General features: G+C 43.7%; 3 protein-coding genes and 4 non-coding genes across 15 annotated transcripts; 4 read left to right on the top strand and 3 right to left on the bottom strand.

Moving 5' to 3' along the window:
* Nucleotides 1–1998: 1998 nt before the first annotated feature.
* On the top strand, nucleotides 1999–27386 carry DNAJC5B (DnaJ heat shock protein family (Hsp40) member C5 beta). The gene is made up of 4 exons (XM_084849417.1): nucleotides 1999–2375; nucleotides 12863–13076; nucleotides 15493–15664; nucleotides 26941–27386. The coding sequence occupies exons 1-4, from the start codon at nucleotides 2269–2271 to the stop codon at nucleotides 27033–27035; spliced, it is 588 nt and encodes a 195-aa protein (XP_084705543.1). The 5' UTR covers nucleotides 1999–2268; the 3' UTR covers nucleotides 27036–27386.
* Nucleotides 27387–31532: 4146 nt separating this feature from the next.
* TRNAY-GUA (transfer RNA tyrosine (anticodon GUA)) lies at nucleotides 31533–31622 on the bottom strand. Its single transcript is given in 2 exon segments — nucleotides 31533–31568; nucleotides 31586–31622. It is a non-coding gene; the product is annotated as a tRNA-Tyr (tRNA).
* A 68-nt stretch (nucleotides 31623–31690) lies between these two features.
* On the top strand, nucleotides 31691–102760 carry TRIM55 (tripartite motif containing 55). 9 transcript variants are annotated; one of them, XM_084849411.1, is made up of 15 exons: nucleotides 31691–31801; nucleotides 38447–38790; nucleotides 38973–40079; nucleotides 40670–40745; nucleotides 44580–44867; nucleotides 45460–45632; nucleotides 54631–54796; nucleotides 56964–57059; nucleotides 65833–66066; nucleotides 69654–69676; nucleotides 69794–69918; nucleotides 72542–72750; nucleotides 78137–78427; nucleotides 101004–101152; nucleotides 102004–102760. In XM_084849411.1, the coding sequence occupies exons 5-14, from the start codon at nucleotides 44700–44702 to the stop codon at nucleotides 101103–101105; spliced, it is 1587 nt and encodes a 528-aa protein (XP_084705537.1). In that variant the 5' UTR covers nucleotides 31691–31801; nucleotides 38447–38790; nucleotides 38973–40079; nucleotides 40670–40745; nucleotides 44580–44699; the 3' UTR covers nucleotides 101106–101152; nucleotides 102004–102760. The 9 variants fall into 9 exon arrangements, with proteins under 9 accessions (XP_084705537.1, XP_084705538.1, XP_084705535.1 ...); XM_084849412.1 differs by having other exon boundaries at nucleotides 101004–101129; nucleotides 102004–102056; XM_084849409.1 differs by lacking the exon at nucleotides 101004–101152.
* TRNAR-ACG (transfer RNA arginine (anticodon ACG)) lies at nucleotides 32044–32116 on the top strand. Its single transcript has one exon. It is a non-coding gene; the product is annotated as a tRNA-Arg (tRNA).
* Nucleotides 33589–33661, bottom strand: TRNAR-ACG (transfer RNA arginine (anticodon ACG)). Its single transcript has one exon. It is a non-coding gene; the product is annotated as a tRNA-Arg (tRNA).
* Nucleotides 34299–34389, top strand: TRNAY-GUA (transfer RNA tyrosine (anticodon GUA)). Its single transcript is given in 2 exon segments — nucleotides 34299–34335; nucleotides 34354–34389. It is a non-coding gene; the product is annotated as a tRNA-Tyr (tRNA).
* A 6712-nt stretch (nucleotides 102761–109472) lies between the features above and the next one.
* CRH (corticotropin releasing hormone) lies at nucleotides 109473–110000 on the bottom strand. The gene has a single exon (XM_084848050.1). It carries the CDS (start codon nucleotides 109998–110000, stop codon nucleotides 109473–109475), a length of 528 nt encoding a protein of 175 aa, XP_084704176.1.
* Between the last annotated feature and the right edge of the window lie 11896 nt (nucleotides 110001–121896).

The following is a 121896-nucleotide window of genomic DNA, read 5'->3' as shown; positions in this document are numbered from 1 at the left end:
TAAGCATACTCCACATATGTGCACAGGACATTGCATCATTCACCACATGGGTACTGTGGGCTGAAGATATCCCTATACTGTTTTCATGGGAACTTGTCTCATTGTTTCCGTCACCTTATTCCTTGGGGTGCGGCCATTTAAAATGTTCTGTACATAACCTTGCCTGGAATATTTTAAATATCAGGGGCCTAGGAAACTGACAACAGCAACATATTAGGGGACCCAAGGAAGGTAGCAGGTGGAACCAGCAGTACAGGTACGAATATGAATTTCTGAGTCTGTTTTTTGAGATAAGAAAGTTATCTCATGTTTGCAGGAACTATTCAAGTATGGGGGTGGGGGGCAGGGGTATTCTGCAGCCAAAAAGAGAAATTAGAATCTGCAGACATGCTGGAAAGGATTATTGTTTGCAAAGATTAAAACAAATACAGTGATTGATTGTAAATAAACAAGGGAAAACATGTTTAGGATCTTTGTGTGCACAATTCTCTCCTGATTCTATTGCCAATTTTCATTTTGCAAATCACTTTGAAGCATTTTACTGGGACAGACAACCGGTTTACCATGTGGAAATATTTTCTCCCACGTGGATGCTAGGTCATCTGTATTAGTGCAAATGTAGTGTGGGTTTCTCTGCCAATGTGTTGAGATGTTTTATAAGGTGCAGCAGCAGGAGAGCATCCAAAATGGACCCATGAATAGACGAGAAACGTCTCAGGATGCGGAAGCAAAGATTTTATTTGTAAAAAAGCCCCACACATTTCGGCCTATTTATATTTTAAGGCCTTCTTCAGGGGGGCTGTAAAATAATACAAGACAATGCATTATTAAAATAGCACAGAATTTTTAGCATTAAGAAACCTATAGAATATTGCACACTGCAGATAGGCCTGTGCATACTTGCTTATAAAAACGTCTGCAGAAATTCTTATAATATCTCCTACTAAAATTCAGTGGCAACTCAGAAAAGTGTTCTGAACACTGTAGTTTATATATCTGTTAGAGAAGGGTTTTTTGAGATTTTTTGTATGTGTTCCCAAGATACATCAGTTAGCTCAAGGCTTCTCATAACTGGACAGAATATCTTATAAGGGCATTTTACTATTTTATAAAATCCTATTTTCGAATATCATTTTGGAATTTGCCTACTTTTTTCTTTTATATATATATATATGGTGCTGCTCTCCTCCCCCAGCATTTTTTTTTTTATTATTCCTGGCACACATTCTAATGATAAGGCTTCCCTCATATTTACCACTTGGTGTATGCATTTATTATTTTATTTATTAATTATATGTATGTGCCACACAATCATGAAAGAGAGCTTCGGCTATTGGGCGGTATAGAAATTAAATAAATAAATAAATAAATATGTTCTGCTGGCAGCTTACAGTAATTATAATATAATAGCTTATAATTGTAATCTGTAGCAGATGACAGTAAGTGGGGAAATAATTCCCCAAGCTACAGAGTTTCATGGCTAGAGTAGACTTTTAGGGAACGGCTTGTTTTCCCTTCTTTTTCTCCATGGTATTCAGAGGTTACTTTTTCCTCTTCCAAGTTTTGCTTATGTATTTTGAAAGATTCCAATAAATGAATTTATCATAAAATATTGTTTGTTAGTGTGCTTGAGAGGGTTTTTACTGAGAAGTTATTGTTGTGTGAGACTTGTATAATAAGAGGGCTGGTTGGAGTGTACATATATAAGATTAGCCTTGCTTTTAAGGTGTGATAGGTGCCTGTATGCACATCACACTTGCAATGAAAACATTACGGTGAAAAACTAACATGTTCAGTTAACACCTCAAAATCAATAATAGGCTTTGTAGGCTTAAAATCAACATAATGTTATTTTTCAAAGGCCAGAAATTAGAAGAGATTATTAACCATCTAGTTCCCTAAACAAGGAACCAGGAAGTAGCAATAAAACATTGCAGCAATGCATAGAGGGATAGGCAGGACTATCATCTTCACCTGATATCAACAGAACTAGTCAGTAAGAAGGGGTGGAGCAACAGCAACCAAGGAATAGTTCAAAACCAGGCTGTTATCTGTAATGTTGCATTTTAGCACAGAGTTAAGCAATATGTAGTTCCCCACATGGTAAATTGGTCATCTGTATTCACCCACCGCAGAGTAAGAAAAAGAATAGAGGGGGTATTGGGACAGTTTGAGGTTTCTGTATTTTTCTTAAGACTTGAATTGAGAAATATTGCCCCTGGGGGTGACCTTTCTTGCAATTAGAGTTCTTGGAAATGAATTGATGAAATGGCTGAACAACGGCAACGTGCTTTATCTACGTCAGGAGAAGCACTCTATGAACTTCTGGGTCTTGAGAAAGGGGCGTCCCATGAAGAAATCAAGAAACGTTACAGGTATTTATGAAACGTCTAGACTTACGTATTTGCTAGGCACATCGCCACATCTTTTCCCCCTTTCACACATTATTGTAATCATCAATAATTTCCATAAATATTTTCCTTTTTATCCCTTTCATTACCCCCCCCCCCCGTCATCTATAGTTTTGCGGTTTGGTGGGTAGAGACTGAGCTTGAGTTATTCAGCTTTGATGGCTGGACTTGCTTAAGACTGCAGTCCTGTGCACACTTACCTGGGAGTAAGGCCCATTAAACTCAGTGGGATTTACATCTGATTTGACATGCATAGGACTACACAGTATATGAGATTTTTAAAAAATCTGGTGCAGCTTCCATATCAGGTGCAGTCTCAGGCCTGGGGTCCAAATCCAGCTCTCCAGGGTTCCCAACATGGCCCCACCGCCTTCCCTCAAATACCAATTGTTTGGCAGTTTCCTGGCTTTTGTGTAGTTGTTTCCCGTTCTAAAGGTTGAATTGCCTCTCTTTAGGCTTAGTTAATGGCAGTAGGACCTTTAAGCTACAACATGCTGGTGTTTTGGGCCTGCCCATTTCGCCTTTGGCCCCGCCCACCACTCGTATTCAGCCCCTGAAAGTTTCTCTTAAATGGAATTCAGTCCCCTGGATGAAAGAGGTTCTGCATCCCTGTTCTATGTGGCTCTAAGAGCAGTGGAGCATTTGCCCATTTTGAAAAGAACAGATATAATCACAAAATGATCTCTAGGCCTTGCATAAACTCAGATGTCTTGCTGAAAATGTGAACAGTTAACTTGCCTCTGATATGACGAGGAGGAAGAGAATTGATAATGTTTTCTAAGCTGCTTAATGGCATCCCTGCAATAAAAATTAGAAACTATATAAAGGTACAGCATAGGTCTTATAAAAAAGCACCAACACACACACTTAAAAATAGTTCTGCTTTATAGATATGATCTTATTAAAAGATACATGCGTGTATCTTAAAGGGCTTCCTTCAAATGTTTTTATTATTATACAAATTGCTAAAAAACTTGCATGTAAATAATAAATTTACTACTGTTATGAGAAAGCTGGAGATTATGGGTAAGGTCTCATGTAAATTACATCTGTTCCTGGAATCAAAAAGTGTTCAGGGCTTTCAAAGTCAAATAAGGCATGATACACACACACATAATAGTTCTTTTATATACAAAGATCTGAATCTGATGAGTTTTCATCATCTCTAATAGCAAGACAATTCAGATTCTTTCTTCAATTGTTTTAATCATACAAACACATGGCACACTATTATGTGATGCTTGTGCTAGTTCAACAAATTATTAAAACAATTTTAATCCTTCAAGCATTCCTTTGAATGATTGTATTAGGCCTGATATATACACATTCACCAGGAGGAAATTCCATAGTTGTTAGAATGTCATCTAGGTATAAAGAATAAGTAAATAATATTCTAAATATATGGGGATTGCATACATGTAAAAATCCAACATAATAAAAAGTAATTATTCTCTCTCTCTCTCTCTCTCTCTCGTCACTACTCAAATCTCCAGATACAGCCCCCAGGTAACTCTCTGCTCTCTGTGTTCTGATTCTTTTCTTATATGCATAATCACATCACCTCTCTTAGCTTAGCTGGTGGCAGGAGGGGGTTGGGGTGTGTACTTTCCGAACTCTGGTAGCTTCCCCAATCCAAAACATTCCTAACCATGGAGGAATGCTCTACCAATCATCATGGGCTATTAACAAGCAATCTCCCTAACAATTGGAAATGGTCTAGTCTCTGTAATAGTTCTTTTTTTTTGTTTCTCTGTATAACTTTATACAAGTATGAAAAGCTCCCTATACCTGAGTTGCTAGTACAGAGTGTTATTTCTCTGTGATTTCTTCACATTCTTACTATCTTTAAAAATATATTTATTTATTTATTATTTATTCAATGTATACCTGCCTATATACAAATACTCTAGGTGGCGTACAAAGTTAAAAACAATTTAACAAAAAATCCAACAATAAAAACAACACAGCACAAAAACATAACAGTCAACAAAGAGGAATAAGAGTTCTAAAAAGGGAAGGCCTCCCAGAACAATAGAGTCTTTAATTTCCCCTTAAAAACCTTCAAAAAGGTCAGCAGCTGCATTTCAACTGGCAGGTCATTCTACAGCTGAGGGGTGGCAAAGAAAAAGGTCTTCTTGCATGTGGCTGCTAATCTCACATTAGGCAGCCATAGCAGATAACCCTCAGAAGAACTTAGGTGGTGGACGGGGACGTATAAAATGTTTTTCTCTCCCCCGCCGCCCTTTTGCAAAGATATGGGCCAAGCATAGGCATGTTTAGGAGTACATCTTTTTGCTGCTTTCATACAGCAGACCCTCTCAAAATGCTACGGCCCTCAGGGAGGACTCCTTCAGCACACCTCCAAAACCACTAGGCTTAAGAATTGAGGAGGAGGTGCAAAATCTATATAAAAGAATCCTGGGGCAAAGGGAGGGCTGGAAATCCCAATGGACAATGATAAGGGAAATGTTGATTATGTATGATGGATGGGGTCTGGAATGGGTGGGAAGGAGGGATCTGGGTGGCTGGGGATAAGGTGGGAAAGTAAGGGGTGGAAAGATGAGAGCCAATTTTTATAACATCAGCAACTGTTGTACTATTGCCACCGCTACTACCACATAACTACTCCACTACTACCGTTTGCCAATTCTGGATGGGGTTGCACTCTCTCTGAAGGAGCGGATACATAGTTTGGGGGTGATCCTGGATCCATCTTTGTCACTGGAGGCCCAGGTGACCTTGGTGCCCCAGAGTACCCATTACCAACTTCAGTTGGTATGCCAACTACATCTGTTCCTAGTCAGGGCTAGCCTAGCCATGATGATCCATGCACTGGTAACCTCACAGTTAGACTACTGTATTGTGCTCTCTGTGGGGCTCTCCTTGTGCCTGGTTCAGAAGCTGCAGCTAGTGCAGAATAGAGCAGCTAGGGTGCTTACTGGGACACCCAGCTATGCTCACATAACATCTGTGTTAAAAGAACTGCATGTGCTGACTATTAGCTTCCAATCCACGTACAAGGTTATGTTATTGTCATACAAAGCCCTAAACAACTTGGGACGAGGATATCTAGCAGACCACATTCTCATATATTTACCCAACTGATCTTTAAGATCGTCAGAGGAGGTCCTGCTGGTCATTCCAAAATTAATGGAATGTTGCCACATAATGCCTTGATGGAAGGCCTTCTCAGCGCCACGCCCACTCTCTGGAAAGCCTCCCTCGTGCAGCTCAGGAGGCAGAAAGTGTGGCAACTTTGAAAAGCCTCCTAAAAACGCACTTGTTCATCCAGGCTTTCCTCAGCTCATAATTAAAGTAATCATGCTGCTCCATCTTGCTGCCCCTTGTATTGCTCTTATTGTATTTGGAATTGTTTTAATACTGTATTTTAAATGTGATTTTAATTTTTTTTGTAAACCATTTAGGGATTTCATTATATTTAGCAGTATATAAATATCACAAATAAATAAATAACTTGTTACTATTTCTACTGCCTGGCAAGGATATATTACAGGAGAGGAGCAGTGTATGTAACAATCGAACCCATGACATTGGCAGTGCATCCCAGCACAAGACACATCCTGGTGCCATTTTGAATGAGGCTTTTTCTACCTCCCTGTGGTGGTGCTGCTGCTGTAGAACACCAGATAACTTTCTAAAAATGAAATCAGCCTTTTATGGTTCCTTTGGATGTTTTTCCCCTGCTTCTTCTGCACATTGGTGCATCTTTCTTGTTTCTGGCATGGCTTTGTAAATATGTAGCCATGCAATGGTGGAGTATACCAGAGGCTTGCCCTGCTGGTCACCACAATTACACTTATAATTGACACTGGTGACCATATTTGTGGACTCCTGCTTATCTGTCTTGGTGTTGTTTTCACACTGGGCGGGGAGGAGGTACAAAGTTAGTTTAATCCCTGAAGGGGAGAGTTGTCATGGAAGAATGCAAAGTGAACTGAATTTCATTTAGCATTGCACATGAATAGTGATGATTTACATAGCGATCTATGGTAAAACTGACAGTGGTGTTTTATCCATCTTTATTAGCAATTACAGGTAAAAACAAAGGCTGCTTCTGAATAAAGTGGAAATATCAGAGGGATTCACACTTAATGGGATAGTTGTAAATACTTGCAAGGCAAAATGATGAGTCAGACTCTTGGATTTCTTTTAATTGATCCTTTAACTTGTGCTAATTTGCTTCATGAATCTAAAAATCTGCTGCTGAACTAACCAGTTGGCAATGCACTATAATAATCCTATAATGCCTGACTTCAAATTTCCTATAGTTATTAGTTAGCTTGGTACTTGCCAGAACAAAACCATCTATGTTATTTAAATGCATAAACGTGGTTCTGCTACATGATTCTTCTTTTCCAGTTTGATATAAATTTATCAGTGAAAGAGTTAGCATTATTTCCAATTAAGAACTTCGTTCTACTTTGAGTTACAGTAGGTTGCTAGGACACATTCATGTACATGGGATACACTCAGGAACCAATAGCTGTTTATGTGCACGTATCCCATGGACATGAGTGAAGGTTCAGCAGGAAAACTGCTTTTGGGATTGCCAACTGTTATGCTGCAATCCAGCCCACAATTATACATATCTGAAAGCTGTTTTACCTGTTTTAGGGACACCGCTTCCCTCACTGATGTTGCCTGCTAAGGTGAGCAACATAATGGCCACATTCGCGCACTACAATAAGCCAGGATACAGCAGAATCCTGGCTTATTGTGACTGAGCTGCATGTTTGGCTCCTCTCACTAATGTGAGCTGCTAAGCTTACCATGTCATCCATACCAAGGATCCTGGCTTGTTGCTCCCAGACAAGCTAGAATTTGTAAACCAAGAACAAACACTGGTTTCCTATCCTGGCTTGTAAAGAGAATGACAAGCCAGGATCCCCAGTTCCAATGATAGTGTAAACCTTCCAGTCCTGGTTAGTATTTATTTGTTACATTTATATCCTGCCTTTCCTCTGAGGAGCCCAACATGACATATATGATCCTCCTCCTCTCCATTTTATCCTCACAACCATCCTATGAGGTAGGTTAGGTTGAGAGTCAGTGAATGGCCCCAAGTTACCAAGTGAACCAAGTGGGGACTAGAACCCAAGTCTCCCGAGTCCCAGTCCAACACTCTAACCACTACACCACATTGGCTCATGTTTAGCAGCTTGCAGTAGCAGGAGCAGCCAAGTGGGAGGGAACAAGCTGCATGCACCAGCACACACCTCATTCACAATAAACTAGGATTCTCAGGAATCCTACCTTATCATTCCATGCAAAGCACATGGCTGTCAGATTAAAATTTCTGTGATAAAGTGCGCTCTCTGTAATAAGGACCATATCTTATACGGCTCACTATAGTAGTCCCTGGATTTTGTTCCTCCTCCACAACTAGAATGAGTTCAGTTGGTCTTCGGAGAGATACAATACATCACCAGCACAATTGTTTAATTCTCTCCTAGCCAAAACATCCCCACTGAATGGCTGAAGAATCCCTCCCTCCTATTCAGGGCCAGTTGCAGGTTTTTGTGGGTCCTTGGCACAGAGTGTGTGGTGGGCCTGCCTGTCATGACACTGCTCCTCTCCTCCTAATTCCCCCCTCTCCAGTTGTGGCTCTGAAGAAGAAGTGAAGGCTGAGGGAACCACGCTCAGGCTTGACTTCAGGCTTCGATGCCACCAGGCACTTAATTTGTCTCATCCAGAAATGGCAGATTGGCAGGCTGTCTGCAATGTTTTGAGAGGATGAAGCTACCCATTGTTGCTTGTTGTGCAGAGTAAAGACAGCAAATGTCTTTGGGAAACTCTTTCCATCTCCTGCACTATTGGAGATAGGTGTTCAGAAGAGACTGCAAAAAAATCTTAATTCATTTGAAGGTATTCTTATGTCTAAATGGGGTCCAGTCCAATGCTACTTCCCCTTCATGGATCACTGCCTTGTTGTGGCGAAGGGGCTTGCGTAACTCAGTGAAGCCATAAGCTATGCCGTGCAGGGCCACCCAAGACGGACAGGTCATGGCAGAGAGTTCTGACAAAATGTGGTCCACTGGAGAAGGAAATGGCAACCCACTCCAGTATTCTTGCCAAGAAAACCCCATGGAACGTATCACAAGGCTAAAAGAGATGACGCCGGAAGATGAGCCCCTCAGGTCGGAAGGTGTCCAATATGCTACTGGGGAAGAGCAGAGGGTATTTCCAAGTAGCGCCAGAAAGAGTGAAGCGGCTGGGCCAAAGCCGAAAGGACACTCAGCTGTGGATGTGTCTGGTGGTGAAAAGAAAATCCGATGCTGTAAAGAACAATATTGTTTAGGAACCTGGAATGTCAGATCAATGAATCAAGGTAAGCTGGAGGTGGTCAAACATGAGATGGCAAGATTGAACATCGACATCTTGGGAATCAGCGAACTAAAATGGACAGGCATGGGCGAATTTAATTCAGGTGACCATCATATCTACTACTGTGGGCAAGAATCCCTTAGAAGAAATGGAGTAGCACTCATAGTCAACAAAAAGGTGGGAAAAGCAGTAAAAAAAAGGTAAAGGTGTCCCCAACCAGTCGTGTCTGACTCTAGGGTGCGGTGCTCATCCCTGTTTCTAAGCCGAAGAGCCAGCGCTGTCTGAAGACGCTTCCGTGGTCATGTGGCCGGCATGACTGAACACCGAGGTGCACGGAACGCTGTTACCTTTCCCGCCGAGGCGGTACCTATTTATCTACTTGCAATTTCTTGCTTTCTAACTGCTAGGTTGACAGAAGCTGGGACTGAAGACGGGAGCTCACTCCGTCACACAGCAGTCGGGTCTCGAACTGCTGATCTACCGACCTTCCAGTCTGTAGTTCAGCGTCTTAACCACTAAGCCACCGCGGCCCTGGGAAAAGTAGTACTGGGGTACAATCTCAAAAACGATAGAATGATCTCAGTACGAATCCAAGGCAAACCATTCAACCTCACAGTAATTCAAGTCTATGCCCCAACCACTGAGGCCGAAGAAGCTGAGGTTGAGCGGTTCTATGAAGACCTACAACACCTTCTAGAACTAACACCAAAAAAAGATGTCCTCTTCATCATAGCGGATTGGAATGCTAAAGTAGGAAGTCAAGAAATCACTGGGATAACAGGCAGGCATGGCCTTGGTGTACAAAATGAAGCAGGACAAAACCTAATAGAGTTTTGCCAAGAGAACACACTGATCATAGCAAACACTCTTTTCCAACAGCACAAGAGGAGACTCTACACATGGACATCACCAGATGGTCAATATCAAAATCAGATTGATTATGTCCTTTGCAGCCAAAGATGGAGAAGCTCTATACAGTCAGTAAAAACAAGACTTGGAGCTGACAGTGGCTCAGATCATGAGCTTCTTGTTGCAAAATTTCGGCTTAAATTGAAGAACGTAGGGAAAACCACTAAACCATTCAGGTATGACCTAAATCATATCCCTTATGAATATACAGTAGAGGTGAGGAATAGATTTAAAGGATTAGACCTGATAGACAGAGTGCCTGAGGAACTATGGACGGAGGCCCGTAACATTGTTCAGGAGGCAGCAACGAAATCCATCCCAAAGAAAAAGAAATGCAAGAAAGCAAAGTGGCTGTCTGATGAGGCTTTACAAGTAGCTGAGGAAAGAAGGGAAGCGAAAAGCAAGGGAGAAAGGGGAAGATATATCCAACTGAATGCAGAGTTCCAGAGAATAGCAAGGAGAGACAAGAAGGCCTTCTTAAATGAACAATGCAAAGAAATCGAGGAAAACAACAGAATGGGAAAGACTAGAGATCTCTTCAAGAAAATTGGAGATCTCAAGGGAACGTTTTGTGCAAAGATGGGCATGATAAAGGACAAAGAAGGCAGGGACCTAACAGAAGCAGATGAGATTAAGAAGAGGTGCAAAGAATACACAGAAGAACTATACAGGAAAGATCTGATTGTCCCTGATAACCATGATAGTGCGGTCACTGAACTTGAGCCGGACATCCTCGAGAGTGAAGTCAAGTGGGCCTTAGGAAGCATTACTAACAACAAAGCTAGCAGAGATGACAGTATCCCAGCTGAGCTATTTAAAATCCTAAAAGATGATGCTGTTAAAGTGCTGCACACAATATGCCAACAAATTTGGAACACTCAACAGTGGCCACAAGATTGGAAAAGGTCAGTTTACATTCCAATTCCAAAGAAGGGCAACGCCAAAGAGTGTTCAGACTACCGCACAATTGCGCTCATTTCACATGCCAGCAAGGTGATGCTCAAAATCCTACAAGCTAGGCTTCAGCAGTATGCGAACCGAGAACTACCGGAAGCACAAGCTGGGTTTCGAAGAGGCAGAGGAACTAGAGATCAAATCGCCAACATTCGCTGCATCATGGAGAAAGCAAGAGAATTCCAGAAAAACGTCTATTTCTGCTTCATTGACTACGCTAAAGCCATTGTTTATGTGGATCACAACAAACTGTGGCAAATTCTTAAAGTGATGGGAGTACCAGACCACCTTACCTGTCTCCTGAGAAACCTGTACGAGGGTCAAGAAGCAACCGTAAGAACCAGACATGGAACAAACGAGTGGTTCAAAATTGGGAAAGGAGTATGACAAGGGTGCATATTGTCGCCCTGCTTATTTAACTTATATGCAGAGTACATCATGAGAAACGCCAGGTTGGATGAATCAGAGGTCGGAATTAAGATTTCTGGGAGAATTATCAACAACCTCCGATATGCAGACGATACCACCCTAATGGCAGAAAGCGAAGAGGATCTCAAGAGCCTCTTGTTGAGGGTGAAAGAGGAGAGTGCAAAAGCTGGTTTGAAACTCAACATTAAAAAAACTAAGATCATGGCATATGGCCCCATCACTTCCTGGCATATAGAAGGGGAAGAAATGGAAGCAGTGACAGATTTTACTTTCTTGGGCTCCAAGATCACCGCAGACGGTGACTGTAGCCATGAAATTAAAAGAAGCTTGCTCCTTGGGAGGAAAGCTATGGCAAACCTAGACAGCATAGTAAGAAGCAGAGACATCACCTTGCCGACAAAGGTCCGTGTAATCAAAGCTGTGGTTTTCCCAGTAGTAATGTATGGCTGTGAGAGCTGGACTATAAGGAAGGCTGAGCGCCAAAGAATTGATGCTTTCGAACTGTGGTGCTGGAGAAGACTCTTACGAGTCCCCTGGACTGCAAGGAAGTCAAATCAGTCCATCCTAAAGGCAATCAACCCTGAGTGCTCATTGGAAGGACAGATACTGAAGCTGAAGCTCAAATATTTTGGCCACCTAATGCGAAGAGAAAACTCTCTGGAAAAGACCCTGATGCTGGGAAAGACTGAAGGCAAAAGGAGAAGGGGACAGCAGAGGATGAGATGGCTAGATAGCATCACCAATGCAATGAATATGAACTTGAGCACACTCCGGGAGAGAGCGCAGGACAGGAAGGCCTGGCGTGCTATGGTCCATGGGGTCACGAAGAGTCGGACACAACTGAATGACTGAACAACAACAACAACAACAAATGCTACTTAATTTGTTTATTTTTGCTGAATAATGTCTGGTTTACAGGTGAGTCCATTGTTCAGTTAAGCAGTTCTATGAGCAACCATGAGCATTGCTAGCCAATCTGCCCATCTTGGCTTGCCTTTATTAACTGTGGGTATACTTGACATAGCTTTTTTAGGTTTGGGGGAGGGTGAGGGAAGACTGTCTCACAAGAACAAAGTCTATCAGTTATTTCTGTTGCCACTAGAGGGCTCCTTCTAATTACCTGTTATAAGAAGTTACTTCTTCAAAGGTAGACCAGCCTTCCGAAATCTTTATTTTTAATGTCTGCAGTACAACAATTATGACCTCTGAAGCCTTTTTTTTTAATAATGCTTTCTTTTCATAATATAATGGGCTCCAATAATCTCTGCACCAAATACAAGACCTTCAACAAACTACATTCATCGTGTTACATTTCAACATTTCCCTACTTTTGTTTTGAAGACACAAATGGTCAGAAATGTCCAAGGAAACATGCTTTTGGAAAGATCAGATGCATCCAACTTGAAAGATACCAATATATTGTAGATATAGTGATTGTAAATATTGTGATAGATATATTGTAAAAACATTTTATGTTTTTACAATATATTTTCTGGCTACTTCTTCATAAATGATTTTATGCAAATCTCTCTCAAACTGCATGCCATTCATCTTCCAAGTGTGTTTTGGCTTCCTTTTATACACAATTCCACTATAATCTGGCCATATACTACAGCATTTGACATGGCCTTTGCTTTTCTGTTAATTTGCCTTATTAAAGCACATTCACTTTATTTTCAGTCCTTTATTTTCATTTTTAAACCATGGATCTAAAACTAAAATGTGCAGTCTAAACATTCTGCTCAGGAAAGAAACCTGCCTCCAGTCTAATGCGATCTAATACTGCTTTTTTCATCTTTCTTTGCTCGTTTAAGGAAGTTGGCCCTGAAATATCATCCTGACAAGAACCCCAATAACCCAGAAGCTGCAGAAAAATTTAAAGAAATCAACAATGCTCATGCAACACTAACTGACGTCTCCAAAAGAAACATTTATGACCAGTATGGATCATTAGGGCTGTACATTGCAGAACAATTTGGTGAAGAAAACGTCAATACATACTTCATGCTTTCTAGTTGGTGGGCAAAGGTAAGCATTGAATGCAAAGGTCGTGCATCTTTCTTCAGTGATGCAGAACCATTGGTTTGTAGTTCGCTTTGGTCTTGCTACTGCAGCTCTCACAGAAACTGCACAGAAGCTCTGCAGAGTTCTAAGGAAGTCAGTCTAGAACAAGTTTCAGGATGAGGAAGAACTTGGCTGAAATGGCTGACATGTCTCAACTGCTTCAGCAAGTATGGCAAAAGTATAATAATGCATGCTTTCATGAAAGTGCTTATTAAGGGATGTTTCCTTGTCCCTTTCATTTACTAATTAAATATGCTGCATGACACTTTTATCGCCTCAAGACATTAATTATATCTGAAGCTGAAGCTCCAGGTTAATTTTGACTTTCTTTTCAGTAATGACTAAATGAAAATGACTCATTGCTCAAAGTGAAAAGTCCTCTTGGTGTGACAACCAGCTAATCAGTTATTGCAGTACAAACTTAGCCCTATTCTGGGCTATATATGGCATGGCGTATGCGTAAGCAATAGTAATACATAACACTGTGTACCATTAGGGCACACCTTGGGTGCCTTGTGAAGGGGCTGGGAAAAGGAAGTGGAAGATGTGAGGAGGAAGAGGTTGGAAGAGGAACAGGACAGTACAAGCACAACAGAGGAAAATGGATCTTGCGGTTCTGATGACATCAGAGGTCTTACTCACTTGTTTTGTTATGTAATTGTAAGAATTTGGCATTTGTGGGTGTACGTATCACAGACATTAGCATTTCAGTCAGTATGACCAAATGCATTAGGCCTCAGGCATCAAAAATGTGCCAGATCTCACACCTAATGTGTTATTCTCACTGCTATTTCTAGTTACAAAGTCTTTGGGCCAGAAGAGATTTTTAATTTAAATAGAACATTGACACACGAGACTTGCCTTTTGCATAGGAGTGAGTTTTTATATGAATATTATGTAATACTCTTATATTCTACCCTCACACTTTGGCTTTATCAGATCAAATTTAAAGTACAATATCATTAAGGGATTCCACCTTTTTCTCCAGATAGGTCCCTGTGAATTTTATAGCTGCATGAGTTGACAGATATTTAACAATTGCACCTTTCCACAGCATAGTGATGTAGTGTTAAAAGAGCTGTACTTGTTGAATTTCTGCCTACCATTTAGCTATTAAAAGCACAAATCCTTTAAAATGGCATCAATTCTAAATATAATCAACTCTAAATATAAACATATTATAAACAGTTCCAAAACTGTCACTGCAAGTAATTATCTTTCTGATGCCACCAAAGGATTCATATCTTCCTATTTCTGTTGTGTTACTCCATATGTTATCATAAGAACATAAGAAGACCCCTGCTGATGGGATCAGACCAAAGGTCCATTTATCACCACACTTTGTAGTAGTGAATTACAGAAGCTAATGATGCACTATGTGAATGCTTTCTTTTGTCTGTCCCTGAATCTACTGCTAATCAATTTAATTGGGTTACTCTACATTCTCAGTATACCAGTAATTTTAACTCAATATGTCCTATTACCTATACGTTCGTTAACAGGGGGCAGGGGCTAGTATTTAGTGAAGAGCTGTAAAACATATTGGTCATTAGAGTTCTCTGCTTAACAACAGTTTAGTACATTGTACAAATGCGCAAGTTTGTTTTGTCAAGAGCAGCCTTTCAAAATAAGTCCACAGAAGGTATCACCCCCTGGTCCGTGTCCTCTCCACCTCTTTTTTATATACATAATTTTAGACATATTGATGGCCTAAAAGAAAAAATTAACCAAATCGCTTCCAATTTGCAAAAGCCTCTCTTTGTGGTCATCTAAGCAACTGAGTGTGCCTACTCAATGGCATCAGACCTTTTCCGTTGCGGTGCTTCAGTTTGGCGTTTTCTCCCTTGGAAGGCATGCCTGGTGTCTTTCCTTTCATCCTTCTGATGGATGTTGGAAGACCATCTTTTTTCACTGAGTCTTTTATTAAGGCAATTGTTTCTAGCCCCTGATGCTGTGCATTTTTATTTATTTACATGTTTAGATGTTGTTAGCTGTATCACTGCTTTTAAGTTAATTTGTTTGCATTTTGTATTTTATTGTTTTATTTGAGTGTTGTATTTGCATTTTAACATTTGGGAGTCTTTTTGGCCACTTTGTGGCCAAAAAGCGGTATAGAAATAAACTTTGAACATAACAAGCAACCGAGTAAGTCATCCATTTACAAGCCCAGTTTAGGATACTGCTAATCTTGTCCCTAGACAAGGATTGTTCAAGGATGTCTCTAGAGCCACTCAAGATGTATCAATTCAGTTGTTCAAAATTGTTGCTAAAACCCAACTTAGCTTGACTTCTCCATGTGAACAGCAATGGTGGGTATCATGAACCCTCCATTCATAAGTCTTTGACTATATCTCCCTTCCTCCCTTCTGCTTCCTCCAAGGGCCTGTTTGCACTCTGTGGCCTTTTGACTGGCTGCTACTTTTGCTGCTGCCTGTGCTGCTGTTTCAACTGCTGTTGTGGAAAGTGCAAGCCTAAACCCCCAAAAGAAGAGCGTGAGTTTTGCATGTCTCCTGAGGATCTGGAAGAGCAAATTAAGACCGACATGGAAAGAGGTGCTTATTATTGTGGAGATGCAGATGTACTATTTCACACACACACACACACACACACACACACACACAGTTATTTTCTCAAATCCTTACCCTGGGGTTTCACTCCAGCTGATCAGCTTTGGTGGTGTTAATTTGAGAAAGGATACTAAATTGAAAGAAGTGTTAATTGAATGCCTCCCAACCTGCTGCACAGGTTACTTTTAGTGCTCAACAGGTGGCTGCTTGTTAATGTCACTGTTAATCAGTATGCTTTCCCCCCTCCCCTCTTTTCAAATTTAATTTCTTGCTTTATGATGGGTTCAGAACATAAAAAAAGCCACGCTGGATCAGAACAAGTGTCAATCTAGTCCAGCATTCTCTTCACACAATGGCCAGCCAGCTGTCTGTGAGAAACTCATGAGGATATGAGTACAACAGCTCCCCAGGAACTGATATATGGAGGCATACTGCCTCAGACACTGGAGATAGCATATAGGCATCATGACTGGTAGCCATTGATAGACTTATCCTTCATTGATTTGTCCAATTCCCTTTTAAAGTCATCCATATTGGTGGCCATCACTACATCTTGTGGTAGTGAATTCCATGGTTTAACTATGTGCTGTGTGAAGAAGTACTTCCTTTTATCTGTCCTGAATTTCCCTCCAATCAGCTTCATGGGATGACCCCAGATTCTAGTATTATGAGAGGGGGAGAAAAATGTCTCCCTATCCACTTTCTCCACACCATTTCTACTGGAATAGGTTGTTTGCCTTTGTGACCTTGGCTTTTCATTACAGCACAGTGTGTCCCGTTTTTCTTTCTTGATAGAAACTCTGTGGCTTTAGTGGTAACTAGCAACAGTTCCACAAGAGGTGCTAGTTCCCTTACTTATTCTCTGTGGCTGAAAAGCTGTACATCAGTACATGTTGAATGTATTTTCCTTGTCCACTTACCATTTCTGCCAGAAAATGTTTTGAAAAGCAGCCTCTGATTTTATCAACAATTTGGCAGCAAGGCTTCTATGTAAGAGAGCTGCCAAAATGGTATATTAATGAAATTTTATTGAGGGGAGGGAGCTACTGAATTAGAGTATTTCAATGGGGAGGGATAATATTGTATCAATATTAGGGATAATATTGTATCAATGCACTAGTTGGGAAAGTTGGAGTGGCGGACAGTAACACAGAGGGCGGCAACTACCCTGAGGAAAACAGCACAGAGTCAAGACACAAAAGATAAGAAAAAGAGGAATTGGAAGCAGGCATGTTTAAATAAAGGGCTTTGTCTTATGTAATTTCTGCCCAGTTCTTTAGTGGTTGTGAACTTGAAACAAATATACAAAGTAAAACTGATTGGGTAGTTACAGAGAGTAAAATGCCAATGTAGAGTGACATAAATTAAATACTTGGGCTCCTGAACACTGGATATTAGAAAATTAAGAATAGAAAGGCATTATCCAGAGCCCAGAGCCATGGCCGTCAGAGAAAATTGCACCCTAAAATCTTTCTTCAATTCCCTTCCAGGGCTTTCCATCTCTGATTCACTGAGCTGTTTGTATGGTGAGCAGTTACACACTGAGGGGGAAGTTTTAACTAGGCCGCAATACCCAAGTTCATTTAGTTTTGAAATATTGTGTTGTTTGTAGTTTTTTGCCCTACATCACTGCTGAAATGTTGTTGTTTGTTTAACCTTCTGGTTAAACAAATCCATTTTTGATCTGGGACCAGTGGTGGCACCATAAAAAGGGCGGGGGGGGGGGGCAAAGGAAGGTAAAGTTCATTTTGGAATGAGGAGAGAGCTTTGTCCAACATGTTAGATTTCTGTAAGAGAGATAACAGTATAATTCTCAATAATGTGCTCATTGTAAGGGGGTCCCAAATCCAGAATCGAATCAGGCCACTTTGGAGAGATTTGGGGCTTGTCCTTTGCAAAGCTGATGTCTTCCAAAGTAGCCTGAACCAAATCAAGCTTCTTCCAAAGCTTTGGGGTGATTCAGAGCAATACAGAAACACAGACAATATCCCCCCCCCCCCGCTTCCAGCTCTCCATATAAGCAAAACAACAGGGAGAGAGAGGAGGGTGGGGTATAGTTCTGTGACTGACAGCTCTAGCTTCCAAAAAGGGAATAACTTAACTTGGATTCTCTTTATTACTTCCAATCACAGTGCTTTGGGGAGGGGTGTAGAAGGAACTTATCAGATGCTGTTCCTATGTCTTCGCTGTATTTTGTGATTGTGTGTCTGCAGTCTGCTCAGGATCTCCAGGAACAGCTTGAGGGGTGTCATCCACTTACAAGGGGTGACTGTTCCTGCAGATTTCATCCAGTTCTATCAAAAAGCAAAAAGGTTACAGCTGTTTGTTGCTTTCCTTATTATAGTCAATGAAGAGATATACGCAAAGCTTTACCGAAGTGAGGTTCAGGTTCAGAACCGAGTCAAAGCAGATGGCCCCCAAACTGATGCAAGCCAAATAGGGTCCCTTTCCGAAGTGCCAAAGCAGGGTCTGAACCAAATCTTGTCCAATGCACACCCCTAGTGTGTGGGTGATCAGCTTGTCTGGCTGGGTGCTCCCCCCGCCGCCTCTGGTACCACCTATGCCACGGTAGATGGTCCTTATACAAGGTATCATGAGTCATATGTTGCTCTTTACACATGGGGTGCATCAACTGTAATACATGACATTTAATGCAGTGATAATTTTCGTTGCATTTCTGTCACTTACAAGAATGTTATAAAATAGTACTGGGTATTTTCTAAAGTATATGGAATAATTTTCATAAGAATGACTTTTTCTTGTTAAGGGCGTTACTAGGCATTACAAGTTAAACAAAGAGATTCTCAAACTCATGTTCTCTCATAATGCTAAAGCACGGCCTGGAAGGAAGGGCACTTGGAGGGGAGACTTGGTGGGTGGGGCATACATACTTAGCCCTTCCCCTGCCTGCTAATTCTCTCCTGCAACCACCTCCTGTGCAGTGTGCAACAATTTTTCCCAGCTAGGCTCCAAAATCAGCTATTAATCTGGCTTGGAGATGGGGGGAGAGGACATAATGATGCCATCAAGTTAGGACTTCAGGGCAGAAGTCCAGGGCTCCACTCAGAAGAAAGGAGAGGAGGGCTGGGGGGCCTCTCCCCATAAGACCATAAAGTTCAGAGTCTAAAATTACCTAACCACGCCACTTCTGAAAAGGCCATTTGCAGTCAGCAGGAAGGGTTAAGCATTCTTCTCGTCCTGCTGCCTGTCCTCAGCTGTAAATGCCCCTATCCATGCATTTGGCGTTATTTTGGCAAACATGGAGTTGGGACCACATTTTTACTGAGGTAACAGCCAGTTTGGTTCCCATCATTACTTTCTTCATTGTGACTCAACACTTGCAAGGAACACTCGCTAAGGGAAGTGAGAGCTGTTCTGGATGACTGCTACCCCCAAACCATCTCTGTGCCTGAACTGAAGACATACAAAACAATGTTTAAAATAGCACATCCCTGGAATATGTTTTATCATTACAGGACTGGAATACTTCTCTTACAAGAAAAGACCAAAGCTGGCATAGTAAAAAGGAGACTGTGGAGCAACGATTCCCAAAGAAACTGTGACTTTAATAACTGCATGTCATATAGACGTTATCTGGAGTAGGGTTGCAATTGCTGCAATCCTGTTCTGAGGGAAAGCTGTACCTGTTGAGGTTCTGCATGTTAAGTAGCAGTTAAAAGCATAGAACTTTTTTTTTAAGCAAAAGAAAAGTGGAATCACAGGAACCTGGACTAGGTGACAGTCAGAACTTTTGATTATGAGATAATAAATTTGAGGGGGGGGGAACCTATGCAAATCTATTCAAATCTCAAGCTATTTACATAAATGTGATGGAAATTATAGTGTTCCTTATTTCAGAAAATCAGATGTGTCAACCCTCGTCTACATCTGAACATGTAATAGCAAATGAATCTGCTCTGAGGAGGGAGGTGTTATTTCAACTGAAAGAACAGTTGAAAGAAAATGAATTTTAACCAATACAAGCTGATGCTGGCTGAAACAATGTACTTGATTGAAAATGGTGAACCCTTTGCAGGGTGGTAGGAGATCTGTCTCTACCATAGGATTATTTCCTGGGTGTGAGGCCTGGCCATTGACAATTTGCATCTATGTTTTGTGCATTTATGCAGAATTTAAATTGCCTAACACTGAAGCGGAGATCAAACAAATGCAGCCCAGGTGGCAATTTTATTTTATGACAAATTCAAGCTTGATTGTCCTAGATATTCATGTTCAGGTTTTTCTGAAATCCCAGGAACAGCTTTTTTTAGGATAGGTATGTCCTTTACCATGCGGTTCAGAAAACAGCTATGACCCAGGCTGCATGACCACCACTGCCCACCATGGCTTGTTTAAGCCGCAGTGACCTATAGCATGTGCCGAGTGGTTTTTTAACATTCAAGCCACAGTTTGTCTAGCTGTTCAAACTCAGGGACCATGGGTTATGCCCCTTGCATAACCCCATGGTCCCGGATTCGGATGACACAAGCTGTGGCTGCAGCTTGAATATTCAAAATGGCTGCTGGCATGCACTGCAGCCCATCTTGGTTTAAATAAGCCACAGTGGGCTGTTAGAACGCCCAAACGGTCTGTTATCATTTGTGTGCACAAACCTTGCCCATTCTGGCTAGTTAAGGCAGCCAGAGGGGACTGGCCACATGGGCAGAGATATTAATGCTTCCTTGAGAGAGGGAGCTAAGCTATAAGATCTAGTTTGAAAATTGCAGTGCTTCTTCTTTTGCTAAAGAAGCTCTTTCTAGATGACACTGTACTGGACAATTACCAGCCAGTGTTCAATACTGCATTTTGAAGAGAAGGTGCTCGAGCATGCAGTGATAACCCAACCACAACACTTCCTAGATGAGACTGATTATCTTGACCCATTTCACTTTGGCTTCAAATGACGTTGGTCACCCTGGTGGGGCATCTCTTTTAACCCAAGGCCAAATTCCATTTTGGGGAAGGTCTTGGGAGCTGCATTCCAGTGGTGGGCAACGCTGAAGGCAAAAGGGCTGGGGCCCAAAATACAAAAAATACCAGCATATTGTAGTTTAAAGCCCTTGCTGCCAGTAAGTAAACCTTAGGAGAGGCATTTCAACCTTTCAGACTGAGTAAAAAACTGCACAACAGCCAGAAAACCACCAAACAATCAGTGTTTGGGGGAAAGGGGGTGGGGCGAGAGGAAGGCACGTGGTCATCTGGGGAACCCTGGAGGACTGGATTGGGACCCTGGGAGGGCCAGATTTTGCCCCTGGGCCTGAGGTTTCCCTCCCCTGCTCTGGTGGATGACCCATGCCATGAACTGGAGAGCGGACTGGAGAGCCCTTGGTTCTGCTGGAACTCTCAGTGGTTTTCAGTACAATCCACCACAGTATTCTTCTGGATTGTCTTGCTGGGATGGGGCCTTAGGATGTCACATTACATAATATGTCTGGTGTTTCCTGGAGGCAGATTCCAGGCAGTAGTGCTGGTGGACATCTGCTTGGCCTTTGGCCTATGGTATGTTACACAGTTGTATCTTGTCTTCCATGCTGTTTATCAATGATTTATAAAACCTGCCAGCTGAAGAACAGTATTAAGGCTATTTCATGCTGACTCAAGCTCCAAAAAGCCAGGAAACTGGAAGCTAAGGATGATGCTCTGTGATCAGTAACGATGTTGTGCAATGTTACGAATTGTGCTTGCCTGCAACTTTCCACTTTTCCTTGGTCTCTCAGGCCCAAATTCAGATGGGGAGGATGGAGTGCCTGGGACCAGCGAAGATGACCCACATTCCCCTGGTCCTGTACCGCCTAATGCTGAAGGAGAGTTTTTTTGTGTGCCACTACAATAAGACTAAATGCTATGAATGTTCAAGTTTCTTATTCTGGATTTGAGCCACCATAAGGATGGTGAACGGTGCAGGAAGAGGACCTCCTCTCACTGTTTAACCTATCCTGTCAGCTACTGATATAAGCAACTAACAGTTGACAGGCATAGGTCAAATCACAGAAGGATTCCTCTAGCAATACAGTAAGGCTCAGACATAAGGCAAGACAGGACCAGGACAATGGGGGGCACATTTGCTGGTCCCAGGCACTCCATCCTCCCAACCTGGATTTGGGCCTGAAAGACCAAGGAAAGCTGTGGGTGCATAGAGGGTAAGTTGTGAACAAGCACCATTTGCAACATTGTACAACATCATTGCTGATCATGGGACATGTCTATTAAGGCATATTAAATGGTAATATCCCAGCTGGCTGGAAAAGTCAAAATGGAACTTCGCCTGACACAACATTGCTTTATAATTCTAGTGGGAAACAACCCCAGACAGTGTTAACAATAGGCAACTGTAGACATGGGCCTAGGGAATAAGCAACAGCACTTATTTGTGTAGTGTAGAAACCATGTTTCCAAGATAAAACAAAATGAGATGAGTAACAGAAATGTACAGGTAGTGTCCAGTTCTTCCACAGTATTTGCCTGTGGCTGCTTGAAAATTCTGTTATGCAGAAGTAAGGATTGACCGTTCTTTGTTTTTCATCAAAGTATCTAAGGACACATTGAATGGGCTATACTTTAATGGGTCAGAGGTGCTGTTTCATTGATTCCAACACAATCCCTGCAGTCTAGATGTATTGGGCAAGTCAGTCCAACATGTGTCTCCTTTTGTCTGCTGTGAGCTGTGTGGACTATAGGTTAGGGTACATGACCAACATTGCTTGTACAATCCATAGTGTTGCCATCCTGGAGTGAGCGGGGGGAAAGTACCAGGCTTTGCACAAGAGTGCTACAGCACCCTGCTGGGAGCATAGCAAGCTACTGTTTATACATGGACTGCAGCCAGTCCCAGAGACAACGCAGCAGCATGTGGCTATGCTCGCAAAACTAGATGAACACTGCCCCTCCCCATATTTTCTGGAGAGCAGAACCCTAATAAAAGAGCATCCAATGTGGAGACTTGTAAGTAGAATACGTATCTCTGGATTGTAACCAATCTTAGTCTAACTTAAGTCCCATTTACTTCAGTGGGGCTACCCCAGGGGTGGGGAACCTCTTTCAGCCCAAGGGCTGTATTCAGTTTTGAAGACACTCTCTGAGGCTGCACTTCAGTGGGTGGGGCTGAAGGCAAAATGGGGTGGGCCAAAAATACAAACCATACCAAAAATACCATCACATTGCAGCTTAAAGCTCTTACCGCCAGTAACTAAGCCTTCTTCGTAGTTTGTGTGCATCACACATATGGGCTGTGCATCTACATGGAGCCCTATTCGGGAAACTTCTAAAGCTGAGGAAAAAAATTTGGCGGGAACCCTCCCCCACCGTCTACTGTGCATGTCTGAGCGGATTCCCACCTTCCCCCTCAGTTCTCTTTCGACCACCTTGCTAAAAGGACGCCTTATCAGGAACTTCATTCTCCTCAGATAATTTTTTTCACTGAGTAGCTCTGTTTTTCTTTTATTCTTATTCCTTTCGTTTTACTTTTTTCTTATTAAAAACAAAACAAAACCCGGTAGATTAGTTTACTTCTTTCCTTGGGATTTTTTTCCCCCTGATTGGGGAACAGCATGTATGGCAGTTAAGGGCCCTTTTCAGAAATGTCTGCAATGCGGCAGTAAATTGCCCCCTACACACGGACACTCTCTCTGTTTATTGTGCCTGGGGGAGTCTCATGTGGTAGAGACTTGCTGTCGCTGCATGAACTTTACAAAACAAACGAAGTGCCACTGCTCAGACCCCTTGAAAGCAGTGTTGTGGAAGAAAGCTTTGGACGCTGTGGATTCGGTTCCGTCAAGGCTTCAAAGCAACAGCCTACAGCAAGGTCAGAAAAAGTGCAATCTTCTCTGTCAATATGTTCTAAGTCCCTGGCTCTCACCACGGGCCAGGCTGACTCACCTATTCCCAGCCGGCATCTGACTCTTTCTATGCAAAAAAGCTCTCAAAAAAGGGCAAAAGCCCTGAAAGCCACTGTGGAAGGGCAAAAGAAGAAGAAACAAAAGGAATCTGGGAAGCTACTGCCTGTGCTGACGACCAGTAATGAACCAGCTCAAGTTTTGGTACTGACTGACAACACCACCGTTACGAGAGTCAACTGTAGCTACGCGCCCTTCAGTGTCGACAGTGGGCCCCAGGACTTCTTCAGTATCGATACCAGAGTTGGCCCCCACTGCATCAGCATCAGAAGGAGAAATTAGAGACGTCTTGACGCCAAGGGTTATTGAATCCTCTCCGGCGCTTTCTTCACTACACTCCGCTTTAGTACCATTAGAACATTGTTACCAAGAATTTTCACTGGATTCCGTGCGATTGGATAGATTGAGAACCCCCCGTTGGGATCAGTATGACAGAGAGACGTATTACAGGTCTCGATCCCGGGTTAGGGAATGGGATAGGTATTCATTTTGGTCTCTACCTCCTAGGATGCACTACCAGTACAATGACCGGAGGTTTGCAAGGGATAGATATTCATGGCTGGGGCATGATTGTGTTTTGTTAGTTTGTTTATTAGATTTATTAGCCACCCATCTGGCCAGCTACCCGTCCACTCTAGGCGGCATAGAATACAAATAACAACACGAAATACAACAAATTTACATAATCAACTGAACAAAACAACATTACTGTAAAAAGGAAAGGACAAACACTCTAACCTACCCCAAATGCCCACCTGAACAGCCAGGTTTTCGAAGCCTGGTGGAAGCTCATCAAAGAGGGGGCATGGCGGAGGTCACTAGGGAGGGAATTCCACAGAGTGGGGGCCACCACAGAAAAGGCCCTCTCCCTAGCCCTCACCAGCCTAGCTGTCCTGGCTGATGGGACAGACAGAAGACCTTCCGAGGCCGATCTTGTTGAGCAGTGTCCATGGTGTTGTTGGAGGCACTCCTTAAGATAGAATTGATATTGTGTATGACTCAGTTGTTGGGGATTGACAATGTCCCACAAATGGCAACTGGCTCTGGTATGCCTTTGCCACATCTTCAGCAGATGGGGCACTCCTCAGGTAGATGTGTTTGCGACGCCTTGCAACGCTGTTTGCCCAAACTTCTGTTTAAGAGAAGTGGGCCAGGGGTCTCTGGGAGACGCCTTCCAGCTTCTCTGGTCGGGAACTGTGTTTTACCTATTTCCTCCATTTCTCCTCATTGCAAAGGCGCTCCAAAAAATCCGAGCAGATGCCATGGACTGCATTATTGCCACTCTATGGTGGCTGAGACAGGCGTGGTTTGCCCTACTCCTCGACATAGCGAAAAGGCAATTCTTCCACCTACCTTTGATACCGACGCTGCTCACCAGGGACAGAAGTCATATTGTTTACCCAGAAGTTAACACCCTCAGACTAACAGCATGGAGGATCCAATTGTGTTGAGTTCTTTACCCAATGAAGTTCATTAAGTACTACTGGCAGCTAGGAAACCATCTATTAGAAAATCTTATGACACTAAGTAGAAGCCCTTCTCTTCATTTACTTCTTCCAAAGGTTTTCTTCCTCATTCCACTCAGTTGAGCTGTATACTTACCTTCCTTCACTCGCTCTTTGTGAAGGGACTTAAGCTTGCATCACTTCGAGTGTACCTGGCAGCTATTTCAGCATCTCATGATTCTGTTCAAGGTTCTACTGTATTTACTCATCCTTTAGCACGTCAGTTCTTTCAGGTGTTAAGAATTTAGATCCTCCAGTTTGAGATCCTGTTCCTTCATGGAGTTTATCTGTTGTTTTAAAAATGCTAACTTCGAAGCCTTTCGAGCCTCTGGCTAAAACGGACCTTCGACTTCTCTCCTGGAACGTGGCTTTTTTGGTTGCCATTACCACAGCTCGTAGGTCTAGTGAACTGTGTGCACTGAGAGTGGAGCCTCCTTACCTTTTTTTCCATAGGGACAAGGCGATTCTAAGACCCGATACTCCTTTCCTGTCTAAAGTAGTATCAGATTTTCATCCCCATCAGGATGTCATACTTCCCACTTTTTTTCCTTCGCCTTCCTCCCAGCTGGAGACTACCTGGCATGCTTTAGATGTAAGGTGGGCGCTTGCTTTTTATAAAAGCAGAGCAGAACAGTCCCGTCACTCACAGAGGCTCTTTGTTTGCTAGCAGTCCACAAAAGGGAATGCCAGTATCTTCACAGAGACTTGCCTCTTGGATCTTAAAGGCTATCAAACTGAGTCCTGCAAGCTCATAAGCCAATCTAGAAGGCCCAGCCAAAGCTCATTCAATGAAAGGAATCTCCATTTTGACCGCTTTCGGTAAGGGAGTGTCAGTACCGGAGGTCTGTAGAGTCGCGACCTGGTCGAGGCCATCAACTTTTCTCTCACATTACAACTCAATGTCTGAGCAAGAGAGGACTGCAGTTTTGGCCTTGCTGTTCTTTCTTCGATTTTTCAATAGGATATCATGATGCAGCTGCCCACCTCTGGTAAGTTAGCTTGTTAATCGCCCATATGTGTGATGCACTGAGACCATGAAGAAGAAAGGCAGGTTGCTGACCTGTAACTGTAGTTCTTTGAGTGGTTATCTGTGCTTTCACACAACCCTCCCACCGTCCCCGCTTCGGTATCGAAGTCACTATTGCTGTTGGTACTGAAGTAGGCTTTTTCTCCTCTGTAACGAGGCCAACTAGCTGGTCTCAACGAACTGAGGGGGAAGGCAGGAACCCACTCAGACATGCGCAGAAGATGGTGGGGGGGGGGGTTCCCACCAATTTTTTTCCCTCAGCTTTAGAAGTTTCCTGAATAGGGCTCCGCACAGGGGCAGAGCCCATATGTGTGAATGCACAGTTGACCACTCGAAGCACTAAAGTTACAGGTAAGCAACCTGCCTTTAGGAGAAGCATTTCAACCTTTTAGAATGGGAAAAAACTGCAAAAAAGCCAGGGAAACACCAAACGAACAGCAGACAATCAGTAGTTGGGGAAAGGGGGTTGGACCAGTGGAATGGGGCGGTGCCATCTGAAGAACCCAGGAAGGCTGGATTAGGGCCCCAAGAGAGCTTGATTTGGCCTGTGAGCCTGATGCTCCCCATGTCTGGTCTACTCTAAGTAGGAACAATATTGGCTATGCTATATCAACACACCCATTGTCTTAACTCAATGCAAGATTTTAAGGATCTGCTTACCCCTTTCCCAATGGGACTTACAATGATTATCTTTCACTGGATTGTGTGCATTGTACCCTTAAATGATAATAGTCATAAACTAGACTACTAGCCATTCCTGGCTGCAGTCAATTTTGTACAGGAATTACCCATTGAATGGGATAACATCACTAATTCTCATGTTCTTCTTTGTTTTAGATGGGGAAATTCCAATTCTGCTTCAGCCGACAAATGCAACTGAGAAAACCCAGCTTATTGGAGACAGTCATCGCAGCTACCGTACAGATTCATAAATCAGCAGCGACTAGAGTCTCACTGAATGTCACTGAAAGAGTTCTAGTTTATAAAGCATGTTTAGAACATTTTCAGACATAACACTAGGACTGCTGCACTATACACACATGTGAGAGCAAGCCCCATTGAACTCAGTTAAGACCTACTTCAGAGAAAACGTGTATTGGAACACACTGTAAGGGCACCTCTGAAGTCCTCAAGCACTGTTTACTTGCTTGTATGAATGCTGCTGACACGGAATATAAAATGGAAACTAGCTGTTTTTAAAATGGAAACTTAAATCTGTTTTCTCACTGGTATTGGTTTTACATTCACGCAAGAGAGATCAGACATGCAAAAGTTCTTTTAGTGTCATGTGTGAAAATGTCCCTAGCCTTCTGCGTAATTGCACTTAATTTTTAGTTTAGACTAAGGTGATTTGGATGTAGTTTCTTCTTTAATCCTAGGAACGTTAGAAATTAGTAGACCGCCTGACTTCTTTTTCCAGCATAGTGTTGCAACCGTATGGCCCTTAGTGTACATTTTTTTCCAGCTTAAAATTCTTTCAGAGCCATGGTACTTTACCTTGCCATTCCTTCCATAGTTAGGAAAATTAACTATTATTATTCCCTTTAGGGAATATACATGTGAAACAAGTGACAAGGGTAAAAGAATCTTTTTGCCCATAGACGATTGTTGCCTGATTCTGCCAGCCCCTTGGAGGAAGGGCTAGACACTAATTAAGGGTGCAATCCTATGGCCGCTACTCAGCAGCTAGACAGCCATAGGATAGGTCAGTTTCCGGGAACCGACCTCCACCCCCTCCCACATTGCCTTTTAGGCAGTGTGGAATAGCCCCGTGCTCCGTGCTTGGAAGAGGACTGTGGAGCAGCAAAAACAGGGCATTCCTGGGGGCATGCCAGGGCGGGGAAGTCAGAAATGCCACTCTGACATGTCGTCCAGCTGCCGCTGCCCATGCTCCAAGGTCCCACGGCTAGACAGCTGAAATCGGCTGTGTAGCCGCGAAAGCCGTGCAGGGGGAGCGAGGAGTTCCTGCACTGGATAGGCGGTCACTCCCAGACCGTCGACCCAGATAGGATTGTTCCCTCCTGGAATAAATAAATCTGCTTTCAGGTCTGCTGGGGTATGATTCTAAGCAGCAGTGAATGGTTGCTTGTCAGATGAGATACTTCCGATAGACATGAAAAGCTGTAAATGAATAGTTGGAAGATTATTGTATCTCTCTTCACCAGTTAAAATGCCTACCTCTGTACTCTTGTTCAGCACCTGTATAGTTTCAGGAAACTACCATCTGATATACAGAAGCTTTCTTCACTGCGAGATAAATTGCAGCTTGTCAGCTACAGTTAAATAATTTTTAAGCCTGTTTACAAATGGCAAATAGAAAGTGACAGAATTCTCTCTCTCTCTCTCTCTCTCTCACACACACACACACACACACACACACAAAACAGTGCTCACAATAATAGCCATGCAGGCCCATTCTGTGCATGTTTACTTAGAAGTAAAAAGGTATTTACTCCCAGATACTCCTAACCCAAGACTACTATTATGTGCATGCATAACCTATCAATTTCCATGTATCTTATGCAAGTGAATGGTCCTATCATTATGGTTTCGCTTAACCCAGGACTAGGGATGTACGAAAGTTCCGCCACGGATCTCGGGGAGGCCGAATGTCGGTGGCGGAATGGCCCCCCCTGCCCCCCCCCGGGACAAGACTTACCTTGGGCGGATCTTCCTGGCGGCGGCGGCTCCGGTGGTGGCTCCAGTGGCGGCCGGTCTTCCGACTGGCTGCCGCCATTTCCAGGTTCAAAAAAACAAAAAAAGTGATAGGCTACGTAAAGATTTATGTAGCCTATCACGGCTAGATTTTAAAGAAACACCGTGATAGGCTACGTAAATCTTTACATAGCCTATCACGGCTGACTTAAAAAAAAAGCGCGTATGCAAATGGCGGCGGCCATGGCCGCCGTCATTTGGGTACACGTGGTTGGTTTGTTTTTTAAATCAGCCGTGATAGGCTACGTAAACATTTACGTAGCCTATCACGGCTGACTGCAGGGACACAATCGGCGGTGGCTATGGCCGCTGCCATTTGCATCCCTGCTAGCCAGCAGCTGGATGTCGGGCTGCTGGCGGAGCCAGCCGGTGGCTCCGCAGAATCGCTGCGGAGCACAGCCAGCCGGCCAGCCAGGATTCTGGCAGGGGGGAGGAAAGGAGCGCCTCCCCCCCGCGAGGATTCCAGGAGGAGGAACGGAACGCCTCCCCGCCCACCATCAGCATAATCCCAGAAAGGTAAGTGATTTTCGTACATCCCTACCTAGGACCTGATGGGTGATGAAGGACTTAATGTTCCTTAATGGCTGGAAATCTCCCCCCCCCCCCCGTCTTTGGAATGTCATAGCTTTCAGCTACAGTGGGGAGGGGAGGGACAAGGAAACATAGCTGCAATCCAAATTTGCAGAGATGGCAAGAGACTCAAGCTCAGGGAAGTGAGTTGAGCAGGGCCCTTTTCATAACACATAGATTAAGTATGCAAACAGCCTTAAGAATAGATTAACTATGGTATTGCTAGGTGTGATTTATTTTGAAGTAAAAGATTATGTATATGACAAGGTAGTCTGCTGACCTGTGAATGGAGGTATTCTGCATGTGCAGAACACGGGCACAGAAGCAAGTATTTCATTTGATGAATACAGGCACAATCATGGCTTTAGCCCTATGTGCACTTACCCAGTAAGTGTGCACAGGCCCGGTGAAATTGGTGGGACTTACATCCAAATAAACATGCACAAGATTAGTCTCGAAACTGTTATTAATTTGAAGGGATGACAGGAAGATATAGCAGGAAAAAAGTCAGAATACCCCATTGAGAAAAATGTATTGATAAATATAGAATCAATCAGTTGTGTTAGTAGTAGACTCTTCATTTGTAAGAGGTAAAGAATAGGATCCATTTTAGATATCCTAAACTCTGTATTTAATTTTTTAGCCATTTGGCACCGTAGCATTTATCATTTGTCACATAGCATGGGTGTCTTGTTTATCATCTATGTTAATGTATTCACAGTTTAAGACACATCAGGTGGCTGGTAACCAATGAACCCTACATAATTACAAAGGTAACATAAATTATCTCCTTTACATTTGCAAATATTTACCTCCGTACTTCTGCATTTGTTACTGCACTAATTTCAAAATGTACTATGTACACTGGATTTGACTTCTTGCTGTCCAATATATTACTTGAAAAATAAAGATTCCCTGTACTGTAAGACCTTCATTTGCACTGTTATTGTTTTAACTGTGAAATATATGTTTAGATTCTTCGCTAATCTGGATTCTCTTCCAGTTTCATATTATTTATTGTTTCACTGTAACCTAAATTCTACTTCTCCTCCTTGAGTTTCCAAGGTGAAAAGCACCAGAGGCTCCACTTCTTATGCACATAGGCCATTAACCCCATCTCTCCCATGTGAACAGCAAGAGAGAGTCTCTCTTTAAGCATTTCAGCTGCTCACTCTTATTAATCTCCACCTCAATCCATGTATAGGAATGATCACTTGATGTGTTTATGGTGAAAACTCTTGACAGACAGTCTGTTGCTGAAGCTACTAGAAAAAGTGTAGAGGTAATAATAAAGATGGCTGTCCACGTCATGTTAACCTTCCTTCATACAGTCATACATACCCACATACATGAAATCATGGATTCTTAGTCATAGAAACTTTAAAAACAGTAAATTATACATCACACATCCCATCCTGTAAAAGTGTTGAACAAAAAGCAATCCAGTCTGATTTAGTAAAAGATCCTCCCCCCTCCACCCCCAGTGTATTTCTGCTTTTAAAAAAAAAATAAAAAAATACAGCTTTATCCTAAAGGATAATTTAAATTGCACCAGCATGACCAGGGATTTGCGCCATGGCAGCTGACACTTAAACATGGGAAGTGGAGTTCTGCTGAGATTCTCCGCCACTGGAAAAGCGAAATGCCAACCGGGGGGGGGAGACACGACGACGACTAAATCTTCCGTAAACCAGCTCGTTGGGCTTTTAAAAGGAACCGTTTTGGACTGGTGCTTAAATTTATATCTGAGGTTAATTGACAGAGTGGGTAGGTGCGCTGAGATTCAGCCCGGACTCCACAGGTAGAAGTTCCTACTTACTTTCAAGATCGGTGAGGTGTATGAGTTCAGTGCTGAGGAAACTGCATTCTGCATAAAGTCACCGAGAGGCACTCTTGCTCATCGCTGCTTTATATATTCCAGGGCTAATTCCTGCCTCAAAGTGAAATCGGCATAGTTTTTAATCCATTAAAACGGCGCAACAAAAATGACTATGACACCCTTTTGCAACCCAAACACTTAAGTGCAAAGGCAGCATCAGTTTCATAAATTAGCTTTTCTCCGAAATCGAGGAGCGATTGCATTTTTATTTTTAAAAAGAACAACTTATTTAACTCTGTTAACGATGGGGGGAAAAGAACGCGTCTCCTTCGAGCCGGAATCGAACCAGCGACCTAAGGATTTCAGCGGCCCGCTCTCCTACAGTCCTCCGCTCTACCAGCTGAGCTATCGAAGGGACTTGCTAACCCGGCTTGTCAGAGAAGTAAACGAACGCACGCTAGTGTTGCTTGCTGAGCCCGGGTTAATATGAGCATGTGGAAAGCACAAGATGGCGCTGAAGATCGCATGCGTACAGGAGGCGTTGCTCTTGATGTCTACCCGCGATCGCTGGTGCTGTGAATTTCAAATTCAGGAGTGAGTGTTAATAGTGGGGAGGGCGAGGGACAATTGTGCTGATAAGGGAAAGAAAAGCCAGTCTTTCTATACCGTAGTCCCGCTGAGTGCAGGGGTCCTGCAGAAATTGGGGGTGAAACTTAGTTCAGTGTGTTTGTAGAAACTGAGAATTGGTAGTGAATAAAAATGACATTTAAGGTGGAAATGGCATAGGGCTGTTTTTGTTATATGTTTGGACACATTTACAAAGCTAACATTGTGCTGGGCCAGTGGCGCAATGGATAACGCGTCTGACTACGGATCAGAAGATTGTAGGTTCGACTCCTGCCTGGCTCGGAAGTATTTGTTTTGCTGCTACAAAAAGAAAGTCTGTACTTTATGCTGTTATAAAGTTTACTTTATGCAATAGTAGTCTTCTTGAGGGAAGGAAACAAACGTGGTACTTGATCTTAGCAGTGACCTACCAAATCTCTTCTTTAGCCTGTGCACCAAAGTCTCTCCTAAATGAACAGGGTTTACAGAATTCAAATGTTTTAAATGAGCTTATTATAGGTCCTCAAGATAATATCCCACTACATAATACTTTTGAAGCCACAGACATTGCAAATCATCAATTCTAAACTAAAAAATAAACTATCAGCCAACAGGCTTTTGAAATAACTGTAAGAGCAACATGGTTGTAAAATGTGCAAATAAAAAAGGCTTTTACCCAGACTTTAATTCAAGCTAGAAAAGTCGGTAGATTCTACACAAGTAAAATATACATGGAAATGTGGTGTATTTTAGCATACATAACATCAATAATTGCCTACATCTTGGTGTAACTGAGCCCAAGTAGAAAGTTGTATTTAAGGAATAAAATGTATGGTAATGATATTCAGACTTCAACAACTTAAATTTGTAAAATAACAGATTAGAAAAACAACCATAATCAACAGACACTTGTGGCACCATACAACAGGCAGAGGGAACGCCTGGCCCATGGCCCTAGTCCGGCCTGCAGAGATTCCCCATCTGGCTGTGGAGCCTGCTTAGATTCCTCCAGACGGTGGGTCTCGGCCTCCAAGTCCCCCTTAGAGGAACCTCCACTGTTATCTCTGATGTGTGATAAGTTGGGGAATCTGCACTTTATCTCCCAATCACATAACAGTGGGGATGTGGGCACTGGAGGGACTTGGCTGGGCTTGGGAGAAGCTGCTCCTCCCAGTGCGGTCTGAGTCCATTCACGCATTGTGTTCCACCCCGTGCGCTTTGTAAAACCGGGGACTAGCCCATGCTGTGCCTTCTGCCATTGGTGAGGACACAGTGTAGGCAAAGTGTCCCCCAGCTGAGGCAGTGGCTGAGGCTGGAACACTCCTCCAGTCACCACCTCGGTCAGGTTGGCTTCCCTGGGCAGGATCTTGCCCCAGTCGGAGAAAACCTGCACACAGAGAAGCTGGTCCCCAGCTGGCACTTCGGCCGAGGATCAGATGACATCAGGGCCTGAGCCATGCCCCTGACACCATCCAGCCCGCTAAGGGTCAGGAGGTGGGGGGGATATTCAGCCCCCAACCCCAAAATTGTTCCTCACCTCTGCCTTAAAGACTGACACATTTATTTTGGCATAAGCTTTCCAGGAGTGGGCTGTACTCTAGGAATTTATTAGGCTCCATGAATGCTTTTGAGTGGGGGTTTCCCAGCTTTGTGGGTACCTGTCGGGTGTTGAGAGAGTGTTGTGGGCCTCCTCACAGAATGACTGCCACGGGAGTTTAGGGCAGCGTTGAAAGACATTACTTTTAAATTAGACAGCAATGTAAAAATGAGCGGCACGAGCCAGGCAGGAGTCGAACCTACAATCTTCTGATCCGTAGTCAGACGCGTTATCCATTGCGCCACTGGCCCCACGATCTCCGTTTCTGTTTGCAAAAAATTGAGCAGAAGTAGAAATTCTTGGTTGACTAAGACGGAACTAATGGCTAAGCCAACAAACAAAGGAAATGTCCTTCGCTTTGCATGCATACTTGCTTATTCTAGCAGATATAACTTCAGCGGCAGATGATATGCAAGAGGAACACAGAGTGGTCTGCTGTGCTTAGACAAACTTATCAGCGTTCTGCTCGTTTGCGGAGCAGCAAAAAATAAGACTGGCTCTAACGATTCATGTTTGAAGTAAGAAACCTCCTCCTCCTCGCATTTCGGTGGTGGGGAGGAGAAAGAGCTCAGGCGTAGTCTTGGGGAGAAAACCCGAAGGCTACTTAAAGGCCGTATGAACAATGGGCGACAGCGCGAGAGATCCATGAGAACGCCAGCAGTGGCGGAATTCGCATGGCTGAGTTTATGGAAAGTGCTGGGTTATATTTGTTGCCCATTGTTCAAAACGCACTTTCACGTCTCCGACCTTTATGCGGGTGGATCGGCCCTTCTAGAAAACGCAGAGCCGGGATACTTCTGCACACTTTCTTAATATGCTATGTGCGTAAATACAATTCAATTCATCTGTTAAAGCTTATATACCTCTCGGGAAAAAAACTTACGTGTCCCTTCGATAGCTCAGCTGGTAGAGCGGAGGACTGTAGGAGAAACTCACTATGGGAATCCTTAGGTCGCTGGTTCGATTCCGGCTCGAAGGAGGCTAATTTTTTTCCCCTAGTTCCCGCTTTCCGTTTCCGATGGAAATGGCCATCCCTTTTCGTTCTGTAAATGGCTGTGTCTTTTGCACCGACGCATCACAAGAAGGCATTCAAGAAATCCTGGAGAAATAATGTCTTATACTTGGAGGTTGTTATTATGAAGTATAAACTTTCACCATCCAAGAGACTGTCACATTTATTGCCAAGTATGAATTCCACAACTTATTTCAGAATAATGCCACCATCATTTTCTTTTTGCTTGTTCTTTTTTAAGAGAAGGTGGCAAAAGGAGAATGCAGGGGCAAAAAGCAGTATGGGTCTGAAAAAGTTGAAGACTCCTGTATTACACGATTAGCCGGGCATGTACAGCAGAAGGATACTTGATATATAATTGCTTTGCTTCCCAATATGGAATTTGTCTTTGTAGCAGCTGTTTTTACCACACCATTTTTCATGGGTGACAGTATGAAATCTTTTCGTGCTATTAGCTCAAGCCTTCAAAACAAAAGTGCATTCTCACCCTTTCCAAACCCTTCTTATCTAAGTTTCTGTGTGCTTTTATTAATTTCATTTAACTCTAGATTTTTACTGGCATGCTTAGTAGGGGCTGTCACACTACCAAAGAAATCTTAGGCTGCAGTCCTATGTACACACACTTGGCAGTAAGCCCCATTGAACTCATAAACAAAGGTAGTTGTGTTGGTACATGAGGGGGGGAAAAACCAAGATCCACAGTTGAGCAATACATTTATTAGGACCAGCCAAAATTCCACAAACCCATGCAAGCTTTCGAGCTCCCCAGAACCCAGTGCAGCTTCTGAGTAAACAGGTATAGGATCATGCTGATAGTAATTTAAAATGGAATTTGTTTTAATAGATTTATAGAATGAGAAAATTTGCATACATTTACATCTGAATTAAAAATCAATGGATCTGAAAAGAACATGCTTTCTGGATTATAAGAAAAGCCATGCTGGATCAGAGCAAGGGTCCATCTAGACCAACGTTCTGTTCACACAATGGCCAACCAACTGCCCACTGCAAACCCACAAGCAGGACCTGAGTGCAACAGCACCCTCCCGCCCATGTTCCCCAGCAACTGGTATACATTGGCATGCTACCTCTGATACTGCAAATAGCTATCAGGACTGGTAGGCACTGATAGCCATTGATCAAGCTACTCAGAGGTGTTTGTTGTTCAGTCGTTCAGTCGTGTCTGACTCTTCGTGACCCCTTGGACCATAGCACGCCAAGCCTTCCTGTCCTGCGCTCTCTCCCGGAGCGTGCTCAAGTTCATATTCATTGCATCGGTGATGCTATCTAGCCATCTCATCCTCTGCCGTCCCCTTCTCCTTTTGCCTTCAGTCTTTCCCAGCATCAGGGTCTTTTCCAGAGAGTTTTCTCTTCACATTAGGTGGCCAAAATATTGGAGCTTCAGCTTCAGTATCTGTCCTTCCAATGAGCACTCAGGGTTGATTGCCTTTAGGATGGACTGATTTGACCTCCTTGCAGTCCAGGGGACTTGTAAGAGTCTTCTCCAGCACCACAGTTCGAAAGCATCAATTCTTCGGCGCTCAGCCTTCCTTATGGTCCAGCTCTCACAGCCATACATTACTACTGGGAAAACCATAGCTTTGATTATACGAATCTTTGTCAGCAAGGTGATGTCTGTGCTTCTTACTATGCTGTCTAGGTTTGCCATAGCTTTCCTCCCAAAGAGCAAGCGTCTTTTAATTTCATGGCTACAGTCACCGTCTGTGGTGATCTTGGAGCCCAAGAGAGTAAAATCTATCACTGCTTCCATTTCTTCCCCTTCTATATGCCAGGAAGTGATGGGGCCAGATGCCATGATCTTCGTTTTTTTAATGTTGAGTTTCAAACCAGCTTTTGCACTCTCCTCTTTCACCCTCAACAAGAGGCTCTTGAGATCCTCTTCGCTTTCTGCCATTAGGGTGGTGTCGTCTGCATATTGGAGGTTGTTGATAATTCTCCCAGCAATCTTAATTCCGACCTCTGATTCATCCAACCCGGCATTTCTCATGATGTACTCTGCATATAAGTTAAATAAGCAGGGTGACAATATGCAGCCTTGTCGTACTCCTTTCCCAATTTTGAACCACGCCGTTGTTCCATGTCTGGTTCTTACTGTTGCTTCTTGACCCTCGTACAGGTTTCTCAGGAGACAGGTAAGGTGGTCTGGTACTCCCATCACTTTAAGAATTTGCCACAGTTTGTTGTGGTCCACACAATCAAAGGCTTTAGCGTAGTCAATGAAGCAGAAATAGACGTTTTTCTGGAATTCTCTTGCTTTCTCCATGATGCAGCGAATGTTGGCGATTTGATCTCTAGTTCCTCTGCCTCTTCGAAACCCAGCTTGTACTTCCGGTAGTTCTCGGTTCGCATACTACTGAAGCCTAGCTTGTAGGATTTTGAGCATCACCTTGCTGGCATGTGAAATGAGCGCAATTGTGTGGTAGTTGGAACACTCTTTGGCGTTGCCCTTCTTTGGAATAGGAATGTAAACTGACCTTTTCCAATCTTGTGGCCATTGTTGAGTGTTCCAAATTTGTTGGCATGCAGCACTTTAACAGCATCATCTTTTAGGATTTTAAATAGCTCAGCTGGAATACTGTCATCTCTGCTAGCTTTGTTGTTACTAATGCTTCCTAAGGCCCACTTGACTTCACTCTCGAGGATGTCCGGCTCAAGTTCAGTGACCGCACTATCATGGCTATCAGGGACATTCAGATCTTTCCTGTATAGTTCTTCTGTGTATTCTTGCCACCTCTTCTTCATGTTATCTGCTTCTGTTAGGTCCCTGCCTTCTTTGTCCTTTATCATGCCCGTCTTTGCACAAAACGTTCCCTTGAGATCTCCAGTTTTCTTGAAGAGATCTCTAGTCTTTCCCATTCAGTTGTTTTCCTCGATTTCTTTGCATTGTTCATTTAAGAAGGCCTTCTTGTCTCTCCTTGCTATTCTCTGGAACTCTGCATTCAGTTGGATATATCTTCCCCTTTCTCCCTTGCTTTTCACTTCCCTTCTTTCCGCAGCTACTTGTAAAGCCTCATCAGACAGCCACTTGGCTTTCTTGCATTTCTTTTTCTTTGGGATGGATTTCGTTGCTGCCTCCTGAACAATGTTACGGACCTCCGTCCATAGTTCCTCAGGCACTCTGTCTATCAGGTCTAATCCCTGAAATCTATTCCTCACCTCCACTGTATATTCATAAGGGATATGATTTAGGTCATACCTGAATGGTTTAGTGGTTTTCCTTACGTTCTTCAATTTAAGCCGAAATTTTGCAAGAAGCAGCTCATGATCTGAACCACACTCAGCTTCAGGTCTTGTTTTTACTGACTGTATGGAGCTTCTCCATCTTTGGCTGCAAAGGACATAATCAATCTGATTTCAATATTGACCATCTGGTGATGTCCATGTGTAGAGTCGTCTCTTGTGCTGTTGGAAAAGAGTGTTTGCTATGATCAGCCTGTTATCTTGGCAAAACTCTATTAGCTTTTGTCCTGCTTCATTTTGTACACCAAGGCCATGCCTGCCTGTTATCCCGGTGATTTCTTGACTTCCTACTTTAGCATTCCAATCCCCTATGATGAAGAGGACATCTTTTTTTGGTGTTAGTTCTAGAAGGTGTTGTAGGTCTTCATAGAACTGATCAACCTCAGCTTCTTCGGCCTCAGTGGTTGGGGCATAGACTTGAATTACTGTGAATGGTTGAATGGTTTGCCTTGGATTCGTACTGAGATCATTCTATCATTTTTAAGATTGTACCCCAGTACTGCTTTTCCCACCCTTTTGTTGATTATGAGTGCTACTCCATTTCTTCTAAGGGATTCTTGCCCACAATAGTAGATATGATGGTCACCTGAATTAAATTCGCCCATGCCTGTCCATTTTAGTTCGCTGATTCCCAAGCTGTCGATGTTCAATCTTGCCATCTCATGTTTGACCACCTCCAGCTTACCTTGATTCATTGATCTGACATTCCAGGTTCCTAAACGATATTGTTCTTTACAGCATCGGATTTTCTTTTCACCACCAGACACATCCGCAGCTGAGTGTCCTTTCGGCTTTGGCCCAGCCGCTTCACTCTTTCTGGCGCTACTTGGAAATACCCTCTGCTCTTCCCCAGTAGTATATTGGACACCTTCCGACCTGAGGGGCTCATCTTCCGGCGTCATCTCTTTTAGCCTTGTGATACGTTCCATGGGGTTTTCTTGGCAAGAATACTGGAGTGGGTTGCCATTTCCTTCTCCAGTGGACCACATTTTGTCAGAACTCTCTGCCATGACCTGTCCGTCTTGGGTGGCCCTGCACGGCATAGCTTATGGCTTCACTGAGTTACGCAAGCCCCTTCGCCACAACAAGGCAGTGATCCATGAAGGGGTAAGTCTCAGTTATTTCAATGACATTTACTCCCAAGGAAATTTACAGAACTGTAGCCTGCTCAGAAGTGCCTGGTGTGATGGTTTGCAGTGGTGATGCAATACTGTTACTCCTGTCCACTGTGCAATGCACAGTGATGGAATAATAATAATAATAATAATAAATACTTTTTCTTTGCCAAGCTGACTCTTCCAAGAAGCAAGAGGAGGACCAGCAGTGGTGCCAAAATGGGAGAGAACTCCAAGCCTCCATGCCTGCATCTAACTCCTTCTCCCAGGCCTGTTGCCCAAGTGGGGCTGAGGAGGGGAAATATCAGCTGCCAGTTTAGAAAGCGGCAGAGAGAAAATGGGAATATCTCTTCTAAGATGCCACCCAGTTGATCAGGGGTACTTTTTTAATTGCTTGCATGACCTTTAGAGAGAAATCCTATAGTCCCTGGAGAGTGTTCCAGGACTATAGGATTTTTTGGGTTCCCTCTCCCAAAGCCGTATATATTATATTGCTACAACTTCGGGTGGGGGACTTAAAGATGTAGCACTATAAATAGTGGGAGGGGGGCAAAGTAAGGAGCAGGAAGCCCCAAATGAATGATTGTTACCTGCTAGTAGTAGTATTCTGCAGAACACAGAGTACACGTTCATCTAATACGATTATTGTGTTTATGGTTGTTTAAAGTAGTGAAATCATGCTTTTTAAATCATACCTGAAAATAACCCCTGCAGAATTTAGCCACCAAAATTATTTGCTTTTTAATTTCCAAAATGACATACCCCATTTCCTATAAACCTGCCATCTTGCCATTAACAGCACAATCCTATGCATATTTACTCAGAAGTAAGTAACGTTAAGCCAATGGGACTTGCTCCTTATCAAGTGTGTGTTTAGGAGGACTCTAGCGGGAGAAGGCATATAGGTGATGGGCAGAGATTACTCATCTTCCCCACCACCACTACTAGACAAGGGGAGAACGTGAGTGAGGTCTGTATGTAGCAGAAACTCAGCTGTGCTAGAAGTGGATCTGAAAAGGAGGCAGAGAGATGAGTTTGCTCTCTGCTGGATAATCCTATGGCACCGTGGGTTTCCCTGGACATCTGAAGGGGAGCAGGAATCCCCAGGAATTGGAGTATTAATGCTGTGAATCCTCATCAAATGCTCAGGCTGTATATATGCATAAATAAACCTTATATCACAGAAATGCCATTAGCCATGTGACCCCCTGCCTAAGGAAACTGAAGCCTGGGTAAGCACTGGAACCTCTGAAACCTCTCACCCTCAGAAGCAGTGTGCAGGTACATAACAATATACTTGACTAACAGAATGCTCTGAAAAGTTTTAATTATTTTAGAATTGGTTAAAATGGAGCTAATGTATTAGCGGTATGTGCAATATGAAGGCAAGCACAACAGCTTGCTACAGTAAGTGTGGTGGATATTTGGCTTAAACTTGTAGACATGATACACGCTGCTTGTACAGTTGTGTGATAAAGTACTAGCAAATAACAGCACAGATGGCTTTGCCCTAAGATTAGGCCTCACATGCCAGACATGATCTGGGAAATTGTCATTTTAAAAATAACTTCAGAACAAGTGCCAAGTTTTGAAGGATCCATGTGTCTAATAAACAGAGAGAAACATAGCAATCCCCAGTGCTGGAACTTAGTCATTAGAGTTATACTGTGGCCATGGAACTTGGACAGAATTATCACCTAGACTCAGCCAATAAAAATGGCATGCCTTCACAATTTTCCTGAGTACTTCAATCAGGGACAGGCTCAGGCTGTAATTATTTTTTAAATGTATTTTAAATGTTCCCAAATAGCCACACTCAGAGCTTCTCTACACAGAATATCGCTAAGAAGCTAATTATGTTTTCCTTACAGCAATATTTAGTGCCAGTAGTTGCGGCATAGGATGGCCATGTATCCATCTTTACAGAAGACAGAACCCTATTTGAAGGTAGGACATTTAAATGTATCCTCTATTTGAAGAGCTGTCTAGTCCAAGTCCAGTTTGAAGATAACGAACAGTAAGAAAGGACAGCAGGGAGGGGCATTGAAATTGTCCATCCACAGTTAGCACGTGGACAGCAGACTGAGAAGGCACACAGGTTGCCTGGTCACAGCCTTCCCACTACAGCAAGATGTTTTGCATTTCTATCAGCAATTCTTTTTAAATTCGCATCTAGCCATATAAATTTGCATATGCAAATTTGTGTCTTTTCTTTTTTGTCCTCTTTTTCTGTGATACATTTTTTGTTGTTGTTGTTTTGGTAGAGCCCAAGTGGCCACCCTAGCTGTAGGTGAGGTAGTGTGGCTGTTAAGAAGAGGCCACCACCACTTGAGCAGTGGCTGAATGAGAGGGAGTACCACACATTTAATGGTGGGATTTGTGAGGCAGTGGTGAAGAAGGCAGCTGGGTCAGCATTATATAGGCATGGGCGCTACTGGTTAGCCATGAGCCAGTATAGTGCCGTCTTAGCCACTCCCTTTACTGTTGCCTCACGGTGCCTCACGGTGCCCACTGGTATGGGTACAGGGGCCCCCTCCTCGGTTGCTTCTCCTCAGTGGTAGCCTCTTCCCACCCACCACACCACACAGCATCTGCTACTGCTTAGAGCTGTCTCACATAACCATATTTTTAGAGTTCATTTTCACTTTCTTCTTCTTTTTCCCCCCTTTTCACTTCTCCAAATATTGTTGAAAGCACTTTTTAATAAGGTTCAAGTATCAACCTTTAAAAAAAAAATCAAACCAACTAAAACGTCAATGATGTATTGTAATCAAATGTATTAAATTCAGTCCATAGGGTTGCTAAACTTGTTTCAGGCCCAAGATGGTGGGAGGGGCTTGGCCTAGCCAAGGTACAAGCCTGCTGATGGTAGTGCAGTCATCTCACTGGAGTCCCAACATCTTTTTTTAGTTGACTTACCAGAACAGACTGTTTTGCTTGTCTGAACTGAATGGACCAAAGGGCATCTTGAAAACCCACAGGACCCCACTTTATTTGAGGACCCAGCATTTCTAGTTAGGCTTCATGTTCTCTTCAAGTGGTCACATTACTTTATCATAAGTGCACAGTGTTTATGAGCTGTTACACATTTGTGTACCACCAAGTAGGGATGGACGAAAGTCCCTTACCTGGTCCAGCAGCTTTTTTCGGGGGGGGGGGAGGCGCTCCGTTTCTTCCCCCGAAATTCTTGGTGGGTGGGGAGGCGCCCCGTCCCTCCCCACCGAAATTCTGGCCGGGGGGGAGGCGCCCCATCCCTCCCCGCCGAAATTCTGGCCGGGGGGGAGGATCCCGCCTCTCCGGCCGCGAAAGAAAAAAGTAAAGTTAAAAAAAAAAAAGTGATAGGCTACGTAAAGATTTACATAGCCTATCACAGCTAGATTTTCAAAAAACACCGTGATAGGCTACGTAAATCTTTACGTAGCCTATCACGGCTGACTTTGGGGGGGGGGGAAAAGCATGTACGCAAATGGCGGCGCCCATGGGCGCCGCCATTTGCGTTCCTTATTTTGGCACGGGTAGTCTATGTAAAGATTTACGTAGACTATGGCGAAAATAAGGGCAACGCTATTTGCGTTGCCCTTATTTTCGCTGTAGTCTACATAAATGTTTACCTAGACTACCCATGCCAAAATAAGGAATGCAAATGGCGGCGCCCATGGGCGCCGCCATTTGCGTACACGCTTTTTTTTTTCTTCAAAGTCAGCCGTGATAGGCTACGTAAAGATTTACGTAGCCTATCACGGTGTTTTTTGAAAATCTAGCCGTGATAGGCTACGTAAATCTTTACGTAGCTTATCACGTTGTTGGTTTTTTTACTTTACTTGGAAATGGCGGCGGCGGCAGCCGGTCGGAAGACCGGCCGCCGCACCGCCACCGAACCACCGCCGGGACCCGCCACCGCGAGGGACATTCGCATGAAGTAAGTCCCATCCCGGGGGGGGGTGGCAGACCGTTTCTCCACCAATTTTGAGGGGCCAAATGCGTTGGCATTTGGCCTCCTGGAGATTCATGGAGAAATTCTCCGACATCCCTACCACCAAGGGCGATCTACACTTATGGGTTTTTTGCTCCAATGCGGTTTCACCACTCATCTTTCACACTACACAGTAGCCACCTCAAATAAGAACCGGAATTCCCTGCTTCCATGCTCCCGCTTTCAATACCCTGATATCCCGGTATTTCTTAATGTGCTCTTATTTTCCGCCTTTGCTACCATATCTGGTCATAGTCCCCTCCCCTGCCTGTCCCTATATGGTGGTGTGTGTATTTCCCTCCTGTCCAATCACAGCTCTCGATGGCCCCATGTTGTCTTCTGGCTACCGATCACATAGCTTCCTCAACACTCAGTGTTTCCTCAGCAACAAGCAAAGGGCTGGATGTGCGCATGCTTGTCTGATCTCGGAAACTAAGCAGGGTCAGCCCCAGTCAGTAGTTGGATGGGCGACTGTCTGGGAATCAGGCTTCCTGCATTAAGCAGGGAGTTGTTCTATCCCTTCAAATGAGACTAAGTTTTACCTCCTCCTATCCCCGGCTTCAGATTATTATTTTTTAATTAAGGCATTATCTTCAAAGAATCGTGGCTTCGCCGCAATTTTTTTTTTCTAATTCAGGCATGATCTTCGAAGATCCGAAAATTTGAAGATTTGAAGCTTCAAATCTCCATAGATTTGAAAATTCGAAGATCATGCCTGAATTGGGGGGGGGGGTCGCGGAGAAGCCACGATTCTTTGAAGATAACACCTTAATTTTTTAAAAAAAAATATCCGAAGCGGGGGATAGGAGGGGGTAAAACTTAGTCTCATTTGAAGAGATAGAACAACCCCCTGCTCAATGCAGGAAGCCTCATTCCCAGGCCATCCAACTACTGACCAGGGCCAACCCTGCTTAGCTTCTGAGACCAGACAAGCACACGCACATCCAGCCCTTTGCTTGTTGCTGAGGAAACACTGAGTGTTGAGGAAGCTATGTGATCAGTGACATGGGGCCATCGAGAGCTGTGAGCGTGGTGGGCATGGAATCAGCAGAAACAGGAAGAGTTTCTGATCCTCCAATGAGGGCCTCCATCTTTAAGAGCAGGAAAACAGCACAGCACTCATGTGTGAACCGAACTCATGCATTCGATGGAACACCGCAACAGGGAAAATGGGTGAGTGTGGATAATCACGTTTTAATGCGAGAGCATTTAACCCGACAGGACAATGAATTCATTGCGATGGTGGGCACAATGTAGATCGGCCCGAAGTCTCTTTCTTTGACATTCTCTGTCAGTTGTAGACATGACACACACACAAACATACACATACATTTATGGCATATTGGGCCACTCTCACTAGATTGAGAATATTATGCTAAGTTAAAAAAAAATGTGATGGTAGCGTTTATTATTGTAGCCAAAAGTGCGCTCGCTCACTCTCTTTCTCTCTCCCTCTCTCTTCATTCATCTTGCATTGTCCTTTGCTTTCCCCTGCTGTAGTGAAGCCTAAAGATATGAAGAACCAGGCTGCATTCCCCAGTCTGCATAACACTTTGGTTTTTCCAAAAGAGTGAGTGGTGCATGTGTCAGTGGCAACTGTCATCATCTCCCCTTTCCCTTTGCTCCCCCTTCCTTCTTCAACATAAGAATGTTGATCTCTCACCCCTGTAAGCCGTCACCTGTCTAAATCTGTCCTTGTGTCAGATGCATATATGGAGAAAGTGAGTATGGCAACCAATGACGTTCTGCTTCTAAAATAAACCCAGCTCCCTTCCCTCCCTTCTCTCTGTTAAAACAATGTCCTCCAGGGAAAGATCCTCAAAAGACATTTGATCTCACAAGCTTTGGAGTTCTTTCGAGGGACCTAACCCAGAAACTGGTCGACAGCACCCTGAGTCTGAGCCTATGCTCCTTGGAATCACTAGGAGATGAACACCTCTCTTAATTACAAGTCTTTTTCCAAAGAGCAGCAAACTATGGATAACTTGGAGAAGCAGCTTATTTGTCCCATATGTTTAGAAATGTTTACTAAGCCGGTGGTTATCCTTCCCTGTCAGCACAACCTGTGCAGAAAATGTGCCAGTGATATCTTCCAGGTAGGTTTTTTAACCTTTTAAAATTCCAATGAACATTTATAATCTCATATTACAAAATCAGAAGGGTATCATTGTGCGGGTTTAATAAACAGGATTCCCTTTAAATAAGGGAAATTAATTAGAAAAAGAAGGTCTTTGTTATTTATTTTGTGTGTGAATTTGAATGCCTTACATTTGGAAATGTCTCTGTTATTTATATAGACTGAATTGTTATTTCAAGTATTTAGAGATATCACAAACTCATTCCTGTTGTTCCCCAACACCTCTAAAAATGGCAAATTTCTCTCTAGCATAAGTTGTCATTATATTATTAGTTGCTAGGCATTGAACAAAATGATACTGGGAGTTATATATCTTTCTTCATACTTTTTGCACAGTCTTTTCCCTAGTAGTTAAGGTAAGTCTGGCTGTGATGACCTGATCCAAAGTCCGCTAAAGTCATAAGAGTGACTGCATGAAGGCATTTGATCATGTCTTAAGTAGATAGTGTGATATGGACCTTGTGATGTGGAAGTGAGAGCAGTTGTCAGAAATAATTGTGAAATAATGCATGCTTTGCTTTACAACCTTGTTTATTGCTTGGCAAGAACAGGCCTCGAACCCATATCTGCCAACCAGAGGAGGCACCACTGTCGCTTCAGGAGGTCGATTCCGCTGTCCCTCTTGTAGACATGAAGTAGTTCTGGACAGGCATGGAGTGTATGGTCTTCAAAGGAATCTGTTGGTCGAAAATATAATTGATATATACAAGCAGGAATCTACCAGGTAATGGATTAACTTCTGTCCTGAAAGGATTGTCTGCTGATGCAGGTTCTGGCTTGGCTGTATTTGCCATGGAAACACATGGAACTGGATTCCTCAAGGCCCCAAATAGAGAATTCTGGGACATCCAAAGGGTTTTCATCATAGATTAGCTACTGCTGCCCATTGCCTAATAGTACCAGTACCTCTCTTTCCCTTATCCCAACCTCTTTTCTTCTTCAAGTCAACCTAGAGTTTATAACCTATAGAAGGAGAAGGCAATAGTTATCACCAACAACTGTTAAAACCTTCTGATTGCCCTAGAAATACCTAGGCCCCACACCCACACCCTGGGTTGTTGAACGTCTGATACTTGTTATGATTTGCTTTATAGAAGGAAGGCTTGCTTGCTTTAACTTTTTATGAGAAGCTTCGTCCTACGGTACTGGATGCCACACAAGCCTTTCTGTTTATTGTAGAATGTTGGCAGCTCTAATCTGTTTTGTGGAATTACTTGGCATAAAGTAATGTTCAGACAGGTGTGAGCGTTTACTCTTCACATCTGGGGAATGAACCCACAATTAAATCATCACATGAGCAGTCCTTCTTCATGAGCACATGCAGGCAAGTCCATGGGTCTGTAGTGTAGGCACAGTAGGGCTGGCCCTATCATTAGACAGTGAAGCGGCCACTTCAGGCAGCAAATGCTGGGGGACATGTGGCAAGGTATTGGAGGGCAGAGCTGTGTGTGCCATGCAGCCTGTCCTGCACTACCTTTCTCCAAGCGAACCTGTTGTCTTCAGTTGTGGTGGATGACAATGTCCCATTGCCAGTGTTGAAGTAAGATTCAATTGCCAGTCCAGTAGGCCTTTGAAAATGGAATGGGGCTGGGCACCATCTTTTCCTTCACACCATCAAAATGTTGTGGGCCTGCCCTAAGCCACAGAACTGGCTGAAGTGAAGCATGCTATGGACCATCCTTACAGATCTGCAAAACTTGAATGTCCCATCAGTTTGTTATATTTACCATACACCACAACATTCCAGGGCTTTAAAAAATAAAACATCAAAGGACAACTTGAATGCAAATAAATGTATACGTGAACTACATTCAGAAACCATCCAGCCTGGTAGCAAAGTGCACTATTAATGCTCTGAAAGGCTATTCTTGAAAGCATCGATTGATATCTCGAGCCATCAAGTCTTATTTCAGTTTTCTTTTTGAAAGAAGAATGTGAAAGAAAAACTCAGAAATTATTATTCACAAGAAGAGCTGGGATCATAGGAGCTCAAGGGGATTTAGGGCTTGTAGGACCCTACCCTCCATGTCACATGGCAAACTGCTTTTAAAAAGTGTCAAAAGCAGCTTGTGAAGTGATGATTATGATAACAAATAATTGTTTATTTAGTGCAACTGATGTGCATGGTGCTTGCTTTGCAGAGTAGAAGAAGGCAGGCAGGCCCCTTTCCTGAAGAGCTTACAATATAACATTAGACACAAGGAAAATAGCAGAAAAAGGGGGAGGAAGGGGAAACAAATGGAAACAGAAGGAATATATGGCTATTTCAGCTATGTATGTGTAGGCTTGGTTACAGGCTTAGTTGTAGTAGGTCACAGGAACCAAGGGACAGTTTAAAGAAAAATGACTTGGTAGGCAGAAGTTGGTGGGTTGGCCTAAAGCATCTCTTCAGATCCTGATGAAGATCAGGCAGTTGTGAACAGAAAGATTCTAGAGAAGAAGTTCAAGAGCGTTGAGCCTAAAGGGAATGTTCAATTTATTACAACTGCTGTACTTGTTCCTGTATACCTCTGACATCTTATTTCTTGCTTTCTGCTTGTGATAGTGTCACATTGCTGTCTCAGTGTTCATAATCTACAGGCGCCAGAGCCAGGTTTGAGGGGGCCCTAGGCAAGGTGTCTTCCTCATGGGCTCCCCCCTCCCCCAGACACACACACACACACACACACACACATCCCATTTGTGGCCTTACCAGGCAGGCACTAGGTTGATGGAGAAGTAACACTACCACCTATGCTAGTCTGGCCTCATGGCACCTTGAATTTTTTTCTTGCTTTCCCAGCGCTCCATTGAGTGCAACTGAGAAACCCAGAGTAGTGCCATGAGGCCAGACTAGCCCAGTGCTAGTCTGCCCAGTGCTGCTCATAATAGTGCTGCTCACCTTGCCCAGTGCTGCTCTTAATAGTGCTAGGCAATTCTTAAAAAATACCCACCCACCCCCGGAGGCTGGTATCAGCTGCTGTGATCACCCCAGGACCCATGGGCCCCAGCATTTCCCCAACCATGATGGGTGCTGATACTGGGCCTATTTCTCACATAGGTTAGGAAGCTTTGAGTATGTGAGGTTTTTAGGCCTGGTTCTCAGGCCTAGTTCTCACAAAGAACAAATGATGTGGTAAACCTGTGCCTGCTGATTAAAGATGGAGGCCCACATGATTGAATGCTCCTCCATATAAAAGCATTCTCCATTGCTGTGTGGATTGGATTTTTGTATTGAGAAGTATTAAGTTCTGTGAGCAGGTTTAAGACAGCCCTGCTGGTGGGCCCCTTCCTATCTTCACTTCCACCCCCAATGGCGGCCTTACTATCAGGGCAGAGTAGAGAGCAACAGCACTCTAATGGCACCATCATTTTAATTGCTCTACAATGCCTTGGAATCACTGGAGACATTGGGGGGAATTTAAGTTCTGCCCCCCAGGCATCCAGCACTCATCCAGGCTTCAGGGGAGGTATATCAACAGCAGTCAGCCTGGTCAGGGTGCTGGGTCCTCAGCAGCTGCCCAAGTACGTGCATGCTGACTGTGGTCCTGCATATGAGTCTCCACTTTGCTCTGCAATGATTCTGCCCAGACACAGGTTCATGACCTTGTTTTAGGTGGCCTCTTATGAATCAGCAAAAAGGAAGAAATGCATCACCAAAAATAGGATAAAAAGTGGTTTCAATTTTGCATAACATTTTCATATGTACATTTATATGTGTAAATGAAAACTTAGACATAATTATTATACTTTAAATAGAAATACTGTACATCTCACCATACTGTGGAAGACTGTGAGCCAGGTGCCCTGTGTACCTGGTCACTCTGTTGTCGAGGTGCTGTTCATAGGCAACTTCCAGGCCCAGCTCTCCCTTCTGGTGGTTCATGTTTATAGTGGGCTTGGGTGGGACAGCCCTTCAAACAGAGGATGCCTTCAAAACAGAGAACAGTCCTCTAGCAAACAGAGGACCATCCTCTGTAAAAGAGAACACTTGGCCACTCTACCTTGTCTGCTCTTTGTGAGGACTCAGTGCATGAAGAAACTTGCATCACTTTATGACATACATTTCAATCATTCAGCAATATTTTTTGGACAATATATGAGTAATTTTGAGAGCTTCTTCTATTCCTTGATGTTTAGATCAAGGAACATTATCCTTAATCATAAATGGTTTCAAATATGATCCATATTATGGCAAATTACTCTTTAAAACTACTATATGGGATGCAGCTATTAATTGGCCATGTTGATTATCCCTCTGACACCTTATCCCTGTGTATTTTAAATTTAAAAAACATGGTTATAACATATAGTGGTATAACTTGGTAATCATGATTGTATCATGACTATTTTTGCTCTCACTACTTCCTGATATTTAATTTTCAAGGGCTATGTATTAGGCATCGCAACAAACACTTTTCTTCTGAATGAATTCTAGCATGAACAGATAGGAGTAGGGATGTTGGAGGAATCCATTTGTAGGGGTGACGCTTGATGGGTTTCCCTTGGTTCACCCCCCCCCCCGGACTTTGGCCTGCTTTCCGTTGCAAAGCCCGACTCAATCTGCATCAAGTTGGGTCAGTTTGCCAATGTTTCTAAAAAAAAAAAAAAAGCACAAATAGAGTTGCGCAAATTGCAGCTGCAATTTGTGTAATTTGCACAAATTGCATTTGAAATTTGCACATATCTCTATTTCCACAAATCTTTTTTTAAAAATGAAAAAATTTCCCAGAATTCAGGAAAAACCCACAGCTTGGCCTACAAATGTGAGATCACCAAAAGAAGAAGGAAGAAGTGGTAGGAAAACATGGGAGGGTTTTGAGTGGAAGACGATGTCAGAATCTAGACCACCTGTACAATTCTGTGAATGAGGCAGGGCAATGGAGCGAATCACAATAAAGCCTCATCTGGAAGCACCCAGGCTTTTCAACTCTTAAGGCAAAGAAGACTCCTGTGCTTTTAATAACTATGTTGCATGGAGATCTTCATCAAATGTACCTTCTTCATATTACTGCCAGTGATGGGAGGCAGCCATGCCAGCTGAACCTCACCCTGACATGTAGCCACTAAATGCATAAGAGCACAGCTAAGGTAGCAATATTAGTAACAGGTAAAAGTTCATAAGGGAAGGGACTATTTTTTTTCTTGCCAAACTAAAAGGAAACATTTTTACAAAGAGAACAACAGTACGGACACAGACAGACCTACATTTATTAATTATTCAGAAATGATTTTTGTTGTATGAAGGATTGTTTTAATCTTCATTTTAAATTAATGATCAAAAGAATTGCAGTGGTAAGTCTTATCTATGCCATTTGACACCTTGTGGGCCCCCCCTGCTGACTTCCTTCTTGCTGTCTTTTTCTCAATTGCCAGTCCTTGGGGAGGGGGCTAACCTCCACAAGCCCCACACAAGATGAATTTATAGATACCTCTAGAAAATATCAGAATGACACTTGCAATAGCATATAGAAGGGAAATGAGGCAGTTGAAGAGGCAACTGGGAAGTGCGTATAGGGCGGAGGCTGTCAGCAGTGTTCGGAGCTGATCTTTGCACTGGGTTCCAGGGGTGTGAGGATTAGGCTCTGTAGACCCTTTTGTGCCATCCCTGAAGGTTAGCCAGAAGTGGCTAGGTCTTTGGATTGGGAGTGGGTTGTGGAGTGGGAGAAGCTTAACAGCAGTTCTCGGAGCTAGTTTGTGAAAGCTCCAAGAGGCCTGAAGCAAACAAGGAGTCATATGTGATATGTGAAAGCATGCTTTTCCTTGGGGAAAAGAGGGACATTACACTATGTTCTCATTTCTCCTTTTCCTGAGAATGTAACATTGGCCTGGCTTAGTTATTATTTATTAGCAAATGGCCCCAGCTTCACACGGGTAGGAATATACCTTAGTTTGCTATAGCGAAGCCTTCAAGCAAACTTACACAGCTTTCAGAGTTAGACACATTGTGACTGCCTTTCTGAGTGAAGCCATGCCCACTGGCACCTGTAGAGATAGACCCTGCCATGGTGCAACCCTCTAGCCGCTTGAAGGACAGATCTGTCCACACCATTCCCTTGAGAGGGACTTCCCTAGCAGTGGGGAGGAGGCAGCCATTCATGTTCCCTAGAACATTCCCTCTTGTCTTCAAAGTGTCTGAACTGCAAAGCTATGTGTTGGTTAGGGACGTTTGCCACCTAGTGCCTGAAGATGGTTCTGCAGGCTTCAAACACAGACACATTTAAATTAATTAAAATTAATTAATACATTAAAAAACAAAATAAGCCTGATGTACACACCTCTACAGTTTCCATAATATTCATGTCAAGTTTTAGGTGTCTAGGTTTCACAGTCTTGGAAATATGATACTGACAGACAGATATCCTCGTATTATTATAGATTTATTTAAAACATTTCTTTACTGCCCTTCATCAAATCGGAATTCATGGTGATACAACAATAGACATAATATAATTATTTAATACCTAATACTAAGACACATCAAACAGCTGTAATAAAATACAGGTTTTTATAAGCAGACTTAGGGATTATACAAATTAAAAGGCCAGGGTAAATAGAAAGGTCTTGACCTGGCACCGAAAAGATTCTAAAATGGGTACCAGGCACACCTGTCTAGGGAGAGTTTTCCAAAACCAGAGAACCAGCACCAAGAAGGCCCTTTCTTTTGTGAATACATAACACACTTCCAATAACGAAGGCACTTGGAGCAGGGCCTCGGTGAAAGATCTTAAGATGTGGGCAGGCTGGTTCAGGAAGAAGCTTCAGTTACCACCTGTAACTGCACTGTAACCGCTGGACTGGTTGGTGATTTAATGCAAGGAGACACCCAAATAACTGTAGGCACTTGTCCATCATCCTCCACAGGACCTTTCTCTTAATTCTACATGCTGTCCTTCCCAAATCCCCCCCTATCTCTCTCTCTTCACAGTTCTTTCCCTTCCTCCATCCTTCCATTGGGAGATTATCCATTTTAACTGCATTATTTTTTATTAATCCCCAAACTGTGGGCCGATCTACATTGCACCTGCCATCGCAATGAATTCAGTGTCCTGTCGGGTTAAACACTCTCGCATTAAAACGTGATTATCCACACTCACCCATTTTCCCCATTGCGGTGCTTCATTGAATGCGCGAGCTCAGTTCACATTTGAGCACTGTGCTGTTTTCCTGCTCTTAAAGATGGAGGCTCTCATTGGAGGATCAGAAACTCTTCCTGTTTCTGCTGATTCCATGCCTACCACACTCACAGCTCTCAATGGTCCCATGTCGTCTTCCAGCTACTGATCACATAGCTTCCTCAGCTCTCAGTGTTTCCTCAGCCACAAGCAAAGGGCTGGATGTGCGCGCGCTTGTCTGATCTCAGAAGCTAAGCAGGGTTGGCCCCAATCAGTAGTTGGATGGGCGACCGCCTGGGAATCAGGCTTCCAGCATTGAGCAGGGGATTGTTCTATCCCTTCAAATGAGACTAAGTTTTACCCCCTCCTATCCCCCGCTTTGGGTGTTTGTTTTTTTAATTAAGGCATTATCTTCGAAGAATCGTGGCTTTTCCGCGATTTTTCTTTTTTTCTAATTCAGGTATGATCTTCGAAGATTCGAAAATTCGAAGATTTGAAGCTTCAAAGCTTCGAATTTTTGAATCTTCGAAGATTATGCCTGAATTAGAAAAAAAAATCATGGAGAAGCCACAATTCTTCAAAGATAATGCTTTAATTTAAAAAAGAAAAACTGAAGTGGGGGATAGGAGGGGGTAAAACTTAGTCTCATTTGAAGGGATAGAACAATCCCCTGCTCAATGCTGGAAGCCTGATTCCCAGGTGGTCGCCCATCCAACTACTGATTGGGGCTAACCCTGCTTAGCTTCCAAGATCAGACAAGCACACACACATCCAGCCCTTTGCTTGTTGCTGAGGAAACACTGAGTGCTGAGGAAGCTATGCGATCAGTAGCCAGAAGCAACATGGGGCTGTCGAGAGCTGTGATTGGACAGGAGAGAAATACAAACACCGCCGTATATGGACAGGCAGGGGAGGGGACTACGACCAGATACAGTAGCGAAGGCGGAAAATCAGAGCCCATTAAGGGGAAATACCGGGATATCAGGATTTTGAAAGTGGTAGCACAGAAGGGGGAAATTCCAGTTCCAATTCGAGGCAGGTACTGCATGGTGTGAAAGACGGGCAGTGAAACCTCATTGGAAGCAAAAAAACCGATAAGTGTAGATCAGCCCTGTGTCAAAACAAGCCTAATGGCACAATCTTATACATTCAGAAGGAAGCCCCACTGAGTTCAGTGGTGCTTTCTCCCAGGTAAGTGTATAGGATTGCAGGGTTAGAGATACTAGTGCTTTCTGGCTGGCATTTAACTGCACATTTCCGGGAAGAGGTGCTGTCTGAAGAATAGAGCATCTCTTCAGGAGGGCTTCTCTGGCTCTGCTACACTGAGATGGAATTCTCAATAGTTTTTGAGATATTCTTGTTAAAATATTTTCCCTTGGAAAAGGGAACTATGCCACAGGTCAAAAGGCTATGTTATTTGGACTCACTCCTCCATTGCCTTGACAGCTTGGCTACTGTGGTCTAAGAGGGTCCCTGAGCTCAAAACAGAGGCTGCAGGATACCAGGTCTACCATATTATATACCCCTTCCCCTTTTTTGCTTGGGATACTTACGAAGAACTTCACCAGATTAAAACCTCAGAAATATACTACATTTATTTATCACATTTATTTGTGCTATCCTAAGGACTTAGGGTAATCTGGGTGTGGAATAAATTAATTGAAGTCAGATGTTCTGGGTGGATAATGGTTTGGGGAAAAGGGAAAATTGATTTGGGTGACCTTTGGGTAAAATATTAATTTGAGAGAGAAGAGGAGGGCGAAAAATGGCTGGTTCTGCCCGCCACCAGTATGCAGCCCCCAATCATTTTCCTGCAGGGGAATGTGACCCTTGACCTTAAAAAGGTTCCCCCTGCCTTACCCACTTACCTGGGAGTAAGCCTCCTTGAACTCAGTGAGGCTTACTTCCAAGTAAACATGCATAGGAATGCACTGTAGTGGACATTGTTGCCTTTTAAAAATCATTTTTGCTTAATCACTGCTCATTGTGCGTGCGTTTGTTTCAGATGGAAGGCAATTTGGAAAAGAAAAGCACAAAAGGAGAACTGGTTACGCACCTGTCTTCCCCCTCTGTCACTTCTCTGCTCCACATCCCACCTAGAAACTATTTTGAATATCAGATTTAGAACTTAGCATGTTTATGCACAAAACTCTTAAATTCCAATGTAAATTTTGCTTTCCCAATTTACATATAATACAGATATTGTGCCTATGCTCTTCTGCAGGTCTCATTCATTTCCTCCAGTTCTAGTTTACTTTTTAGTTCTAGAAACCATGCCTACCCTTGAGGAAGACTCTGTTGGAGAGGGATAATATCTCAGTGGCAGAGCATATGTTTTTTGCCTGAAGAAGGTCTCAGGTTCAATCCCTGGCACCCACTTAGTAGGATCTGGAAACTGGTGAAAGGAAAGACCTCTGCCTGTGAGACTTTTGAGAGCTGCTGCTGGTCAAAGTAGTCCCTGGGCTAGATAATAGACAAATAATCTGACCTGGCATGGCAGCTTCCTATGTCCCGTTTTATTTGATCTTTATGCTTTGAGTGATTCTGATTGGGACTTGTCTTCTTCTTCTTCTTCTTCTTCTTCTTCTTCTTCTTCTTCTTCTTCTTCTTCATTAACTGCATTCACAGGCCTGAAAAAAAAACTGAGCAGCCAATGTGTGAAGAACATGAAGATGAGAAAATTAATATTTATTGCCTGAATTGTGAAGTTCCCACATGCTCAATGTGCAAAGTTTTTGGTGCTCATAAAGATTGCCAGGTTGCTCCACTCACGAATGTCTACCAAAGACAGAAGGTAAAGCAAAAACAAAAACCCTTTTAAGGAATTTTCATCAGTAGAATTGATGAAAATTTTTTTTTAAGTGGCTTAAAAAAAAATAGGAACCATAATAAAAAGAACTCCCTTGAGATCCTCCATGAGTGTTGTGAGGTTGTAGTTTCATTTGTCCTATTTATAAAAGTGAATTAATCATAAGTGCATGGAGGTGATTATGTGGGAAACCCAGAAATAGAAAGGCCTCAGCAAGGTCATCTTGTTGAGTTCCTGCCCCACAGGAATCTTTTCATTCTCTAAATCCATCCAGTCTGCTGTCCACGTTGTAGGCTGGCTGACCTCTTGCATGGAGAATCTCTGCAGCCAGCACAACCAGGAATGAGTGGCACAGGCATGGAGATGACCCATGTAATGGGAAAAGTCCAAATGATGACTTGAGCAGCTTTCAAACATCATGGTTGTCCAAATGAAGCTGCTGTCCCATGGAAGCACTGGTCAGTGTTTCCCACATAATTGCCATAATGCGTGAAGTGTGCCTGTGATAACCATGCCTGGTTTCGCCAGTGTTTTTTCATGTGACCTGCCAAAGTGAACTCCTTACTATCAGGGCCGAGTCCAGATTTGAGTGGGCCCTCAGCAAAGTGCCTTCTAGTGGGGTCCTTCCTACATCAGTGGATTCCCCTAGCGCTGTGGGCTTACCTGATGGTAGTGGCAGGCAGCAGCACTCCAACGGAATGGCTCTTTTAATTTTCTATAATGCCCCTGATGTAGCATTGCTCCAGGGCTTTGTAGGAAATGTACATGGTGGCTTCCAAACCCATTCTGTGTGCGTGTGCATGTCCTTTTAATTACCCACAGTGCCCTGGAATGGTGCTAGGTCAGGGGCATTGTAGGAAATAAAAATGGTGGCTTTCCAACCCAGCGACCCACCACTCATCAAATCAGAGCATTGATTTCATCAGTGCCCAGGACAGGCATAAGCAATGGACCTGTATGGGGTGCTGGGCCTTCAACTGCAGCCATGTGCTAATTATTTTTATGTGCTACTTATTATCTTCATGATAATTGCATTTGCTCTCCTCTGAAACCTTCTCTGTTTGTCTGTCGGTTTCTTTAGAAGTGGTGACCAGATGTTCTTAAAGTCTGGTTTCAGGCTCTGACCCATATTATAGACGTAAGAAAGAGAACATTTCTGTCTACTTTTCAGTTCATAAAGGGAAGTTTTATTTTGCCAGTAAGTTCTTGAGTCTGGAACAGGAAGGCTCAGCTATGCTCCCAGAATTCTTTGCAGCCATCTGTAAAAGGTCTGTTTATTTTTAACCCAGCATTCACTAAACAGCTGTTTATTTGGAATATCCTCATGAGAAATGCAACTCAATTTCTTCAAAGCCCTACAGGAGCTGCCACCAGACAGAGCCAGTTTTCAAGGACAGCCTTTGGATGGAACCCATAATTATATTTATTTGTGAACACTAGAGCTGGATAGATGCTTTGGGGGGAAAAAACATCTAGTTGAATAAATTGGATACTATCCATGGCTTCCTCCTATCTCCTTTCTGAGATAATTTATAAGAGATTATGATGAACAAAGATATCTGTGGAGCTCATCATGAATATACATATCAGTGATTAGATTTCTTCCAGAGATAACGTAAAATATCTAAATATATATCCCCTCCCAAGTTGCAACTTTTAAAAGACAGTTCAAATACTGTGTATTCAAACCAAAAATCCTAGCAAAAATTGTGAGCAATTCAGAGGCTAGAATAACCTAGCATGGAACAGTGCAGAAATAATTTCAGAAGAACAAGGAAATCCTGCAAATCAAATTTTAATCATATAATATTCCAAAACAGGAAAAGGAGATCCTTCAGGCTGCAATCCTATACATACCTACTAGTGAGTAAATCCCATTACAGTCAATGGGACTTACTTCTGAGTAGACATTGTCATTGAAATATGTTCTGTTGCAGTCGCTTCATCTGCTGCAAAAGTATATTGGGCAATTTTATTTATCTGGGGTTTTCAACAGTAGGTTTGCTTGTATCTTCCAGCAGCAAAGTATGTGCATTTTTCCAATACCCTTTTAGAAATATTTTTGCAGGAGAGAAGGGAATCATGCTAGCAGTTAACAATAAGCCCACAATGTTTTAAATTCTGCCAAAGTCCATTCATGTTTATTTTACAGTCTGAACTCAGTGATGGCATTGCAGTACTAGTGGGAAGTAATGACAGAGTCCAAGGAATAGTAACTCAGCTGGAAGAAACCTGCAGAACAGTTGAGGTAAGCAAAACCGTTGAATTCAGTTTGCTAAGCTTGTGCAGGCTGAAATGGCTCATTTGAGATGTTTGATTTAATCCACCCTAAGGGGTGTTTATGAAGAATTGCACATTTTCAGGTTGCACAGAGCCTTTCTTTCTGACTGAGGAAGAGTTGTGCTGTTTAAAGGCTTGCTATCCTACGCAACTAGCACAATCTATCCAGTAAAAGCTACCATCTTAATAATTTTCAGATTTATTCGGGGCAACCCTGGTTATGGTGTGCAACAACCAAAGCCAGGAATAACAGAGGGTGTCTCATGACAGCAGAGTGAATAAGGCAAGGGATATGTTTAGTAAACAAACCCACATAACTCTGGCAAGTGCACTGGGCCACACCACATCCACAGTGGTGGGAGTCACCAGTTAACATGAACTGCAACCAGGGCCAGCCCTTCCATTAGGCAGAGTGAGGTAGTCACCTCAGGCAGTAGATCTGTGGCAGCAAAGTGTTGGAGGAGAAAGCTATGTGCCAAATGGCCTGCCTTGTACCCCCTAAGCTAGCCTGCTACCTCCCGGTGTGCTGGAGGGTGCTGTCCCCTCATTAGTGTTGAAGAAAAATCAACTGCCAGTCCAGTCAGCTTTTGAACATGGGATGGGAGAAGGGCCATCTTGTTCTTCTCCTCAGGCAGCATAATGTCAAGGGCTGGCCCTGACAGCAACACACAAACCACTTACTCCAGAGCAATTGCACTGTAACAGGACAAAAATGAAAATTTGGATTTCAGTCTTGGACTTCAGGAATTACAACCTCTCTTGAAGCCCAGCCAGTGAGCTTGAGATGTGTGTAATGATATAGATGATAAGGAATGGTGATCAGTGCTTGACTCCCCCCAATTTTAGCCAAATCATAACCCTCCTGTAGTCTTCTAAAAACTGTAGCTAACGGGACTGTCACAAAAATAAGTGAGCCAGACCTTCTCTTCCCTCCTCCCCCTGGCCAACAGTCAAATAGTCCACATTCCACTGTGAGGGTATGTGCTGATTGGGTAGGAAAGACTTATGATTATCCTCACCTCTGTGGTCACATTATTCACATGCATAAGATCATGCCACTTGGAAGTGACTTCCATTCTGTTGGTTGAGTGTCTGAAGTAACCTAATTCTATCAGGATTTGAGCCCAATTACACTTCTAGCCAACAGCAAAACTGAGTAAAGGAAGACTCCAGTGGGCCTCCTCCTGTGTGGATGGGCTCCTGTGGGTTTATGTGGGCTTAGTGGTGGGAGTGGTGGTCAGTAGCAGTTCTGAGGTCAGTGCCTGGTGGCTTGGAGCCACTAATTAAATTTCCCAGAATGCCTCTGATGTGGTCTCACTCTGGGATATTGTGAGAAATTAAATGGCGTCACCTAGTGGAGGCTGACTCCAGGTTTGAAGGAGCAAACATCAGTGGAGTGGTGGGCTCCGCCATGGTGCTGAGACCCCAGAATGCTGCCCAAGTCCCTTGGTTCATTCTGGTTTAAAATTAAACGATATAATGGAAACAACTGCTGATAGACATACTGAAATTTTCCATTGCAGAATAAAGTCTTTCTCAAAGGGTTAATTGCCTACTGTTGCCAAGCCTACATGACCTTGGTTAATGACCTGCTGTTTGCCGCCATCTTACATCAGGAGTCATAACTCCCATGAGAGTCAATTAGAGAGTCTCAGTGCTTATTTGGAACACCACCTGGTTTGCTGACTCTACACTCTTATTCCGGAGAGGTCAGTAAAGGCATCTGAAACCTGCCACTCCTCTCATGACATTTTTCAGATGCAAGAACCAGCATTTCTCTTTCAAGATAAGATCTCAAGATTAACATGATGTTAATCATACGTAGGTTTCCTCCCCATACCATGCAACGCTTTTCTAAAAGCCTGAAGCAGCTGTCCAGCCTGCAGTCTCCAAGAGGAGACAGAGGTGGGAAGAGCATCTTAACTCTTTTGTCTCTGCTGGGTTTCCATCTTTAAATCACCCCCCTCCTCAGCTGATTATGGCACCATGGGAGAAGGGCCAAAAGCTGCTGGGAGGGGACAACTTAGAGATGGAAACCTGACAAAAAATAAAAATGCCCCTCTTCTCCGCTCCCCTGTATGCTAGTCTGCCACATGTAGCTTGAACCTCAGGTAGCACTGCTGGCAAAGACCTCTGATCTAAACGTTGCATATTAAAGTAGACAATACCGAACAATAACAAGTCAGACCATAAACAACAGGAATGCAAGGAATGAATATTGATAGTTAAGAGTATGAAACATGTAAAATATGCAATATTTGCGGGTGAGGGAGTCTCTAAGATGGGAGTCCCCAACCTTTTGGGAACCATGGGCATTTCATACAAAACCATGTATGTGTAGTTAAAAAATGGGAAAATAAAATTTAAAAAATATTTTTGGGTGCCATTGGGCACTATGTTGAGGAACCCTACTCTAAGATAATATATCATGCTTTGCCTCTTTGCTGCAGCAGACTAAAACAGCTACCCTCTGGGATCTTGTATCTGTGGAATAAACTTCTATGATGCCCATAGGTAGGGCTGCCAGGTTGCAACTCAGAGATCTACACTCTACTTTTAAATTCCTGGATGCAGCAGGAAATAAGGTGACCTGCTCATTCCTCTCCTGTTCCCATCAACCATCCCCTTACACAGCATGCTGAATGTGGCACCAGATCTACTCTGGGCTCCCTTTGGCATGGTACCACCAAAGCCCCCCCCCCCCCGGTTTTGCCACCACCACCACAGCTGCCACCGCCAGCTGCTGCTGTGGCTTAACAGAGAGTGGGGAGCTGCTCCAGAGGACGGGCCATCGCTCCTCAGGCAAGGTGTCCTGGGAAATCGCTTGTAGCGCAAGTGGTCTCCTGGGACACCTCTCTAGTCTCCACAAAGTCTGGCTCTAAGGAAGGATCCCATCAGAGCCAGACACTTGGTTCTTGCAAGCTCTCTGCTGGCCACTTTCTCCTGCTGGTGCAGCTCTCCAAAAAACGGGTGGCAGAGGTGGTCAGTGGAGGGTCTTAGAGGTTGGCAGGAATGGGCCTTTCTGAGCCTGTGGGCCCTCAGCAGCTGCCAGCCCTTGCCAGTCCCTGACACTGAGCCTATGTTTCACACCTGGGGGATATAAGAACACAAGTAGGAACTGCAACAAAATGTTGCTGTGTGGGATGTTCCTGTTCAGTATTCCAGCCAGACAGGTATGCCATTTTCCAGGATAGTTCATTCTCTTTCCCACCTGTTCCTCCACCACCACCCCGCCCCAGTAGACATTCAGCATTCTGTAGCCACTGAGCATGCTCAGTCGTCACAAGACCAGGTTTTGAAGGGAGGGGTTGCCCTCCTCTTGGGATATCTTTGCTAAAGAACTGTTTGTATTTTTGCAGACCTTGGGGTTCCCCTGACCAGGCGGATACCTCCTTTCTGATTCTCACTGGCCCCATTTTGGTTCTGGTCCTGTCAGCATTCACCAGCAGCACGCACTATTAGAGAGAGTGATAACAAGGGTCCTAGAGATCAGACCAAGGGTCCATACAGGCAAATGCTATCCAGGAAGCCCACATATAGGGGCTAAAGGCAAGTGGCTTCTCCTGTTGCTTTTCCCCAGCATCTAATATTCAGAGAGTTATACTTCTTTTGAACATGACATTTCTATTTAGCTGTTAACATTAAATAAAACCAGGGGAGAACTGAGCAGGAGAAGTTGCAGCTGCCTTAGAGAAATGAAAGGTAGAGAACAGTTCTCTGGGTTGGAGCCCAGCAGACTACAGGAGGCATCAAATAGGAACATTGGCTTTTGTGGGGCTGGTCCCACAAATGCTATGAATAGTGCTTTTTCCCATAAGGGGTTTATTATAATAGAATTGAATTTGTCTTGGAGACACAAATGTCTTTCATGAAGCCTTTGCAAAATCTTTGCAACAGTAATTTAAACCAAAATACACACACATATTCAGGGCAACTGGAGCAGTATTATGAGAAGAGCTGGGGAGAAACCCAACTTCGATTGAGCTTGAAACTAGATGTGATGCAGGACATCTCTGATCAGGAACTTTTGCATTTATGTAGCAACTGCAGGAGGCCTATTTGGGATTGGGACCATGGCATTGGGAGAGGTGATTAACTTTTGCTTCCTGCACTGCCTTCTGAATTAAAATCCTACCCGGAATGTTAATTTGATTGAAGAACGTAGGGAAAACCACTAAACCATTCAGGTATGACCTAAATCATATCCCTTATCAATATACAGTGGAGGTGAGGAATAGATTTCAGGGATTAGACCTGATAGACAGAGTGCCTGAGGAACTATGGACGGAGGTCCGTAACATTGTTCAGGAGGCAGCAACGAAATCCATCCCCAAGAAAAAGAAATGCAAGAAAGCCAAGTGGCTGTCTGATGAGGCTTTACAAGTAGCTCACGACAGAAGGGAAGCGAGAAGCAAGGGAGAAAGGGGAAGATATACCCAACTGAATGCAGAGTTCCAGAGAATAGCAAGGAGAGACAAGAAGGCCTTCTTAAATGAACAATGCAAAGAAATCGAGGAAAACAACAGAATGGGAAAGACTAGAGATCTCTTCAAGAAAATCGGAGATCTCAAGGGAACGTTTTGTGCAAAGACGGGCATGATAAAGGACAAAGAAGGCAGGGATTAAGAAGAGGTGGCAAGAATACACAGAAGAACTATACAGGAAAGATCTGAATGTCCCTGATAGCCATGATAGTGCGGTCACTGAACTTGAGCCGGACATCCTAGAGAGCGAAGTCAAGTGGGCCTTAGGAAGCATTACTAACAACAAAGCTAGCGGAGATTACAGTATTCCAGCTGAGTTATTTAAAATCCTAAAAGATGATGCTGTTAAAGTGTTGCACTCAATATGCCAACAAATTTGGAACACTCAACAGTGGCCACAAGACTGGAAAAGGTCAGTTTACATTCCAATTCCAAAGAAGGGCAATGCCAAAGAGTGTTCAAACTACCGTACAATTGCACTCATTTCACATGCCAGCAAGGTGATGCTCAAAATCCTACAAGCTAGGCTTCAGCAGTATGCGAACCGAGAACTACTGGAAGTACAAGCTGGATTTCGAAGAGGCACAGGAACTAGAGATCAAATTGCCAACATTCGCTGCATCATGGAGAAAGCAAGAGAATTCCAGAAAAATGCCTATTTCTGCTTCATTGACTACACTAAAGCCTTTGATTGTGTGGATCACAACAAACTGTGGCAAATTCTTCAAGAGATGGGAGTACCAGACCACCTTACCTGTCTCCTGAGAAACCTGTACGAGGAAGAAGCAACCGTAAGAACTAGACATGGAACAACCGATTGGTTCAAAATTGGGAAAGGAGTACGACAAGGCTGTGTATTGTCGCCCTGCTTATTTAACTTATATGCAGAGTACATCATGAGAAATGCCGGGTTGGATGAATCACAGGTCGGAATTAAGATTGCCGGGAGAATTATCAACAACCTCAGATACGCAGACGATACCACCCTAATGGCAGAAAGTGAAGAGGATCTAAAGAGCCTCTTGTTGAGGGTGAAAGTGGAGAGTGCAAAAGCTGGCTTGAAACTCAACATTCAAAAAACTAAGATCATGGCATCTGGCCCCATCACTTCCTGGCATATAGAAGGGGAAGAAATGGAAGCAGTGACAGATTTTACTCTCTTGGGCTCCCAGATCACCGCAGACGGTGACTGTAGCCATGAAATTAAAAGACGCTTGCTCCTTGGGAGGAAAGCTATGGCACACCTAGACAGCATAGTAAGAAGCAGAGACATCACCTTGCTGACAAAGGTCCGCATAATCAAAGCTATGGTTTTCCCAGTAGTAACGTATGGCTGTGAGAGCTGGACTATAAGGAAGGCTGAGCGCCGAAGAATTGATGCTTTCGAACTGTGGTGCTGGAGAAGACTCTTACGAGTCCCCTGGACTGCAAGGAGGTCAAATCAGTCCATCCTAAAGGAAATCAACCCTGACTGCTCATTGGAAGGACAGATAGTGAAGCTGAAGCTCAAATATTTTGGCCACCAAATGTGAAGAGAAAAGTCACTGGAAAAGACCCTGATGCTGGGAAGGATTGAAGGCAAAAGGAGAAGGGGACGGCAGAGGATGAGATGGCTAGATAGCATCACCGATGCAATGAATATGAACTTGAGCACACTCCGGGAGAGAGTGGAGGACAGGAAGGCCTGGCGTGCTATGATCCATGGGGTTATGAAGAGTTGGACATGACTTAACAACTGAACAACAACATCTGTATGTTTTCCTACTGGTCATGTTATCTCCCATGTCACGTCTAGGTACACCCTCAGTAGAAGGCCTGACACAAAATACTGAAAGAACCCATATCTCTCATGCCTATATACCAAAAGAGAAGAGAAAAACAATTACAGTGATTTAACCACCATCCCTAAGTGAAAAGTTGTAAATGAAAAAGCAGAGTAAAGAATGCTTAAATTTCAACAACTTGTGGTTCTGATTGACAGAAAAAATCCATCACAGTCCTTTATGTTGCAAAAGCACAGGAGAGCCAATAATTCACCAAAGGCGGTTCGAAGTCTCTAAACCTCCTTAGCTAAGGAAAGAAAAAATAATATTATTAGCAGTTAAAAATTAAAACTTTGTTGTCAGGAAGACTTTGCATTGCAAGGATGAAATTGGTTGCTATCAGGAGTTTGCAGACCGAAACGAGCCTTTCAAGTAAGTTGACTGTAGAATTTAGAATCACACCAAAGCAGAGGCTCCTTAACATTGAGGTTTTAAAAAACTTAAAACGAAGACCTCAAAAGGTTTATTGAGAATGATACATTAAGAAACGGAAGCAATCTCCAAGGCCAATGTTGTGTCTTTCCCAGAATGACTCACTTACATGCAATGCTCACTTTTTTCCACCGTCTGCTTTCCAGATTTAAGTTCAGAGATGGAGACGCTCATAAATCCTTTCACCTTCATAGTGCTTAATAGGCTTTACATCCATAAATAACCCAAGAGATGAAGACTGTTTTCCAGATTTAGTATTTCTTTATTATTGAGACCAGCCTTCACAAACCTGGTGCCATATGTGCTGGACTACAACTCCCAGCATCCCCCACCAACATGGTCATGCTGGCTGGGGAATGCTGGGTGTTGTAGTCCAAAACATCTGGAGGGTGCCAGGTTCAGGAAGGCTGATTTAGGGTGCAATCCTATACCTGTTTAGATAGAAAAAAGTCCTACAGTTCCCAGCACGGCTGGCTGGGGAATGCTGAGAGTTATAGGACTTTTTTTCTGTCTAAACATGCATAGGATTGCACATTTAGACAATTGTATCCCATCCTTATAGTGCTTTTGCACTACTTGGAGGGACTTATAACAATTAAAATACAACAATTCCATAATGAAACAATACAAAACAAACCACCGCAGATTAAAGCCGTGAACAAGATTCACCATATCAAACATCTTCTGAACAGCAAGCCAAATATTTGCTGGGACAGAAAAGTTCTCACCAAATGGCAGAAAGCAGTGAGGGAGGGGGCCAAATGAACTGCACAGGACCAGGTATTGCAGAGTTTTTGTGTGGCCACTGCAACGGCCCTTTCTCTCATTCCAACTAATCATGCCATCACCACCGGTGAGATACAAAGATGGGCCTGTCCATCAGATCTTAGGAAGCTTACAAGCTGGTAAGGGAGGAAGGATCAGTGCAATGATTCTTGTTAATGTCACATACCCTTCCTGTCCATGGGACATCAGTCTGACATTTATCAAGCTGAGAGAATCACTTGGAACTGCACCGAACACATCCCTCTTCCTGTTCTGGTTAAAGATATGGGCTGCAATCTTTTGCACTGCTGAGTCAGAGAGATTTAGGCAGCCTGCATGTGGAATTCCTGTGTTGTTTATTAAGAGAGAATATTTTCTGACCTTTCTTAAATTAGCTCACTGAAAACTCTGAACAAGGCACAGCTACCAGAATAGAATGTCTGATTATTTACTTGTAGTTTCAAATGCAAAGACAGATCCTGTAAGCTATATTTAGCTACACAAAGTCTTTGCATCATTGATTTATGTTAAGGAAAAGCATATTTCAGACTAATAGAAATTTAATGTATATGATGTGACCTGAGAGCAATCATATGCAGGTATTGAAGCCCCTCTTCCCTCCCCATTGCCTTTTCCTTGTGTGTCGTGTCTTTTTTAGATTGTAAGCCTGTGGGCAGGGACAGTCTTCTTTGCTCACTGATTGTAAGCCGCACCGGGAGCCTTTTTTGGCTGAGGAGCGGAATAAAAATACAACAAATAAATAAATCTATCCACTGGGAGAAAATACTTTGAAAGCATATATATTTCATATTTTTAAAATGTGTTATACAATTTGTTAGAAATTTCTAATGGCCTGTCATTAGCTTTTAAAAATATTTGTCATATTCAACACAACAATTTACAATACCATAGTTTTGATATATTAAGCCAATATTTTCCAAGTTATGTCTGTGCGTTATGAAGCAATCTCATCCTCCATCATTATTTTGGAACACTCAAAAGTAGAAACTCTCTCTTCAGTTGCCTAGCACCTGTGAAACATTATTTTTTTCAAACACATTTCATTTAGAGAATCACAGAAGTTCCTTGGCCTTTAAAAGCCACTGTTCAGGATCTTTAAAAGAAACTTGTTCAGAAAAAGATTTATTTGAGAAAAGCAATTTCTGGCATTTATGGATATTTTAAAAATGCAGGTAACATAATGCTTTTTAACATGAAGCCATTGATTCATTCACAGGAATGCTGCAAAAGGCAGAAGGAGCAACTATGTGAAAAATTTGATTATTTGTACTCAATATTAGAAGAAAGAAAAAGTGAGATGACACAAATAATCACTAGGAGCCAAGAGGAGAAACTGGAACATGTCCGGTCTCTGATGAAAAAGTATGCAGACCATTTGGAAACAGTGTCAAAACTGGTGGAATCAGGCATCCAGTTTATGGAAGAGCCAGAAATGTCAGTATTTTTACAGGTATGTTATATAAAGTTAAAAAAAAAAAACCAAGAAGAATATAACATCTTGCACATTCTAACTATTTTTAAATTTATTTATATCATTTTTATCCTGCTCTTTAGCAAAAAAAAAAAAAAAAAAGCTCCCAGAGTGGCTTACAAAGATAAGAAATAAGAAATTATCTGCCCTCAAGCTTACAGTCTAAGAGACATGGCACAAAGTGAAAGGAGGTTCGGAGAGAGGAGCAAAACAGGAAATTCAGGCACTAGATCCTTAGTTCAGCAGGTCATTGAGTTGGATCGGAACACGGTAGAAGGGCTGCTGCTTCCTCTTCCTCTGAAGTCCTCAGCAGTGACGGTTGGTAGCAAGAGATGGTGGGCGGGGAGTCTCTCAGCTGGAGCTGTATCCAGGCAATATGGAGAGTCCTTGACTGCTGCTTCCTCTCCCTCTGATGGAACCAACTCTTGCCCTGTCTTTATTTGTGCAGTGTCCAGTGACTGTCCATGCAGATAATGTCCTCTTCTTACCACTGACCAGAAATTGCCACTTTAGTATCTGTTGCGCTCTACTCAGCAATGAGGTTTCTGGAGTATCTAACTAGCTATGTGGTATTTATAGACTTGAGGTTTTCACCTCAATTGATTTTGGAAACATTCTACTCTTGTACCATATACACCTAACATAAGTACAAAGACATTAAATTAATCTCTTAAACAAAGAGAAGATCAGTTTTCTTTAAACAGAAAACATCTGTAGGCTGGTGAACAGAGGGTGAAGGGTGAAAAACAAGTGGTGAATAGAGATGACCATTTACCAAACAGTTACTTTACATTGTGTCCATACAGGCCACTGTCTAGAACAGTGGTCTCCAAAGTGGAGTGTGCACACCCCAGGGGGTGCGTAGGACAACCCATTGGGGTACATGAGCTGCCTGATAACTGAGCAGCCTCCTGCCGCCATTGTGTGCAATGATGGTGGCAGCAGAGGCAGCAGGATGGGATGGGAGCCAAGAGGAAAGCTCCACGGAATTTCCCTCTCGGCTCCAGTCCTATCCTGCCTCTGCTGCGGCCACCAAGAGCAACTGTGCCAGTCTCTGCCAGGCATGGCAGAGGAAGGCACAGTTGCTTGCTCGGCCGTGGCACCGGAGCAGCTGCCATCCTGCCGAAGGAGAGCAAATTTGTTCAAATTTGCTGACCTTTTCTGTGATGACAAGTGGCTGTCAGTAGTATGCTATCTAGATGATATTTTTGAAAAAATAAACACACTTGATCTGCCCCTTCAAGGTAAAGGTGACATTTTAACAATGAATGAGAAAGTAACTGCTTTTCGAAAGAAAATTGTGCTATGGAGAAAGCATTTTGGAAATGGATGTTTGGAAATGTTTCCATCAGTATGTGATTTTGTTGCCGAAAATGATGTGTGTCACCTATAAAAACTCTCATATCTGCACACTTTAAAAACTTGGAAATGGAATTTTCTAACCTGTTTAAAAATCTTCCAAACGAAGAGTTTCAGTGGGTTTTGAACCCATTTGTTAAAACTTAAAAATTCAACACCTTCCTATTAGTTTGCAAGAACAACTGATTGACATCAGGGAAGACAGAAATTTCCTTGCTGAATTTCAACAAAAACCTTTGCATAATTGGTGGATGGGATTGAAAACCGAGTATCATGATTTAGTAAGCGCAGCCAACGATGCACTTCTTCCATTTGGATCTATGTATCTTTGTGAGGTACCTTTTTCAGCTATGACAGCCATTAAAACCAAGTCTTGAAATAAACTGAACTTAGAACAAGACCTTGGAATCATTGTATCACAAAGTGTTAAACTAAGATTTTTAAAAATAACGAAGTATATTCAGTCACACTGCTCTCACTAAAAATATTATTCTTAATAATACTTTTTTTTAGTGAGACCAAAAAGTTTTTTTATACTGTTAAACAATAATGTATTTATTATTTCACCTTTATCTCATCCTTCTTTAATTTCTATCTTTGTGTATGTTTTAATGTACATAATATATTAGTACAGTAGTACATGTATATCATTTATAAATAAATATAATATATTGGGGGTGCATGCTCAATTTTATTTACTGATAGGGGTGCGTGATCAAAAAAGTTTGGAGACCACTGGTCTAGAAAACAGAAACTATTGTGAATATGTAATATGAGGCAGGGTATATGGAAATGGCTTCAGTTAGATCACATTTTTGTCATCATGACACTACTTTCCTGTAAGCAAAAGGTGGCTATATCCAAGTCAGGGTTTTTTTTGGGGGGGAGGGGGGTTGCATAAACTAATTCAAATCTTATAGTTTGCACCTTAAAAAAAAACCTTTTTAGGGAGCAATCCTATGGCCATTAGTCAGCGGCTAGACAGCCATAGGATATGTGGTTTTCTGGGAACTGACCTTCCCCCCCTTCTGCACTACCTTGCAGGCAGCATGGAGCAGCCCCATGCGCTGTGCTCGGAAGAGGATCACAGAGCGGCCAACATGGGGCATTACAGGGGGCGTTCTGGGGCAGGGAAGGCGGAAATGCCAGTATGACACATCCTATGTGTTATCCAGCAGCCTCCTTCCCCGCTCTGCCTTCCCGTGGCTAGACAGCCGAAATCGGCTGTCTAGCCACAAATGCAGAGCAGGAGAAGCCCAGAGGGAACAATCCCCTCCGTGCTTCTCCTGCTCTGCATTGGATAGGCGGTTGCCTCCAAGTTCGGAGGCAGCTGCCTGTCCCCATAGGATTGCACCCTTATATTCCCACACATTGCTAGGGCCTACAGCACATGGTGAGATCAGACTTCTCTTATTTAAATGGACACAACCCCCATTTCATAAAATCATCGCTCCTACATCAGAAGATAATGATTCTCTCTTATTTCAGAACATGACAGTTCTGTAAAGAGATGCCAGTACAGTGCAGTGTTTCATATGTTTGCAGTTTTTAGCTGGGAACTCCACCTACACCATTCTATTCATAGACCTTATAGATGGAGTCAGGGCTGGGTTAACAATTATGTTAAGTACACTAAAGCTTAGAGCCCCAGGTAAATTGAGTCACTTCATATAGTATAATATCTTGGAGTTTCCCAAAGTGAAAAGTGTACATGTCCTGTTTCTTTATAAAAATCCCCTTATCAGCTTATAATTTATTATTATCTCACTCGTTACTTGAGAGTGGAACAGTGGCAATATTCACAGCTGCAGGGAGATGTGGAATATTAGTAGTCTGCTACTGCTTAGCCTAAGGAACAGAATGACTGTGCTTTCTGTATTGGGAAAAATGTTCAGGTTGGCATGTGGCATTCAGGCATAACAATAGCAGTCCATTGCCTCCATGGGTGTACCTGTGTGTGTGCATAGATGTTCCTGTATATGAGTAGTTATAAAAATATACTATATGGGTCAAAATGTGTGTGGGGGAGGCTTTTGTTGAGACCTTTGTGGAAGTTCTAATCATAGTGGGAGTTTCAACTACTGCATGTTAAATATAAGTTCTAATACTTTGCATAAGAATTGACTTGCAACCTATATACCTAAAAAAGAAATGAAAAAAGAACAATTTAAGAAGTTATTTCATTGATTATATTTTGTTTTTCACAGAATGCCAAAGCGTTGCTACAAAAGTAAGTTCTTCCTTTTGAGAAAACGTATGCCTTTCCACATTTATCATAAGCCACCAATTTTCAAAATGCTCCTTTGCAAACTCTTATGCAAATGACACAATATCTTTTCTGTTTTAGAATTACTGAAGCCTCTAAAGCTTTTCAGATGGACAAAATAGAGAATGGCTATGAAAATATGAGCCACTTCAGAGTCAATCTCAATCGAGAAGAAAAGATAATAAGAGAAATTGACTTTTACCGAGGTACATGTTTTCTTTTTCTTTTTAAAAACCTAATTGCTTTTATTTTTTAACTGTGGAAGTGCACAATTTTTGTGAAAGACATCCTGTCAGAAATATGATGGAGAGACCTTTTTGACATTCCACAAATGTAACAAGGCCATTTTACATGCTTCATAATCAAAAGTAAACTCTCATGAAGACTAAGACAGCATACTGAAAATATATTTTTTCTTTAATAGAATCTGGGGCCTTGGCACTCCTGTTGTACATAGCCATTTTTCAAGAGTCAGACATTCGGTATACACCAAAGTTATTAACCTCTGTCTGGCCTGTTTATATGACTAGGCAGAGGCATAGCAATTATTGCCAATAGTGATATATAGGAAAGCATTTCCTTGAATAAAGGTGCTCATATTATGTGACAAGAGAATGGGACTTGATGGTATGTATTTACCCAGCCAGAAGGACTTAATTGTTACCAATGTTATTCTATCAGTAATATTAACTCACCAGGATAATTATGCCTATCTGGAAACACAAAAAATAATAATGTGTGTTTACATGTTCATTGTGAAGAAAAGATTTTTGTACTCATGGTATTTGGTTGTATACCTAAGGGTGGAGAGACCTTATTGGAGACCTTTTGCCACTTTTGAAGTTATTGAGAACTTCAGAGGTACTAGCACTTCACCCTATGTTGTTTTTCTTCATATACAAAAGTATATTGGCTGTTAGGTGGAGACAGACCCTAGCCAAGACCCTAGTCCAGGAGTCCCCAACCTTTTTAGACCCATGGGCACATTTGGGAATTTGAGATACTGCTGTGGGCACCACCATAAAATGCCTAATCACTGGATCGCCACTTTGGCTTCCACATTTTGCTTCTGTGGATCTTAGGCTGTAGCTTATTCAGCAAAATCTTTTGCTTCATGTCTATTGGACACCGCAATGTCTCTTTAATAAGGGATTGTCTAATTCAGCTAATTGCTGGCAGTGCAATAGAGCTAATACTTCTTTTAGGCATGTGTTTTGGCAATGTCCAGTCGTTGCTTCTTTTTGCAGGGAGGTTATTACACAGAAAAATGTTGTGCTGGATCAGTCTTTCATATCCACTGATATACACATTCTGTTAAATTATTTACTTGCTTCATGGAAATTAACAAATAGTCAGCACAAATGGATTCTCGGTACTCTTTTGACAGCTAAAAGGCTGATATTACAACACTGAAAGGATAAACACTCACCTCCTATAATGCGATGGATTGAGGACCTTACAACATTTTCAGTACTTGAAAGGGTGGCATATAGATGCCACCTTCAAATGGATAGTTACTTGAATGTTTGCTCCACTGTTGTTGAAGCCCATGTATAATGGCTAGAAAGCTGTATATATTTCATACAAATTGATATATATATATATGTTTTAAAAATGGGATAGATAAAAAAAAATTCAGGTGCCCAAAGGCACCATTTTGGGGATCCATTCACAGGCACTATGGCATGCTTAGGGGCCAGATTTCCCTGTCAGGATAGATCGTTGGAAGAGGAGCTCTAGCAGCCCATCCCCTGTATTTAAGCTGGTGCAGAGTCCAAAGAGGCTTTTCTGGGGACAACATCTTAATTGCCCAGAACACTTTCTTGCCTGGACTTACTGTGAAATCTTGTCTGTCTTGAATTCTGTATTGTCAAATGCTGACATTTCCTTTGTGTGGATTCTAGCCTTGGGACTTTCCCTTGAACATTGCAACATGCCAATAGCCTCTGCCTACGCCATTTGACTTATTGGGGTCTATAAATGCTGTAAACTGTGCCACAATCTCTGAAAAGCTGGCCTGTGTAACCTGATCTGCTGCAATAAAGAGTTTCACTGTTCTTTGTGCCCATGTCGGATTGCCAGTGTGTGTCAGAATGTCGGTCTGACCCAGAATACAATTCCTTTAACTTAGAGGTGCCAAACATATTTCAGCCCAAGGGCTGAATTCAGTTTCGGAAAAGCTCTTGGGGGCCACATTCCAGTGGATGAGGCTGAAGGTAAATGGCTGGGACCGAAATACAGAAATACCAGCATACTTAAGAATGTAAGAAGATAAGAAGAGCCCTGCTGGATCAGACCAAGGGTCCATCTCTTCTAGTATCTGTTCACACAGGGGCCAACCACCTGTCAACCAGGAACCCACAAGCAGGACATGAGTGCAACAGCACCCTCCCACCCATGTTCCCCAGAAACTGGTCACATAGGCTCACTGCCTCTGGTACCGGAGGTAGCACATAGCTGTCAAGACTAGTAGCCATACTTTAGCTTAAGTGCTTACCGTCAGTAACTAAAGCTTAGGAAAGGCATCTCAAGGTTTTGCAATGTGGAAAAAATGGGCAAAAAATGGGAAAACTCCAAATGATTGGGGGCAGGGGGAAGTGGGAGCCACCTGGTGACATGGGGAAGGTGGCATGGTAATTTGGAGAACCCCAGCTGGCCAGATTTGGCCCCTGGACCTGAGGTTCAATACTCCTGCTTTATTGGGATCATACCAAAAATACTACTATAGAGAAAAATGACAAATTAGAACTGGCCCTGTGTTTACAAAGAATGCACATGTTTTGTGTTAGTGGAAACCAAGTGTGGTATTTCCTCTCTGTGTTGCCTTAGAGGAGGAGGATGACGATGACGAGGAGGCTGAAGGGGAAGAATTAGATGAAGTCCACACAGAATCATCTGGTGAGGAAGAGGAAGTCTCTGAGCGAGTATCTCAGCAACCTCAGCAGGACCCTGTGCCAAAACACACCCTAGCCATCGCTCAGACAGCACCATCATTACCACCTCCACCATCCGTTAATGCTACCACTGGAGCTACTGAGGTAACTGTTTGGAGGAAGTCTTGTTCTATCAGGTGTGTTAGATGTTTTCTCCCTAGTCTGGTCCCTGCTATTGATAAAAAGTGTAGAGAAGTCACTGGGTTGTATCCAGTGGTGGCTTTATGCTAGTGGATTTCCTCATGCAAAGGACTCACCCAATTTTTGCTGACCCACCCTATCACAGCTTCCTGTGCCCCCTGAAAATCTGCTGTGGAGGGTTGGGGAACAGAGCGTTGCAGTAGATCAATGGAAATGAAAATTGGGCACCTCACATAGCGCAAAACCACAATTGGATGCAAGCCACAATTCGTTAGTTACAGATTAAACTTGTTGTTGTTGTTTTTCAGTCGTTCAGTCGTGTCCGACTCTTCATGACCCCATGGACCATAGCACGCCAGGCCTTCCTGTCCTGCGCTCTCTCCTGGAGCGTGCTCAAGTTCATATTCATTGCATCAGTGATGCTATCTAGCCATCTCATCCTCTGCCGTCCCCTTCTCCTTTTGCCTTCAGTCTTTCCCAGCATCAGGGTCTTTTCCAGAGAGTTTTCTCTTCGCATTAGGTGGCCAAAATATTTGAGCTTCAGCTTCAGTATCTGTCCTTCCAATGATCACTCAGGGTTGATTTCCTTTAGGATGGACTGATTTGACCTCCTTGCAGTCCAGGGGACTCGTAAGAGTCTTCTCCAGCACCACAGTTCGAAAGCATCAATTCTTCGGCGCTCAGCCTTCCTTATAGTCCAGCTCTCACAGCCATACATTACTACTGGGAAAACCATAGCTTTGATTAGACGGACCTTTGTCGGCAAGGTGATGTCTCTGCTTCTTACTATGCTGTCTAGGTTTGCCATAGCTTTCCTCCCAAGGAGCAAGCTTCTTTTAATTTCATGGCTACAGTCACCGTCTGCGGTGATCTTGGAGCCCAAGAAAGTAAAATCTGTCACTGCTTCCATTTCTTCCCCTTCTATATGCCAGGAAGTGATAGGGCCATATGCCATGATCTTAGTTTTTTTAATGTTGAGTTTCAAACCAGCTTTTGCACTCTCCTCTTTCACCCTCAACAAGAGGCTCTTTAGATCCTCTTCACTTTCTGCCATTAGGGTGGTGTCGTCTGCATATTGGAGGTTGTTGATAATTCTCCCAGCAATCTTAATTCCGACCTCTGATTCATCCAACCCGGCATTTCTCATGATGTACTCTGCATATAAGTTAAATAAGCAGGGTGACAATATGCAGCCTTGTCGTACTCCTTTCCCAATTTTGAACCACTCAGTTGTTCCATGTCTGGTTCTTACTGTTGCTTCTTGACCCTCGTACAGGTTTCTCAGGAGACAGGTAAGGTGGTCTGGTACTCCCATCACTTTAAGAATTTGCCACAGTTTGTTGTGATCCATACAATTAAAGGCTTTAGCGTAGTCAATGAAGCAGAAATAGGCGTTTTTCTGGAATTCTCTTGCTTTCTCCATGATGCAGCGAATGTTGGCGATTTGATCTCTAGTTCCTCTGCCTCTTCGAAACCCAGCTTGTACTTCCGGTAGTTCTCGGTTCGCATACTGCTGAAGCCTAGCTTGTAGGATTTTGAGCATCACCTTGCTGGCATGTGAAATGAGCGCAATTGTGCGGTAGTTGGAACACTCTTTGGCGTTGCCCTTCTTTGGAATTGGAATGTAAACTGACCTTTTCCAGTCTTGCGGCCATTGTTAAGTGTTCCAAATTTGTTGGCATATTGAATACAGCACTTTAACAGCATCATCTTTTAGGATTTTAAATAGCTCAGCTGGAAGACTGTCATCTCCGCTAGCTTTGTTGTTACTAATGCTTCCTAAGGCCCACTTGACTTTACTCTCGAGGATGTCCGGCTCAAGTTCAGTGACCGCACTATCATGGCTATCAGGGACATTAAGATCTTTCCTGTATAGTTCTTCTGTGTATTCTTTCCACCTCTTCTTAATCTCATCTGCATCTGTTAGGTCCCTGCCTTCTTTGTCCTTTATCATGCCCGTCTTTGCACAAAACGTTCCCTTGAGATCTCCAATTTTCTTGAAGAGATCTCTAGTCTTTCCCATTCTGTTGTTTTCCTCGATTTCTTTGCATTGTTCATTTAAGAAGGCCTTCTTGTCTCTCCTTGCTATTCTCTGGAACTCTGCATTCAGTTGGATATATCTTCCCCTTTCTCCCTTGCTTTTCGCTACCCTTCTTTTGTCAGCTACTTGTAAAGCCTCATCAGACAGCCACTTTGCTTTCTTGCATTTCTTTTTCTTTGTGATGGATTTCGTTGCTGCCTCCTGAACAATGTTACGGACCTCCGTCCATAGTTCCTCAGGCACTCTGTCTGTCAGGTCTAATCCCTGAAATCTATTCCTCACCTCCACTGTATATTCATAAGGGATATGATTTAGGTCATACCTGAATGGTTTAGTGGTTTTCCCTACGTTCTTCAATTTAAGTCGAAATTCTGCAACAAGAAGCTCATGATCTGAGCCACTGTCAGCTCCAGGTCTTGTTTTTACTGACTGTATAGAGCTTCTCCATCTTTGGCTGCAAAGGACATAATCAATCTGATTTAGATATTGACCATCTGGTGATGTCCATGTGTAGAGTCGTCTCTTGTGCTGTTGGAAAAGCGTGTTTGCTATGATCAGCGTGTTCTCTTGGCAAAACTCTATTAGCTTTTGTCCTGCTTCATTTTGTACACCAAGGCCATGCCTGCCTGTTATCCCAGTGATTTCTTGACTTCCTACTTTAGCATTCCAATCCCCTATGATGAAGAGGACATCTTTTTTTGGTGTTAGTTCTAGAAGGTGTTGTAGGTCTTCATAGAACTGATCAACCTCAGTTTCTTCGGCATCAGTGGTTGGGGCATAGACTTGAATTACTGTGATGTTGAATGGTTTGCCTTGGATTCGTACTGAGATCATTCTATCATTTTTAAGATTGTCCCCCAGTACTGCTTTTCCCACCCTTTTGTTGACTATGAGTGCTACTCCATTTCTTCTAAGGGATTCCTGCCCACAATAGTAGATATGATGGTCACCTGAATTAAATTCGCCCATGCCTGTCCATTTTAGTTCACTGATTCCCAAGATGTCGATGTTCAAACTTGCCATCTCATGTTTGACCACCTCCAGCTTACCTTGATTCATTGATCTGACATTCCAGGTTCCTAAACAATATTGTTCTTTACAGCATCGGATTTTCTTTTCACCACCAGACACATCCACAGCTGTGTGTCCTTTCAGCTTTGGCCCAGCCGCTTCACGCTTTCTGGCGCTACTTGGAAATTCCCTCTGCTCTTCCCCAGTAGTATATTGGACACCTTCCGACCTGAGGGGCTCATCTTCCGGCGTCATCTCTTTTAGCCTTGTGACACGTTCCATGGGGTTTTCTTGGCAAGAATACTGGAGTGGGTTGCCATTTCCTTCTCCAGTGGACCACATTTTGTCAGAACTCTCTGCCATGACCTGTCCATCTTGGGTGGCCCTGCACGGCATAGCTTATGGCTTCACTGAGTTACGCAAGCCCCTTCGCCCCAACAAGGCAGTGATCCATGAAGGGGACAGATTAAACTTAAATTGTAATAAATCAATTGAGTAGCAGTAGTGGATAAACTTCACACAACCCACCTTTCCCCCTTCCAGCTTTACTACTGGAAGCGACCTCAGCTGGAAGAAAGAAATGTGACAAGTGGAAGAGGGTTTCAGCACCTCCTACCCACATGCCCCTTTGGGCTTTAAATTGCACCCCACCCCTGCTATATCCTTGACTGGGAAAGACCTACATTTAAAGCAGGGGGCAACCTGTTTTGGTCCCAGGCCTCTCTCTGCATGGACTAAGCGATCTGGCCGGCACATGCAAGTTCCTACAAGTCCCAGCTGAGTCCTTCCCACACCGTTCCCACTGGCACAGGAAGGGACTTGACCAATTTAAAGGCATAGGTCTGTTGATTTAAAGTCATAGGTCTGCTGTCATCATAAGTAGGTTGATCCTGAAAACAAAATAAAATTGTTACTACTTAGTCAAATTTAGGAAAGATGCAGAGAAACATGGTTCAACTCATTTGTGTAGCAGAATAAAAGTCTAGACTGATTTGACAACAAAGGCCCAATTTAACTGAAAAATATTGCACCAATAGAACTGTTTTAGGATCAGAGCTGGACATCTTAATCCTGAACGCATTTCTGTGGCATGGGCTTAGAACTGCATGCATCCTAAGTCATTAATGCTCATTTTATTAGAATATATAGCACTGCCAACATAACTTAAACATACACCCATGGATCTTTGAGACTGCAAGTCATGGAAAGTAATCCCCCTTTCATGGACATTCCATGTAGTCATTCCTGCACAGTCATGGTTCTCAGCATGAAAAAGAAATCAAGGCAAATAGACAATTCTGGCAGAATCCAGACAGTGTGATGTGGCATGATCAATACATTGTTCAAGTTACAGGAGGCAGAAGAGGCCAGGGCCCCTTACGTTTTGTGACAGCCCCCATCAGCTACTGTTTTTAGAAGGCTACAGGAGGGGGCATGATTTGGCTAAAGTTGGAAGGAGTCAGGGTGGGGTTTGTAGATTTCATTAAGGACTCCCCTACTTTTCCCCTCATAATTCAAGCACTGGATCCATGTAGCAACTTAATCAGGTCATCTAAGTTAAAATACATTTAAATATACTTATATAGAGACAGCAAGGACATCACCTGTTGCTCCTGTTATCACTTCATAATGGGAATACATTTGAAAGGGCTATTTGGCTGCAACTAGGGATAGATGAATATGTCAAGCTTGATTTTGCTCAGATTCTCGTATTTCCACTGCTAAGTTTGTTCCATTGTGTTTCCATATTGGATTGCAATTTTTTTTAGTCCTCATGAAAATGTGTACCTACTGTCATGCACATTTTCCAAAATATGCGCATTTCAGATGCATTTTTCAATATACACATTTTTCTGTGCTCTCTTTCAAACGTATAGATTATTTGCAATAGATTTTTCCATTGAATAAAGTGTTTTTGTGTACATTTCCCCAAATATTCACATTTTTTTGTACACGCTTCTACCAAATGTATGCATATTTGTACTTTTTTGTGCAAACTGCACCAAAAGCTTCACAAAACTGCAGATTTCAATATTTAACTGTGTTCTGGTGTATGTTTAGATTGATATGAACTGAACTAATTTCTCACCCATCCTTAGCTGCAACCAGTAAGCCCAGTTCTTAGTCTCAAATGTAGCAGATCAAAAGACTAATTTTAATGCCAAGCGAACCCATGATTAGGCATGCTACATGGGGGAGGGAGAGGAAGAACGTATATAATCATTCACCCTTCATTCCTTGTTTTTCTCCTTTTCTTTTCTTTTCTCTTTTCTTTTCTTTGAAATCTGTCCTGTTAAGGGTGAACTTGTGCTGACTACTAACCAAAAGTCTGGAGGACCAGTACAAGCTGAACCGCAATCAAGTGGAGAGCCAACTGATCCCTTGTTTTATCCTAGCTGGTATAAAGCTCAGCAGCCACGCCAAACAAGCAATTCAAATACGGCCCCAGTGACTGAAAGTAGGCAGGTAGGGCCTTCCATTCCTGTAGAGGTGAATGCAAAGAAGGCAGAAGCTCCAGAAGCACCTACTACAAATGGGATTTCTACTGTGAGTGGTAAGGAAGCTAACACACCCACAGATACTTCACAGGTTAGTATATAGTCTCAGAGTATGTTGTATTCAGTCAGGACACTCCATGAAACGTAATACTAAACGGGGCGGGGGGGATCTTTAGGTAAATTGTTTTGGCTAGCATTTGCCACTCCAACCAGGTGGAGTTTCAGTGAAATCCAAAAAATAAATAACTTTGATTTAAAATGAAGGCCACGTTCTCAAAGTTAGACACAAACAAGGTTGCAGATTAGTGTGTTATACATTATAATTTTTTTACACAGACTACAACATTTCTTTTGTGTGTACAGGCGTTAAGATCTAGTCTGGGGTAGGAGACTTGGTACTCTTAAGATGTTTTGGACTAGAGCTACCATCAGTCCCAGATAGCATGGCCGATGGTCAGGGATTATGGGAGTTGTAGTTTAAAACATCTGGAGGGCACCAGGTTGACTACCCCTTATCCAGTCAGTCACTTTGGAATGGTTTCATGTATGTTAATTTCACTCCCCAAGAGACACTTTCAGCAGACAACTTGTCATGTTTTACCAAAAGCCTGTCTTGTAGCTCTGCATTTTGGAAGGCTCTTGGGCAAGGTGCCCTCAGTTGAGGGCCCTCCCAGAGAGCTTCACCTCTTTGCCACTGTCACCATTGCCCATTTGATTTTTCCTCTCCCTCTGGGCCCAATCTTCACTACTGTCCAGAAGGAGAGGGCAAGGCCAGTAGAGGCTGTTCTCCCTTCTCCTTGCTCCCCACACTGCTTGCATGCTTGGGGAGGACAGGTGAACCTGGCAGCAACAGCAGGGAGGAAGAACAGGGCTAGGGGTTCAGGCACTTGGCAGTGGCCTCCCTGCTGGCATGTGAGCCTTGGGAGCTGTTTGACAGTGCCATCCCCTGAAGCCAGCCTTGTTTGCAATCAATGTAAAACAGGTGTACATATAACTACTCTAAAGTGACCCTGCCAAACAGGTTAACACACTGATATTAAGAGACATGGCTGGGATCCAAAGAATGTGCAATTAGTTCCATGTGCTCAACTCGACTTTTGGCTTGGATTTCTTAAACATCATCCTTTTGTGTAGCCCTCCCTCCATGAAAAAAAATGCTGTGCAGAAAACAATTTCTCAAATGCCAGGAAAGTTTCAGAAGCAATTTGTGATATGCGGTGCAGTGTGCAAGCCCTTGAACATACAAGTAGCTCTTTGGATCCTGCACTATGTCAGTACAAAACTAGCTTCGGAAAATGTTCTGAGTTGTTCGTGCACAAGGTCAATTAGGAACTGAAAGTGTTTAATTGACCAGAATTTCATGCACACAAACACCAGAATAGCAAGAGAAGATTCCATCAGTCTTTGTCCCTCTATGTTTAAATCAGACAGATCATGTCATTCTGCAACTGCTGGATATTCAGCTTTTGCTTCTAATTCACTCAGTTCTGGTTGTGCAACCAGTCACACTTCTGGAATATACAGTTGTCCTTGCTTAATGTATTCTATATGTACACTATTTTATTTGCAACTTATTAGGTTTCTTTTGCATGACTGCTAGCATTTTCATTTTAAATTTCCAATAATTTCTCCATTGCATTTTTCCAATAGTGTCTGTGCTATAGTCAGAAAACAGTACAATACAGCGACCTGGTTCACATGACAAGGCAAGTTATCATAGATTAGATAACCCACAATGAGCTGCAGTGTGTGCCAGGTGTGTGGGGCCACCGTTTTTGAATAGGCAAGCCCTGATCAGGGTGATCAGAGGTTGTGCTGTGTTGTGTGAACCCAGCTGCTGTGGGTTATTTGAGAGTTCAGCAACCCTTGCATATCCCATGGTGGCTGTGTTCGCGTGACACAACACAACCCCTGATCACCCTGATCAGGGGTTGGATATTCAAAATGGTGGCCACATATGCCTGGCACGTAGCCCGGCTGTGTAGTGCAAACTGGCCCAATGGGTTGGATCCAGACTTCAGCTCAGCAGAGTTCTGCATGCACTTGAGGAAAGGGGTGGGGAAGCGATTTTCACCAGTTCCTCCTTCCCCTTGCAGCCCCCTGAAAAACTGCTCTGGAAGTTTGGGAGACCCTCTGGAACAGTGTTGGAGGTGGCACTGGGAGTGCAGGGGGAAGAGGAAATAAGAACAATCACCTCCCCACCCTCTTCCTCCAGCAGGAAGCCTCCACTGGATCCCTGGTCCCTCTGGTAATAGAAGGAACCCTTCCATTTACAGAGAGGCAAGTCTGGATCTAACCTGATAAAGTTACTACACTAGATCTGCATTAGGGCAGAAATCCTATACACCAGTGGTGGGGAACGTGTGGGCTTCTAGATGTTGTTGGACTGCAATTTTTATCAGCCCTAGCCAGCATAGCCAATGGTGAGGGATCATGGGAATTGCCGTCCCACATCATCTGGAGGTCCACACCTTCCCCATCACTGCTAGACACACTTACCTCAGAATAAGTTACATTGGGCTCAGTGGGGCTTACTTCTGAATAGACATGAATAAGATTGCACTGTAAATTACCACTATTGCCATTTTGGTAAGATTGCAAAATTGGTGTCCGATAATGTCGTTGACACGGATCATGCCTTGAAATACTTGCTAATTAAAAAGCAGTGGGAGTTATGCTGCAAAGCCAGAATTTCATCCATTTTCACTGATTCCTTTCAAATCTGCTTGTGAAATCGATCATGTTCCTGGGTAAAAGATTCAAGAAAAAGATCTGAGGGCCCCATGCAAACAATATAAATATACATGATGAACTCACCTTTGTACATGTGAAGATCTTGAAACTTACAGTTTAAAAAGATTCACTAAACTTTTAATATACACATTTTGGAATGCCAAATGTCTTTTGTTTATTTGTTTACATTTCTATTCTTCCTTAATGCATTACATGAAAGTACATTTTACTGATCTCTATGGAACTTCCGTATATATGCACTGTGGATATATGCACTTGACCAGTGGAGGCTGGTGGCTCCGATGTCAGTGGGGCAGTGAATCCGCTCCATGTTTCAGTCAGAACCAGTCAGAAGTCTAAAGGATCTTGGATAGCTCCTTTAGAGTTCAGACTGGTTCTGACTGAAACCCGGAGCGGATTTACCACCCCACTGACATCGGAGCCTCCAGCCTCTACTGCACATGACATTGCCAGGAAGACTTTGTTGCCTTTCCTGTCCAGGAGGGCCCAATGAGACCAGCTTGGGTGTGTGGATTCAGCCTAGATCTTGAAAATTTTTTCACTGTCAGGAAGAGGTTCCCAGCTGCAGTTCTGTTAGCTCACCACATGGGGCAGCCACACACAGAGCCTAACTACATGTGACGACGATGTGAGATTAGCAATCATGTCATTGTTTGTTTAAAAATGAAATACGGGGCATGGAGAGAAGCAATAGTTATCGGCACCACAACATGTGGAGAGGGGAGGTTTAAGCCTTCCCTCCCCAGCCTCAGTCTCAGTAAAAAAAAATCCCCCCCTCTGGGGGTGGGGAGAAAACACCTCCGTTTGATACCAATGCGAGGCTTTTTCGTAATGCTAATTACCACAGGAGAGATTTTTACTGAGGTCACTGCTGGGGAAGGAAGACGTAAAACTTCCCTCCCTGTGCACTGTGTTGCCAATGACTCTTACACGCTCACGCGCACACACACACACACACACACACACCCCACTGCACCTGGCATTTAATTTCTGAAAAACGACAATGTGATTGCTAAGTGTCATATGTAGGGATGTCAGAGAATTCCGCGACGGATCTCAGTGAGGCCGAATGCCAGTGCATTCGGCCCCCCAAAACCCGTCGCGGAATGAAGCCCCCTTCGCCCCCACCCCACGAAAGGCGCGCGAAACGGAGCACCTACCTGCTCCCGTCTGCGCTACTGTGCGAATGGCGGCCGTCATTCACGTCTTCCTCTTCAGCCGTGATAGGCTACGTAAATACTTACATCGCCTATCACGGCTAACGCAGGGACACCATTTGCGTCCCTGTGGGGGCCGTGATAGGCTATGTAAGTATTTACGTAGCCTATCACAGCGGGGGGGGGGGAACCCGAGCGTACGCAAATGGCGGTAGCCGCCGCCATTTGCGTACGCTGGGGTTTTTTTCCCCCCTGCCGTGATAGGCTACGTAAATTTTTATGTAGCCTATCACGGCGAAAGAAAGGGATGCAAATGACAGCGGCTACGACAGTCGCCTTTTGCGTCCCTGCAGGGCTGCTCAGCGGCCGGATGTCCGGTTGCGGGCGGCCGGAGCCAGCCGGCGGCTCCACAGCTTGGCTGTGGAGCGGAGCCAGCCGGCCAGGATTCCGGTGGGAGGGACGGAGCGCCTCCCCCCCCCCCAGCGGAACCCGTCAGAGCCAGGTAAGCGGGGTTTCATACACCCCTAGCATATGTAGCTAGGCCCATGGAACTAAAAGCACCTGGTTCTAGCTTTGGGCAGCTCCTGACAGATTCTGGTCTTAAAACAATTGCTTTGGAAGAGATTTGCATGGACAATAAGAACAGGAATGTGTAAAGGAATAAGGGAAACAGTAAGAACAGGCATCAGCAGTCATGAGCAACTCAAGAGCGCTGGGCTATAATGCTGAACAGGAGAAAAGTACAGTGGAAGGTATGGTTAGTTGGGAGAAAGAAGAGGAATAAGGAAGCGTTTGTGGGGGAAGTGTCACAGGAGTAACAGAGAACATATCTACACCACGAATATAAACCGATCAAATAGTTATTCCTTCTCCTCAGGGAACCTTGAGACAGGACCCACTCCAGGTTGAGGGGTTCTCGGTGCAGTGCCCTCTGGTGGCTCTGCGCCCTCCTGTTCCAGTGGGCCTATTGTGATCAGCACTGGGCAGCTGTCACTGAGCTACCATTTTAATTTCTTGCAGTGCCCTAATGCAGCGGCGTTAATGGCCCAGGGCGAGCAGCTGACACTGCCAGGAGGTTGAACCTCAGCAGCTGTCGGAGGGTGCCATGTGCTGGTGATGAGCCTTCCTTGAGATCTCTAGTTCGGGGTGGGGTGGGGTTTCTCAGTGATGCCACCAAACTGTAATTCCCAGGATCCTTTGGGAAGAGTCATGGCAGACAGTTGAATTGGTATAAACCTGATAAATGTTTATAATGTAAATGTGCCCTGTGGGGAGAAGTTGAGGGACAGGATGGCTTCTAGTAAGAGGGTTAGTAATAATTATATCTCTAGACAGGACAGCTTCTAGCAAGAGAGTTGGTAATAATGTTGTCGGCCTGATATTTCATTTGAGCATGTGCTTCTTACAAGGACTAATCTGGCACAAAGTTCAGTTTATATCTGTTTCAAATCTATCCAGGGTGTTACTGTCATAACCACCCAGTTTTTTTAATGGTACAAACAATTTCTGAAAATTGAATGCCTTCTTCACCAAGCTCAATAATAATGAGCAATTTATTCTGATAACATTAGTGAAGTATTCTTCTTATTATTTCCTCACAGGGGTTAGCATTCTGCATATCACTTTTGGCTTTTCTTATCATACTGCACCATCTCTGGAGTCAGATTCAATACATGATTTTTACTTTAAGGGGTAGGAACTGTTTTGTTTTATCCTTAACTAACAGCACAAGTAATTTCTCTGGTAATGCCTGCAGGTGGTTTAGAAACAAGTATCCCATTCTTCTCATCTAAAGGGACCATGCTATCATGTAATACATTTTGTCTAAAGCTTCTTCCCCTCCCTCTGAAATGTTATCCTGGAGTGTAATCCTGCATGGTTAAAAATGTGACCGTGTTTTTAGAAGGAGAGACAGGTGAGAAATTCCAGAGTAATCCCATGGTCTGGTGTTTCAGATGTTTGGCGTAGCTGAAGTTATTTAAAACTATAGTTCAGCTTTCCTCAACCTGGTGCCCTCCAGATGTTTTGGACCACAACTCCCATAACCTCTGACCATTCACCATCCTGGCTGGGGCTGATGGGAGTTGTAGTCCAAGCATCTGGATGGTGCCAGTTTTGAGGAGGCTGCTGTAGATGTAACAAGGAGCAGCTCCTTTTGTTGTCCACATAAATAGCCATGGTAATGGTGAGCTTGATCGCCCATCTTAAAGATGCATCTGACACTTTCAGCAGAGAAGACTGGTTGAGGGGGGAAGGGGTGCGGTTTGTGCATTTGTAATACGCAGGTGGTGCAGCTCCCCATAATAAAGCACCACTTCAAAATGTAAGTGGGGCATCACATGATTGAATCTCTCTCATGTAAAAAATGCTACATCTATGGGTTTTTGTCCACCCTTCTCCTTGCCATGTTAACTTACGGTGTGCAGGGAGTTTTATATCAAGGGAGTGGGGATGGCATTCAAACATACAACCCCCTTCCTGTATTTTACAATCAATATATGTATCATCTGCTTTTTCCAAATTTATAGATCAGCTTTTGTTATCATAAGCATGAAACATAACCTTAAATATATATTCTTTATACTTCTTGCTTATCCATTGGAAACCTCAGGGAAGCTTACATGAAGTTTCCAGACTGTCTCCCTTCAAATATGAGTGTCCTGCTTAGCTTTATCAACGGACCAACATCATGTGCCCTCAGACTGCCTTGTTCACGTAAAGAATGACTGTACAAGAAATGTAGTTTTCTTCCATGAGAATGAGGGTGGGGCAAACCATTTAGTCATAGAGCCTTACCCTTTTATCCATGCTTTTTTTATGCCTGACTTTTGCAGGTCAAGTTGTCCCATCACACATAATGTTTGTTATTGCCATCTCTAGGAGCAAGAACTCTAGGAGTGAGAACAAGACCTAGCAACATATTTAGTATCTTGCCTAGAAATTCACAGTGGTCTGTGTTGGTACAAGGGGTACTTCCAGATGGATGACTTTACACCTTATCATCTTCACAGATTTTCTCTCATAAGAAAAATGTTGGAAGAAGCAGTGGGAAAACATGAGAAGGTTACAAATGATAGATGATGATGACTAGACCCCACTCCCACCATCTCCCCACCCCATAAAATGCCGCGAATAAGGCAGGGCAATTGCAGATTAGAATAGAAATTACACGCTTGTCTGGAAGCATCCTTAGAATCAAAAGAAAATGTTGGAACATTTCATTCTAGCCAGACCCAGAACACAGAGATGAACATTGTCATTCTTCTTTTGGAGGCTACACCTTATACAACTGTGGTTATTAAACGAGTATTCATTTTCTCCAAACCATGCTAAGTGAGTTCAGCCTTTCAGAGCTTGTTGCCTCCTAGGATGAGGATAGACCATGAACAAAATACACATGCACAAATAAATGCAACAAATATATTTTAGGATGAATTAAAACATAATGAAGTAATGTAGAATTATTTTTCCCAGTGCTGTGCAGTGTATACCCACTCTGGGTGTGGCAGGTAGTTTCACAACCTCCAAGTGAAATATGATTGCCTAAAACATGTCCCTAAATACATTACAGTTTTGTACTCATATAGTAACATCCAAAGGAAACTGGCTGGTCCAGATGCATCTTTGTTTTGATGCTTTGTTTTCCTTGAGAGAGAAATCTACCGCTTTCCTCAGATGACTGGGTATCACCATTCACCATTCTCTTTCACAGCAGAGGCAGCATAGGATGTTGTAGAGGCATTCATAGAAATTACAGAAACATTTGAATAGATACACTAATGTGGCACTACAATAGTCAGTTCTAAATAGGACAGTAAACAATCCATTGGCAATGTAATAACTATATGACAATAGATTAACCATTTAACATCAAACTGTTTGGACTGTAACTCTGATTAATACTCCCCTGTATACCTAAAAGGGAGATAACAGTCCTTATAAAGTCAAATTCAGATTAGACCCTACAGGTGTCTCAGGTATTTCTGCTGCTTAGATTCCACTGTATGCCTGCTTTTACCCTCTGAATTCAGACCTTTTTTAAGGGGAGAGTGTTTACCATCTTCACCAAATGCCCACCTTTTCTTCCACATATGGCAATTCCATATAACTCTGTAATTGCCTAGCCAGCTGTTTAAGAAACCTTGGGGCCAATATACACTTACGTTTTTTTAGCTTCCAATAAGGTTTCACCGCTCATCTTTCACACTACGCAGGACCTGCCTCAAACTGGGACCGTAATTTCCCACTTCTGTGCTCCCACTTTCAATGCCCTGATATCCTGGTATTTCCCATTCATGTGCTCTGCTCTTCTGTGTTCATTACCTTATAAAGTCGTAGTCCCTTCCCATGCCTGTCCATATACAGCGGTGTTTGTATTTCCCTCCTGTCCAATCACAGCTCTAGATGTCCCCATCTGGTCTTCCAGCTCCTGATAGCATAGGTTCCTTGGCACTGGAAATTTTGTCACCAGCCAGCAGAGGGCTAGAGGTGCCAGCTCTTGCCTGATCTGGGAAGGTGATCTGGGTCAGCCCTGATCAGAATTTTGGATGGGAGACCACAAGGGAATCAGGCTTCCTGCACTGAGCAGGGGGTTGTTCTATCCCTTCAAATGACGCTAACTTTTACCTCCTTTCCCCTGCTTCGGCTTTAAAAAATAATAATAATAAGGATCACAACTGAGTGCCTTTACACATGCTGCCTCCCCACCCTCCCCTGTAAATGAGTAAAGTATCAATATGAATGGGGACCTGTTCAACTTGGTACTGCAGGTGGAGCCATTGCCTCCTTCCCTAACTCCAAGGCCTATAATTTATCTCGGGGTATAGGAAGGAGGCCAGCAGCAGCAATGGGCACTCCCAGACCCCTGGTGGAGCATCTTCTCCCCACCCCAACCCCACTCTCAGGGATGGAATTGGGACTACCAGTTCCAGAATCCCCAGTGGGACAATGATGCTATTTGCATCATCATTTCAATCAGGAATTATGGAACTGGCAGACACCATCCCATCTCTGGCTGCCAGGGGGAGTGGGGGGGAGAGAAGGTGCTCCACCGGGGCTCTGGGAGTGCCCATTGCTGCCTCCTCTGCCTTCCCCACTGTCGTGGAAGAAATTGCCCAGAAATTGCTGGGCCCTTGGAGGTCGGGGAGGCAGGCGATGGCGGCAGCAGGGATGGAGCCGAGTGCACCATAAGCACCTTTGAGCCTTTTGTGGGTGCTCAAATTGCACACTCACAAAAAAACCTTGAACTTCTGTGAGCACCAAAACCTGGTGCTCACAAAAGCTCGTCCGTTTTCAGGTTGAATTTTGGGAGGCTTGTGCATCCCTAAGCATGAGAACTTCTCTGCACCTTGCATGCATTAATTTAATTATATCTGCTTTCTGCTCCATTTTAAGATTATTACAAACTGCACACTGGGGCTCTTTTATCATGCCCTTCATCGTTTTCTACTTCTCCACCCCCACTATTTATTTAATTAGTTTGTTTTTCTTAACAACCAGCCTTGGTCACACTTCACTGCAGTTTAGTTGATCCTAAAAAATGGTGTTACATTGTTGTTACCTATGCATTTTTATCTAACGGGCCAACACAGTTACCTCTCAATGTTGCGCCCTTTCGAAGTTTCACTCTAGTGATACAATTTGAATTCACTGATTCAGGGCATCTCCCACTAATATTACATGCCCCTTCTTCAGTCACTGCAAATTCTGAAGTCCCTGTAGCTTGTTTTGTAAGCCTACAGGTCCACTGCCAGAAGGCAACTTTTGGGCTTCTAATATCCTGAGTATTGATCAATCTCATTTATTTTTTTCCAGAGGATTTCTATCCTGCTTTTCATTTTTTAAAAGATCTCAAAGTGGTTTACAAAATAAAATCATGATAAAATACAATAACACCCATCACTGAAACAATAAAACAGTGATAAATAAAATGAAATCTCATAAGAATAACCCGGGGTAGCTGACAATACTAGCGATCAGGAAATACTTGGGCAAACAGATGTACTTTAAGTTGGTGGCAGAAGCACTCCACACTAGGAGCCCCCCTGATCTCAGTGGGAAGATCTTTCGGTAGGCTGGGGCACAGTAAGCAAGTCCTGCTGCTCAGAACGTAGAGACTGGGATGACCTATGCAGGAGAAGTGGTCTTTCAGATAACCTGGTCCTGAGCTATTTAGAAACCAACAGTAAGACTTTGAAAATGGCTTGGTAGCTAATTGTCAGCCAGTGCAGAACGTTCAGCACAAGACTCACATGTGCGTGGTCAGGAGTTCCACAGAGCAATCTAGCCGCCGCATGCTGCGCTAGCTGCAGCTTCTGGACTAGTCTCAAGGGCAACCCCACATAAAGCGTGTTACATTAGTCCAGTCTTGAGGTTACCAATGCATGGATCACAGTGACTAAGCTATCTCTATCCAGGGGTGGTTGTAGCCGTTGTACCAGCCAAAGCTGGTAATAGGCACTCTTTGCTACTGAGGTCACTTGTCTCTCCAGTGACAGAGATAAATCCAAGAGCACACCCAGACTATGCACCTGTTCATGTGGGGGGAATGCAACTTAGTGGGTGATATACTGATTAACCTTCCCAGCCGACATGTCAACTAACAACTGAGTGGCTCTATTTGTTTCTGATTACTCAAATTCAGACAAGATAGATGGCTACCCAGAGAGGTTTGTCTTGACGGGTTTGTCAGAGTGTATTCCAAAACAATGAGGAATGTCTCATGGTGATGCATTTATTATGTCACTATCCGTGTGTGATAGATCACTTGTTGTTGTTTTTTTAGTTAAAACCAGTGGAAGCACATTGTATAATAACTGATTAGTGTATGTGAGGTAATAGTACCATGACTGTGAGGTAAGAATACCATGTGGTTCATTAGGCTTGTGCATTGTCAGCTCAGATCAAATTTTTGTTAATGAAATTTTGGAGGTCTTTTGCTGTAGAGAACAGTATCAGTACATGTGAATTCCAATAAGCCTACACAAACTAAAAAGCAGTTCCGGTATTTATATATAGATGAACAGATAGTCATGAAAATGTAATGTAATGTTATTACAACTGTTATTTCATTTTAATCTCATTAAAATGTTTTGGTAGCTTGTCTTCCTAATGGTCCACCTTCCTGTTCACCTTCCTGTGACAATTAATAGTCCAAGAAAAAAAGTTACTGAATTGAATCTGTTATTCTTGCTTTTCCTATGTAAGTTCACATTCCATGCCACCTCCCAGTTATCCGGCTGTAACTTTATCCCTACTAGAATTTCCATAGGGTCACTTCTTCCCTTAGTCACATACCATAGTAGTACAGGCCTGCCACAGTTTCCAAATAGATAGTATATGGAATTAATATAAAAATTGTCTGCCTAAGAAATGCAATACATCAAATGCCAAAGAAGTCCACATTATACCAAATCGCAGACAATTGCTAGTTATGGAGATGTCCTTTAAGTGCACAGTGGCTAATAAGATCATTAAAAAGATGGGACTGAAAGATCAGACTGTGAATTAATGCAATGTTCCATTGGGTCTCAAGTGATAAACGGTGATTATATTATTTAAGTTGCTGTACTAAATTGCAGGATTTCAGTTATGGAATCATCTGCAGTTATTTCAGCACTTGAATGAAGATTTCAGGGTTCAGTTTTGAAAAATAGCTTTCAAGGCTTCAACCTTTCCTGACTCAGTCCAACAAAAAAAGTTAAGCATGTGCTTAACTATTTTGCACATGAATACTCTAAGGGCGCAATCCTATCCAGTTAGGCATCTGCCTCCGAACTCAGAGGCAACCGCCTGTCCAAAGCAGGGCAGGAGAAGCACAGAGGGGATCATTCCCTCCGCGCTCCTCCTGCCCTGCATTTTCGGCTACACGGCTGCAGGAGGGCTGAGCGGGGAAGGAGGCTGCTGTACAACGCATTGGATGTGTTGTACTGGCATTTCCGCCCTCCCCGCCCTGGAACGCCCCCAGACACACTCCTTTTCGGCTACTCTGCACCCCTCTTGCTCCCAGCATTCCCCAGCCAGCCATGGGAGTTTTCTCTGTCTAAACATGAATAGGATTGCAGCCTTAATTTTTCAAGCCTTACTTCAAATGTTTTGGACTACAACTCTCATCATTCCAGACCATCATCCCAGACCATCATTCAGCCCATGGAGCACAGCAGAGCCCTATTTGTCTGTTTTTCTGGTGTGTAATTTGCTCAGGATTTTGGCTAATTCAACTGAAGTCCAAAACATCGGGGGGGGGGGGCACCAAGTAGGGAAGGCTGCCTTACTCCCTTTAAGATTTTAAGCAATTGGGGCTACTGTGATAGCTAAGCAGTGCACATAGGAGTATGGGCCTATGAAAGTGTACTTCAAAATAACTGGTAGCAATAATTCCATGTTGCATCATTTTCAAACTAAGGTCTACATTGTGTGATGCCTTGAGCATATCAACTCTGGTTCCTCCTTGGGGGTACTTAGGAAGGTATAGAGGTGTTCAGTAGTAGCTGGTGACCCCATTTGGGGATTAACATTCAACACCTTGTATAATACCTTCAGAGTTTTGACTGGTGGTAACTAAAACCCAGAATGGAGGCATAGCCCCTCCGGAACACCAGCTGCCATGGGGGGTGTCTCGTACTGTTGCGATAGAAACATTTTCACATCAAGCAGTCACCCTTCCAGGACCATCATAACCTCAGGCCTCAAATGGCCATCACATCAAAAATTATCTGGAGATTTCCCAGTCCAGTGAACAATCCTGAGAAGAAGCCTTTCCCTATCTATCTCCAAGCTTCCTGAGGTTAGCATGCACTTCCCGAGTATCTTGTAGCCTCTGGTGAAGAAATGCTCTTGTCCATCTCCCATTTAAACAAACAAATACATCAATGTTGATGGGGCTTGTACTGGAGAGATCCCTGATGGGTTTTACCTAATCGTGAAAGTGGACAGGATCAGACAGTCACAAAATATCAGCCAAGTTCCACCCCACCCCACCCCCCATCATTCAACTTAATTCCAAGATAATATTCTAGGTGTTCTGGAGAAACATGTAACCTACTATCCATGCTGACTTATCCTGTAGTTGCATCACTTATTACGAGATTTAAGGAACAAATTGCACATTATATGCACATTGCACATTATATGCAAAATAAGCAAAGGCTTAATTGTAGCCTAAAGTCACATAGGGGAAGGAGACTGAGTTCACTGCATGCAGAGAAATGGCAGGGAGGAGGAGGCACTTCACCCTTTCCTTGCTTGCTGTTTTCCTGCTTCAAATTGTGCCCCAAACAGCTCCTCCCCCCCCCCCGCGCGCCATGGTTTTCAGAAGTGGGCTTGCACTTGCACAAACACAGACACCTTTGGAGGGAGAAACCAGTGGGTGGAGATTTGGAGGAGGAAAATTATGATGGGAAAAGGGTTCATCACCCCCTCTGGCCTGCTTTCCAAACCTGAGTCACCCCTCCAACACTGGCTTTTCTTGTTAAAAATGGTCTACAGTTACATGTGTTTGCTTAGTCTTAACAGACACATTTACTGCACACTCCTATATATGTCCACTCAAAAGTTAAGCCCCATTGAGTTCAGTGGAGTATACTTTGAGGTACGTGGGCAGCCTTAAAATTAAGCATATATTTAAAACCTAGATGTCTACCCCTGGCTATGTCTTTTTAATTTAGCCTTCTCTTCTAATTTCTGAAAGTTACTTATGTGATTCAATAACACCAGTGAGGAGCTGTTGTAATGACAAAACATTGTGTAAGGTTCCCAGGCAATGGTGTTGTAATTAATTTTGCCAGTGATTCCTTCCCCTAGCACATTATAGTCACATCTACGGACTATATTGTGAGTCATGGGGCACTTTCTGGTATCTCTGAGTTTAGACTTCTTTAATAATTGTAACCCAGAATAATGGAAGGCAGTGATTTCCTCTGTTCAAATGAAAGCACAACCAAGCTGACCTTGCCTTTGTATTTGACTGCACTGAAAACAGAAAAATACTTTAATTCTGGCCTCTATAAAATTGCCTGCTTAAGATAGCTTGTTATTCTGTACATTAGTTTTTAAAAATAATGTAAGGAAAAGATGTCTCTTTCTTTCAAAATACTGTATCCTTCCCTTGGAAGTTTTGCTTCTGGGCCTGGCCACATAATCAGCATTTGTGTGCAATGTGTACACATTGATTTCCCATTAGCTGCCTATGATCTTCATGCTGTCCCTAGAGCAAGTGCTTTTATTGTGAGGCCATTGCATTTTCAAGTACTCATAAGAACATAAAAAGCCATACTGGATCAGACCAAGGGTCCATCTAGTAGAGTATTCTTTTCACACATTGGCCAGTTACCCACACGAAACAAGCAGGATATGAGTGCCCCAGCACCCTCCCACCCATGTTCCCTAGCAACTGGTGTACATAGGCATACTGTCTCTGATACTGGAGGTAGCATAGAGCCATCAGGACTAGTAGACATTGATAGCCTTATCCTCCATGAATTTGTCCAATCCATGTATACTCAAAGCATACTATTTTATATCTGGGAAATACATGACTAGTGCATTCATTGATGTCACAGTTGCTCTGTGGAATATCCATATGCAAGTATCAAGAGTACCAATTGGATATTGTGACATATCTACATCCCCTGGTTACATCATTTCATGAATGTTAGTTTTAGTTTATGTATTTATTTATTTTATTAATTTTTTGGAGGCGGTGTGTCCCTCACTTTATCACTCCTGCATGGAAACAAGTTAGACTTGTTTGGAGTGAACAATAGTCCTTCCCAGTAAACTATTCTCTCTCGTTTATTTTGTGAAGTGAAACGGGTATATTTCACAATTATCATGAAAGATGTGAAGCCCTGGAAAAAAAACAGAGGAACTGGAATTTAAAAAACAAAGCCATGTCCCCCCCATTTCCCCCCCCCAGGGATTTTTGAAAAATTGGGGGGGGGTCTGGGTTTTCCCTCCCAAGTCTTCACATCCCTAATTGCCATTGAAAGGTCACTTGCAGGAATATCGCACAATGGTTAATACATGCTTGGGGCGTACTTTCTGTGATCCCATAAAAATTCCCTATATTAGAGCCAATTCTTTATAACAGTAGAACCAATCTGTATAGTGGAGTACACGACAGTTCTCATCATTCATGGACTAATTCATATTGTTTATAGACTAGTCTGTAGACTAATTCAACTTATTGTGCTTATCCCTCTAAAGCCTTGCAAATATGTCTAAAACCCTTCTTGTTCATAATGGTTCAAGAGCAGAAGGGATTTTACCAAGTTTAGGATGTGCTTGGAAGCATGATAGAGAATCTGCTCTTAAACTTCCTCTTTGAGCTGTAGCAGTATCCAAAAGAGAAAATAAGATGAAGGCCATTGCCTTTCCTAGTAATGTATAAAGGCACAGCTGGAATATTGTCACTTTTTCAGCTAACCATCAACAATGATCCAGATATCGGTATTTCTGTATGTCAATGGGCTGGATCCAGGATCTGCCTTCTATTAGAGGAAAGAACCTTCTACTTGAGGAAGGGCTGTACTCATGGAAGGTCCCTCCATCCAATTTTGGGCAGTCCCCCACACACCGCATCGCACCTCATTCAGCTGCTCTGGGAAGGAGGAGGCAGGGAAATCCACTTCCACCAGTGCAATTAATCCATCTTAAATCTAAATCCAATCCATTGTGTTTATTAACAGAGCAATCCTACTGGTGTGGGAGTGGGAGTGGAGGGGGAGACAAGTCTGAAGGTGGAAAGGAGGGAGGGTGGACAGGCATTTTTGTTGTTCTTGTTGTTGTTGTGTTGTGACTCCTTATCAGATCTTTTTTCTTTAACTATTCAATTTGGTGGGGGTGGGGTGTTTGGAGAATTGGGAGGCTATGGATTCTGCAGATTCAAGTGTTCTCCCAGTTCTTGTCCCACACACCCATGAAGCTCCAACACCCAAAGAGGCAAGAGTCACAGACTCGACCTGTAGACCCAGCCAAACAAGATTTAAAGATGAAAACAATTTAGAAATCAGAGTAGAGAAAGATGTTGACATTGTACAGTGGACTCTTTCCAATTGTTGAGTAACTTCAAAGAATTAGAATGTGCTGAAGGCACCGATGTGTCAGCAAGATGCTCTATTTATGGAGCTCTTACAGAACTGAGCTGGCCTCCATAGCATCTGCAGTGTGTTCATAGTTTTATCAGGTGCCCTTCCTAGCATATTTGCAATATCTCAGCTAAGTCATTCATTCATGATCAGATGATACATGTATCCAAACCCCACCAGTTATGCAAGGTTTGTTACCTGATCCAATGAATCCATGGTGCAAACTCAGTCATGAGTCATAATCTTAAATGGTAATGGGTCTCATTCATCAGATCCTTTCAAAGAACAATCTATACTTTAAAGTGCGGTCTGCTTCCTGTGTGGCGCACTTAGACTTTGTTCTACGTCACTGCAAGAATCTTTTCCCTTCTCTGCCACGAGGAGAGAAACTTTCTTTGGACAGCTGTTTGAAATATACTTCCTACAACAACACAGAACTTACCAAACCTTTTCTCGATGCTTCCCCATTACTTTCTTAGTGAGCGTTAAACAAATAAAATGGGTCTATAAATTAGCTTTCTCACATTAACACCTAGCAGGTACTCCACATTATTTTTCAGGGCAAACTTTTATGCAGGCAATACTCAAGTAAATATCCCTAATAAAGCAGCTGGACAAAAAGTAGTGCTGGACAATTGCTCAAGGGATAGTTTGATCACACAGTCTAGAACTGGATGGGCCGTTTGATTTGGTTGACAAGAAGATTCAGTGGATTAAAGCTGTAAAAGCATTTTTACTTGAGAAGGCTGGAGACAGCCAATTTTTATTCAGTGTGATGGATGTAGATTATTGCAATACTAGAAAATTATTTTCTATTAGTATACGTTTAAATGGTTCAGACTACAATAATCTTATTCCATTCTGCATTTCAGACATTTTGGAGTGCCATCACCTCTCATGCATTCTCATGTGCTTCATTAATGCTGGGAATGTGAAAAGCTAAAGGCAGGCTAAAGAGATGGGTATGGTTGAACAAATGACCTCCAAGTTTGCTGTATGGTATTATAAAGAAGTAGTGGATTTCCTAAAGGAGAATGTAAGGCTTCCTTTAGAATAGGGATGGGAAACATAAAAGCCCCACCTACTCCCATTCTTTTTTGCATCTCCTGCCATCCCCAAATATCCACAGCTGCACTGCTGAAATGCTGCTGAATTTTGGTGGCATGCAGCAGTGTCAAGAAAAAAAGCCACATTTTCCCTTTAAAATAAGGGATATGGGGAGCATGCATCCTGTTTTAATGCAAGCTCCTTGAGGCTTTAAGGAGTGTGATTTTGCATCAAAACAAGGCACGTACTCCCTGTGCACCATGTTTTGAAAGGGAAATGCAGCTTTTTCTCACTGTTGAATTGCCACCAAAATTCAGTGGCAATTCAGTGGTGGTTATTTAAAGTTTTGATCTCAACTTAGAAGATCCAGTCAGTTGTCTGAATGAAGAATGCAAGATAACTGAGTGAAATTGTTTTAATGGACCACCGAGGCAGGGGTTCCACCCTTAAAGGTGGGCCAAAAAGAATTCTAAATGTAAAAAATAAGTATATATTGTACCCCATCTCTCCAAAAGACACCCCCACATACACACATGCACACACACACTAAAAAAAAATAATAAAGATTGCTCTGTGTGGGCTTCTCCACATGGGACTTCTATCCTGTAATTGAGATTGACCTTTATACCATTTTTTTAAAAGATCGGAGATAATGAGCTTTAAATTACAGCATGTTAAGTTTCCTCCTGAAAAGAGGAAGTTGCACAATAAGAGGAGCTAGACCACAGCACCATCTAGTGGCTGTGTAATGAAACAGAGAGAACATGCAGATGAGGGGATGAGGGAAGCACGTGTAAAGGGAGCCTATCGTGATTCTGCATTTAAAACGGAAGCAGAAAGCCCCGGTAAAGTTGTGGGATTTTAGTATGGTGTAGAAATGCTCTGTCTCTCTTTTTCCTCTACTTCAGCAAGGTCAAGGCCCACAACTGGGAGTTTTTGTTTTGTTCTGAATGGTGAAGATGTGCTTAATAATTACCTAGCAGCTACTGATGTGTTTGTCCTATCAAAAAGTAATCAGGTAATAGACCAGCTGAAGACCAAATGTCTTCTCCTGCTTCTGCTTGAACTTGCAAAGCATCAGATGGCCAGCATGGTGCAATGCATAGTGGCAAGAAACAGGATGCTTATGGGATTCATTTCAAGCCCCTTGCTGATGCTTGCCCATCTTCCTCACCCAGACAGAAGCCATACCTGTGTGACAAGACATCTACCAGAGGCATAAGTTCTATCATTAGACCATCCTCAGACTAATGTATTATAAAATAAGATTACAGGTGAAAATGTTTAAAACTTGGATCTTTTTTTTAATTGACAACTTTGTGTAGAGTCATTAAGATATATTAGGAGCAGAGTGGCACTTTCAGCTGAGCCCCAAGGAATTTTCACGCTGTACAGAAAAGGGTCCCCTTCCCCTAAAAAGGTTTCTCCATTAGTTTAAGCTCCCTAAAGTATGCGTGACATTATATCCTTCAGGGAACTTACCCAGCCTACACACAAAGATGAACACTGAATTCATTTGCTCAGGACTATTTTTGGAATCGTTAAGGTTGTGTGAAATAAACAGCATTACATTATCCTTTTGCCACATAGCTCTAATTGTAACAGAATGAAAATCTATTTTGGTGAGACATTCAGTCCCCATGGGCGCGGAACGTTCACGGCCAACCACCTTTATGAGAATTGAACAGCTAATCTTGTGATGGATGGAGTTTGCTGGTGCATATTTTACCTGCCTATGGTGATGTAGTTGAACAATTTATTTCATAAGAAAAGAATTTCAGTTGGCTCCTAGAGAATTAAAAATAGGCATAAGCAAAGAAATTTGAGCTTCTAGATGTATTGTTATGCTAAGAGTTGACAGCTGTAGGAAGTTCTGCTGAAGGAATTATATTACATTACAATGTAAACAGAAACTCTTTAGAGAAAGTTGAAATTATTTTAAAATAACCTGTAGTTAAGTCTTCCATTCCCTATAAATCTTGAGTGGCTAAAAAGGAGTGGCACTGAAAACTGTGGATTATTTAAGTGAGAAATTATTACCAGATAATGCATTTTATAATGGCGAGCACATATATTTAATACATAAGATTGTATTTCAAATCAGTATGTCCTAGATTTGATTCCCCCCCCCAATTGCCCTTTTTAATCCATACATTATACACTTAATTTAAATCACATTCAGATTTTGGTTGTAGGCAGTCAAACTGGGCAAACAAAACTCAGATTTCATTGGCAAGATTTGAACATTCTTTCATCCATAAACTAAGTTTGACGCAAACATTTTTATGAGATCTGAATGTGATTTTAAATAAGAAGAATCATAACATTTTAATAAAGGCAAAATATAATTTCAGCATGGGTTTAAGATAGGGTTTTCCTTTCCTCCTGAACTGATAATGCAAACCCCATGAATTAAAACCCAGAAACATATATGCTTCAGTATGACATACAAATTCTTCATTGTGAAAAAACATTGATAGTTGATACTCTAAAATAATGCCTTCCCTTATATCATTGCAAACCCAATCAAGTCAAAGGACATTTCTGAGAAGACATAAATAGACAGACACATCCAAACAAATTGCTCACATAAGAATCAAGGAACGTGTTAAGCAAGATCATATGGTAAAGTTCTTGTTGGACTGTATCATTTTAGACTGGAGATGAAGAGTTGCATTTTTAATGCACTTACATACATTAAAAGGGACCTTTGTTGCAAAACCTAACACATCAAGACAAAATGTTCTGAGAGGGATCCAACCCAGTATTTTTTTTGATGATTATTTGTGAACTGGCTGCCTCTCAGATTTTACTTTTTATAAATGAATGGCAGAAGGGGATAATAGATGGACTCAGAATAGCCCACTAATAATTTGAATGTTACCAAGCTTCAGTGAACATTCATGTCTTCTGCACAGTAGCCTCATACTCAGAAGTGCCTTCCCCAGCCTGGTGCTCTCCAGATGTGTTGGACTGCATCTGCCATCATTTCCAGCCAGCATGGGAATGATAGCAATTGCAGCCCAACACATCTGGGGGGCACCAGGTTGGGAAAGACTGGACAACAACATGGAAGCCAACATAGCATACGTGGTAGAGGAATGGCCTGTTGCTGCATTCTTGGGGCCTATTCTGTTTTCTAGACTAGGATCTGGTAGTTGGCTAAAAGTGCATTTGGCCACATAAACCGAGCTCTTTCCTGGGTAGCCAGACCATAGAAATGTTGGCACCCTCTAGCAATAAGAGATTCACAGTTGTGGAGGTCACAGAATGAACTATGACTTGGGAAACATTGACAAAGACTGATGTAAAGTTACACCATGGAATCTATTTCTTACCTGTCTTCTACCAAGAATTTCCCTTTTCTTTTTGAGTGGAACTCCACAGCTCTACATGTGTAGAGTGGAACTTTAGCCTGTAAAGTTCCACTCAAGTTCCACTGCTGACAGTTCAACACGTAGATGTTGGGGTCAGGGCGAGGGAAGCCATGTGATGTTGAGGACAGGACAAGTGGGGCACTTGAATGGCATGATATGGAAGCGGGAAAACTCAGAGGGAGAGTTCTATCAGTACTATAGTCTGGAGACACATGATTTAGCAACTTCGCTGAAGCTAAGCAGGTCTGGGTATGATCAGTGCTTGGATGGGAGACTTCCTGGGAATCTGTGTATTCCACCTTGAGTATGCCACCTTGAATAAAGGAAGGGGGGAATATAAATTTAATCAATACATTAAATATTAAATGCAGCCAGGGAGCAGGACATTTGCTAAGGGGATCAGGAGCTCCATGAGGAGCATAATGTCTAGGCCATCTCTGAGTTCCACAAGCAGTAACTGACTGAACGTTAAATCTGGGGACAGTGAAATGCAATGTTTTGTTGGCTATATGTCTCCCATTTGCTGTGAATATACAAGCAAGTTTTAAATGCTCCAGTCCCTACTTTTTCAAGTCATGAGATGTCCACTGAAGTGCTACAGGAGAGAGCACTGGCATCCTAGAGTTGGATCCAGTTTCTATCCCACACAACCTTTTTCCTATTGCACAATATTATTCTGCTAATGCTAAGATTCTGATCCAGCATACTGTGTTCTGTGAGCACTAGGATCTTGCACAATATATTGTGCGCTCTTATTTTAAGGCCATATTTCAATCTCTGCATGTTGCACTACCATTTGTGCAACATTTTTTCATGGAACTGTGTCATTGCTACAACCCTCCTATGAGTGCATATTTGGATCCATCCCTTAATGTAATACCTGTTAATTACAGATATACAGGAAGAGCATAGTGGAAGCAAACAGACTCCTAAGGCAGACATCACAACTACCGATCCTACATGGGGTTTCCAGAGAGAGCAACTGCACCCCAAGGACAGATCCATTTACCCAACTCCAGCTTTCAGCTCTCTGGGTTTCATAGTCAAACTCAATACAAACCAAGGCTGAGTAAAAAGCTTTCATACAGAACACTGGGGTCAAAATTTGGGGGTCAGGAGTGCAAAATTTTCCCCAAAGCTACCCAGCTCTCCCTTTTTTGCTACTGCTGCCTGTTTTGCAGCTGCCATTCCCTCACCCCAAAATGACACAGTGTCACTATCACACATAGTGTCCTTCTGAGGGGACTTCCGGGGGCAAGATGGTGGCTGCCAGCTGTGAAGAGTGATGCTGCCACCAGTAAACTCAGCTGACTTTCCTTCCCTTAAGCCTGAAAATCATCCAAAATGACTGCTTAGTAACAGCGCAGTGAAATTGGGAGGGATGGGTGTCTAAACCATTTCTCTTCTATCTCTCATTAGCTAAACTAGCCTTCCCCAATCTGGCCCCTTCCATATGTGTTGGACTACAGCTCTCATGTGGGCTAAGGATGATGGGAGTTGTAGTCCAACACATCTGGAGGGTACCAGGCAGTGCTGGCTCCAGGTTTTTGAGGGCCCTTGGGCAAGATACACTTAATGGGCCCTCTCCCTCAGTGAGGTTATCTTCCCACCACTATTGTCACCAGCTGCTATTGCTCCTTGTCCTCTTTATCGTCATTGCTACTGCTTGACAGGCAAACAATTAATGAGCAACCACACAGTGGTAGCTACTGCTCCTCCTTCTCAGTGGCACCATTGTCTGGGCCAGAGCAAAAGGCAGGTGAACAAGCAGGCTGCAAGGATGAAGAGGAGAAGCATATCCAGGGGGCTTTTGTCAGTGGGCCCCTGCTGGGGTGTGGGCCCTTTGCAGGTGCCCGAACATCCCTTGACACCAGCCCTGACACCAGCCCTGGCACCAGGTTGGGGAAGACTGAGCTTCCAAAGAAAGATTTTCAGCTTTCAAAGAACATAACTGTTCTGTTATTAAGACCTTGATCTCACATTATTGCTTAGATTATTCATAGCAATCAAGGCAGCCAAACTCATGCCACCTACCATGCTCATGTAGTAATTACCATGTAGTAATTAAGTGCTGCCCATTTGAAAAACTGTGCGAAGTGTACAGATTTGTACACCGCATCTTGTATTTGCAACAGTATCATCACTTTAAAAGTGTAATCCACATTAGGATTGTATTTTAGAGACGAGTCCCCAGATAACAAAGCTGCATAGTACAAAAATCCATGTATGATGTACCTTGTTTACAGAGAAGAATCTGGCCCTTGAAAGAAGACGCAAAACTCTGGTTAGATGAAAGCAAACAAGCTACTTTTTCACATCCACTACGCGACAGGACTTTGTACAAATAGCATGAGTCAACTAATACCTAACAGGTCATCATTCCTCACTAATTCAGGTTTGAAATCTAACACTATGTATTTACAAAAGATGCTTGGAACATGCCAAACCACCTTTTATCCCATATAGCAGTTTATCATAAGCATCTGTGATATTTTGTACCTGCATACGTGTATGTTTTGTGATGGTGTTATGAATGCTTCAGGGATTTCAATGTTCTCTGCATTGTAACAGTATGATGCATTTACCATGGTAAGATGCAGGAAGTTCTTCTAAGAGTATGAAGAGAAGTAGGGTGGGGATCCTTGCATATCGAACATCTTTATGTGTACTCTGAGTTTAGGGGAAATAAGGGAAATGCTTCTGTTGAGTTTATCTGGGTTAAGATAAAAAGGATGCCATGGCTGGCATCTACAATAGAACACCATACTAGGGTGGAGGTGGTATTTGAGTACATTTTCTTTGATCAGCTTAGGAAGCATCAAAAACATAAAATCTGCTGACTACATGGGACCTCCAGAAGCCCAGAGTGACTGGTAAAAATAATAACATTAGAATAATTTTATAGCAGTGCTCCAAGGTTCCAAATAACTTTGGATATCCATTTTTAAAATTATTTATGAACATATTGGCCTTGACCCCAAAGGACATCATCTGGCAGGGTTCTCCTGCGCAAGAGTCCTGATCAAATGAATGGCAACTATGTTTGAGCATATGTATGATCTCCTTTAATGGGGCTTGTGCAGGAAAACGTTCTGCTGGATTGTGACTAAAGACTTAATGCCGTTTATATATTCCTTTTTCATGGCCATCAAATACCTGTTTTTGATGGGTCTAAAAGAGTCAGTATACACAGAGTTTTTAAAAGGTGCAGTTCTTGCCTATGTACATATTTCTTTCCACCCCTAGACTGGGTCTGAATCGTCCCCTCAAGGTCAAGTGGAAGGACGGCCTGGGAGCAATGAAAGAGCTGATGAGCTGGTTCGTCATGTCTTCTCTTTTTCCTGGTTGAACTCATTGAATGAATGACAACTCTCAGTCCAGCTGGCTTCTGGAGGAACCCATAGGCAGCAAGTGACATGGCTGGAAGTGAGAAGAAATAACACATTGAAAGAAATGGTGGGTCAGGTTTTATCCAAAAGACTTTGTTTGAAAACTCTCACATTGGATCTGACTTTGTGAGATTTGGGGAAAAAGCTGTGCTACTTGGGAAATGGGGTGGGAGGGAAGAAAGAATGTGAGCTAACACCTAATAATAAACCAAATGAGGATCAAGTTCACACAAGTTTTTGAAGTAATGGCAGATATTACATGGACATCTTTTTACCTGTCCAGCTCACATCCATAAATGGGTATTGAGTTTGTGGGTTAAGGTTTTGTCTATGATAACTGATCTGTGATAAAACTAAGCTATTGCATGATCATTGCAATTGACCCTGAGAGTGCTGAAGCAAAATTAATGTCAAAAAGGAATGTGTTGAGACAAAAGCAGCACAATACTGTTATCACAAGTAAAGTGTTAAAAGGCACACTATACACATTTGTAAATGACTTGGGCATTTCTTTATACAGCTTTAAGGAAGTGCTTTATCAACATTGTTGTATACAATATAAGCTGTTTCCTCACTAAAGGCATTATTGTTGTTAATAAATTTCTCATTATCCAGGAAGTCTCTTCACCTGATGAAACTATCTTTCTGCCCTACCTGGGGCTCCAAGGCAGTGTACATAATAAACATTAAAACAGCTTACAGTAAACAATTAGACAAAAAAACTGTCTACAAAACATCCCATAGAGCAGAACCATTAAAACAATTAAAATCTGAATGGAAAACTGAACAAGGACAGGGTGCTGCTGCAGAAAAGGCCGTGCTCTGCATTCCCACCAATTTAACCTTTCTTGGTGGTGAAACATACAACAAAAGGGAGATAGTAAACTATGGTAAAGTTCATATGGGAGGAGACCATCATTAGAAAAGCCACAACATCTTAGGCCAAAATCTAAGAAATTCTGAAATTTAGGAGAGTTTCAAAAGCAGTTTGTAATGTGATAGCTAGAGGAATTAGTATCCAAACAAAAGATGCCGAAAGTCCTAGAGAGCCTTGGGCATGCCTAATGGAACACCTTCGATATACATTCAAGGCAACGTCACTCATATTTTGTACTAAGATGCTGCACGCCCTCAATGTTTTGACATAACCTTCATCAATATTATTAAATTGACTGGATATGTCTCACGCTTTTATGATCTTCCCTCTTTCTAAACTTTCTAATCTTCCATAGCTTTCCAATGCAGCATCAAACTACCTCTTTAGTGGGTGAATGCATAGACATTGTTTATTTACAGCCACATGGGTGCAGCCCATGGTTGCATGTAAAGAGCTATGAATCAGAGCAGCCTTCCCTGACCTGGGACCCTCCAGATGTGTTGGACTTCATCTCCCATCAGCCCCAGCCAGCATGGCCAGTGGTCAGGAATGCTGGAAGCAGTGGAGACTGGTGGCTCTGATTTCGGTGAGTCTGTGAATCTATTCTGGGTTTCAGTCAGAACCAGCCAGAATTCTAAAGGAGATATCCAAGGTGCCGAACCCTATCCCCAAAATAGGGTTCAGCCTCCACTGGCCAGAAGTTGTATTCCGACACATCTGGCACCAGATTGGGGAAGGCTGAATTAGAGCAAAGCAATATTAACGTCGTTGTCATCGTTGTCATCTTCAGCAATCCCCTCTCCCCTGCCTCATTCCCACACTTCTGCCCAACTCCAGTACCATGCATCTATCAATCCAGTGACTCTCTCATCTGCCAGAGTGCCAGTGCCAGCACTGGATAGCATAATAAGAGACTTGACACTGGTCATCAGAAGGGATACCCTAAATTTGGAAGAGGCTCAGACATGACCCCTTGTATAAGTTGGTACAATGAAAAGACCAGGTTGGGTCATCCTGTGTCTTTTGTCAAGGAACTACTTTCTCTCTCTTCCCCTCCCTCTCAACATGGGCACAGAGCCAAGTGAGTCTCACATAAAGGAGTAGTCTAAATTAACTTGGACAGGTCAGAAGAAAGGTGTTGGCATCAGGTGGCTTGATAGCCATGGGAATCCTCCCTGGAGGGGGTTTGATGGTTCTGGCTATCATGGTCTTGGTGATGAAGTAAAGAGCAAGTCCTCCCTGGAAGCATTGGTTTCCTCCACCCCCACACAAAGCCAGAAGTGGAGTGGATGACAATGTCTGGGTCTGGAGGTTACAGCTGCTTCTGCCACACAGTTCTTTGCATGACAGCTGGGTATACATTGTAGGGCTGTAGGGAGGACAGCAGAGGATGGGGACACAGTAACGGGACACCCAGCTATGCTGGGCACTCCTCCCAAGGCCAAGATCTGTGTGGCTCCTTTCTCCTATTGCTGCTTGTCGAGTTCCAGTTGCAGGGTCCCGGGCCTCACTCCGACCTGCTCCCCCTGCCCTGAATGTACCAGAGGGAGGGCTCTGTTTGGAGGTGGCCATGGAAAGCAGGGCTGCTGCTGAGGTTTCAGTAGGCAGCATAATATAATGCTGACAGTGCACCCGAACCACACCGTAGGAAAACAAGGAAAGGTGGGACAGTGAAGGGAGGTTTGCATGCTAAGCCCCCACACATATGGAGAATGTAGCATGGGGGGGGGAAGAACCTCAAGCCCAGGAGCCACAACTGGCCCTCTGGGATTCCCAAATGGCCATTCCCCTTTTCCCCCAACTGCCTATCATTTGGCGGTTTGTGCAGTTTTTTTCTCCCAGTCTGCAAGGTTGGAATGCCTCTCCTAAGGCTTGGTTATGAACAGGGTTTTAAGCTACAATATGCTGGTATTTTGGCCCTGCCCCTTTTGCCTTTAGCTCCACTCCTTTTGCCTTCTGAGCCTGCCCACTATGGCCTATGGACTATGGACTATGGCCCCCAGAAACTTCTCCAAAATGGAATTTGGCCTCAGGCTAAAAGAGGTTTTGTGCCCCTGATGGAAAGGAAGCCGAAAAGGAGAAAGCCTGCAGGAGGCTGATTCTCAACCGCCACTGATTCTCAACCACCACATGTGTCCTGCTGGTGGCACTGCTCGTGGCTGTGGCTAGCTCCCAGCACTCCTTTCAACTCACCCACCCATGCAGCCCCACTGATGCTGACCCCATGGTTTGGGAAACTTGCTGCTAGACTTTAAAGCAAAGGAGCATTTAAGGGATTTCTTGCAGAATTGCATACTAATTCATGAGAGGGAGCAGTTAGCCTGTATGAATGATGTGACTACATCTTATAATTTCACTGTGCTTCTGCCATCATCAACTCCAGTGTAAGATGAACATTGCAAATCTTACGTTCTTCTTTCTTCGTTGAAATCATGGATTAGCCGCCTTTCAGGACTCGATGTGGCTGGCCTCCTTCAACAAATCAAATCCCACCCCCCAATAAACATAAAGAAATGAAAGAATGTGCTTAGCAAAATCCCCTAGCATTTCGGATGTGGGGGTGAGAGGGTGGGGGGTGGTTTTCACTTGTTCAGTGGACTGGGCACTGGGGCTTGGAAAGATGAAGAACTCTTATAAGCACTTAAGAACTGTTCTTCATTTCTCTACAAATGCAATATGACAAGAGCATAGCTCCACTTCATGACTAGGGGTGGTTAGGCAGAACCCCTGATTCTTGGTAGTGGCATATGTTGAGGGAATCTGAATGTACTGGTGACTATAAGGAGAAACTAATACAAAGGAAGGAGAAACTAATGCAAAGATGATGTAGTGGGATGGCTAGATGCAAAAGAGAGCAGGACCCCTGTATTTTTAATTGCTCTGCAGAAGAAGGTATTTTGGCAGGTACAGATGATCACGCAGAGGCAAGAAAAGCTCCCCTTCTTCTATACAGCTGTTGAAGGTACAGGATCTCTCTCCTCCTTCCATCGCCCTAATGCAGGGGTAGGGAAAATGTGTGGCCCTCCAGATATTGCTGGACTTCAATTCTCTGCATCCCTTACCATTAGCTATGGTGGCTGGGGTTCATGGGAGCTGCAGTCCAATGACCTCAGGTGGGGGTGGGGGGACACATTTCTCAGCTCTGCCCTAAAGGGAATGGAACCATTCAAAAATCTGCCTCAGCTGCCTGCTGTGCTCCCATGTGACCTGTCTCCTTCACTCCTTCAATAGACTCCCCTCTGATGCTGGTAAGTTAGAACAAGCCCTGTGAATTGCAAGTCCATGCAATCTCCAAGGTCCTGCTCGAAAACAGTGGGGGCAGATGATACTCTGGGATGGGGTTTGCCAGGATGCGGTCCCAAGAGAAAAGGGAAAAATCTGGCTAGTGCATAAGACTGATCAGGGCTTTTTGGGAATGCCTCACTGTGTTATGAAGGCTGCAATCCAATACCCATTTACTTGAGAGCAAGCCCCATTGGATCCAGAGCGACTTACCTCTCAGTAGACAGGTATAGCAGCCTTCCCCTAGCTGGCACCCTCCAGATGTATTGGACTACAATTCCCATAATCCGCAGCACTGATGTACCATGTGCGATTGCGCTGTGAATAAACCTTGCCACCTGTCTGCTGGATCCAACTGCTCATCTTTCAGTGCTCGTTTACCTGGTTGAGAGGCACAGGCTGAGTGATCACTGTCCACCCGGAATGCCTGAAAAGCTCAGAATTATTTGCTTATTCCATTTTTATCCCACTGCTCTCCCAAGAGCTTGTGGTTCTTCCCCCACCCCATTTTATTCCCATAACAACCCTGCGAGGTAGGTTAAGCTGAAAAATAGTGACTCGTCCAAAGTTACCCAGTGAGCTTTGCAGCTGGGTGCAGGATTTGAACCTGGATCTCCCTGGCCCTATTCCATCTCTCTAACCCAACCCAGTCTTTCCCAAAGTGATGCTCTCCAGATGTTCTGGACTACAACTCTCATCAGCCCCAGCCAGCAAGGTCGATGGACAGACATGATAGGAGCTCTGCCCCCAAACATCTGGAGCGCACCGGGTCCGGGGAGGCTGTTCTAGCCCAGTGGAGGCTGTTGCCTCCGATTTTGGTGGGGCGGTGAATCCCACACCACACTGGCTCCAAAGTCGGGATGGAAGAGCGGACGAATATGTTTATCAGCAATGTGAGAAAGCGAGATCGCAAAGGATCGTTGCAAGGCGACATCCATTAATTCAGGTTTCGTTAATCCGAAATAGCGACCAAGTGGTGATTTCATAACTAGTCACGTTGAACCGAAGTTGAAGATCATCCACCCGTCACTCCAAAACACGTTGAAAAAGTGGGTGGCGTTTTCTTCTCTTATCATAGTTTCCCCACTCCGATTGTGAATAGAAAAGTGGTCTTGGGGATATGAATCTTCACCGGCCACAAAATTGCCTAATGTTACAGGAATGTTCGGAGAGGTATCTTACCTGAGAAAATACCTTACAGCTCAAACATCCATGTCAAATCCATCGGACTCCATATAAAGCTTTGTCAGGAAAGACCCACCCGCAAATTGGGTCAATCTCCTTTGTCAGTTTGAATCTGCAAACGCTTCTTTTCTTTCCCCAATCTCATCCTCCCCCCCCCCCAATGTATTGGACTATAATTCCCATAATCTCCAGCCAGTACGGAGGATAGCAGGTGGGGAAGACTGCTTAAAACAACACTCTTTCTTTCTTTCTTTCTTTCTCCCTCCCTCCCTCCCTCCCGCCCTCCCTCTCTCTGCTTTTCTCATCCCAAATGTTGTAAGGAGAATTCAACGAAATCAAACCGGTTTTTACATCAGGTTTGAAGACACAAAACACCAAGGCAGAAAGTGTTCTGGTTTTGTTAATGGGAACGGATTTTGTGTTTGGGGGCATATCTAAGTATATGTAATTTCAGATCTGGGTATAAATGAAGCCGTATAAACGTGGAAATGCTTTCCTGTAGTGCAAAGAAAGGGAGGAGGGAAAGGATGAGCAGTTCCAGTTTGAATAACAAATTTCGGCTGGAAAATCATTTTCTTTGGACTTGTGGTTAATTGGCTGGCTTTATAAGGGCAATTTTGATAGGTCACTGGAACATTCACCACCGTGTGGGTAGGTAGGTAGGTAGGTATCGCTCTCTCTCGCTCTCTTTCCACGGTCACAGTAGCAGAAAGCATCTTAGGCATACGTCCTTGGGAGTTAGTCTCACTGAAAGCGGTTGTGCTTACTTCCCAGGAAACGTGGGTTGGAGTGGGCTGTAAAGAGGTTGCATTTCCACTCCTTGCAAAGAAGTACACAAGCGCTGTAAGGGTTGAGCCAGGAGTTAACCGGAGCGCCGTTCAGAGCTTACTTCCTAAAACGAGAAGGTGCCGCAAGGTCTCGATCAGCCCTGGTCACTTTCTCAGACCTGGAGCCCTTGCCAGGTGTGCGAGGCTGAACTAGTTAGTGGTGACCGAGGAATGCCCTCTGCACATGCCCGAAGGCATTCCCTTTTTTATCATCACATGCTCCAGGAGTAATTAGGAGCTGATTTCCTAGTAAATTCTGGCTCAAATTTCTGGCAAGCAACCTCCCCTCCCCCAACCTGATGCCTTTCCAGACGTGTCAAACTGCAACTCCCACCATCCGCAGCCAGCATGGCCAATGAGAGTTGTAGTCCAACACATCCGGAGGGCACCAGCTTGGGGAAGGCTGAGAGCAGCCCACCACACACCCTGTTTATACATCATCTCTCTCCTACAGACCCGTCGCATATGGGCTGAGTGGATGCGTGTGTGCATTGCTCCGTATTCACCAACGAAACGTCTCCACCCCTCCCGCTCTGAATCTAGACAGGACCGACAGGCAAGGAAGTGTAGGAAGCCATCGTTCCTTTGCAGCTTTTATTAAAAATATATATATATTAAACGTTCTCTTACACAACCAAATTGACCGAGCGCTGAAAATATGTTTTATTTGTGGAAATGTTTACAAAGAAGAAGGAAGGAAGGAAGGAAGGAAGGAAGGATGAAAAGTGGATTCGAAATAGCTTCATACAGAGGCGCCCCCACAACCCTCTTCCCCGCCCACCACCCCAGAAGACAAGGGGCTCCCTCATTCCACCGCTTCCAGGGGCTGAGCCCCGGAGCCCACCCTAAAAGAGCTGAGTCGTAATCCTGACAGGGGATGGAGGGGGCGGGCCGGGAGAGGGGGGAGGAAAAGAAAAGATTAGGAAGGCAGGAGAATAAGTCACAAACAACACCTGGGCACAACGCGGGACATGCTACTCAAGGGCCATATTCGGCTGCGCGCCGTCGGACACTCTCTACGGAGACCAAGCTCTCGAATAAAAGAAAGGAGGAGGGGCCGGACGAGGACGAATTGCGCACGAGGGGTCTGGTTCAATACACGTCGAACCGGAGGATCTCTTTGGTAGGGGGACGGGCGGGGGGCGTGAGAGCGCTTCATTTCCCGATGATTTCCATCAGTTTCCTGTTGCTGTGAGCCTGCTGAGCCAACTGCTCCGCTCGGGCCATTTCCAAGACTTCCCGGAGGAGATGGAAAGTCAGATCCAAGGAGATCGGCGGCTCCTCGGAGCGTTTCTCGGCTTCCAGGTGGGCGCCGCCGGCGGCGCCGTCTTCGCCTTCCCAGGAGCCGGCGGCGCCCTCTAGCGAGCGCTCTTGCAGCTGCTGCAGCTGCTGCACCGCTGCTCGGAAAAAGTTGCCGGCCGACGCTGCTAGGTGGCTGCTGCTAGCGCCGGGCGCGGCGGCGGCGGGGAGGCTCTTGGGAAGGCTGCCCAGGCGCAGGAAATACTCTTCCCCCATGCGGAGCAAGGTGGGTAGCGCCTGCGGCTGCTCCGGGAAACGCGGCCGCTGCAAGGCGCTGTCGGCGGCGGGAGCGGCTGGGGCGCTCTTGCTGAGCGCTCTGCACTCATGGCAGGGCAGGAGAGCGACCAGCAGGATCCCAGTAGAGACCACCAGCTGGATCTTCATGGTGCAGCCGCCCCGAAACCTGCGAAGGTGACAAGAGGGGGAGGGAACGGACAGAACTGGCGTGGTCAGAGGGCTGTCTGAGCAGGAGCGCAGGAAGGGGGGTCCGCCGGCGACCACCGCGCACGTCCCTGTCCGTGGTGCTGAAACCCTGCGCGCGCGCGCTCCCCGCCCTCCCCGCCGGGAGCGGGGCGTCGTCTGTCTTTAAAGTGGCACGATCAGCCATACTGGTCTTTCTCCTGTGCATCCTGACACAATCAAAACCCTTCTCGTGCTCACAGTAGGGGGAAAGTTTGCACTCCCTCTTTCGGTCAAGGGCTGCCCGAACCCCCTCCTTATTTAAGGGAAGAACACCATGCTTTAGCAGCAGCATGTTTATGGGGTCTGCCGCTTATAGGTCAGAGCCCTGATACTTTAATCAAGGCTAGACACCTTAGCACGCCAAACCCCGGTGTTCCAAAGCAAACGAACCAATACATTCCTTCTCCTTAAAAAAAGTAGATGCCGTTTTAATGTATCCAGAGGCACCCTGGAACGGCCGTGTGCCCTTACATCGATCCTTCCACCCAAATCCCAGGACGAATTTGTTTTCTTAGAGCACACGCACACGCACACACGCACAGACACACCATCCATGGTCGAATCACACACACTTCTCCAAAGTATCCGGCAGCAGCACTTTCTCAAGTGAAGTTTGCCCCGTGTGTGCGGTGTGTGGTTAATCCGGACCTTTCCATACCTTAGAGATGTCGGGGGAGTTAAGTCGGACGGGCTCCCCTTTATTCCCTCTCCCTCTCCGGATGTGTGTCTCACGGAGCGTGTCTCTCGGCGTCCCTCAGTGATCAGATGGCTTCCTAATCACAGCCCGGGTGCGTGATTTTTATAGGTTAGACCCTGTTCTGGAATCACGCAGCCCTCGCCTAATAAGCTGACGATTTCTTGACAGCTCGCCTGCGTGCCCCGATCCACGGCTGAATAAATCATGGGGGCCGTTTCAGAGGAGCAACGGGCAACGTCCTGCTGTCACAACCCAGAATCTCACATCCAATTATATCAACAGATATTTATCGCCTCGTTAGTGACGTCAGTGAAGCCCGCGACAGGGGAGATCAGCCGGACACTGCCCATTGACAAAAACCCTTGAATGAAGAGTTCTCCAAAAGGGGAGGGGGAAACCGTCAGCAAGCGCCACCTCTTACTATCAAAGGTCAAGGTGGCCCAAAACTTTCCACTCCTGCTCTCAGGGGAGGAAAGTGCCTGCAACTGAATCAAGAAACCGGACAGGATCCGCTCTAGGGTGCATCTTTAAAAGGGTCTGGACGCCTTATCTAAACTCTTTCCTACAGGAAGTTATGAGAAGATAAGCTGGAGGCTGGTCTGATGCCAACCAAGTCATCCCGGCATCTTCAGTGCCCCCTTTCCCCGCTCTCAAGTTGCAGGGAAGGGCATACAAACTTCTAACATTTCAGGAAGTGGGAAAGCGTAAAGTCAAGGTAGCAATGAACCCTGCCTTTCAAAAGGGTTTTCCGTACCACAGGTATCAGAAGAAGGCAAATGAAAAAAGCCAAGCTACTCCGAGCTGGTAAGACACAAACACAAACGCGCACACGTCTCTACCTTCCAGCTTCTGGGGCTACTGGTAACATTCGCTAGGAATTTCCATCAAGTTGGGCGGTGAAACTGGGAGACTTCCCAGTCCCAACCTCATTGGTTTGTGGGTCCATCCCATTGATGATAATGGGTTGTATCCAATGTTAGTCCTACTTAGAGCAGACCCACTGAAATGAACAAGACTTAAGTTAGACTAACCTTGGATACAACAATAAATTACTTAGGATGACGAGATGTGGAATAATTACAAAAGCAATGGGGGGGGGGATTCCAACAGATATCCTACTCGCTGGAAACCCACAAAGGAGGGTGGGGAAAGGAGAGAGGAAGATCGGGATATCTGCTGGACGCACATATATTGTATACATGCCCTTCAGCTCTTATAATTACTACTTTGCCTTTTCTACTGTTCTCTGCTTAGGGTATATTTTACTCTAGATGACATTGGTTCAATCCATGGGGGAATCCTGCTATGTGAACGATCCTGGCCCAGAGTGTGGTTTGGCTTGATGATCTTTTTGTCCCTTCCAAAAATCTAGAGTCTGTCCCTTCCATGTGTGTATATGATTTCGTAATAGATCTGTTCTCTCTGCCATTCTTGCTACCTGACTCTCCAATGGCCATCTCTCTCCTGCAGGTAAGTGGTAGGCAGACTGAAGCTGACCTTTCTTTTTATGGCTGGGGGGCTCAAAAACACTTTATGCATATGAACGACCCCTTTCTTTTCTAAACTGCCCCCCTCCCGCCACAATTTCTTGTGGTATACAAAAGTGGTCAAAGAGTGAGATCTCCCTACTCTGTGTGCTTGTGTCTGTAGCAGGGACCCAAAACGTGCACCCATGTACTGCGAGTATAGAAGCAGGATGCAAGTTGATTTAAATCCATCATTTCTGAGTTTGGGGAGTGGAGGCTGGGTGGCTCCAATTTCGGTGGGGCTATAAATCCATTCTGGGTTTCAGTCAGAACCAGCCAGAACTCTAAAGGAGTTATCCAAAGTGCTGAACCCTAGCCCCAAAATAAGTTCAGCACAGTGGATAGCTTCTTTGGAGTTTTGGCTGGTTTTGACTGACATCCAGCATGGATTTATAGCCCCACCAAAATCGGAGCCACCTGCCCCCACTGGTTTCAGGCGGGGCGGGGCGCAGGTTTACAGTGATTTTGTGTATGCCAACGTGACCATTTCTGTCCTCAGCCTGCGGAGGTATGGAATAGATTGCACAGTTCTGCACAGTTCCTTTTTGTCTTCCTTGGTGTGACACAACCAGAGCCTTGCCAGAGATGTATCATCAATCCCCCCTCTTCCTTCCCTTTCCCAGCCCCCGCCTGTGAGTATCAAACTGTATTTGGATTCAAAGAGGGAGGAGGGCACTGCTGGAGACACTTGGTTCTTGCCACCCAGCAATGCAAAGAGAGCAAGGATGAATGGCTGTTGTTAAACCCCATTCAGTTGTAATTCTGGCGCAGTTGTCTCGTCGAGAGCGGCGACATTGTGCTTAATGATCCAGCTGTTATCTCTATAGGAAGGACGGCACCGTAATCAAATATGCTCTTTTAGCCCACCATTCTCCAGTTGCTCTGAGCCCAGCATCAGGCTGGGTTGGAGCACGTTCATCTCTCTACAAACATGCCCCCACCCACCCACAAGGAACTGCGGAAGTCTCCTAAAATCCCTGCTTAGATGACTGAAACTGATTTCAACGGTTCCAGAGAACTGAGAACAGGGAAACAGAGGCAGGACATTCCTATATAAGAGAGATGTTGTGCAATCCTCATCCAGAGAGCCAAATATGGTTGAAATGGGTTAAATGCTAGCTAGACTGAGAAAGGGGGGGTCAATGTTAATCTGCTTTACACAGGAGTCAGTTTGATGGTGGTGAATAAGATGTGGCTTTCAAATAATGGTGTTTAGGATCCAGGCATAAAGAACCTTCCCTGATCTCTAGGGAAACTTAGGAGCCACCAGGAAAGTATTATGATGATAGCACATTTTAAACTTAATGCTTACTCCCCTTCCCTTGAGATTACAGCAACGTGCTCTACGTGGTGTCGCCCTTGAAGTGTGTTTGGAAACTGCAAAATGCAGCAGCCAATTTGCTTTCTGGCACACACTGTTGATCATATTCCACTGGTCTTGCATCAGCTGTACCTGGTGCCAATTTGTTTCTGGTCACAATTCAAGGGGCTGGTTCTTACCCATAAAGCCCTAAATGGTTTGTGGCCAGGATATCTGAAAGACTGCCTCCTCCCATATGAATCTGCCTGTAATCTAGCATCTGCTTCCGAGGCCCTTCTGTGTCCCACCACCAAGAGACAGGCTAGGATGGCTGGTGGGAACATGGGACAGGGCCTTCTAAGTGATGGCACTGTGACTGTGGAATTCTCTCCATAAGGAGGTTAGATAGTCCCTTTCTTTGTTTAGTTGTAGATAGGCTGTTATCACTTTTTTGTTCCACATGGCTTTTGAGTGCTTTTAAAAGTATTTGTTCAGCTCTGTTTTTAAAAGAGTATTTTCCTCTTACACTTATTTTTGCTGTGTATTGTGTTTGAAGTTTCTAAATTGTTTTTAGGGTTTTAAATTGAAAGTCATCCTGGGGTTCTTTCTGGGCTGAAAGGTGGCACAGAAATAATTTAATAAATAAATAAATAAATAAATAAATAAATAAATACAATTCTGCTATTAAAACACCCATCGTATTTGGTGTAGAGGTTGATTCAAGGTGAGGCTTTTTATTGTGAAGTCATCCTGCCTCATTCACACAATTTTACAGGGGATCCAGATGTCATTATTTTCCATTTCTAACCCTTTCATGTTTTCCTACCATTTCTTCTGTCTTTTCTTACCACAAAGGGTGCTTCCAGTCAGACAGCTCATAGCAGTACCAGTCCAAAGGCATTGTGCAGCTATTCCATCTTCCCCTTCTTAATGAATTTGTTTGCAGTAAGAAAAAAGATGTAAGAAATGGTGGGAAAACGCAGGAGGGTTACAAATGGAAGACAACATAATCTGAGGCCCCTGTAAAATTCTGTGTTCGAGGCAGGGCAATTATATAATAAAAACCTCATTTGTAAAGCACTGGAAAAATCAGTTGGAGAAAAGACGGAATAGTTGCACAACGCCTTTGGACGGGTAGTGCTAGGAGCTGTCCCCCTGGAAGTGCCCAAAATTACATAGCACATCAATACGGAGGGAAAAGCTCAGACATTCACCTTGCTAGGGAAGACTAAGGAAGACTATGGTTCCCTATTGATCATCCTCTATCTTGTATGGGGATTAATATGTATATTTCATCAACCATAAGGAAATGAACTATGGACACAGACACATATCATATAGGTAGATATTGATATATGCGTGCACGTGCACACGTGTGCTTATAAGGTGTTGTTATTGAGTGCTTCTTCCGAGTATTGACTGTAGGTATACACTTTCTCCTGAACAGGGGGAGAAAGAAACATGAACTAAATCTTCAGAGGAGGAGCATTAACTACAGCATTTATTAAAACACTATGGGTCATGACTAACTTAAGTCCCATTGATTTCAAGGGGTCTACTCTAAGTATAATTAAGTCTGCATCAAGCCCGATCATCCCAAAGAACTTCACGCATTCCAGTGGGATTCATGGAGTGGATCTGGCACTCCCCATCTTCGTAGAACCATAGGCAATGCTGCTGCTGTCATACCACTTTCAGCTCTCTGAAAAAATAGTGGTCTTGAAAGAAGTCCTGACTACTACTAAGCACTCCCATACCAACCCGCCAGTACTTTACCATCATCTGCTGAACAGGACTGACCCTACTGTTAGACAAAGTGAGAATAGCTCTCCAAGTGCAAGGAACCCCAGTGATAAAGCGTCAGCAAATAAGCGAGTTAAGCAACTGTGTAAGGGAAAGGTAAGTGAAATGACTTAATTATCTATTAAAGTACCTCGGGTAACAATTTAAAATTGATAAATAGCAGCTGAAACCCAAAAAAGGGCACAGCTAAATCCCAGAGGGTTAACCCCTTACAAACTTACAAGAGAGAGCTAAATATCAGGGAGGAATCTAGCAAGAGCTTACAGGCCTTGCATTAACAAAGATGGCTGGGTGGTTAAAAAGAACCTCAGCTGCATATTTTAAACTAACCCCAAGCTTAGAAAGGGGAAATAAGAGTCTGTTTAAAGCAGGAAAAAGTGCAGGCTAGCCTCAGATTGGGCCTGGTTTAGGCTCAGGCTTTAGGCCTTAAAGAACAGTTCACTAAATAAAGCAAGTTTAAGGGCTCAGTATATCATTGAAGTTTTTAAAAACACACAGAAAAAGGACCCAGACCTTGCAAGCCACAGCCTTCCCAAATCACCTACCCTTTGTCTGTTGTTCCCTCCAACAACCCATTGAATAGAGGATCTCCCCTCAATAGGACTCCCATTCACTATTGTTAATAATCCTCCTTCCTAAATAGGAATCACCATTCCCTGGAGGGCCAACTGACCTACATTCCCAGTTACTGAAAGCCAGTGCTGATCAGGAGTTCACGCACAGCCTCCCTTGCTTTTCAAACGAGGCCCTCCAATCAGATTCACTGCAGAAGCAGTTGAGCCTATCTATAGAAGGAGGCACACTTGCCGTCTTGATAGCCTAGGAGATAGTGCTGGGGTGGTGTCAGTAGTCGTGGTCCATGTTGGTACCAACGATGTGGGGAGATGTAGTTGTGAGGTCCTGGAAGCCCAGTTTAGGTTGCTAGGTAAGAGGTTGAAATCCAGGACCACCAAAGTGGCTTTCTCGGAAATGCTCCCTGTTCCACATGCAGGGCCAGCTAAACAGGCAAAGCTGAGGAGTCTCAATGCATGGATGACATGCATCCATGCATGGGAGCAGGGAGGAGGGGTTCAACTTTGTTAGGCACTGGGGAATGTTTTGGGGCAAGCCGGGCCTGTACAAGAGGCTCCACTCGAACCAAAATGGAACCAGACTGCTGGTGCTAAACATAAAAAGGGTGGCAGAGCAGCTATTAAACTAAACCCTGGAGGAAAGCCAACAGGAGCTTGGAAGCATCCGGTTTGGGTTAAATCATCCCAAAGGGATGACGATGAAAATGTTGTTGATTGCTCAAGTATAGAAGGGGAGGAAATAGGCCAGGAGTACATGGTAGAACATAATAGTGATCAAAGGGGTCAATGTCCCATAGCAAAAGATGCACATGCCAGAGGCATCTGGGGAAGGATAGATACCATGTGAAGGTGTTTCTATGCAAATGCTAGAAGCCTCCAAGCCAAAATGGGAGAATTGGAGTGCTTGATTTTAAAGGAAAACCTGGATGTTTTGGGTATTATAGAAACCTGGTGGAGCGGAGAGAACCAGTGGGATACGGTCATCTCTATAGGAAGGACAGGGAAGGGCGTACTGGGGGAGGTGTTGCCCCGTATATCAAGGACAGCATAGTGTCGAGTGGACTAGAACTAGGGATGTATGAAAGTCACTTACCTTTTCGCAGGTGTGATTCGCGGTGGGAGGGAGACGCTCCGTTCCTCTCCCCAGAATCCTCCCTGGCTGGCTCTGCTCCGCGGCGGCTCAGCAGAGCCGCCGGCCAGGGCCGTCCGCAGCCGGAGTTCCGGCCGTGGCCGGGCTGCTGCAGCTGCAAATGGCAGCCACCATTTGCATCCTGCCAGGCTGCCATGATAGGCTATGTAAGTATTTACGTAGCCTATCACGGAAAAGAGCAGGGACGCAAACGGCGGCCGCTACGCCGTTTGTGCCGCTGCTCTTTCCGTGATAGGCTACGTAAATACTTATGTAGCCTATCACAGCAGCCTGGCAGGATGCAAATGGTGGCCGCTACAGCAGCCGCCATTTGCGGCCACAGCAGCCAGCCAAAAGACCAGCCACTGCCGCCCCCGCCCCTGCCTCCGCCTCAGGTAAGTTTCGTTCCAGGGGGATTCCGCGGGGTGGCGGGGGGTGGGAGGCCGTTCCGCCACTGGTTTTGGGGGCGCTGGCATTCGGCCTCACTGAAATCCGTGGTGGAATTCTCCACCATCCCTAACTAGAACACCTAAAAGGGGTAGGCTCTTCCACTGAAGCTCTGTGGGTGACAATGCCAGGCTCCAGAACTAATTTAGTGCTAGGAACATGCTATCATCCCGCAGACCAGAGTGCTCAGAGTGACCTTGACATGGAAAACGAAATCAGGGAGGCCTCCAAACAAGGAAGTGTTGTAATAATGAGCAACTTCAGTTACCCCCACACTGATTGGATAAGTGCATGTTCCAGCACAGCCACAACAAAGAGGTTAAATTTCTCATTGCCCTGAATGATTGTTCCCTAGAACATATGGTCATGGAACTGACCAGAGGGGAGGCGAACTTGGATTTAATCCTCAGTGGTGTTGCCCAGGACCTAGTATGAGATGTAAATGTTGTTGAACCAATTGGAAACAGTGATCACAATGCTATCAGATTTAATATATATTTAAGTGGAAAATTGCCAAGGAAGTCCAACACAGTCACATTTGACTTCAAAAGAGGAAACTTCTCTAAAATGAGGAAACTGGTGAAAAGGTGGTTAAAAGGGGGAGTCAAGAGGATTAAGGCCCTTCAAACTGCTTGGAGATTACTCAAAATCACAATAATAGAAGCCCAGCTAAAATGTATACTACAGGTTAGGAAAGGTAGCACCAAGTCCAAGAGGTCACCGGCATGGTTAACGAGCAGTGTTAAGGGAGCTATTAGAGAAAATGGAAGTCTTGCCCAAGTGAGGAAAACAAAAGTGAGCTCAAGCTTTCACAAAGGCTATGCAAGCAGACAATAAGATATGCAAAAAAGCATTTTGAAGAGCATATCGCTAGCAACATCAAGGCCAACAATAAAGAATTCTTTAAATATATCAGAAGCAGAAAACCAGCTAGGGAGGCAGTTGCACCATTTCATGTCAATGGAGTTAAAAGAGTACTGAAGGAGGACAAGGAGACTGCAGAGAAGCTGAATGAATTCTTTTCATCTGTCTTCACTGCAGAAGATATAGGACAGATACCTGTGTCTGAACTGATGTTTTCTGGAAGGGAGTCTAAGGAACTGAGACAAATAGTGGCAACAAAAGATGATGTTCTCAACTTTATTGATAAATTGAAAGCAAATAAGTCACCGGGCCCAGATGGTATCCATCCTAGAGTTCTCAAAGAACTCAAATATGAAATTGCTGATCTTCTAACCAAAATATGCAACATGTCCCTACGATCAGCCTCTATACTAGAGGACTGGAAGATGGCCAATGTAACACCAATTTTCAAAAAGGGATCCAGGGGAGATCCAGGAAATTACAGGTCTGTTAGCTTAATGTCTGTTCTGGGTAAATTGGTTAAAGGTATTATTAAAGCTAAAATTAGTACGCAAATAGAAGGACAAGCCCTGCTGAAAAAGAATCAACACGGGTTTTGCAAAGGTAAGTCCTGGCTCACTAACCCTTTAGAGTTCTTTGGGAGTGTCAATAAACATGTATACAGGGGTGATCCAGTAGACACTGTTTACATGGACTTCCAAAAGGCTTTTGACAAAGTCCCTCACCAAAGACTCCTGAGTAAACATTGCAGTCATGGAATAAGAGGACAGGTCCTCTTATGGATCAGTAACTGGTTAAAGAACAGAAAGCAGACAATAGGAATAAATGGTATATTCTTCCAATGGAGGGAAGTAAATAGTGGGATCCCACAGGGATCTGTATTAGGATCAATGCTTTTCAATGTTTCATAAATGATCTGGAATTAGGAGTGAGCAATGAAGTGGCCAAGTTTGCAGATGACACCAAATTATTTAGGGTGGTTAAAACAAAAAGGGATTGTGAAGAGCTCCAAAAAGATCTCTCCAAACTGAGAGAATGGGCATCTAAATGGCAAATGCAGTTCAATGTAAGCAAGTGAAAAGTTGGGGCTAAAAATCCCAACTTCAAGTATAGCCTGATGGGATCTGAGCTAGAGGTGACTGATCAGGAAAGAGATCTTGAGGTTGTGGTGGACAGCTCGATGAAGATGTCAACCCAGTGTATGGCTGCTGTAAAAAAGGCAAACTCCATGTTAGGCATAATTAGAAAAGGAATTGAGAATAAAATTGCCAATATCATACTACCCATATACAAATCTATGGTGTGACCACACTTGGAATACTGTGTCCAGTTCTGGTCACCACACCTAACAAAAGATATTGTAGAGCTGGAAAAAGTGCAACTAAAATTATCAAGAGGCTGGAGCATCTCCCCTATGAGAGAAGGTTACAACAGCTGGGATTGTTTAACCTGGAAAAAAGGAGGGTAAGGGGAGATATGACAGAGGACTACAAAATTAAGCATGGTGTGGAGAATGTGGAGAGGGAGACATTTTTTCTCCCTCTCTCAAAATGCTAGAACCCCGGGGTCATCCTATGAAGCTGATTGGTGGGAGATTCAAGGACAGATAAAAGGAAGTACTTCTTCACGCAGCGCATAGTTAAACTATGGAATTCGCTACCATGGGATGTAGTGATGGCCACCAATTCGGATGCTTTAAAAGGGGGTTGGACAAATTCCTGGAGGAATAGGCTATCAATGGCTACTAGTCTTAATGGCTATGTGCTACCTCCAGTACCAGAGGCAGTGAGACTATGTACACCAGTTGCTGGGGAATATGGGTGGGAAGGTGCTGCTGCGCTCATGCCCTGATTATGGATTCCTGGTCGGCAGCTGGTTGGCCACTGTGTGAACAGAATGCTGGACTAGATGGACCCTAGGTCTGATCCAGCATGGCTCTGCTTATGTTCTTATGAGCCAGGCAACTGATTTTGGATGTCATAAAAGGGCAGTAAATTAGTAATTATGGGCGGAGCAATCTAATGGGGCAGGGAGAGGGAGAGTGGAGGAACCACTTCTGCCAATGCCCTGTAAGCTCACATTGGCAGGGCAGAATATGGTGGTGATATTGCTTTTTTCCTTGTTATTCTTCAGTTTTCATCCATTTTCTTCCTTCCTTTTACTTTCCCTTCCCATTGATTGCAGTCAGTGGTGTAGCAGTAAATTGTGACATGCAGGTGCTCATCGTGACAGCCCTCATAGCCATGCCCCCAAGGACAGCCTCAAAATGCAGTCAGCTGCATTGACTGATATCAATAAACAGCTTCTAATAGTTTTCTGTTCACCAGGACTAGGTCTTTTATAAAGCGAATGGGTCTTAATTGCCCATTCAAGGCCAAGCCACTCCAAAACACTTTGCATTTTATCATGGAATAATATATTGTTGCTGGGAAAATGCATTCCTTTCACCCAGCTAAGCTTAGAGGGAAGAGGGAATTCTGAAGGGCAGGATGCCAGATGACATCACAGTCCCTGCTAATCAAAAAGTGCCAGAGTTGTGTCCCTGTGAGCCCTGGCTCCACTACACCATTACACCAGCTCCAGGGCTGATGTACAGTCAGGGCCAGAAATATTGGAACAAGGATAACTGTTTTGGCAGTTGATCTCTGTACACCACCACATTGAAGTTGAAAGGAAACACACCCAGATGGGAGCGCAGTCAGGACTTCCAGCTGTAAGTCAAGGGGTTTGAGGAAAGTGGGGCACTAAGCATTCAGGAAGGACAGCCAGTGGCATACACACACACCCATCATTGGTGGCTCATAAGTAATGGAACGAATGGCTGACAAGCAGCTGCATGGCCAGGTGTGGCCTGTTTCCTGGGTGCCCCATGACCAATCAAGCAGAGAGAAGGCCTGGAGGTGGTTCTGAGTGTTACATTTGCATTTGGTAGCTGTTCACTGGAACTCCCAACATGAGGTCCAAAGAGGTGTCCATGCAAGTGAAGGAGACCATCATTAGGCTGAGGAAACAAAGTAAACCCATCACAGAGATAGCACAAACCGTGGGAATAGCCAATACAACAGTTTGAAACATCCTGAAAAAGAAGGAATTAACTGGCAAGCTCAGCAACAGCAGAAGGCCTGGAAGACCACGGAAGACATCTAAAATGGATGACCGCAGAATTCTGCTCATGGTGAAGGGGAACCCTTTCACAACATCTAGCCAGGTCAAGAACGCTCTTGCGGAGGTACGCATGTCAACATCTACAGTCAAGAGACAACTTTATGAATGTAAATACAGAGGCTTCACAAGAAAGTGCAAACCACTGGTAACGCTCAAGAACTGAAAGGCCAGATTAGCCTTTGCCAGCAAACACCTAAAAAGGCCTGCCCAGTTCTGGAATAAGATTCTTTGGACTGATGAAACCAAGATTAACTTGTACCAGAATGATGGGAAGAGAAAAGTATGGGGAAGGAAAGGAACAGCTCATGATCCATA

This window comes from Heloderma suspectum, chromosome 4 (assembly GCF_057233095.1).
Source record: "Heloderma suspectum isolate Gila_16-S chromosome 4, 16-S_ref, whole genome shotgun sequence".
Classification (NCBI taxonomy): Eukaryota; Metazoa; Chordata; class Lepidosauria; order Squamata; family Helodermatidae; genus Heloderma; species Heloderma suspectum.
The sequence above is the reverse complement of the archived record's forward strand: the minus strand, read 5'-3'. Positions and strand labels throughout refer to the sequence as shown.

Excerpts from the sequence above, each read along its gene's own strand:
- DNAJC5B (XM_084849417.1), top strand. The coding sequence starts at position 2,269 with ATGGCTGAACAACGGCAACGTGCTTTATCTACGTCAGGAGAAGCACTC. Across the intron at positions 13,077-15,492 it reads TTTCTAGTTGGTGGGCAAAG|GGCCTGTTTGCACTCTGTGG; the intron begins GTAAGCATTGAA and ends GCTTCCTCCAAG. Across the intron at positions 15,665-26,940 it reads TAAGACCGACATGGAAAGAG|ATGGGGAAATTCCAATTCTG; the intron begins GTGCTTATTATT and ends TCTTTGTTTTAG.
- TRIM55 (XM_084849408.1), top strand. The coding sequence starts at position 44,700 with ATGAACACCTCTCTTAATTACAAGTCTTTTTCCAAAGAGCAGCAAACT. Across the intron at positions 69,677-69,793 it reads GCCAAAGCGTTGCTACAAAA|AATTACTGAAGCCTCTAAAG; the intron begins GTAAGTTCTTCC and ends TTTCTGTTTTAG. Across the intron at positions 78,428-83,848 it reads CACCCACAGATACTTCACAG|GGGTTAGCATTCTGCATATC; the intron begins GTTAGTATATAG and ends ATTTCCTCACAG.
- CRH (XM_084848050.1), bottom strand. The coding sequence starts at position 110,000 with ATGAAGATCCAGCTGGTGGTCTCTACTGGGATCCTGCTGGTCGCTCTC.